Below are 141,475 nucleotides of genomic sequence, written 5' to 3' on the forward strand. Positions count from 1 at the left end.
GGGAAAAAAAGCTGAGCTAGTAGTTCTCAGGATAAAAACTTGGGCTGTGATTCATCTGATGTGACTGCACTGACATTACACCAGAGGACAGGTTTGCCTTAGGAGAATGCATACTGCCGCCAAAGCTAGCCCTTTGCCCTTGCATAGCTCCTGCCAGCCCAGTCACAAAGCTCTGGCAGCTCCAGCTGCTCCAAACCTGGATGGTTTGGTTTTCAGGATACAGTTCAATAGAATGCACTTTAAGCATTGTTTGGCTAATAAACCACAAACATCATGTCTTTGTGTAGGATAGCTGAGGGAAAAGCCTTATAGATTTGTCTGACATTTCCTCTGCCCATTGCTTCTGGGCAGATGAACCTGGTCCCTCTAACAGTCAGACCTGCGAACGCAGCCCAGCACCTGAAAGTCACGCTGGGTCCCTTCCCTCAACAGAAATAAAAATGCTGCAGGCAACAAAGCAGCCGTGCTGCTGCTGCACGACTGTCACAGACCCCTGCTCGCTCCCCATGGCGCGACTGCCTTCTGCAGGGCATGCCGGCAAGAAACAGTAACTGAGTACACCCAGGAAGCAAGACAGCGAGGCAAGGTACTGCCTTCGCTGTCAAAATGGTGCAACGCTTTCAGCCTTGCAAAGCCGTCCTGACAGAAGTAACTGCTTCCCTGCTCACTTTAAAGAAACCAAAACACAAGCAAGCTGGGGGTTTGTGCAAGCACTTGTGGGAAACTGGCAGCGATGCCACACTGTGGAGCAAGCAGCCCAATTTCCAGGTCTGTACCTGCTCACCAAGCCCTCCTCTCAGTCAGCACTGGAAAAACGCACAGAAAAAAAACACTTACTAGAATCACTATCCTAAAAAACAGCTTTATGTGCTTTTCTCTTCCTTGTTCTTTAAAACAAGTTTCAAATCCAGGCCAGGCCCCAGACTCCAGACTTGATGGGTCAAGTGCAGGGTCAAATGTGCAGCCACAGAAAGGAGGTGACCCCAGTGCCCGCAGCTCACTGCGGACACCCATCTTGCTCTCTCAAAGTCCCGCAGCATTTGTCCTCACAATCCTGCCTGTTCTCTTCAACACATTTCAAGAAAATTATAAACCAGCACTTTTTTCCTCTGACTGGAGCAAAGACTTGTGTAGTAGCTTCTCTGTAGCTGATCCTTTCCCAGCACAGGAGATCCACATAGTTACCGGCCCCGGACACTCAGGTGTGTAACTAGTCCAAGTCTCCCAGGACAGCCAACATCTCTGTCCCTGCCATATGCTTAATTAATGCCGGGTGAAAGAAGTGATGAGAGGCCTTGCTGCACCCCGCATGGGAGAAAATGTTCCACTTTAGCAATTCTCACTCGTGCAGTTAACGATTTCCTCGGCTTGCTCTGACAGCTGCTGGCCTTGCGCAGGGAGGGATGTGCCTGGGTTAGCGGCGCCAGGCAGCAGCCCTATGCACAGAGCAGCCCTCCCCACCACCTCCATTCCAGCAGCACCCTGGGGTGGTTCCCCACATATCTCTGGCCAAGAAGGTGCAGATTATTGCTGCCTGGAGTTGGACGTTTCTAGACTTTGTGGGTTAGATTGCAAACTCTAGAAAACAGGATGCGTTTAAACAGCACCTTGGACAATGAAGGAGTCTGGTCTAAGAGGAGGACTCAAGGGTGTTCTTGTGATCACATTCACTGTACTCCTGTTACCCACTTGCCTGGTTTTCACCTGCAGCAGCCTGCCCCAACACCTCACACAACACAGCCCTGCCCTGGCCGGCTGGATCACACAGGCAAAGTGAGAACCAAACACCCCAGCACTCTGAAGGGAAAGTTGGGAGAGGAGGAATTTACCAGAGCTACCCTCTACCTCGCTGGTGCTTTACTTGGAGAGGAGAGGATGTCGCTCCTCAGAGCCACGCACAAATCCTCCCTCGCACCATGAGCTCTTTGCAGACAGGTTTTAGTTCCTCAGGGCTGCAGCCATTTTAAAAGCCAGGTATGCAAGCAAATAGGCTTGTTACTGGCAAGAGCAAGTGTCACTTGCCCAGCCTGCTCTCCTCCTCCACTCAGGGCTCACAAGCAAGCACTAGCACTTGGACCATGGTTTGCAGCACACTCCTGACACACTGTGCAGCCTGGGCATCCCACAGCACATCTAACAGGCAAAACAAGTAAGAAAAGCATCAAACTGCATCTTTAATTTTGAGCGGTCTAACACTGCCAAATTCACCAATGCCTTTATCTCTAGAGGTGAGCACTGGCTTCATCATTCGTTTCTCCCCTCTATTTTGCAGCCAGTTCTGCTTTTCTACACACATACACACCCACCCTTCCTCTTTTACTTCCAGTGCTTTACGTACTGGGAAATGCTGTGCACTCCTAAGCCCAGCTCCCCTTCCTGCAAAACAGAGAAATCAGAATAAATGAGTGTAAATTAGTAGACTTTGCTAGCACCTAAGTGTTTATGAGGCTTGAAAACAGTGCTGCATACGTAGCTGTTCAGTAAACCAGCTCCACAAAGTTATTCATTACAAAAAGACAGAGAGCTTGCAAGTTATGCCTTGAAACCAAAGCCCCAACGCTCCCAGCAAGCATCCCAGCACAGCCTGCCCTAAAATCAGTGGCCAGGAGATTTGCATTTCTCCAAGACGAATGAACAAACGACTGGAGAGCAAGCTGAGAAATAAAAATCCATGCAAGGACTGAGGCATAGCTCATGACACAGCACGCCTGTCCACTTGCTACGGAAACTATGTTTGGCAAGTATCAGGTGTCTGAATTTCTGCTTATGTACATCTCCTGGGACAGCGGTATATTAATAACACAGGCAGCCTAAAAACAGAAACTATCACCAAGAAAAGCTACCCTTCTGCTCAGAGTTTCTTGCTGTAGCCTGGGTATTGTTGTACTTTACTCAAACAGCACAGAACTTTGTTTCCTTGCTTTTCAGATTTGCCATCTAAGCTGATCTCAATTGAAGGAAGGCCAATAAACAAAAGGAAGGGAAATGAAAATTACAGCAGGAAACAAACCTTATTGTAAGCACAGCTTTCTTGACCGTCTTCCCATCAAGGCTCACACTGCCATGTGAATATGGAGGGTGAGCAGCAACGAGGGAGCTAGCTTAAAGGCACAAAGCTTTTCAAGAGATCTGCAGATGCGCAAGTCCCTGGAAGCTCAGACAGCTAGAGGATAGCCCAGGCACGGCAAGCAGCACGAAAAGAAGCCACAGAGTCAAACATGGAAGAAAGCAGCAAGCTGACATGGGCTTCCAGGCAGGGGCAGAACACCAGGCACAGAGAGGAATACGGTAACAGAAGCTGAATAGGAAGAAAGCAGCACCAGGTTCAAAATGCAGGCCCAGGGGCTGGAATGGGAAGCACAGGAAGGGAGGTGCTCAGGCTTCAGTGAGCGTGGAACTGCACTGGATAGGTTACTCTGGATAAGCTAAGTTTTCTTAAGAGCAGCTTTAACTCCACAGCCTTGTAAGGAGTATTTGTGGCAGCACCAAAGAAACGGGCATATTTGATTAATATCCATACCAAGTTTCTCCTGTACTCTTAAATCATGTTCGAGATGCGTTAGTCACACCAATGCAGCCAGTCCCAACCGCCTGGACTAGACAGGTTTCATTATGAACCTGGGAGGTCATTGCCCAGGAAACCTTGTGCTGTATTTGTCAGAGAGCAGCCTCCGTCCACACAACTGAAGCGTGCTGCCCCCCGGTGTCAGACTGCACCCAAAAGATTCACCTCCAGACAGAAAACGCAGCCGCATTTCTAGTTCATCATGACCCAACAGCCATCTTTATTTGCACAACACAAAGTTATGAATATGAATTTTAAAAGAAAAGTGTCCATTCTGGGCAGATACACTTTGCTTCTCTTCTGCTGGTCTCTGTTGTATGAAGTCGAGGTAGAGAAGTTTTTTCAGAGCTGCATGCTATCATGCAGATAAGCAATTTCTGCCAACCACTCCGATCACGTTTACCTCAAACCTTAGCTAAGGGTGTATTTTCCACAGGTCTGAGGTGTAAACACTGCCTGTTTCACGTCAAACAACGCACAGAGAAGCAAGCCTGCAGATGTACACAGCAACACTGCTACTAAAAGACAAGGATTGTCAGTGACCATCAGACTGGTCAACAGATTTCCCTAGCATGCCTAAGATGACCAGCGTTTGATACAAAGATGCACTCACCCAAGTGGCTTCCCTAACAGTTCAGAGCTGCAAGGGAGAACGATCTAATTTGAGTCACCAAGAGAATGTCATTACGATCACATGATTATTCAAGTCATCAGGCCAGATAGGACAGAATTAGCCAGGGCAATGGTTCAGATTTCTTCTCCTCTGCCAGGAGTTTGAGTCTTAAAATAGCTAAGGAATTAGCGCCAGCCACCTACCTGAGCAGCCAGTTATTATCACCTGGGCTTTCCTCTGAAATCTTCTGCCAAGTCTGACCTACAGCCAACAGTGCGTAGTAGTGTTTCATCTCAGATGATAAAAGATCAAGGCTAAGTACGTGCCACAAAACCCAAACTGGAATTTCTGCAGGTCTCAGATTTGCAATAAAAATCCAAATTCTAATTGCACAAACTGCATTTCAAACAGGACTGGATAACTGCAGTCCAGCTATGACAGGTTACATTGGAACAAGAATAAATCTTGATGCACAACAAAAAGCTACACTCAATTCTCTGAACTCATGCTACTGGTGACAAACCCACCCAGGCATTTATTACAATATTGTGATGTGCTTATCACCCCCTGAAGCAGAAGATACCCTTGTTTCACACAGGCAGTGAAACAAAAATAGAGGGACAAGATGCTGCAGAGCCCAAAGGACAACAGAACTAATACAACCCAGACTGCTCCGATTACTGATGAATCTTCTCAGAGCCTTGCTCAGTCTGAGAACAGCCGTACACAAGCTAGCTGTCACCATTTGCTCCTCTCCACAGTTCAGCAAGAAGTCACTCGAAAGCCAACCACACTTTGCAGGTCCTTGAATGTCTTCTGAACCAGACAACAGCACATTTATGGCACACAAAACCCCAGAGAATTAATTAGCAAGTTACCTTTGCCTGGTCAGGCCAGAGGCAAAGCAGTACCTCAGTACATGCACACCCGGGACCTCTGCAGCATGAAACACCTTTTACACAAGTCTGTGAGGAATGAAAGTGCAGCTGTGACTCCGGTCAAGCCGACAGAACAGTCACCCTACATCCTCCCCAGCAGGATACACTCTCTAACACAAATCTTTTGCCTGCATGGGGAAAGGAACGGGAATCTTGAATGCGAGTGACTTCGGCCATCTCCGAAGTGACTTCGGTCTCTCCTCACCACCTTGCTGACCCCAGGCCTTTCCAACTCCTCTGCAACCACTCCACATCCTGGCAAAGCCGAATTCCCCAGGCACTGCTGCAAGTAGTGTTGAAAGGCACTGCCTTGCTCAGGCAGCGTGGTATTCAGCCTCTGCCCTGGCCAGTGCAGTAGATGTTGACTGATCACAAACAGGAGATGAAATTCAAGGTATGTCTTCCTTGGGGAAAAGATCCCTCACCCTCTACTTGTGTAAATATGTGAGAACTCGCACACACAGACATTCAGTTAAACGGAAGAACCACTACCAACAGCCAAGACAATTGAAAAAGGATTAATTTTTTTTTTATAACCCACCATTAATTATAAAATGTAAGACACAGCCCGCATCAGTAAGTTCTGAATGGATAGCCTCACATTTTCTTTTTAAACAGTGAGCACTAGAGACAAGTTACAGAATTAACCGAAGGTTTTGGCACGGCTGTAGGCATGTCACAGCACGGGCACTTGTGAGCACAAAGTCAAGAAAATCTTCAAAGGCAGAGAAGACTGTAGGCCCCCTGACAGCTGAACAGGAGGGGGAGGATTTGTGAATAAATTCCTTGTGTAGGAAAGACTGAAACAGTCTAGTCAAGATGAACCGAGCCAGGGCAGCAGAACCACTAGAAGCTCCACCTCAACAGTTTTTGAGTTGAGGAAAAACACGGCTACAGCCATCAAAACATTAAGTCTATTCCTGTTTCTTCAGGTTTGGTCTTTTTCTTTGCTGCTTCTTTGGTCTCTGCATAGCATTCTTAACACTGGCAGGGGGCAGTCTGAGAGTTATTTCATTGTCCTCTGTGTCACCATCCGCCTGAGCAGCTTTCCGGCGCTCGAGCACTGTTGGAGTGCAGACTGGAGTAGGGTCCTGAAGAGATCAGAAAAACACGATTCATTGCAAAGCATCTGCCAGAGAAAGTTGTCACTGCCTCTGTGGTACCACAAGGCACCTCAGTCCAGCCCTCCTTCAGAACTTCCACGTTAGGGAAAATTGTTTTCTTTTTACAACTAGCTATTTTTGTGGACAGTGTTTCTCAGAAAAAGTGTCACCTTCAAAAAAGTCTATGCAAAACGCAAATGTAAATTAATTCACATTTTCTAACATGTCATTATGCACCCTTGCTTTCTAAACTTTATATTTCCTGACTCAAAGCACTAAGAAAGCCAAGAGAAAAAGAATCAGAGGGAAAAAAAAAAAAGTATATTTGAGACTGGCATACAGAAATGTCACATTCAAGCCCACAGCACAGCTGAAACATCCCAGCTTCATTATCTAAGCAAGTTCTCAGAACTCAGTTCACTGAATGTATGAGTTATCCTGTCTTCCTTGCAGCGAGCCCTGTCCCAACTATCACAAATAAATCCAGTAACATTAAAAAAAAAAAACAAAAACCTCATAACAGCGATAAAATAAAACAAAACAGAAATGTTTTTAATACCTGACAGACTTTTCAGACTGTCAGTACCCCAAATCTCAGTCCTGATGACCTGAACTTTCCTTTCATCCTACTGGTAGTTTGAGCTGGCATTAGTTTTCCAAACACTGCAATACCGTGCCTGGACAGCACAAGGAGGAGGGACAGTATTGTGTGTAAATGGGGACAGACAACACTAGACTGTATTAACAGTTCAACTTCCTTTTTGTCAAAACAGGCTGGTGTTATAATGTAGCGCAGACTAACAGAAGGATGCCAGCAAGGAGATCATTTTGTACCGGTTTAAAGCAGAGATGTAGGTGGTATACAGGTGACTGCCCCCAGCACTCTGTGTTTTTCCTGCCTCAATTTAGTGCTGAATAGCAGAGGCTGACAGCAGACACAGAGCTGCCTGGACGCACCTCGGGACAAGCACTGGTCCTTACAACATGCTGAGCAGAAACCTTTGCTGCCAAATACTCCCACAAGAGAAAGAAGTGAGAGGATGCAACCACCCTGCCCCGTTCAAGAGTGTTAATCCACCTCAAAGGAGCTACTTTTGGCACAAAAAAAAAATCTCTCAACCAAATACTATCCAGGTTTCCAGGTGTTGAAATTAAATACAAAGAAACCGGTTGCAGACCTGAAACACCTGCCCCAGTGTGAATGGTGGGGCGTGGTGCTGGGCACCACTAGGACAGTTCGGTCTTACCTGGCTGCTCAAAGAAATGTTCAGTTTTGACTTCTTGGATGTTTTAACTTTTTTTCTCTTTATGGAAAGCTCCTGTGCAGCCTAGGAAGCAAGACAGATCAGGTGGATCACTACAAACCTCCTTATATGAAGATGCAGTCACTTAACAGTCTATAGGTTTCTTTGCTTCGTAACTACAAAATCTTTGCTACAGGAATTAGGTTTGAATTAATAAAATTACTTACAACACCACAGAGGCGGTCTGGTTTTAGCAAAACCACCCAAAGCAATGTAAAAAAAGCTGCTACTGTGCATTTAAAAAAAAAAAACCCATGTTAAAATACTGTGCTTAAAATTCAAGTACTTCACCCATGCACTCTGCAGACGAGCAATACACTTGGTTAGCTTAGGTAAGGTCTAGGGATGGAAGCTCTAGTCTAGGGATCTGCCTTCCAACACCAACCCTGCCAAAGCCCCCCACAGGGCTTGGGAAAAGCCCCGTCGCTCTTCTGTGATCTACAGACAAATGTGAAAACCACAAGATATCCAACTATTTATACTAACAGAAGAAAATAAACGTCTTCGCTTTGCTGTTATTTATTTACCCCTCTAAAGGTAAACCTGCACGTACATATAGTACAACCCAGCAACAGCACAACACTGATTTCCAGGAGCTTCTATACAGTTCCTAATGCAAGTAAGTCTCCCTGGTACTTTTTCGCCACTTCCACACGAAACATGATTTTCTTGTATTTAGCACAACCTTAGAAACATGTTTTGCATAAAACACTCATCAAAATGATGCCAAACTTACAAATCCTGGGAAGTCATAATCGAGTCCCTTTTCAGCCAGCCTCTTCCGCAGAAGCTTCTCCTTTCGCAGCAGTCGCTTTGTCATCTTTGCCTTCTGAACGAGTGAACGTATCTTATTGTACCGCCTGACCGCCGGCTGTGAAGGCTTCAGAAATATTTTGTTACTGTTTTTGAAGAGGTTTTCATGGACCCTTTCAGGAGATATGAACTGACCTGTATCATAAACACGTGACATCAAGTTATAGCAGAGCTACCCTTCTCACCAAATGTACTCACATAACGCTAGTCAGTTCTTGTTACAACATTATCCGCTGCTACGGCAGAGCGCCAGTACAGCATTTTACGAACACAGAAGATGGAATGTAACTGAATATTCGTAAGCAAGAGAACTGATAATGGATGTAGGGAAGAAAAGAACGCTTTTTCAGTTTCACCCAGAAAACAGTCAGAGAAACTTGCTTTTCAAAAGTTAATGCGTATATAGCTCATAATCCTTTACAAAGCAAGTGTTACTATCACCACATCCGAGAAACTTGCTAATTTAATTAACCTTTTAATCAAAAAAGCCCCTTGTGCCTAACTAGACAGATAGCAGCTGCAGCAGTTATAAATGACAAAGAATTTCCACATTAAAGGAACTGTCTCCACAGCAAACCCCACTGCTCTCCGAGATTTCATGTCACATGATTACACAACAAGCATTATCAGCCTAAAGGAAAAAAGCAGTAGTGAACAAAAGGGTGCTGGGGATGATCTTTACACGTGAAAAAAGAAAAAGTAAGAAAAGCCCAGCCCCACAGAAAATCCTTTTTGGACAGAACATCATTTAAAATAACCCAGATTCTCCAAACAGTCAAAAAAAAAAAAAAAACCAAAAATAACTATGAATTTCCTTTGCACATTAGAGGACTTAGACTTCAGCTGATACCTACACTTTAGCAGTCTTTCAGAAAAGAGGTAGTTGTTCATTGTGTCTGCCACAATCTTAGCCACATCATCGGACTCAAACTCTATAAATCCATAGCCTTTGCTAGCTCCAGTCTGCAAGCAACAACAGAAAGAAATCTGAAACGATGCTGTCATACCTGAAGAACTAAATTAAAATTATTTTATGCTTCTGCAGTCACAATCCATTCTCAGCTAAATGTTAAATAATTTCATAAAGTTCAGTGAAATCATGAAAAGCACTAGATTTAGTTCTAAAATGGTACAACGTTATTTGTAAATATCTATTTGCATATGAAACAAACTGCTCACCAACACTTGCTTGTTAAAAAAAAAGCTGCTCTACATTGCTGTTGCTGTGTTGCTACCAAGGGTATACAGCAACATTATAGTGCGGTGATAAATCCAGACATGAGAAGTTAAACTTACTGAGCGCAAAGCAACAAGAAAGCTAAAATGGAATCTTTTCCATGACAGTTCACGTTCTACCTTGCGTTAGTGTATTCTGGCAACGCTTCTCACATAAACGCATTTACTCATGGAAAAAAGGGGCTACGTTAACTGTCACTGAAACTGCTTATTTGCAGTTATAGAACCACAGAATGGTTCGGGTTGGAGGGGACCAACCCCAGAGACAACGCCTGGTGAGCTATCGGCCTGACACTCGTTTTGGCAGTACTATTTGTAGGACAAGCCGTTATTCACGGTGCCCCCCTCTGCCCTCTCATGAAACTGCAGCAAAGTTTTCCACGTGGTGCGCACCGACGGCAGAGCACCAGGCAGACGGGACCGGCACACGGAGCTGCTGAAAACACCTCGGAAAGGAGTTAATTCTGTCCGTAACCGGCAGCCGGGGCGGGGGGGGGGGGGGGAGAGGGGCGGAGACCAAGCGGCCGGGGCCGGGCCGGCGCGGAGCGGAGCGTTACCTTCTTACTCCTCGAGAGCCGGAGCCGCGTCACCGTCCCGAACTGTTCGAAGTACTGGTGGATCTGCGGCTCGCAGAGCCCCCGCGGGAGGTGCCCCACGTACACCACGCCCGGCGTCAGCTTCTCCTGCGGGGCACAGAGCAGCCGTGTCAGGGCAGGAAAGCAGAGGCCAGGCCAGGCCAGGCCAGGCCGCACCCGCCCCCACCCCACGACACCGCCCCGCTCACCTTGGCCGCCCGGTTGTTGCGGACCCGCTGCACCTTCTGCTGGACCTCGCGCTGCAGCCGCGGCTCCAAGGCCAGGAACGACGACGACGACGCCGCCGCCGCGGGCACGGGCGCAGCCACCTCAGCCGCCATCGCCGCCATGCTACCCTCCCCGCCACCGGCGGAAACGCGTCACTCCCCTTGCACGCGGTGTCGCGCGGCGGCAAGGGCGCGCAGGCGCAGAGCAGCGGGGCGCTGTCTCCTAGCAACGGGGCACGGCGCTGCCGACAGACCCGCCCCACGTCGCGTAGCAACGCGGCGCCGTCACCAGGCAGCGGGGCCTTCGCGCGGCCCGGCGTCGTCGTCCCCGGGGCCCGGCCCTGCCACACCGGGAGGGGGGCCCTGAAACACGGACGCCCACCCCGGGGCGAGCGGCTCCCCACGGGCACCCGGCCCGCGCCGCCACCGCCACCCGGCTCCTCCGGCCGCTCCAGGCAGTGCGCGGGGCAGCCCGGCGCGGCGCGGTCAGGCAGTGCGCTGGGCAGGCGCCGCGCCGGCGGCTCAGAAGGCCCCTGTGTGGGCGTGGGAGGCCCCCGAGGCAGGAGGAGGCGGTGGGCACCATGTCGGTGAGCGACATGTTCATCGCGCTGCAGGGCGTCCTCACCGCCGACCAGGACATCCGTGAGGTGGGCGCGGGGCCGGGCGGGCGGCAGGCAGGCGGCAGGCGCGGGGTCTGACGGCGCCCTGTGTCCGCAGGAGATCCGGAAGGTGGTGCAGGCGCTGGAGCAGACGGCCCGGGAGATCCTGACGCTGCTGCAGGGCGTGCACCAGGGAGCCGGCTTCCAGGACAGTGAGTCCCGCGCTCCGCCTTCCTCGGGAGAGCGGGGAAAGGCCGTTTTGGGGCGGGGGGGGGAAGTACCCACAGGGTACGCGGGTCCCTCTGCCACGGGCGCCCCTTTTCCAGCTTCCAGTCGCGCGTGGGGCTCTCAGAGGCGGCGGGGGGGGGGGGGGGGGGGGCGCAGCTGGGAGGTTTCAAGCCGGATGGGTAGAAGAGCTGCCATTCATCCCCGGGAAACACCGCTCTTCCCCCTTGTGCCCTCCCTGGCTCAGTGTTTCACCGTCTCAGCGCTGAAGAGCGTGTTCTTTTTACAGCTGCTCACTTTCTGGACTGTTGAATTGGCTCATAGGTGTCCCACTGAGTGACATGCATGTAGACTTTTTTATATTCTGCTAATTCTAATGGGACCTGTTGGGTCTCTGTATCTCCTTCCTCACCTCTTCACGCCACCCCCAAAGAGCTGTGATGCTGCGGGGCGTTCAGGATGGTGTGGGAAAGAAGGAAGGACTTCCAGTCTGGTTTGTATGAGACCAACTGTGTGTGTGTATATATATAAAATCTGCTTAATGTTGCAAAATATAAAGGGAATTTGCAAAGGCTGATAAAGCAGGAGCTGTCCTTGATGCACGTGTGAGTGGCAACTGGAATTGTCCTGCTGGTTTTGAGGTCTGGGTTGCAGGTAGCCTGGTTCTTTGCTTTCAATCCAAATTTAAGATGTTTGATATAATGTTTCTGGGCCAACCTGTTTCTTCTGAGGCATGAGAATAGTACTGCAGACTTAGATACCAAATGGGCTCTTTCTGCTCTCCCACCCCTATTTTTAGACTTACTGGTGAAACTATTGCAATAAACAGGTTTTTCCTCTTAAATATGTCACTTAAAAGCTATTTTTTCAAGTCTATGAATATCTCCTGAGAAGAAGCATCCATTCTGACTTTCCTGGGAACTCTTGAGAGGAATTTGGGGAGACACCTGGCAGGTGCCCTTTGAATGTGAATAGAAGAATGAACCTCACCAGGTGCTGTTTTATTTACCTGCAGAGCTGGCTAGTTGTTATCAGCCTGATGATGTTCACCAGCACACTGGTGATTTCTCTGGCCTCTCAGAGGGTACGTGTTTAGCAATGTGCAACACCTGAGGTTTGAACACTGCTGGCAAGCACAACTTCCACCTACTTAGGAAATCTGGCAGTGCTAAAAATTAGAACTGCTAATTGGCTAATTTATGCAAGCATACACTCATTTTTCTAAGCTAAGTAAACCTGTGGATGTTCTGACAGTTGTTTTGCATTGGTATCAACTTCAGAGGTTGCTTTCCAGCATTTAATAGTAGTGACCTGTGTTTGGCTCAGTATATTTTCACTTGATTTTTAATTCCAGGTGAGAGCTGGTCCTGGAACTTGCAGAGTCTGAGAAGAGATTTGAAATAGTTACAGTTTAAAAAAAAAAAAAAACTCAGCTTATAATTCTTGTAATATCAAAGATAATGCATGCTTAATAGGTTAGGAGTTAACTCATGATAATAGACCTGTCAGTTTGTCATCAATTTCAAGCATAATAAAGTCAATAAAGGCTTAGATTAATAAAGGTTTACAGCAGAATAATATAATGCCAATTAACAGAAGGATTGTTAGGGGGATAAATAGCACTTGTCAGGTGTCACATATTTAGACTACAGTTTTATTTGATAGTGGTTGTAGTTCTGCAGTGTAGTGCTCTTAAATGGCTGTTTGGCTTGCTACAGCATCTTGTTTGTTGAGTCAGTACCACGTTTTTACTAAGAAACTAGAATGATTCTTCCTTAGTACATTAAAAAGGGATAAACAATGACTTGTAACTATCAGAGAGAGGATTATTCATTGCAACAGAATTCTGACTAGACTTCGTAGCATCAAGATTTTTTAGCCTTACATTTATTTATTCCAAGATGTAAGAAAAACTATTAATAAAATATATGAACTGTAAAAAAAAAAACTGTATAAACGAATAACTAATTAATAAAAAAGCAAAAATACTATTAATTACTACAAGTTCACAGGTGATAGAGTAAATAATGATGCTTGGTTGGCTGCAGCTATATTGCCATGGATGGTTTAAGCAGGTGGTGCTGCCAACAGAAGCTGTTTTCTGCTTGTGCCTCCTCCCTTGTGCCAGTATAAGTGGGAGATGACTGACTTTCTCCTGTAGCCTACTGGTTGATCCTTTGTAATTATTCTTGCATCACCAACTGAGGCAGAGTGATGAAAGCTCAAGGAGACAACAGATAGCCAGTGAAAACAAGGAAAGGATTTGCAGCTGGCTGAGCAATCTGTCCTACCAAAGAGAAGGATAAGGGGTGGCATGAGCTCTGTTTATAGAACTACAGGATAGTTAGAAGTTCGATGGAGTGCAGTTTCTTCTACTAGTCGGTGGTATTTAAAACATTATCTTGCACAATGCCTTTCTTCTATTCCACGGGAACTTAAAATACCTCTTGGCTAAACCTGTTCTCACTGTTTTTCATCTAACTTCTTTTACTGTGGGGCAGCCACCTACCCACAGACAACAGCTGTTTCACAGTGCTGGCTTCTCTGTGGTCTCTCTCCGCACTGAGCGTGGGACTGCGTTTAGCTGTGGGATAAGCACTTTGAGTCGTAGCCTACGTTCAGCTGTGGGGAAGGGAAGGAAAGCCAGCAGAGCCTCAGGCCAGCAGCCTCCAGAACAGGGTTAGAGGATCTCTCTTTCAGCTGCTTCTGTTCCCTGTCTGAAATGGAGTTTGAGAACTGCTCAGAAAGCTGTTCAGGGCAGCATGTGCTGCAGCCTGTTGCTAGCTGATGTGAGTCTGACTGACAGGTAGGGTCTTCAGAGGCTGAAAGTCGGCTTGGTATGTCTTTGCTCATGAAACACGTTGTATCAAGTTTAGCAAAACATTAGTGGTGGTACCCAAGGATGCACAAGGCTAGTTTGAAGTTGGGAATTTGTGTGTGTTGTTGAGCACTGTTGTCTGAAACCTTACTGTAAAGATTGTTTATTTTTGTCACAGGTTCCTTTGGCAGAAGCCAAAATGCAAATTTATTCCTTGCTGTGTCCCCTGCTGCCAAGTGACAGCTTACACGACTGAGGCAGACACCAGAGTTTGAGGATGGTGTTCAAAGGGCGGCTGTCAGTGAGCTTCACGCATTTCTTTCATTCTGGCTACCACACAGAGCACTTTCACCTTCTGCTTCCTGAAGCTTTTAAGTGCTCTATTTTATTTTTTTTAAAACATAAATGATCTTTTATTAATTCAAAGAAGTTTTTTAAACATACTTAAGTGACTCCTAGTAGGGCTTTTTTGATAAAAGTCATTCATCAAAGCTTTCAGACTTAGCTTCTATGGATCTTGTTTAAATAATCCTAGATTCTATATATCAAGAAGCAGGAGAGCCTGTTAGGTTGATCTTCTGCCTTCCTTGGGTTGTGACCAGGATTTCTGAGAGGGCTGCAGTTCAGAAGTACTGGTTTGATTAGTTCTGTCCAGCCCTGGTACTGCAGGTGTAGCAAGGCTGTAACTTGTATCAATAAACAGGAGGTGGCAGCAGGTGGTATGTAAACAAGAGACCATTTCTCTGCAGATGTGTAACGTACATTGCACAGGCTAAAACCCAGTTCCTTCAAATACATTGTTTAAAGCAAGAAATGCAGTTTCCTGATGTTGCACTTCATCTAACCTAATTCTGATCAATAAGAAAAAAGTATCCTAACATTCTAAAATGGAGAAAGAAAAGTTGCTGTTCCTTTGACTGTACAAGTCATTTGGCGGTGCTGCTTGGTGTGTGTGCTTTCTTTGGGGCCAACTATGTGCAATGCTGTTCTGTTCTTTGTGACCTGGTTTGTTGCCGCTTTTTTCTAAACCACTGCTTTAGGGCACTCTCCAGAGCGTCTTTTTTCTCTCTTTACAACACCTGTACAACCCAACTTGCCCCCCCTTTCTCTTACTTCATCCACGCAGCTAAAACAAAAAGTATCCCATTACGAGCTCACACCCTGATCTCTGGTGTGCCCTCCCATAGCCCTGCCGCTCCAGAGCGCTGCTGCGTGGGTGGGCTCATAGCATGGGGCTTTCACCGTGTCACTGCTCGTGCTGGCTCCCTCCCTTGCCCCCCAGGTATCCATTGCCGTAGTCTCAGCTCTCCTGCATTTACAGACCCTAGAGTGAAATTGCCCCTCTGCTGCCTCGGATGAGGTCTTACGCTCAATGCCTTTTTCGGCCTTTCTCCATCTCCGCGTCACCTCTCCTTCGGCATTGCTTGTTTGTCACCCTGCTTAGTGCGTTGCCAGGCTTCTTTGGTTCATCCCGCAGACAAACACCACATCGGCTCTGGGTTTCTCCATTCCTGCCTCTGTCCGTCTTTATCCGCTGTTGCCTCTTGGTCTGTAGGTTGTGTGACCTTTGCAGTGTCTTCTTCTGCCAGTGCCCATTACAGAATGGGTTCTTCATCCATGACTCAGGTTTTATAGCAGCAGTAATTATTTGTGATTAGCAGTGATTCTTAAATAACACTGGGGCATCTCAGCTCAAGTTCAAAACTAAGGACTAGAGCAGGTTAGACAGACCAAAACTCGGGAGTATTTCTCCTCTGCCTGTGTGACTCGTGGTAGACAATGAATATTTCTTAGATTGATTTGAACGTCAGTAGACTGTCTTGGACAACAAAGGAGCATAAACAGAGCTGTCTGCACTAGAAAACTCTCAGTTCACAAAACCCTGTTCTCTGTCAAGTACTGAATGTTGTGCTGTTTCTTTTTCAGTACCAAAGAAATGTCAGAAAGCTCGTGAACACTTTGGTACAGTGAGAACACAGCTGGAGTCTCTGAAGACCAAGTTTCCTGCTGATCAGTATTACAGGTGTGCAGGATCACACACAGCCAGACATGGATATGGGAGTTGCCAGGGCATATTTGGTATCATTATGTTGGAAAAATGATTTCAAGGTTTATGGGTCAAATGCTTCTTTGTTTGAGAAGTAAATCGTTGCAGTGAAGTGTGAGGGTTTTTGTCAGCATAGATAAAAATGCTTTTGCTCAAACACTCTATAACTTCTCACTAAAAATACACAGTATTTAATTCTTTTTCTAGAAACTCTTTTTTAAAAGAAAAAGGAAAGTTTAAGAAATGGATGTTCTATTGGAGCTGCCCTTGTTTCTGGGAGCAGAGCATTTGCTGCCTCATTAATTTCAGTGAAGTTAGGTTTGGGGCATTTCTGAAAACAGAGCTCTAAATCTATCATGAAATGGCTGTTTGATACTGCAGATACTAAAAGAAGTTGTCACCTTTGTGTTTTGTTTGCTACCAGAAGGGGACGGTGTCTAGCAAGAACATTTCCAAGATCAACAATCTTGTCAGCTCAAATCTGCTGAGGGAAGATGGGAGGGAAAGCCCTGGTTATCTTGTGGGCGTGACAACCTGAAAAACTCTGAACTGAGTAGGTGTGTGAGAGGTGTGAGCAACGCTAGTGTCCAGTGTAGTGTCCTGGGGGGTGAAGTTCTGGAGTACCAAGGAGATGATTTTAAGCTGGTGTCGTTTTGATAAGCCGAAATATTGCAAAGTGCTATGAGTAAAGGTGGAAACCATCATGTATACATAAAACATATGCTTGTTGCCTAACGCTCCGGTAATAGATGTTACTTATTTATACCTTGACTTGGTGTTTTCTTCAACAGATTTCATGAGCACTGGAGGTTTGTGCTTCAGCGGTTGGTGTTTCTGGCAGCATTTGTAGTCTTCCTGGAGTCAGAAACATTAGTGACCCGAGAAGCTGTTGCAGAAATACTTGGGAGTAAGTTAATGTTGTAACAGAAGAGAAAAAGCTTGTGACGTTTTTAGATGTTGTAGCTTTCAGAGGTACAGGGAAACAGCAGAACTTAATGTCTTCTCAAGAAATAGATTCCAAAATTTACTGGTGTTGGATTTCATTATGTAAACAATAAATTCTTTTAGAAGGTGGAAATCAGCAAACATAATGTAAACAAAAGCATTTATTCATTAATAAGTTCTTCAGCAATGAAGATCACTCATTCAAATTGCGTAAGTCTACCAGAAGAATAATACAAAGATGAGAGCTTATTTTTCTTACTTTTTGCTTTTGGTGTTTAAAAAGTGTGGAAAAAAGATTAAATTCTTATGCTGTAAGAGAATTGTGTCCTCCCAGAGCAAAGGATTTGAAAAAAAATCAGGAAAATACTTTTCTAAAAAAACAACTACAGATCCCTCTTGTATATATTAATGTAAATGCAGTTGTTCTGTTGGATCAGTTATAACCTGTTGCGCGTCCAGTTGAGGATGTACGAGATGCTGTATCAAAACACTGAGAAGAGGCAGTAATTAGATCACACACAGGAAAAAGTTGACTTTTATTTTGTAATAATGTTTCATAAATTTGATATTTCAAACAAATGCAATTTCAGCTCACTGGTTTTGCTCGTGTTCAGTGCTACCTGATTACCACTCTGTTTTTCATCTTAGTTGAAGCTGACCGAGAGCAGGGCTTTCACCTGGACATTGAAGACTATCTTTCTGGTGTACTAACTCTCGCCAGTGAGCTGGTAAGGAAGATACTCAGGCATTTATTTGGATTGAAACTGACCTAAAAAAAAAAAGTAATGTGTTTTGTAACTTTCCCAAGATGTTCCTGGAAGTTATGGTACGCAACACCTCGATCTGAACTTCTAGTAAACTGCCTCTCTGTATGCCAGAGTTATTCCTCACTGATATTTTAAGATTTAAACTAGACATTTGATTGAAAATGCAGGATTGTTGTCAACAAAAGGCAGATCCAAGTATAAATAAGCTGCCTGGAACAAAACTGCTTCATTTGCTCAAGTAACTGATGGGAATAGTGATGTGATTTGGGTGGGTTCGGTTCCTCTGCTGATGTCTTCCTGTGCATCTTCCTCTCGTAGGCCAGACTGGCAGTGAACAGCGTCACAGCTGGTGACTATTCTCGCCCTCTCCGTATCTCAACTTTTATCAATGAGCTGGATTCTGGCTTCCGCCTCCTCAACCTGAAGAATGATTCCCTGAGGAAACGTTACGATGGCCTGAAATATGATGTCAAGAAAATTGAGGAAGTAGTTTATGACTTGTCGATCAGAGGACTCAATAAGGAGGCAACAGGTGGTGTGGGTGGAGAGAAATGAAGGATGCTCATTTTAACAGCATCATTGATTACCTCAGATGGTTGCCAATTTAGGAAGCATGCTAGCAAAGTCTTCCTATAGTAGTTTAGAAGAACTGCAGCTGAAAGCTGCTCTCTATTTTCTTACAGAAGGTGTCGTACGGGTGTTAGATCTCAAAATGTTTTGTAAAATCATGTCTAGATTAGGGCAGGAGGCTCTCTGTTTCCAGTGGAATTCCTCCGTCAAAACACATGGTGCCGTTCTGTGCACAGCAGCAATAGTAGTCCGTAATTCCCATGAGCTGAAACTCTCATTAGTTCTGTAGTGTTGCTTTGCTGCTCTGGCAGTGATGTGCTTCAGCTGTCTCTGCTCACACACCTCTAAAGATGTGTGCACAGCACACAGCTCAGTGCAGTTACATGTGATGTTTTAGAAAACACAGTGTGTAAATATATCTACATTTTTTTAAGACACTGATTTTTTTTCCTTTGCCTTTTTGTTTCTTAAATTTTCACCTATGTTAGTAAGTTGAACAGATGTGCATAACTTTATTAAGCAGATCTTTTTAAATGGCATCTGTAAATGTATCCCCCTTAACCAAGAAATTAGTGAAAATATTCCTGAGAATTTCTCCATTGGAACTGGTATATTGCACCCAGGCACATCTCTCTCTCTCTCTCTCTTTCTCCTTTTTTCCTTTCCTCCAAGATTTCTGTTGCCAACGAGAGCAAGGTTTTCTCAAACATCTGCTTTCACTGGCTGGTGTTTGTTTTACTGACATGAGTAAATGCTGAGTTTTAGTATCATTTGCCTTGAGAACTTGGTGTAACCAATTTTTATTTTTTTTTAACTACCAAGGTTTCCAAATAGAGACGTATTAACTGATAAACTGCAGGTAGCACCTGAGTTTTAACAACCTATATAGGCTACAACTGCACCTGTGTCCTGGGATTAAAAAAAAAAAACCCTCACACCAACACTGCAGTTCATGCAGTAAAATGTTTGTATCTTCAGAAAAGGAGAAGTAACTAGCTTCAGATACTTCGTGTGTATCTTGCAAACACCAACAGCCTCTTTTGTTTCTGTAAATGGACAGACTCGTACCTCCCAGGGTGCGTGTTCGCTTGTCCTAAATGACTTCGAGTTTTGTCATTCTTCTTCTTCTGCTGGTGCAGGAGGGGTAAGGAGAAAAACTAACTGCTTTAGGAGGAGGGATATTTCCAGAGCATAAACACGAACAGTCAAGTTTGTGGGGTTTGTTAGTGTTTCGTTTTGTTAGCAAAGATTTACCACTGTTTCAGTTAAGGTTTGGTTTTGTTTATTGGAAGAAAATGGTTTCTTGGTTATTTTGGCCAATAAAAGCTGTTCTTTGATTTTTGGCCATTTGGTAACTCTGCCTGTTGTCTGATTATCTGTTATATGCTTTCCCTTCCTGCGAGCCTACCCTGAAATATCTAAATTTAAGTTCAGCCTCCTGCTGCACTTGGACAATAACAGAATTCCTCACTTGGCTGTATGCTGTTCAGTGGCGCACTCATACCTGCTGGCGAGTGGAGCATAAGTCAAGATTTCATAGGCACTTTTTAAATTTTGACCTGTTTCACAAAGTAAAACAGGAGCAGTATGGAGGAGTTTATCTTACCAAATCCAAGATGTGACAAAGTTCATCTTCAGAGCATCTCCTAATCTTTCATGTTTGTACTCATCCTTTGTATCTTATGTCACATAATGTATGGAGATGGTAATATCCCTCTTTGACAGCTGAAGAAGATGAGGGGGTAACTTCCTGAGCCCTGTGGCAATGAGACCAGCTCTCAAAGTAGTTCTTTGCTCTTGCCTTGTGTCACTGCTTGCATCTTTCTTGCTTTAACCCTGTGGAGGTGGGAGGGAGGAAGGAGCTTAAGCCAGTTCTACTGCCAAAACCAGAGACTTGTGAAACAACACCCTGCAGCTCCGAGACACAGCCATGCAGACCAAGGTCACACAGGAAATGCGTGGGAGCAGGGGAATTGGAGAAAGGTTTCTTGAGCATCAGTCTGATGTCTCTTGGGTTGGAGGACTCCTGGCACATGGAACTGGGATGTGAGGCCACATGGCAGGGCAAGTTTCTGGTTGCAGGCCAGGTGTTTAAGGCTTTGCGCTGGCTTCTGTCCCAGGCACCGTGGTTGCATTTGGTCACGCAGCAGGTCTGCTTCCTGTCATGGAATCCCATGTGCCTAACAGCTTTCCAGTAGATCCTCAATCTGCCAGCTCTTGGATCTTACTTGGTTTCCAAGAGCTGGTGGAGATAGAACAGCACTGCACCACAGGTGCCAGGATGCATATACTGTGGGAGGGACAACTGAAGAGCAAATCTCTTACCTAGGGCTCACAAAGTCTGCAAGGTGTGGGATCCTTCTGTCTAAGGCTCTGTGAAGATCAAGTGCCTGAGAAAGAGACACTCCAGTGTTGTGTTCCTGGAGGGTGATTAGCAAACACCTCGTTCTTTCCTGTTCCTGGTTTTGGGAGAGCCTAGCATCTTCCTCTGGAAAAGCATCATTTGTAAGAGCCAGGCTGCATAGTGCATTCCCAAGCCAGATCTGGGGAAGGAAAAAGAAAACTCAAACTTTCTCCCTAGGCTGCAGCAGGGAAGATGGGGATATGCTTTTTGTAGCTTCGTATGTGCGGAGGTAGCCTGTAGGACCTTGTGCCCTTGATTGTGAATCTGCACATTACTCTGGTCTTAAATGTGTTTCTGTCCCAGGGCTGGGAGCAGAGGGAAGAAAGAAAGACCCAGAAGGACTTTAGTAGGGGCGTCTCACCTCCCTGACCCTTCCCTTTCCTAGGGGTAATGGGAGGGGGTGAGCCAGTGGGGAGTGGCAGCGAGAGGTGGAGCTCTGAGGACTGCAGAAGTTTGATGCCTCATGATGAATCATCAGCACTTGAACTGTGAACAAATAACCCCTGTTGGTACTCAATGGACTGCGCTGCGTGCGCTGGCAGCTGGGAGAGGAGTGAGTCAGCGCAGGAGCACTGGAGAGTCTGACTCAACAGCCAGCACAGCTATTCTCAGCCACTTCAGCCTGAAGTGTGTTCCAGGGAGTGCTCTCTTGGATCATCTTTGTATTCTCTCACTGGGTTGTTGGGTTTGGTTTTTTTCCCCCTCTATCTTGAGGTAATTTCTGTGGGTTTTCTTTACTTCAGTAAAAAGGGCACTTAAATAGTTGATTAACTGTTCTTTATTTATAGCACTGCCTGTTCAGCCCCTGCAGATCAATGGAAGTGCTGACCTGAAACTGCGAAACGGGTGAGCAGAGCTCCGTGGCACAGGATGCAGCATAGACCTTGGGGCTGGTTGTTGAACTGGGGTCCATCTGCTGGAATTGATTAACTGCAGCCCAAGACCAGCAACCTCGTTAAACTGGCACTTGTTAAAGGATGCGTTATCACTTCCAGACTGCCCTTTTCTAGTGCCAGCACACGTCTTCGTGCAGTGAACTGCATGAAGGAACTGATCTAGCTGGAAAAGTCTGTTATTTTTCAGCAATGTTTGCTCCCAATCTGGTTCACCGCGCAGTCCTGCGCATGCTATGCCACTGTGCAGAGGAAGGCTTCTTCCTCCCCCTGTGGTGCCAGCTTTGAGTGGTCACTGAGCTGTAACACTATGTGGTAAATCGTCTGATTTTTCTTGCAGAATGTAACTGCTTCCAGTTCTGTTAGCATTGACAAGGATTTTCTCTTTGGGTAAATGATTTGCCTTCATTTTACTGCCAATTGATGACTTTGTGCTATAGAGCCTCACTTGCAGTTTTCACCTGGTAAGGCCATTATACACCACGGCAATTAAGGAGAGCAGAAAGTGAACGTGGATGGCTCCTGGGGTCTGTGCGTGGCTACTGATCTGTTACTCAGCAGTCCATCTTCCCTCATTAAAGTACTGTCTGTTGCTGGATACTGCAGTGCAGCTGTACTAAAGTGTGTGTTGGGGCTGTGCAGAGAGCCTCCTGCCTGCTGAATTCATGGAGGGTCACTAAGGAAGGGTTTGATTTTGAAAGGAATAGTCCTTTATGGTATACATACCATATGCATGTTGTGGGTCAGGCATGAATTACTCGAAGATGGGTATCTCCTCGCAGGGTTGTCTGCCTCTGTGTATTGCCACTTCAAACTGGGGCACTTCTGGCTTGTGCTGGTTAGCCATCACTGGAGGATTGCCCTGCCCAAGGGGAAAATGGCTGTCCTAAAACCAGCCCTTTCTTGAAAGGGGGAATACACTCCTTGTCTGAATGCCTGTTCACCTGCATGTTCACACTCTGGGTGTACCAAGGTCTAACCTGCTTCTGTTGGGGAAAATCTAAGAGCCTGAGCCCTGCAAAGGCGTTGTCTGCTTCCCGGGAAGCCCACTGGCTCCCATCCAGTAGGGAGAGCTGTCTGGCTGCCTCTGGGTCTGTGCTGGGGCCCTGTGCAGCTCCCACAAATTTTCGTGAAGTCTGGCAACCACCACAGCCTGTTGGAGACTTCAACAGGGACTGCAGAGAGCCTAAAGGGAAGAAAAAGCCTGAGGCTTCAGCCCCTGTGAAACAGTCTGGGGCCTTGTGCTCTTTGTGTGTTTTGACTACCTCAGGCATCAGTCCATGGGATCTGCTCTGTGACTTTCTTGTGACCTCCAGGCTGCCCACTCTCCTCTGCCAGCCCTCCCCAAAGCACCCAGAGACATTTCACTCGAGTCTTCCCAAGGATGTGACTCTGACACTGCAAGGGAGGTTCCTGCACTGGAGGGAAGGGTTCAAAACCACCTGCCAGTGAAACAAAGGGTTCCTTTGCCTGCTCCTACGCAGGGCACCTTCCCTGGGAGGGCTCTTTGCAGCGTGGGTCTTCTCAGCTGCGGCTGAGATGGTTTCTCAGGGATGCAAAGCCTCTGCTGGTGGAGATCACACTGGGGCAGGATTTGAGCTGGAGAGTTGCAAATTATCATGATGTTCATCCCTGCTAGAGGACCTAGAGCCTAATGCCAGTTTTTCAGCTTTTTCCAGCTGTGCAACTGCTCCCAGTCAAGCCTGGGCAGAAACCAGTGCTGGAGGATGCTCTGCCTGTCTTCTAATTCCTTATTAGGGTTCCTCACCCTCTGTTGAAGAGGACCCTCTATGTTCTACCGCTCAACTTTTCCATCCATGTTGTAGAAAGGTTTCCCTTAGGGGACCACCTTCAGCTTCCTCAGGGAGATGTCTTTTTTTCTAATGAGTGCCCTTGGAGCTTGCCTGGAGTTCTTGGACTGTGCAGTGTTACTGTCAAAACATTGTGGGGGTTTTTTAATTGCTTGTACCTGTCTCTAATCATATTGAGATTCAGCAGCCTCTGTGAGAAATAAGGTAGTTCGTTTGTCTGCCTGATTGGTAAGACTGTATTCCAGTGTAGTGACAGAAAGTCACTCAACAGTGACAGTGAGATCTTTGAACTTTTATCTGATCTCTATCAGGAGGACAGTTTCCTCCACTGCTTTTGATTCCAATTTCAAGTCAGAGAATGTCAGCCTAATTCCAGCTTAATCTCACCTGGTTCCCCAGCATACATTTAAAAGGAGACATGGCTGACATTATGGCATCATGAAAAGAGAGTTACTACAGCTGCCTCATCCATGAGCCCTGAAGGGATAGCTTTGACATGGTGCTAGAAGACTTGCATTATCTTCCCTTTGAGGATGTCAGGGACGAGCAACAGAGTGCAAGATTCACCAGAATCTCCTGCTGGCTATCTGTCTTCCTGGGACTTTATCTCTGTAATAGATTCATGTGCATCGAATGATTGAAGTTCCCCAAGGTAGGAGATCTGAGATAATCTCTGAGCTTTCTTCCAGGATTTGGGATGTGTGAAGTCAGTCTCAGTCTCCAGTGACAGCTACAGTAGGTTCTTGCTGTCAGACCAAAGCTGACGCTCCCTTTCAGAGGTGTTCTTGATCACATAGCGGAGACCCATGCTGAACACACCTTCCTCATTCTCACTTCTGTTAAGGACAACCAGGAATGTATGAGAACACCATGGAGGGAAGATCTCCATTTACTAAAGCAGAAGTCTCTGCCCTCTAAAGTATTCACTCTTCATCTCCTTGTGTTTTTTTTTTTTTTTTCAAGCTTTCCCACTCAGCCTGCTCACTCTTAGAGTAGCTACTCCTTCTTTCTTTGGGACCTGCTCTCAGAGGGGGCTCTTAATCCAGTGTTGTGTCATCTTGTGAGCTTGAAACTATAGGGACTCTATGATAGTTTTTCTGGTAAATAGCCAGTAAGACTCATCCTAAATTCTTTTTAAAGGTCATTTATGAGTTCTGATAAATCAACAGAGTAATCTGACTTTCTCTTTTTTTGCCCCTAACATGGTCTGTTTGTACTAGCCGGGTCAGTTCAGGGGGCAGGAGTCTTTAAAAGTAATCTTACTATTGTCAGTCATGGCTTCTGAGAGGCATAAAAACATTATGGAGCCTTGGGACGGCCAGTTTGGAACAAATAATTGCTTTCTTGGCTTATAGACAACCCTGTTCCCAAGTACCCTGGGTTATAATAGCATTTTGTAAGGTTTGTTAATTAGAAATGGAAAAATACAGCACAACTAATCTCCAGGGCTGCCAAGTAAGATGCGCACATGTGATACTGAAAGACCTCGAACTTCCCAGAAGAGGGATCATCCAGTTCTGAAAGGTGCCTGGGGATTATAGAAACCTGCTGCCTTGGCAGTGTGCTGCCACTCCTTGCCCTTCCTATGCAGACTCACCCCACAGCACGAGCCCTTGTGGGGCCGGAGAGATGGTTCTGTGCTTGTGCTCCCTTTCAACACCTGTAATTTAAACGCAGGCGAGCAGCTAAGTACACACCAGACACGTAAAAGATAAATAACACTGGAAGCACAACCTGTCTAGTTTGACAGGTTCAACCATCAGGCTGTCACTTCCTGTAGCAGGCTGTCCCAGATCAAAGAGCCTGTACTGTTCCCTGGCTCACAGGTTTTTTTAGGACAGGGCTACAGCAGCAAGTACATGTCCTGCTCGCAGCTCAACACCCGGCAATTATTTACGGACCTTATTTTGGGGAGAGTTTGCCTGGTTCAGAGGAAACAGGCCATGATTACCAGGAGCCTGGCAGGCAGGTGTTTCCTGTGATACCTAGAAAAACCCTGAATCTGACAAATTGAACAATCACCCAAATGCAAGATTGATGCTAAATATCAGACCTTTTACATATACTTATTGTTCTCTAACCTTTTTGAACAGCCAGGGTGACTGAAGGTATCTGGATTTAAAGATACGACTGTACAAACAGTCCACAGCTGGTTTTGAGCATGAATTGGTGTGGAGAAAATCATTGTGCTAGAAAGCAATCAAAAATGTTCCAGAAAGCAGCAGCTTTCTGTGGCTGTGAAAGCCACTTGCTGTTTGGATAAATTAAGCTATTAGGCTTACTGTACTTATGCCTTCCCTTATCAAAACTGCCACTGGAGGTAACGAAGAGAAGGTAGCTGCGCTGTTTTGATCGTGGGAGAGAAAACAAAGGTGCTACGAGCTGTTGCTTTTTGCATGTTTGGAGAACGGGGCTTGAAGACCGTTAGGTGCAGATCTGTCATGACAACGTTGGGGAAATCTTCCTCCAGCAGCTGCTCTGCTTAGACATCCATCTATTTGAAAAACAAGCAACAAATTTATAAAAGCAATGCCTTGTGCTCATTACTGGCTGTTCAGTGTGTATTTTGGGGGAACAAACAATTTATTGTCTAACGACTAGAAATAGCTGGAGGGAATTCCAACTCGCTGCTGCTGCCCCAACAAGCATGTTGGCAGCTATTGCTCAGCTGTGTGCTGCCACCCTCATGTCTTGGGTACGTGTTTGTAAAGCCTCCAGATGATGCAACAATTCCCATTTCCTCAAGGAGAAAATGAAGCATTAGAGTGCTGGATGGTGCAGATAGAGATAGAATACAGCCAGTGTGCACACATCCCACTGCTGGTGTCCGCCTCGGTGCCCGGAGCAGTGTAACAAGCACCAGCAGCTGTGGCAGGAGGATGAAGCACTGGGCATGGTTTGGACATCTGCTCAGGCCTTGGGTCAGTGGTGACTTACAAGACTAGGGCTACCTACGTGAACGTAGCTTCTGTCTACTTTCGTTTGTGTGCTCACTGATACTGGGTGATCTCTGGAGAAATACACAAATATGCTTCCTTGTATGAAACCTCCTGTAAAATAAATGCCTATAACAGAAATATGTTGTGGGGAGTGAATAATACTGATTGGCTTTGTCTTTACCCTGGGATCTGAGAGAACATTTACAGGTTGTCCTCTCTGAGATCCACCGACCAAAATTCAGGCTCCTTTAATTCAGCCTCTAGGGCTGTAATCTGGCCTTTGCTGTGTAAGTCACAGCGTGACATTTTGCTGATCTTGTAATCGCAAGGCCACAGGCAGCAGTAACGTCAGGCTGAAAAGGTTAAACCCTGTTTGCCTTTTCACCATTGTTCAGCTTCGAGTCATTTCCCTGCTGTGGAGCCGAGAGAGGCTGGACCTTATGGGAGAGTGCTTTTGTGGCCCTGGCTTCGGCTCTTGCGTCTGGTGTGCTGGGGCCAGACCTGCCCAGGCAGGACTGCGGCCAGAGCGTAAGGTTTTATGCCAGTCTATTGTTGTCTAGTGAGACGTAAGGTACCAGGCTTGGACCATTCTCCCAGTCTCATTAGGAGTAGCCCTTGAATTCTGTTCAGGGGATCCAAAGAACAGACATAGGCACATTGTTCACCTGAATGTCACCCATGCTAAATGAAATATCTACTCCAGAAAACAAGTATTTAAAAGAATACCCACCTAAAGTCATTGAAACATAATTATTAAAACCTTTTATGTTACTCTACAGTACAATGTAAATTGTTCCTTTCAATTAAATTTTGAAATACACTAGATTACATCATTTAAATAATCTCAAACTTTTAAGTTCACTATTAGTGGTAGCGGAGCTATATTTACATACACTTCTGAGATATTTCAGATGCAGAGTTATGTTCCAGTCCCCAAGTCAGTTAACTAACAGACTTTCAGTGGGGATATACTGCTCTTCCACAGGTTCTACGCATCTTTGGGGTGCATGTGTCAGAGAGCGAGAACTCTTTTTATTCTTGTCTGCTTTTTTTTTTTCTTTGCTGTATGCATGCAGCTGAATCTGAGCAAATTGATATCTACTTGATTTGGATTAAAGATGAAAGACCTTCCTTTTTAAACAAGTATTTTGACTGAATATACAGAGGTGAATAATGAAATACAGTCCTTAGGAGTAGTTGTGAAAAACATCATTTTCTCTAATTTTCCTCCCCTGTTGCATAATACTGCACCTAATTTTGACCCTGACTTTACCTAATGCTGATGAAATACAGTCAATGGTGGAAACCTCTCTCATGTTGTCAAGACTGGCTTTCAACACAATCCATGCAATGGCAAGCATCATACGTCATTCTCCCACAGTGCAATATTGACAAGTTAAACTCAGTATTTTCCTCCAGAGATCTGCTCCTCAAGGGAAGCCCATCTCTGTATGTACATCAGCCACAAACAAGTTATGAGTCCTGAGGCCAGAGACCAGAACTAGGCTGTAATACTTGGTTCCAGTGCTGCCAAGAGTCTTCGTGGGCCAGGCTCCTCCCTGTGTGGTCCATGGAGCAGAGCAAGTTCAAGCCACTGGGGCTCTTGATGGTTCCTGCACACGGCACTGGCCAAGCCAAGTCTCCCTGCGTGCTGCCCGTGCAGGACTCAGGGCCTGGTGTGAGGGGTGCTGATCATGATGTTGGGTAGTGCATTCCGCCGCTTCTTCCAGGAGCCCAGCTCCCTCGAGTATCGCCTGATCTGCCTGAACCAGTGGTGAGTCCGTGCCCTGTCACTGTCCCGGAACACAAATGCCTCCCGCCTGATCTCAATGAGTTCAAAAGTGTCATCGCAGTCAGGATCAGTGGAGACGATGCAATTACTCAGCCTCAAGGGCTCCCTGAGCAAATGGAACTTGCCGTTATTTTTGTCCCTGATGAGTACCAGCACGGCGTCCTTCACAGGCCCTGGCTCAGCTGACTCCAGGCTGGACTCGGACACACGCTTCATGTTCACCAGGAGGAGGACTTGCATGTTCTGGAACTTCAGGGTCTTGCTGCCTTTCTTCACCCACTGGCCATCAGGGGGCTGGGCCAGCTGCAGAGACCCCTCCATCACAAATCGTGTTTCTTCCCGCAGCCAACCGACAGTTTTGAGGGCAGTTTCTCTCATCTCAATGTTGATGACCTCCCTCTTTTTCTTGCTGTCCTGGCGAAAGGAGCGGAGGGTCCACGTGTTCCCTTCCTGCTTGGTTTTCATGTTGATATGTTCCAGGTGGGACTCAATGCGGCTCTTAGCCTCCCGCAGGCTGCCATGATCTGGGTGGTACTCAGTGGTGGCCTTGATGATTCTGCTGAGCAGCAGTGGGTACTTGGTGACTCTTTGCAAAGGAGCCATCAGGAAAGACCTCAAGTTCATCCGCCGCAGCGCTGTGTTGTCATTCTGGGAGACATTGAGGAATATTCTGCAGGGATTTAAGAAGAAGGAATGAAATGGTGGCTGTTCTGCCAGCAGCTGCTGCAATCCTAAATGCAAATGAACAGTGTGGTGCTGAGAGCTGCTGGGCACTGCAACCCCCGCTTTGGTTTTAACAGCCTTGTGAATTCTGTCTTCTCAAAAACTAACAACAATTTCTGCAGCTGTGCTCAGGTGCAGAACAGCGATGAGGTGCCTGCAACACTAGCACAGAACATCCTGGCAGTCTTCTATTAAATCATTATAAAACAATGAGGGTGTGATCTTTCTCAGGTACACACTGACGTAGGCCTGAGGCAGATACATCAGTTGATATCAGATTATATTAATTTGTAGCTCCTTTCATCATTAGATTACAAAGCACTCTAAACAAGAATTCAGTACTGTCATCATTTAAGCTGTTGCAGTGGAAAGAGAGGTGACCTGCCTGACATTGCCCAACAGGCCAGGCCTAGGAAAGGGAAACAAATCCAAGTCATGCAGGCTTCACACAGTGGCCTTCCCCAGTGGAAATCCAAACCATGTTATGGTGCAGGGACTGCGAGCTGTTCTCACCTGGGTGTTGTTTGGTGACAGTTCAGCCCAGCAGTCAGTGGACAAACACTGGTGCCACAAAATACAGTATACAGCTGGGGACCAGCTGGCTGCCTCAGTGGAGACGGCAAGTGGTTAATGTATTTTGGAGAGTGAATTGCTCTTGTCACCCCAAGAGCGAGCAGCTCATCAGTGAAGAACACTAGCATCAAAACTTTCATCTAGTTGAGCTGACAAAGGCTTGGCCCTCAGTCTGGTGCCTTCCTGTCCCCACAGCCTGGAAGAATACGCTCAGAGCTTTTCTCACCTGAGCAACTCTTTCTCCTTCTCCAGCGCGTTGAGCATATTCACGGAGGAGGACTGCTGAAGACAGTAGGTCTGAAAGGCTGGCAGCATGTTGACGAACTCTAGAAATATTTCGCCGATGCACACGGTCATCAGGTCATCATCACCCTGCAAGCATGCAATACAGCCCCTGCTGGGTTAGCTCAGGAGAAGCACAAGCATGGAGCCTGCATTCAGTCCTATCAGCATGAACCTACGGCAGGATCTGGAGGACACCAAAGGTGGAACGGGGCTCATCCTTCCTGGTGGAAAGGCAGTCCCTGTAGGTCCTGGTCCTAGTGTGTGGGGAGGGGAAGGAAAGCTGGTCTAACTGCTTCCTCTTCTACACATAAAGAGATGTCTTCTCTGCTTCTGTGGGCTCAGTCAGCTCACTAGAGCAGGGGCTCAAAGACCAGAGTGAACCTGCCAGTCAGAGAGCATACTGGGGCTCTTCTTGCCGGCAGGTCTGCCAGAAGGCTCATACAGCAGTGCATAAATTAACAGAGCATTTAGGAGCAACTAGGCAGAGGAAGCCTGTAACTCAGGTAACAAGACATGGCACTTAACAACTTCTGCAGTTGTTCTCAGCAACTGGTCTGGCTGGGAAGCAATCTCCTTCAGTTCTGCTCTTACTGGCTACTTTGATGCCTAAGTGAAAAATAAATTTCATGGTAAATTGTCTCATTTCTGGATGTGTAATAAAATAAGGGAATAGTAAGAATCTGGTGCCACATAATGCTCTTAGCTGTGTCGAGGCGTATGCTGACACGCTCTGCAATCACTACTCATTTGAGCAGTGAGGGAGGGAGCAGCTCCTTGGCTGCTGGTGGCTTTTTGGTGCAGTACTGAGCTCTGACTGCAAAGGGCAACATGGAGATGGATGTAAGGAAACCCACGGCTGTTTGGAGAAGCCATTGTCTCAATAAATTATTCACAGGAGACATCACACTCGCAGTGCACATCAGTCTTCACTGTGCCAGGTGCATGAAAGAGATTGTCAAAATTGCCAGTTTTTGAGACATGTGTCACTCAGTCTGACACGCGGGGATTCGAAGAGGGATGTATGTGTTTCCTAGAGAACAAAACATCCTGGTGAAACTGATATGGCAACAAGTGGGTTTTGGTTTCTTGAAGCTGTTTATTTGTCCTTTGCAGTGACTGCTCCTCTAGAGTCTTATTTCTATTTCTCTGCCCTCTGACCACCATGCTGGTGTGGTAGGAAAGTCCCTTGTGCAAGGCAGGGTGCATCAGTAGAAGCAACTGGCATACAGAGCCCTAAGTCCCAGCTGTCCCCAGAGCAGGGAGAGCCTGTGCTGCCTGGCCCCGCAGCCAGCCTAGAGGCCAGCTGCAATAAACAGCAACCCAAGGCAAATACACCCAAGCCAGCCTGAAGCAAGCCAGCTCAGGGTCACAAGCATGTGGCCTGTGAGCCAGACCAAGCTGCGCTCTGTGCCCCTCTGGTCACAATCTTATCAGTGCCCAAGTGAACTGGCTTAAAGTTAACTTTGGTAAAGGGGCAGTTAGGTCCTGTTAATTGCATAAATGAGCTAGACTGCTGATGGCATCCTAATGTCAGTGACACTACCACAGCAGCGTGACGCCAGCAGCTTGGCACAGGCCTACTGAAATCACTGGTTTACAATAGCTGAGGGAACAAGGGACTAGGTAGATGACCAGAACCCAGGAGTCCTACCTCCTGATCCTCTGCTCCACCTATGCTGCTTCACTAATACAAAACCTATTCCTGGTTGCCCGGTCTGGCCCCTTTAGAGCACTCAGCATCATACCTGATCAAAGGCCTGATCAATCTCTTCCTGGAGTATCTCCAGGAAGTTCTCGTTGAGGTCGATGAGTTCCTGGATGTTGCTGAAGATGCCCAGGAGCTGTTCCTGGCTCAGCAGCCCAGCCGCCTGCATGGGGAGGTAGAACTCCTCTTTGATGATGCGCAGGTCCTCTCCATAGCTGGCCTCCGTGTTGACAAACTCCAGCACAGACTCCTTGCGCTCCGTCCTGCGTTTGCGGCACTTCTCGCAGAGGTCAGCCCGCCTCTGATTGCAGTTCTGCACATCTGTCTCTGCCGGGAGGTCCCTTTCTCCACAGTCAGTGCAGGGACGGTGGGCTTCCCAGGCCTGCAGGGAGCTCAGCGTTTCAGAAGCCCTGGTCCTCCACTTTCTGGCTGGCATCTGGCCAATGCCACTATCTGCCCTCTCCACATCAGCTGACTTGGTCCGGGTGGCCTCACTGGGATCCGGGTCATCCCGGACATCGTTCACGCCAACAATCCCACTGTCCGTGCTCAGGCTGCTGACATTGCTCCAATGATATCTGGAGCGGAGGGAGCCACGTGGAGCACGGCGGGTCTCATCAAAGCTGCCACCATGGCCAAGGTTGGCTTTTGCTACCACTGGACCTGAGAACAGACACAGATCATTACAAGCACTGCCAGAGGCACAGAGCTCTTGCTCTCTGAGGAGCCCAACCCGGCACAGCCATGAGTGGTAGGAACCCTGGTGGGGGAGATCTGGTGAAAGCCAGGCTGTTAGCTGTCCCCCCTCCTGTTTTGCTGCTGGGAAGGGCAGGGGTCACAAGTAAATGGCTCCCAGGTGAAACCTGTCATCCCTGCTCTGCCCATACCAGTGAAGTCATTTGGTCCTCCCTCTCCCCCTGCTGCCATCCGCCAGCCAGGGACAGAGACACAGCAGAGTAGATCCTGATTTCTTGCACAAGAATGGGTTAAACCCAGAATGCTTCCCTCCCCCAGGTGAGCAGAGTCACTCCATATTACACCAGGGTTCAGCCCATGGCCCATCAACCCCCTCTGAATGTGCACAATGTGGATACCGTAGTCTCGCTCCTGCCGGCGCTTCTGTGCATGCTGCCGTGCTGCAGCTGCAATCTTCAGCTCTAGCTGCTTCCTTTTCACCGAGTCTGTCGGCATAGGGTCACTGAAGTGCGGCCGCAGCCGGCACTCCCGCTGGGCCTTGGCACCATCCGTGGTCTCATGGACGATGTCGGAGCTGGATCGGCGGCAGCTGGGACTGGGGGTCTGCAAGAAAAGCAAGTGGGTTTGGAGCAAGGCTGTGGTCAAAGCAGTGCCTGGTTTGCAGCCACTGGACCTTAGTTGCCAAAGGAGAGAAAAGGCAACTCATCTGTGTTAGGATTGTAAATGCAGCTCTGCTACGTGATTGTTAGAAAATCTGTCCCCCCCAGGTCCCTCTGTCTTGTTTAGTCCTAACAGCAAGGACCCCTCACCCTCTGCTGTGGTGTAGCTCTGAGTTCAGTGGCTCCATGGTGGCTGGATCATGGCATAACTATGAAGAAGTCAAGAGCATAGTCCTGGCTAAGGACCTAAAGGGGGGGCTGAGCCTGTCCTCCAGGGTCTGAGCTAGCTCGCTTCTGTTCTGTGAATGATTCAGCGCTGCTGGGTCAGGAACTCCAGCCTCTATGCCTTACCTACATTAGCGATTTGACCAAGTGGGGACTAGGAGGGAGTCTGTCTGGTCTCCCAGGCAGTGCAGCAGCGAGGGGCTGGTGGCACACTGAAAGCCATGAAGGGGTTATTGCTGAATTCCCTGCAAGAAATGCAGCGGCAGGTAGGCAAGGGCACAAAACTGACTCCTGTTTCATTAACTGTAATAAAAAAAGGGCACTAGAAGTCCTTAGAGTTTAATCACTCATGGGAGTTGGTTTGATTTCAGATCCCAGGCTCCCAGTCTGCCCAGTTCCTACAACAAAGGGATCGTTCAGAGCTTCAGACGAGAAAAATAATCCTGAACACATGCCCAAGATGAGAGGGGAATTCCTCTCCCTTACATTCCCTGCAGGCGGAGTGTCACTGGATGTCTCATTGCTTGGCTTGTCCTCCCAGGTCGCTGTTGCCATGGACATCGCTGTGGGCTGCTGGCTGTCCTCCGGAGGTGGGAGATCAGCTTTCCTCAGATCACACCGCCCCTTGGAGGGGGATTTGGCAGCAGTCTCGGCATTGCAGCTGCAGGGGAAGAAGCAGACTCTGATAAACATCATGTATGCAGTTCACCTGCCGTTCCTGACACAGATGAGACTGAACAGAAAGCCCTGTTTTGAACAACCAGCCACAACAGTTCAGGGAAAGTGCAGGCAGGAGTCTAGACTGGTCGGCATGGATGGCTGTGCGTGTGTTTCAGGGGCTCTAGACACAGCTCAATTATAGCAGTGCAAATTGGGTAATTGCACTCATGCCAGCATCAGTCTGGGATATCAAGTCTCGGGTGTTCACAGAGCATTTTTGTGTCCATAAAACATGAGGTTCTCCCATAGGGACCAGAAAAACCTCTTTCTAAGTAGGCTATATCCATATTTGCTGCTATTTTAAGATATGTTGTCAACACAGAAACCATATTGCTCATCTGGAAGAAAATCACCTGCTAAAAACCATAATACTTTGAAAAGATTAGAGGATTAAAGGAGCTTTCCCTCTGTTTTTCTTCTCATATGATCCCAAGCCTGCTGAAATCACTGGAAAGATTCCCTCTGCTTTCAGTGAACTCAGGATCAGGCCTTTTGGTCCACTTAAGAGTCTCAAAAAGACTGGCAGGGTTCTCACTTGGCAATGCTGGGATGCTCTTATTCACAGCTGTCTGATGCTAACAGAGGCCAGGTCTGGCTGATACAGGCAGCCTGTTCCAACCCCATGTTCCCCTCTCTGTAGACAACATCACCTCTCCAGACGGACACAGTATGGCACAAAACCACTAGGAGTAGTTGATGTAGTATCACAGTAGTAGTTTGTGATACTACTTGTGATACACTTTTTTTTTTTTTAACAGACTCTCTAAGACACCTTATTTCCATGAATAATGAAGCCAGCTTGGAAAAATATTAATTTTTCTTTTTGCATTTACTTCATTTTTATGGGCTTGGATTCCTTCAAAAAGAAAGTTTTTGAGGACTGGATATGGATGCTTGGACATACAGGAAGCCAGTGTCTGGAACATATTTCAGGTTATGCATGTATTTCATGCTTAACAAAAGTCTCCTATGACAAAAATCTGCTTTTTCTTAAAGGTTTCACTTGTGAACTTATGCTGGTAGGTCATAGTGCTAAGGTGCAATTCCAACACTGTCAGCTACAAGCAAACACATGAGACAGATGGGCATTTTTCCTTACAATGAATGACAGTTGGCTCCAATAACAAACCATCAGCCAATACTGAAATCGCTGAAGAGGGAACAAATCTCCCAGAATACACACTAGCTCTGTTGTCAGGCCAGAAAAGTTGGTTTGCAACTTTTCAGCTGATGCTTTTTCATCTTCCTCCATTTATGCTTCCAGGTCCCAACTGACACTACCAGAGGATTTACCAGCTTAAAAAGAGTTTATTCCCAGCTGCACAGCAACAGCACAGTGCTAACGGCAGGCTCCTGGCTTTTACTTTTTTCTGTGCTAACTCCCTGCCATGTGGATTTGGAAGTGTCACTTCATTTCTCCAGGCCTGTTCTACCCAGCCTGTAAAAGGGGATCCCAACGTCAGCGCTGTCACGGAGCAGTCTGCAGTATGGATTGCATTATCCCCCTTGCAGAGTTGCAGTAAGAGCGGCGCAGGCACACAGCAAGGCTGTGGTCCTACCATGGTACTGTCCTGGCTCAGTCCAGCTTAAGAGGTTCCTGTCTCCTTCCTCCCTCCTGTCCCCAGCCACATTTGGGGTACAACTCCTTCTGCCAGTCCAGTGTAACTGTCTGTGTGGCCATCTAAAATCAGTCTTGAAATGATCTGGGTTTAAAAAAATATCCTCCCTCATGTATTCCCAGCCAGATCATTTCCTCAATGTTTCATTGAGTTGGGTAAAGTATGAACAGTTCAGCTCGGCACACTTGGAGGGAAGGCAGAGGTTATGGAGCAAGAAAGCTCTTGAACACGATCTGCCACTGCCGGAAAGCCACTGTTTCCAAAAGCTGCTCCTGCTCAAACAGCTTCTGGTTGAAACATGCAGAGAGAAGGGACCATGTTGAGGCACAGAGGGGCAACAGGATGTGCCCAGGCTCAGGGGCAGAGCTCAGAACTGGAATATTTATTATCTTCTCCTCTTGATCACACTGCCTTCCACCATACAGACTTCACTTCCCTAGTCCTGCTGGCCACACTATTTCTGATACAAGCCAGGACGCTATTGGCCACCTGAGTACACCGCTGGCTCATGTCCACCATCCCGGTGTCATCCCAAATACGCCCCATCACTCCTTTCAGGAAACCTGCTTTCTTAGCCATGTCCTTTGCTTCCTTGTGCAGGTGTTTGTTGTCACCTTGTCCTCCTGTCCCCCATTTCACAGACAGGTTCTTGCATCTCCTTATCCTGAACAATTCGCTGCTTAAACAAGTTCAGAAAGTAGACTATATATTGAAATGTGTACAGGATTTCCACCTAGATCTCAACATCCCTTCACTGCCAGAACTACAACCTAAGTTAAAGGTATCCAGTGACCTATGAGGCTAAGCTGGAAATCAAATCTTCACTGATGAAATATTAAGCCATTTGAATGAGTCTTAAGTAATTTAACTATGAATTACTAAGGAGGTAATTAACCTTCCAGACAAAACTGCTTTGTAAAACTGTAACACTTACACAGAAACACTAGAAAGAGAAGTCAATTTCAGCTGTCTTATTCTGTGATGCTCCATCACAACATCTGTATCAAAGGATTGCTGAGCTCAGTATCTGTGGAAATGGGACAACATCCCCAGCTTTCAGCTCATTTCATTTGACACTCAGAAAAAATGTTGTCTGGATGTCAGCAATCATAATTTAGGACCCAAAACATCCACAACCTCTGCAATGAGAATCAGCTTGAGCTATAAATGAATATTCAGGCACTTTACAGTCTCAGGTGAAAATGATGGAAAATTGAGAAATTTCCAGATAAAGGAAACTAGAGTTTCCCACTAACCAGTACTTAGGCACACATTTGTCTTCCTCCTGCTATTCTGAAGAAATGACAACCTTTACCATTAGTTGTTATCACTATGGAAAATAAACAAGCCAGGGTGGGTCCTTAACATGAGCTTCTGTGAGAAGCTGCCAGAAGCTTCCCGTGTCCAAAAGAGCCAATGCCAGCTGGCTCCAAGATGGACCCACCACTGGCCAAGGCCGAGCCCATCAGTGACAGCGGTAGTGCCTCTGGGGTAACGTATTTAAGAAGGGGAAAAAACCACCCACACAACACCAATTGCAGCGTGCAAGAGTTGTGAGAGGAACAACTCTGCGGACACCCAGGTCAGAAAAGAAGGACAGGGAGGAGGTGCTCCAGGCACCAGAGCACAGATTCCCCTGCAGCCCCTGAGAAGACCATGATGAGGCAGGCTGTCCCCCTGCAGCCCATGGAGGTTGATGGTAGAGCAGAGATTCCACCTGCAGCCTGTGGAGGACCCCATGCTGGAGCAGGCAGATGCCCGAAGGAGACTGTGACCCCGTGGGAAGCCCATGCTGGAGCAGGCTCCTGGCTCCATGGAGAGAGGAACCCATGCCAGAACAGGTTTGCTGGCAGGACTTGTGACCCCATGGGGGACCCACGCTGGAGCAATCTGTTCCTGAAGGACTGCACCTCGTGGAAGGGTCCCACACTGGAGCAGTTCATGAAGAACTGCAGCCTGTAGGAAGGACTCACGTTGGGAGAAGTTTGTGGAGGACTGTCTCCCAGGGGAGGGACTCCATGCTGGAGGAGGGGAAGAGTGTGAGGAGTCCTCCCCTGAGGAGGAAGGAGCGGCAGAGACAACGTGTGATGAACTGACCACAACCCCCATTCCCCGTCCCCCTGCACCACTCGGGGGGAGGAGGGAGAGAAATCAGGAGTGAAGTTAATCCCAGGAAGAAAGGAGAGGTAGGGAGAGGTGGTTTTAAGATTGGTTTTATTTCTCATTATCTTACTCTGATTTGATTGGTAATAAATTAAACTAATTTCCCCAAGTCAAGCCTGTTTTGCCCATGACAGTAATTGCTGAGTGATCTCCCTGTCCTTATCTCAACCCATGAGCCTTTCATTATATTTTCTCTCCCCTGCCCAGCTGAGGAGGGCAGTGACAGAGCAGCTCTGGGGGGCACCTGGCCTCCAGCCCGGGTCAACTCACCACAGTGTTAATAAAATCAGCTCCTATATTTTAACATATCCAACTAGGGAGACTGAACACATATTGACAAAAACAAAAAACACTGTGGATATTAAAAGCACAGAAACCACACTGCAACCATAAATGCCCTGGGCAGAAAGTGTTTGGAGGCTGGGAGAGTAGTAGGAAGAAAGATCCTACGCACTACCCAGTTCCCATATATTTTGCTATGCATGCACCTCGGGCTCCAGATACTAGTCAAACCTTTGCTCTGCTCAGACACAGCTGTTCTTATGCTCTTACTCACGGCTTGTGCCATTCTGTGTATTTCATTTCACATCAGTGATAAAAATAGCCTACCATAACTTTCTGATCTGTTTCTTCACTGGGTTTTCATACTCTAGAACAAAAGCACAAAGGCTGGGCTGGACAGCTGAAGGAAGCATTTAGGCCTCTGACACCACCTACTTCCCTGTGGATTATAAAGTTGCAGAAGTATTTCTGCTTGTCGCTCCGGCTCTGTTTACATGAGGAGCTTCAGCTCCATAGTTGTTATTTCAGATGACTCTCATTCCTGTGCAGAAGTCGCTACCATCTCCTCTAAAACCTGAGTCCCCAGTCTCAGAGCTCTAGCATTCCAGAAATGCAAGTCAGCGTATAAGGTTGATGCCCTGGCATTTCACACACTGCATCTGTGGATGTCAGAAGCAGCCAGAAACTGAGTCAAATGCAATTCTTGGCAAAGCCAGTCCTGAATGCCAAGCACATGGAAACAAACCACTCCACCAACACTTACTCCTCCTTTCCCCATCAGCTTTATCTAGTGATAAGACAGTGATAACTACCCCAAATTCCTAGCTTCCAGAACTTTTTTTATTCCTGTTGGCAACCTGCCTGCAGAGAAAGGGATCCCCATTTCTTTGGCAGGAGGGAGGTACCAGGACTGCAGTGTCCAAAACCAGGACAGAGAAAGCAGTCCTTGTGAACACCTTACCCAGAGAAGGGAAAAACCCTGGCTGGAGAAGAGGAAGGAAGGCTTTACACAAGTATTTTCTGTCTCTGCTTACGCTGTCCGAGTTGGCAGAAGGACAGTATTTGCAGGTACTTTTCATTCGCTGCCTGTGCTGGTCTCCAGAGGGTGGCTGAAGACTCGTAGCAGCCATCTTGCTCTCATTTGTTTGCCAGTTCACTACATGCAGGCAGCAAATGAAAGCACTTGTTGCTGCATGTCACACTACCTAAATTCATGTCCTGCAGTGGTGGGACAGACTCTACATCTTTTTTCAAAGGAATCATATTAGTACTTTGCATCCTGCTGCTGTCCTCTACTTTTAACAGATTTTTTTTTTTTTTTTTTTAAAAAAGACCTTTCAACAATTTAGTACAGAAATAAAATGGGTGGGAAATTGGGTGTTAGGAGTACTAATGGCTGCTGTCTGGACAGGATTAAGGTGTACAAAAAGGCAAAGTCTAGATGAAAATGCTTTTCGATATTTAATCCCACGCGAAGATGGAGTTTAAGCTCAAGAGCTTAAAGACACGTTCATGTGGCTATCAGAGACCCTAAGATGAAAGGCTCTGCCAACAGCATATTTATGCTACAGGACTTAAATGTACATATCAGGAGAGAGACCAGATTGTTAACAAGGGAACTGCTTTCAGATGATGCCAGAGAGCATGTTACCTTTTCTTAATAAGTTCCAGGGCTGAACCTATGAATTCATCCTTCATCTTTTGTAGCTTAGCTCCATAGCTGGATAAATCTGTGGCTTCTAACAGCAGCGATGAACAGCAAGAGGACTGTGCTTCAGAAGCCAGCGACTGCCCTGCAAGGTGGAGGACATCATTTAATTGTCTTGTCTCTCCTTTCTGCTGCTCATCACTGAAGATCTCCTGCTCAGCTCTGTGTGTTGCTACTGCCTGCAAAGGTGATCGTGGAATAGGGCTAGAGCAAATGGGGACCAGGGATCTATTGAGGCTGGAGATCTGGTCGGTTCTGTCCTTCACCTCAGGGCTGCTCATTCTGAAACCATCCCATGTGTCTGGATGTTGGGAAAAGCCAGTCGAGGTGTGGTATTCATGGAACACATCGTCGTCATCCTCCGCTGTGACAGCACCTTCATTCACAGCTTTGGTCCCCAGAGCTTCTGAACAGACTTTCTTATTGTTCTCCTCCAGGGTCTGGTTCACAGGCAGACCCTTATTCAAGCACTCTGCTGGCCCACTGCTGCTGGCAGATGAATTTGCATCCTTACTTCTCATTTGCTTGAATTCCTCAAAGGTGGGTATGTAGAGCCTCCCTTTGCAGCGGCCTTTCTTGCTCTGTCCCAATGTCGCTTTGACATCTCTTTCCCCACTATACTGTTCCAGGGTTTCTGCTGTTCTGGATTTGGCCATCTCACGGCTTTCCCCAGCATGCTGAAGGGGCAAATTGGGGGAGCTATTCTGCCTTCGGAGCTGAAGCCTCCTCTGAGCCTCCTGCTTGATGTCTTCTGGGCTGATGATGCTGTGTGCCAAACACAGTCTCTGCCTCCCTGTGAGGCTGTGCCTGAGAGCAGTGTGTTCCACCAACACTGTGCAGCAGCTGACAGCACAACCGTTCTTGTACTGCCGGCACATCTGGCATTCAAAAAACTCCTGGGCCATCAGGTCAGGCAGGGCTGCCTGTGGACGCACTGGCTTGCAGGGCTCTGCCACCTTACTGCTGTGCAGCCTCAGTTTCTCCTTCAGCTCCTTCTTGGCATCCTTGTGTAGAGCTTTCTCCTCTGCAGAAGGGAAAAGCCACTGAGGCACTTTGGCAAAGGGAGGGAGAAGCACATTCTGTGCTGATCGAGATGTCTGTTTAGTATGGAGAGAAAGGTTTCTCAGGGAGTCCGATGTGCTCTGTACTGGGGGCATATCCACACAGCCTTCTGTCCACTGACTGGTGCCTCCATAGCGAAAGATGATCTCATTATCCAGGCTCCGGCAGTGAGAATACAGCCCCGAGTCAGCAACTGTTGCCCAGTGAAGGTTCTCCACGCTCCGATACATCCGGTTTTCCACAGGACTGGCCAAAGGTGCCTTGCCCGTGTGGCAGGAGTCTAGAGTATGGCAGGAGTCTAGAGTGTGGAAGTCCCCAGAAAAAATCTGAGTATCTATGTTCTTTAGTGGATGCATGCTGCTAACCGAAAAATCCTTTAAGCCATGTTGTGCATAGAGCTGATTATTTTGGCAGCTCAAGATCACCCGGCAGTGTTCCTGTCTCTCATCAACACTGATGTATGTCATAGCAAATGCACATGGAGGCTCTAAGACAGTGGCGTCTAGGGGGAGAGGAGGGAGCTGGGATGTCGCTTAGATGCCAGTCAATGTCCACAGACCACAGACAGCAAAGTGTGCTGCTGGGTACTCACATAAGAGAGCTCTCACATGGGTTGAGTTGCCATGCGTAGAAGACCTGTGAATGGAAGGAAAGATGAGTTACTGAAGCAGCCTGGTGACGACTCGCAGGATGCAACAGCAGGTCTGCTTCCAGGGAACGCAGAAGCCAAACACCAACAGCTTGGGTAGAAACAGAGCAGCATCACTAGGAGATGAGCTGTGGGGCTTGGGGCAAGGAATCTTTTCCATCTCTAGCCAAGCCAAGAGTGGCCTTATACTACCCATCTGAATGTGGAGAAGTTTATCCTACTTACCCTCAGCAACTCCCTCACAATAACGCTGCTCAGCTCTAGTGACGAATGCTCAGAAGTGCTTGCTGCAGGCTCAGCTTACTCACACAGCAGCACTAAGGAGATGGAGGTTTACAAGAGATAGTCAGGTTCTTTCCCTCAAATGGGGTGCAGACAAGAGTGTGTGGGCTAAGGAGGAAGCTGGGGGTGGGAAAGGATGACATGACAGTGTGGTCTCCTGGAAGGCTCAAGTACCGAGGAGGAAGAAGGCGGCTGACTGCTGGCAGTTTTGTCCCTAAGAGTCACACTGCAGCCCTTAACGCTCTAATTTACCTTTCACAGGGAAGATGCATATAGTGACTGGGAGCCAAGCATTTCCAAGGCCTTTCCAGTGCAGAGACAAAGGTACCTCACAGACACACCCTCCTGACCCCTTAGCAACAGGACCAAATGATCAACCCCCCATGACAGCTTAGCGGAGGCCCAGAAAGAGATGGTGTGGTTTCCAAGGCTGTTCCTATGATCTGTGTTCAGCATGGTAAGGCTCGGGGAATCTAAGTCACTAAATCACATGTTCAGAGTGATGCAGAGAATTAAACCCCAACATTTCAGTTTGGGCCAGCAGGACGTAGAAGTGGAAGGAGCATCTTTATACTGAGTGGAGAGACTCCAAATTTCTCTTAAGGATTTAGGCCTCATGGACTTGCCAGCAGTCACACAAGACATCAGTGTCTGCTACAGCTCTGTCCACTTCCTCCCTTGGCAACCAGAGGCAAAGGGAACGAGTGAGTGCCATACGTAAAGGAGAATAAGATTGGGCAGGGGATATGGGGTTAGCTTGAGATTCATAAGGGAAACATAGAGCTGGGATGGTGGGACAATGGTCTCTAATAACAAGCCAGGCAAGAACCAATATCAGGTTGAACACCCAGGAAGAGGTCGTGGTACAGCAAGACAGGACCATGTAAGTTACAGCCCAGACTGTTTGCTCTGTAGTGCAGCTGGGTTCTCCACACATGGCCAACCATTCAGGCAGCACAGCCACCTTGACCAGGAGGGGAATGAAGAGGCTTGTTACTCTCTGAAGGCTAAGACACCTCAGGCATCTAACCATGTGAGGTAACAACAGACATCTTCCATCTGAGGAGAAGTCTGAGGCAGCATATTGCCTGGAAGCCAATCTTGGTAACTCGCTGGTAGCTTGATTCAGCCCTTGCTTAGAGTGGTCCAAATTAGCATACTTTACCCACATTAATGAAACTATCTCTAATCTAATCCCAGAGAGGTATGGCAGAGCTGCTCCTCTGGATCACCGCTGAATGGTGAACATTATTTACGTCCTTCAAAACTGCTAAAAATAAAAATTAAAACTAGCTCTCAAAGTGTGGCTGCTCCCCAAGATGTCACAGGCACTTCTCACCCAGTCTTCTCATGGTGGGGCTGGAGTTTCCCCTTCTTCACGGCTCTGGAGGAGCCCACAGGTGACAGCAGAGAAACGTGAGGATCAGGACTTTCTGTGATCATAGGTTATAACATGATCTGTCAAGAAAGAGAGAATGAGATGATGTGAGAGCCAGTCACTGAGTAGGGAACAGGGCTCCTGGTAGTGCCGAAGGGCTCCTGTGAGAAAGTGCTGTTAATGAGAGATGCCATGGCCTGTCAGGTTGGTCTGTGATCAGGTCACAGCCAGGGGACTAAAAGCCACGTGTAGATTCTGCACTCTGCTTTCAGACCAAGCAGAAAGAGAAAACAACCCTTGCTGTAGTGAGAGCTGAGAATAAAGTGGTCCTTGCCCAAGGCAAGGAGCTACACACAGTAACGCCTTGAAGAGAAACCAAGGCCTAGGCTACATGCTTGCTTGGTAAGCTCTGCGTGTGTGTGTGTGAGAGCAAGGGAGTCGGACAAGAAAGCACACAGGCAAGGGGAGAAGGAGTCACGAGAAGAGCAAGTAAGCAGAGGCATAGAAATGACGGGGCGGGACCTGTCTGTGGCTGCTCCCTTCACCAAGAGACAGGACACCACTGAAAATACAATTGACTTGTGTCCTCACAGTCTCTCTTCTGGTGGAAGTTCACTGCTGGGGCCCATAATGCTGACCCCTCCTTGGGCTGCAGGCTGCTGCAGTGACACCAGGTGTGGGTGGCCACGGGTCCCTGCCTGCTTAGGTACGTGGCAGGGAGGGGTTTGCGTCCCTCTGTTACAGGGGGGAATACCTCAAACCCACTGGCCCGAGAGGGAACCCACTTGCCCTGCAGGAGAGCAGAGGCCCATTTCCCCAGTGGGTGTGGAAGGTGCCAGCGCCCATGAGCACCACCAGGCAGCGGGGACCTGCTGCTGCCTTGCCAGGGCAGGATTTTCCGGTGGAGGTGTGTGTGGGGTGGCAAAAGTTGCTTTCAGGGAAGGAGCAGCTGGAAGAAACCTCCTGTGGGCAGAGCGGGGCAGGCAGAGAGCGAGGGAGAGAGAGGGGCAGCAGAGGCAGGTTTGTAGAGTGGAGGACCCAGAGAAGACAGAGAACAGTCACAGCTAGCTGTGAGAGTTGGTAGGAGACAGAGACTTTCCAGAGGAGGCTGTGCAGAGTTTGCTGACACATAGGCAGGCACCAAAAATTACTGGATTACATGGAGGAAGGGAGAAATTTTGTTTCCAAATAATTTATTTTAATCTTTGTCACCCATCAGAGCTGAGCTTTCTCTGAAAAGTGACTTTTTGCTCTAAGAAAACACTTCAGACATGGGAAGTCCCTTTGGTACTTTCAGGAGAGCTCAGAGCAAAGGTGTATGTGGATGTAGCTCACAGGTGGACGTGCAAGGGAGTTCAGTGCCCTGGCTGCAGTGAGGGGGAGCCTCAGAAATTGGTGAGCTCTGTTTCACCTCATGCCTGCAAGGCAGCTGTAGAGATCTCATAACAACCAGCTTAGAGAGGAGCATCTTTCTTCCCTGTCACTCCATCCTTGAAAGGACCATCTCTTTCCTACTGAACTCTACTAATCTTGCCCATGCCACTACCCTGAGGGCTGTGCACAGCATGTCAGGTAGGTAAGCTTAATTTCACTGTCACCCAGGCCAACTGCTGTCTGACCTGTGAAGGGGGACCACCTGTGCTGAGGCACAGCCTGCTTCCCCCACTGCCCAGGGATGTTTGGAGCAGAGAGAAAACAGAGGTCTCTCTAAAGCACCAGATAATTCTGACCTGGCCTGTAACCTAGAAACACTGAGTCCTTCTCCCTCCTTCCTCTGTTCTAGTGCTCCATTCCTTGTGGCACACAGCAACAGCATCACAGTTTCAGCTCAGATGCCTGCATTTGTCAGGTCGGTGACACTGCTGTAATATAAAGCACGTGCGTACACACTCAGCTCTAAAGTAACATGACCACAAGCATGGTTTAGGCACTCTGCTGGAGGAGAGCATGAGATGGAAAAAACTCATTTGAGTTAATATGCTTATGGTTGATACACTAAAGATGATTTTCCAGCACATCCTTGCAGGCTCACTGTACATACAGAATATTTAGCTGTAGTCTTACATGGTCACCACTGAAGAAACACTGGGAACAATATCTACATGAGTTTGTCCTCCCACCACCTCAGAGCTGTAACTACAGTCTATAGCTACAGCAGGTGATGCCAGTATGGAAACTAGCAAATGCCACAGAAGTGTGAGGCAATGGAGAGAAGTAAATGCTGATCTCTCACATGGTGACCCAACTCGGGGTCCTAACTCTCTCTCCTAAGGGTACACAGCACTCCTAATGCACTCTGTGTTCTCTTCCAGTTAAACCAAGCAGTGACTTGCCAGTTCTTTGTTGCTCCCTGACATACGTGAGCACTGTGGGTTGATGCTGCACTCCTTCATTTACCCAGCTGGGTACTTCCAGGCAGTCCTGTCCACACTTCCCCAAAGCTAGGGCTTTATTCTACTCCAGCAATCTTCCAGGCCAATGCTGACTTATTCCAGGCCAAATAGCAAAAAGGAGCTTAGCGTTGGCTGCCGCTGAAGGAATGACACAGAATTGCTCTTCAATCACGTCGTCTGTGCAATGTTTGCCTGCTTCCTGGCTCAGGGACTGAAAAGGTCCTGGTGGTTATGAGCCTCGTACCTAACGTGAGCGTAAGACTAAAGGCATCGTGTGCTCAGCTTATTTTCTACCATGTGATTCTGTTTAATCAACTTCTCCTCTATTACTCTGATAAGTGCCTGCTTGGAGACTTGCCACTAACCTTCATTTTCCTGCAAAATCCCCCCAAAGAACTTATTTCTCAAGGATTAAAGCTTGAAGGATAAATTATTCCTTCCCATACGCTTAACAACTGTTCTGCCTGGCTGGCCTTCCCAGCAAAGCACCAGTCAAAGTGTCAGGAGGATGAAGCAGGCAGGCATAGGATAAGTCGTTCAGTGCTGGTGAAAAGCACTGTGGAGAGGACCGGTCATGCCCAAGGACTCCAGGGACATCAGGACAAAGGACCACAGAGCCTCACAAGGACTCAGGAAAAGAGGCAGGGCTGAGTAGATTTGCAGTGCTGCTTTGCAGAGTTCACTGCAGCAAGATTTGCTCGATAGACTGGTCAAACAGGGAAGTTTGTTTCATGAGATGGTGGAGAGCAGCTTGCCATTGTTTGGTCTCTCCTGCCTTGATCAGACAGATGAAGTAAGTCTGGTACATTTTCCACTCTCCACATTTACAACATCTCAGTCACAAGCAAATTAACTTCTGAGTCGTGGCCATCACACCAAACTCCTGTTTCCAGGGGAGGGGAGTAACCAGAGTCACCTTACTCCATCATGAAATAAGAGATTCAACCAACCTTCAGGTCTTATTCTAATTTCTCTGCACTGGGTTTTGCAAATTGCACCACTGAACAGAGGTTGGTTTATTCTGGAGTACAGTCTCCTTTTTATTTCAGAGATCTAACCTGCTAGAGGGATGTGAAAGGCACATTTCAGAGAGCTGTACAAAGGATTTTAGCAAGCTATGATACTGCTGTGAGGTTTTTGCTATCTGATACAGAAAACCTCATGGACACAGCATGATCTGTCTACTGCCGTGTCATGCACATCACTCCATCTGCTTAGCAGAACACCAGCAATCTCAAGGGAAAGAATGCTAGATACATCTATTTTTTCAAGTTAAATGTTAACAAGGAAAATAAAGGTGCCTTGGCTGTATTTGCTTTCTTAGCTGTTCACTTAACCAGAGCTGGTGCTGCAGGAACTAGTTGACACAGTAGGATGATTAAGTGACTGCAGTTATATTTCTTGGGTTTTTTGTCTGTTCTAGCAGCTGAAACAGGAACAGGGCTTATATAGCATCTGTTAATTGCAGTAGGAGAGGTACAGCCACAGTAGTTATCTAAATAAGTACAATTTTCTGAGTTTCTTTTCCTCTCTAGGATAAACAGCTAGGCATTACTGTCCTTGAGTTTACAGTATTAACACTGCTTTCATTGTCTGCTCCATGGCACAAATCAGGAACGCTAACAAGAGGAACAACTGCTATCTTGGCTTCAAAACTAGGTAATATAGAGAAAACCATAACCTCTACAGTCTGCTCTCTGTATTTACAGTCCTTGTGTTCTCAGCTTAATCATAAGCATGGACCATGTCATCTCAGAGACAGCTTGGCATGGGGAACAAAGTCTCTCCTGAGCCTCTGAAGATCCAGTGCAGCCCAGGGTCTCGGATGTTGCTGAGAGTACAGGCAAGGGCATTAAATTTCTGCTGTGCAATGAGCTGCTTGCCTTGTCACATGATATTGTCTAACCATTTTCCTCCTTTTACATCTCTTCTCATTCCTTTCAGTTTTTTTTTTTCTCACTTCCCCAACTCTTCCTCCATCCCACTGCATTCAGCCTAAGTTTACACAGCCCATCTATGGCTGCTGCTTATCAGGTACCACCTCTGAAGCATCACAACCAATACCATTGGCTCCAGAAAAAGAACTGGTCTTGGCCACAGTCAGGGCTCGCTGATCAGAGCAGCCCAAAGGTATACGTGTGCCAGCCAGATGTGCCAGAGAAGAATCTGTCCACATTATCTGTTGATCATCATAGGAACATCCTGCTATGGTACACGCAGTTCCACCAGGGAGAGTGCAGGAATCACCATAACTTCACATGAATTTCTATCTTGGTCAGATTGGCTCTAAATAGCCTCAAGGCAGTGGAAAAGCTAATCTCAAAATTTTATGGAATCACTTGAAGGTCTTAAGCATTCTTGGATCCCCTTCTGTCGGGTTTTTAAGCTGTTTGGGAACTTTGCTTTATTGACATGAAAGGTTTCACCTGAGAAGCCCTACTGCTCCACACATCTGTGCACTTGACAGCAATGGCTTTGATGAATTTTTCTGGCTGCTCTCTAAGTCTGAGCAGCTTCTCTTTGTGTCACAGCATGGTTTTTTCCTTGTGTTCCTCCTTCAGAAAGGCTGTGATGACACGATACTTCCAGCCTACCTCTAAGGGCAGGCATTTCAGTGCAGCATACTTTCAAGGTGACCTGCGTCTCTTCTTGATTCCTTGCTTTGGGAAAGGATACCCCCTTCTGCTTCACCAATGCACCACTCCATCTCTCGGACAATATTTCTCCAACAGTCCTGCTGACAATGCAGCAGAGGGAATGAAGCTTGAGAGGACCAGCATTGACCTTGCAGCGAAGGCTGAGCACATGAGTTACTGTTACAAATGCTCCTGGAGACATCAGTGCGACACCCCCATGGTGTGCCCCAGCTGGAGCTGCTTGGCAGCATCAGCTGTGAAGTGCTCCGGAAGATGGCATGACCCATCACCTGCCAAGCTTTCAGTGAGTCAACACCCTAGCTGGCCACAAAGCTCCTTTGGATGACTCCTCAGGAGGAAGAAAGTCCTATTTGCAATAAAGTCCTCTCCTGGGACAGATCACACACAGAACCAATGAACCTGCAGGGTGCATCTGATTGATAAGTCCCGCACTTCTCTGTAACACCATGAAACACTCTGCTCCCCTCTTACAGCAGGAGAAAGAGCCCAAGGAGTTATAACCAAGCAGAGCCAATGCTTAGCTTGAGTTAGCTGATGTTCGGGATGAGGTGTTTTCCCCTGCCTCACCATGAACCAAGCATTTCCATGCCTTTGGGTCATGCAGAGCAGATCTTGCCCACCACCCACCTTGGTACTCACATACGCACACAGCAAGCATTATTAGCCTTGTGAGGAACAGGCATGAGCTGAGCTCAGCCTCCAGCCCAGCTCCATACCTGGCTCCAAGCTCCCTGACTCAGACACACACAGTTCTCAGAGGCAAACCTCAGCCAGGAAAACCTATCCAGCTCCCCCACGAGATCTAGGAAGTACAAAGCCATATGTGAGCCCACTTTACAGCCCAACACCTTCACTCCTTCTACTCTGCATAGATAGAACAAAACATCAGCACTAACTGCACAAAATGGTCACGATATGGCTAAAAGTGAATTTACTATTCCTTGGGGCAGGGGGCAGAAAAGATCAAGGCTGTCACTTGAAGCTCTGCCCCAGGAAAGGGTCCAACATCAATTATAACTTCCCAGTGCCAGCTCCATACCGTTCTCTGGCTTCCAGCTGACAGACGTGCACCCCCAGCACAACCCTGCCAACACTCAGTTGATTGCTAGACATGTCTTTGTGAGCCAGCCTACAGGCCTGTCTCCAGCAGTGATCAGCAGCAGATCATTTTGGAATGAGCAGACATAGGTAGAGCATGGCTGCAGCAGGTAGCTGATGAGGTCAGGAACTACATCTCAGATCATCTAAACCCATCTTGATCCTCTGTGTGTGTTTTATGAAGGCAGAAGAGACAGTACAAAAAATGCAGGGGGCATGTTGGGTTAGGTGAACATGAGAACTGAGAGAGAGAAGCCAATTAAATCAAGCCAGTAACAGGACAGAGCTGGCTGCTCCCTTCCCCTTGCAGCATGTGATGAGGATCAACAGAGCCTTCACCTAAGCACTCAGCTGAATATTTTCTTCTTGTGTGCACTGACGTCTGGCTTTTCAACTCAATTTTCACTCACTCTCTGGCAAGCCAAGTCACACCAAATAGGAAAAAAAATCAGGCTTTTTTTAACATCATCACTTAAACCATGATTTAATCTCATGATGTGCAGGGCCTGAGTCATGACACTGGATTTTTTCAAGGAAATACTCCTGGCTGGACTAGCAATACATGACCAACAGGGAACACAGAAATACAGCTTTTCCCATGTCCTGTTACATTGCCTCCACCAGTCCTAGGAAGCCAACAGAAAACCAGTCCTATACAGTTGGATCCATCAGGCTTGCTGAAGGGATTCCTAATTCCTTGTTCTCTGACTGCCCCAAGAGTCTCAGCCCAATCCTTAAAATGCATAGGGCAGAGGAAAGAAATCACACATTAATTCTAAGAATAAGGTGTACGTCAAAAGTTTCTGCTCCCTTACTTGCACCAGGGAGACATATTTTGCAGCACAGCCATAAACCTCGAACTTTGAGCACACCAGTGGCTTACTGCATTGGTCTTTCCAACAAGGCAATATGAACCCTGACTCTCATCTTGTACGCTTGCAGCCCACAAAGCCAACCATATCCTGGGCTGCATCAAAAGAAGCATGACCAGCAGATTGTGACCAGCAGGTGAAGGGAGGTGATTCTGCCCCTCTACCTCGCTCTCATGAGACCCCACCTGGAGCACTGTGCCCAGCTCTGGGATCCCCAGTACAAGAAGGACATGGAGCCATTGGAGTGAGTCCAGAGGAGGGCCACAAAGATGATCAGACTGGAGCAGCTCTCCTGTGAATACAGGATGAGAGAGTTGGGGCTGATCATCCTGAAGAAGAGAAGGCTCCAGGTAGACCTTGTAGCAGCCTTCCAGTACCTTAAGTGGGCCTATAGGAAAGCTGGAGAGGGACTGTTTACAAGGAAATGGAGTGATATGACAAGGGGTAATGGCCTTAGGCTGAAGGAGGGGAGATTTCAAATCAGGTATTAGGAAGAAATTCTTCATTATGAGGGTGGTGAGGCACTGGCACAGGTTGCCCAGAGAAGCTGTGGATGCCCCACCCCTGGAAGTGTTCAAGGCCAGGTTGGATGGGACTTTGGGCAACCTGGTCTAGTGGACGGTGTCCCTGCCCATGGTGGGGGGGTTGGAACTAGATGATCTTTAAGGTCCCTTCCAACCCAAACCGTTCTATGATTCTATGATCTCACTAGTGGGGAAAAAAAAATCTCCAAACCTAACTCTACTGATCTCAGTTCATTAACTTTGCACGGGAACCTAGTTCAGCACCCTCCAAAGCCGATGGAAGGTGGATGAGCAGAGTCCTTCCAAGTCAGCAACACGCACCTTATTGGTGGGCTCAGAGAGAGGCCTGAGGGAGGAAGGTGTTCAGAAGGGTGAAGGAAATGGATGATCTCATCCTACACCTTGTTTGGTCACATCCCAAAGCTGTCAGGCATTTTGGCAAACAGCTGGCAGAGGCAGGTTCGGCATGAGGAAACATGGATGGCAATAGTGCCAGCAGTCCTGGCTGGGGCATGGATGGCCACGGGCAGTCACACTTCCCATTCTTCTGAGCGTGGACATACTTAGCAATGCTTCTACAGAAAACCTGGGAGGACTGTACCCGTCAGCTGTCTCAGTTGAGGGACTGGTCCTCAGAAGGTCCAGCGCTACATGTTGCCTGCTACCACACAGTGAGAGTCCTGACAGGGAACTGGTACAGCTAGCCAGGCTCTGCATCAGCCCTGCAGAACATCACAAGTTTTTCCCTACCTACTAGAAAAAATTATTTTCTTCTTTTTTGCAGATTTTCAACTCCTCAATCCCCAACTCCTCCCACTGGCCTCTCTAAACAACCCTCTCCCTTTCAGATGCTGATGCTTTTCAGCTGATTAGACTATGGGCCAGCCCATGAGCTGGGTGTAACTCAGTATAGCTTGTCAATGCTAATTTACACCTGCTGAGAATTTCCCTCCCTTCACCATTTAGCAGAATTATATGACATGTCTTTTATCTCTCCTCACAGTTTAGCCTGCTGTTGCCCTTTCCTGGCCCCCAAGCCTCCTGCTTTGCTCTGAACTCCCTGTAGGTTTGCAGGATAAGTTGCTTATTTGCAATGTAAAGCATCTCTCAGTGCCACAGCCCCATGCAAACAAACCCAAGAGACACATTTATCCTTACTTGTGCAGCAAATCCAGCCCCATCTTTTCCTGGCAGCAGTTCCCTACAACACATACTGCATATGACTTGCTAAGGGAACAAATATGTCCTTTATTTCCACTATGCAATGCAGGACCTCTCTGGGGAGGTTTAGGGAGGGAGAACGAGAGGACTGATCCCACAGAGACCCTGAGCTCTCGCCTTTCTCCTTAAAGCTGATGGCGATGGCTTGCCACCCAGCTCAGCTCTGTGGAGACTCTGACTGTCAATAGGCAGGATACTATTAATGACTTCTTGTTGCTATGGTGATATTGATGGATAGTCCCTGGGGTTGGTGGGAATTCAGGGAAAGCTAGCAAAAAAAAAAAAAAGAAAAAAGAAAAAAAGTGGGTCACAAAAATCCCCCAGGAAAATGTGAGTTTGCCTAGAAATGGGCAGTTGTGTGACAGCCTAGACAAATTCAGTGGCATTTCACACTTCCTAACTCATCCTTCCCCTTACAAGAACAACATGGTGTTCTTCAGAGCCAGTGCAAACACTCCTGCTCACAGCAGGGCTCTGGCGCATAGGCGCACTGCTGCAAGCGGATTTCATTACCAGGCGTTATTTTTGCAGCTTCACCCTGGCACTTCATTTCACATACAGAGTAAAAATCTTGGCTCCAGTGAAATCACTTGGAGCTGTGCCAGTGGGCACAGAGCCAGGATTTCCCCCAGCTCTCAGAATGCCTTATCACAAGTGACAATTTCATTCAGCTGCCACGATAGCCACTGGGAACCCCCTGCCTCTCCAGAGCTGTTTCAAGCATGGAAAAGCTGCTGTTGCAGAGGGGTTTTTGCTCTATTTTCCTGAGGCTCAACGTTATGCACTCTCTGAAGACGGTGTCATGGGCTCTCTCACAGCTTCCTACTCTGCAATATGCAGTTTAGCGTAATCTTTTACCCTTCATCCTTGCAAGGACAGGCTGCACTCCAGTCACAGCTGGGCCCTCTCACCTTGCACAACTGTTCTAGGGATTTGGGGCACAGGAACCACCTTTATAAAATACCAGTTCTCACTTTGGCCTTTTTTTTCTCTGGGAAAAGCATTCCTAATTCAGGCTGGTAACATATTAATGAAGAAATGATAAAGTCCCAGTAGAACTCCCTCTTCCTCTGCACAGGCTATTTATCTAAGCCCACCAAGAGGCGTACAAACTACAAGATTCCTTGTTTGGGGGGGGGGGGGGGGGGGGGGGGGTTTAGTACGATTAGTCAATTTCAGAGTATGCTTTATGTCCTAGCAAAAACTCTTATCTTTTCTGCTGTGTTTTATGTCTAGGAGTTGCCCTACGCACATACAAACTTGCTAGAGAACTTTTTACTCCAAATAGTGGTACCGCTCCAGGCATGTACCACTCCATCACCTGATGGGCACTCTTACTCCAGAAAGTTGTTATTGGTTTGGATCTGTTGTTAGAGAATAAGCATATCCACAGGGGAGCAGTATTTATAGCAGTATTATTATGCAGACAGTTTTGCCAGTAAATGCCCTGGTGTAGATCAGGTCCAATTGATTTGTCAGCTTTTCCACCTACTTGTGTGCAGATCCTTTGCCTCTATGTGAATTCAGGAACTGGAGACAAAATTACCCTGCCCCTCTCTTTTGCATTTTTTGATAAATGTAGTTTTAATGGACTATGGAGTCTAAAAGCACTTTACATCAGGAACAGATCCCAAGAGCAAAATTCAGTTAGTTTCTCCTACATTACATGTAGCTGTTCATCAAATTTATTGGGCAAGGTTCCTAAGCACATGGAGGCCAGACCAGCACTGACAGAGGCTCTCTCTTGTATAGCAATCCTTTGATCAGACTGTCAGCATCATTTATTTGCTTGTGTTTCATATTCTGGAATGCTTCAGTAAGTTATTTCTCCCAGTTGACTATTGGTGGCAAAGGCTGCTCTTTGAAGTCGGATTTGTACCTCTTCCCTTCCCCTCCATTTCAATTAGCTAAGGAAATGATTTGGGTTTTTCTTCTTTCTCCTAGCTCCTTTTGCCCGCCTGTTTGTATTAGAAGCTTTAGGAAAACTGATGGCTGGAGAAGACTCCAGTTGGTGTCTTCCCTATAGGAAATGCTGTGGCTTGCAATTAGCACAGCAAATTGCTCTGCTTGACCTGCTGCTGGCCAGGGTGGAGAGCACAGAACCGGCTGCAGCATCCTGCCTTTCCCCCAGCTAGGAGCTAGGGGATGTGGGGGCTGTGAGTGCGACGGTGGAAGAAAGGAAGTATCACCACAAACAGGTGGGGCCAGACAGGGGCAGAAACTGGTTTATTGCAGTGGGAGACAGAGAAGGCTCTAGAAACATAATAGCCTATTGAAATAGGATCTCTGCCCGTGGGGAACTGTTGTGCTACTGTGTATGCAGCTATTATTTTTCTGCTAAGGACTCCATGTCTGCAGAGACATTGCAGATGGTGAACTGCCCAGAGCAGCTCAGGGCTGAGCAGAAGTGGCCAGTTTGGACTGGGCTGGAGCTCTGGGTTCCTCCACTTGGAGATACCAGGGTAAATCCCAACACCTGAGAAGAGCACATACTCCAGAGGGCAACTTTCCAAGTGTGGTCTGCCCTAAACAGCTGGTCACCAAAGGTTTCTCAGAGTAGATCCCTTGTATCAAGATATTTGACTTAAAACAATATCAGATGTATTCAAGGTAGAGGAATCTCTTTGGGCTGTCTTTGACTCCAGCTGGGCATTAACTCTCAGGTGACCCCAGAGGAATGGGATTTGGAGACATCGGACTGGATGCAATACAGATGCATGGGATTTCTCACCACAAGCAAACCTGGCCTCACCTGCCCCTACCTCATGTCACGCATAGTTTGCTGGCTATGTTTTTAAAGTCGCTATTAATAAACAAATTCTAAGACTCATTAATACCGATGCATATGCTCTTGGAATGCTCCTAACCACATTTATGTATTTTAACTCATCAATATTGCCAAGAGACTCTTTCTTTTTGATGTTCCACCAGTTCCTAGTCTAAAGTGAAAGGTGATGGAGGAGGAGGCAGGATATGCCCCTTTGTTTAGAGCCAGCTGTAAGAAAATGGTTTTGCTTGCTCAAATGCACTGGATACTTTGTGCAAGTAAGCTGCCTCTACTTGCAATGCAGGTTAGCCATTGCACATGTGAGATTGTGAAGAAAAGTAAAAACAAATGAAGCGGTTCTGCAGCTCTTTTTAAGCGAGTGAGGGAGAAGAGGACAGTAAACCAGATCCCTTCTCCCTGTGCTGTGGATCTCAGATATATTTCCCTTGCAATCAGAGTTAAGTATCATTACTTTCATGTCATTTTGCAAAACATTCCAAGTGTTTCATGAAGGTTGCTATGTTCTTGTTAACCTTTATTTTTTTTGTAACTGGGAGAAAATAAGACACAGGTCATAGTAGCTGATGAGAGCCCTCACATGCAAGTTTATGTTATCAAGACAGTGCTAAGAACTGAACCAAGAGCATCACAGCTGAGCTGCAGACAACCAACCAGGTTGGTTCTAATAACTTGGCTCATGCCCAGCACTGAGTCTGCAGCCTTTGTGGTTGTCTCAAAGTACCCACACCTACCCAAAGCTGAACACTCTACAGCAAGGAGAGACAAAACCACTCTATAGATACAATTTGGTAATATCAGTCAAAAGAGGAAATATTGTCTATGCAAACACCCAATCACTCATGGGAAACAGATATGAATCCTTCAAAAACACCTTTTTTAAGGAGTACTCTAAGAAGATACGGTGGGTATGCTGCAGCCAATGTGATGGCAAGAGTCTCATGCAACACAGCATCTCAGAAAAGGATTCAACTTCAACTTCATAAATACTGTCCATCAACAATTCCTGCATGTAGCTAGAACACCTCAGAAAGTTTAATTACCACTTAAGAAATGGAAGACAAAATGAGCTACATGACCTTTCCCACCCCAGATCCTGTAGGTCAGCACTATTTAAGACAACTGGGAGCCTGAAAAGCTAAACATTAGTGTTGGCAGATGAACAGACGGATGGATCGCTGCCAGCATAATCCATCTTCCCACTTGCCTCCGCAGGACTGGGTGACATTCAAAACTAACTACTTCCCTATGCAAAGAGAAATGCACGCAATGCAATGAGCAGGCTTTAAAATGGACTCATCAGCTGGCAGGACCAGTGGCAAAATGCTTTATGGCTGCTATTTAATGTTGCAGGCGAGGCTGTAAACATCAGGCTGTGACAGAAGTGGGGAATGTGGTGACCACAGTGGCTTTGCTGTAAGCCAACCCCCGAGCAAGTTGTAAAAATCTGTCAGGATGCTGTCATTTTTCCTTTATGTATAAATGCTCTAAATCTAATTAACCTTTTAATCAGAGCAGATAAAATTATGGTATTATCATCAAAGGGGATGCTCTATCTACAGTTTCATGAAAAATTTCCATCTCTGCTTAACTTGGATTTTTTTTTTTTCCTGCTTGGGGCTCTATGAGTAAATTCCCCAAACACTGAAAAATAGAAAAGAGTAAAGTCCATTTCGTAGGAGATTTCTTAACACAGCCAGTTACTGTGTAGACATTAGCTCTCCTGATGCCAGATGGGACTCCATCCAGAGCTTTGAGATCCAGCTCAATTACCTGTTGTCTGAGCACAGAGAATGCTCCTGCTCCCTTACCAGGGCAGGCACAACAGGAGCTGTGACGCACTGCACCAGAATGAATCACGTTACCCTCCCCGACAGAGAGGGCACAGAAGCCCACAAACTCCCATGTATCCCAAAACTTTCTGGTGCCCAGCAAGGACTCAAAAGTAAAATAATTTCCTTCATCTAGCAGCTATAGCAGACTGTTCTGTCAGCTAGTAGACTACAATATGACTTTTCTAAATTGACACAAATAACTCTAACATGTACCTTTGTGCCTATAGTACCCCAAAGATATCTCTGTCTCTGGTTTATATCATCACCTAGACCAGACTGTATGTTGTAGAGGTTTTTTTACAACGGCCGCAGTCTTCAGGATTTTCTACACCTGCTGGCAAACATCAGTACTGTTAACAAAATCAGCCAGCACAGCCAAGTGCAGAAATAACCCCAATCAAGATCTGAACATGGGACTCCAGGTAAATGAAGCTTCCTGACTAACCCACTGCAGCATTTGGCTTCACTGAACTTCCCTGTGTAATCTGAACCAAAAAAGCACTCATTTCCACTTACTATTACCCATATGTCACCTCTAAATATACTTACATATTAGCATTTATGCAACGTTCAGTACAAAATCCATATGGCTCCTTTCAGCAAGCAAGCAACGGCAAGAAGAGAGTTGCAAAGAGAGTCTGGAGATGGAGCTTGTAAAGATTTCTTTCTAAGCACCATAAAACACTCATTGCAGAGGGACAGTGATGGAAGAGTTGTTATGACCTGCTCCAGATGGGCTATGTTTTCTTTTTTGTATGAAGCTAAAATTGATTTCTTTTGTATGAAGTGTCTACTAGTGATCCCTCCGGAACAGAAGTTGAGTAGCAGAGCAGATGAGGCCAAGGAGTGTCAGAGCCCCTAGTAAAACACCCTGTAATTACCTTGACCAGCCTCATCTGGGATCTCCACCCTTGCTCCTGCCACCCATTGGCCTGGGAGCTGCATTTACGTCCTTGTCCTGGTCCTTTTCTGAGTTAGGCTGTGTGCTGGCCTAGCCAACTTGACTTCTTGGGTGACATCAGATCTGCATTGGGACTATGGCTTTCTCTGGGGCTTGTTGGACTGTTGGCTGAACCAAGATATAGTCATGGAGCACACTCTGCTCTTCCCATTTGGGTACAATAGGACTTGTCCAAGGTTTCTGTCTCAACCTGCCCTGCTGCATGGCTTCCACCTTACCTTCCTTTCTGGAGACATCCACCCTTACTTGCTCCTTGACAAAGAGTTTTCTGAGCCCTTGAGTTTGGTATTACTTCCCCAAGTTAATCAGAAGAAAGAAATGTTCACATGGAACAAGAAAGTAGAAAATCAAGAGTTTTCAAATGTCCCATGCAGCAACCACTGCCAGGAGACCTTCCAGGATGGAGAAAAGCAACTCAAGCCTAACAGAAATGGCCTTCTACTTCTGAATGGCAAACCTCCCAAATGAGAGCCTTTGAATGCTAACAATTTGCTTTAACAGATAAAGCATAAAAATGTGTTTGCTGTCACTGCCTAAATCACAGAAAAAACTGTGCAGCCAATTAACTACTTTTGGATAATGTTTACCTTAATGATCAAGACTACAAGACCATTAAGCTTTCACATCCACTGAAAGAGAAAAAAGTCTACATGCCTGTAAGAGACTGCAGTCAGAATGGTAAATCAGGGGTCTCATGCTGCTATTACTCCCAATCTTATAGATGATGGGTTCTTAACTCCAAAAATTGTTGTATCCCTTGTGGGTGCATGCTGTGTTAGACTTGACAGATAGAAAGGAATTGATCACAGAATTAAAAACATAACTGGTTGCTTAGTTACCAGTGATCACTACACAGTTATATTTGCTGTGTGCAAACAGAGCTCAGTGCAAACCAATTATCCATCATTACGACTCAAAAATGTCAATTTCAGAGAGCTGAAAACAACCGTGAGCCAGGTAATAAAGGAAATTTGACTAGAAAAATACAAATGATAAATGGGACCCCTTTTTTGGGGGGGGGGGGGGGCGGAGGGGGCTAAATGTTCAAATAGCCACAATTCTGTGGCTGAGGAAAATAAATATATTGTTTGGGAAAAAATAGGATTCTTGTTTATTGGGAGAGTGAAAGCAAGTGTGTTATGTGTATAAACACTGGGAAAATAGAAAGTAGTAAATAAAAATGACAAGCTAAGAATTGCACAAAACTGATAAGGGAAAAAAGACACAGGGAGAGTTAAAGAACTTCAGGATTAATGGTGGCATGAAGGAGCTCAAATACACTGGGTCCTAAAAAGAGCATAGTGTCATTCCAAAAATGAAGTGGACTTACAGTGAGTGGCAATGCCATGAATGTAGAGTAAGTAGAAAGCCACCTCTGTCAGCTGCTCAGCAAGAACTGTCTTGGGACCTCTGCATTAATCTGAGATGATTCATATAATTTGTTTGTTTGTTTGTTTGAACACCAAAACATGAGATAAGAGTGGCCTTAGATCTAGGTCAGTTTGGAAAAATACATAAGAGCAGCCCATTCCCATTGGTTGGGAACAGAAACTAAACTAAAGCAGACTACAGAAGGGTGCATGATTTCATAATGAAGATATTTAAGCGCTAGAACAATTTTCTGGGGGCTGTGATGATTAGCGGGAATGGTTTGGGCACAGGAAACAGCCCTATGTTTGTGTGAGGCAGACTAGAAGAGCCAGCAGGTGCGATGGTTGCAGGGATCTACAAATGTCCCTCCCACTTCTTGAAACACAGATATATGGATACTGCTGTTTAATATACTGTGAGAAGCCACACTCTTATTTCTCACAATTAGGTGCTATTCTTTCAGGTTCCATCCCCAAAGATCAAATCATTAAATCTCCCATAACTGTGACCTTCCTTTAGCAACGTCTGTCTTTCATCTATCAATCAAACTGAGCCTTGGTGCCAGATCTGTGGATAAGCTGCTGTACCAGCAGCACATTCATGACTATGCACCACATAGATGCTGGCAGGTTAGATACTCATGGGCTAAGCTGCACACTGAATTTATCACCATGGCTGTAAACAATTCACGCGCAGCATTGCTGGTGTCCAGCCTCTCTTCTCCTCAGCAATGCATCTTCCCTCTCCTAAACTACATAACAAAAGCAGCTGCAGAGATTTCTGCCTTCCTTGCATGTGCTGTAAAGTGCAGCTATGCTATATCTGATCACGTCCTCATGACAATTTAAGCTCTCTGAAAATAGGAATAGTCAGGGCTGAATGCAGCCACAGTAGAAATGGGTTTGGGCTGAATGCTCTGCTTCTCTCCAGTAAAAACTGCATGTCCTGTGTACAGGAAGGATAAGGGCCATAAGTGCTAAACCCTCGGTAAGACCCGGGCTGGGGGAATCCCCTGCCCTGCGTAACCTGCAGTTTACAGAGGAGGAGAGAAAGGAGGAAATAGGTCAATCCAACTTCTTGATGCAACGCAGCACAATATGGTAAAAATAAATTCTATAGGGGACATACAACATCTTTTTGCCTTTGACTCCATTATGAGATTGGTTCTTTTTTGGCCAGGAGAGCAGAAGCAAAGAACAGACTGAGCAATTTTGAGGCTGATAGTGAACATACAGAGACTAGCATGTTCCTTCCTACTCCAGAGATGTACAGAAAGTGCTAATAGTGCTTCGGTGTCAGAAAGTATTTTCTGTTGTTGAGTATGAGCAGCAGCTGAGGGAAAGATAGGTTACAACAGTCACTAGATCAACTTTGCGTTTGCTGTGGCAGCTCTTGCGCTGTGAAGAGGTTTATCAGCAGCCTCCACAGGATGTATGCAGTGTACCAAGAGATGCTGCTTGCATATGTATTAACAGTTCTGCATGGCAACACGTGCGTGTGTTACATATAAGACTGATCCACGTAGATGCTTACTAAATGGGATTGGTTCATAAACACCACAATCTGCCTGCTCTGGAGAAATATTAGAGACCTTGGAACAATTTCATGAGAGTGAGTCTGTGTGAAAGATGGGAAGTGCCTCTCTCAGCTGCTGTGGCATCCAGGCCATCTGTCTGAAGGGTTACACTCTGCCATGGAGGTCAACATGTAGCAGCTGAGTCCGTTTCTGTACATGCAAAGCCATCTTCCTTCTGTAAAGACAGAGCTTTGTGACCTCCTGAGAGGTCTTCTGCAGATCTACCCCAAATTAGCACTGTCTGCTACTAATCCCTTGTTAACTATCAAGGCCCTCAGGTATGTGAACCTGGACCAAATGAAAAAGGCCCCAGGAAATAACGGGCTTACCTCATCACATCCCAGCTGGCAGCACTGCCAAGAACATGGTGGAAAACTTGATTTATTAAAATTAATGAAGGAACTGGCTAGTGTTGAATAATTCATTACATATCAGCTGCTGCTGAGGTAATAGAAGCTCAGCAAGATCCTCTTTAGCACCGCACAGTGCCTAAAATCTTTAAATAAAATGAAGTCAAAGATTGGCTAGTTAAAGATTGAAGGGCTTTCTCCATGTGAAGTGGGAGGCCCTGATTCCTGTCGCTGAGGTCATCCAGCTGCCATCTGTGAAAATTGCCAAGGTCTCTCAAATGGAAGCCAGCTGCCTAACTTCACTGATTTTTGCCAGGGCACGAAGCATTCTGCCTCAGCCATCAACTTCTGCAGGATATAATGGCTCCATTTTTCATGATTCTTACTGAAATCAAGTTTAGATTTTGATATTTACCATAAGCTAGGGACGTCTGAGGGTGTTGGCTTGCTTATCCATCATTATGAAAATAAATCAGCCTGACATGCAAAGAAGTAGGCACCATCTGAGTATGCAGATCTTAAAGTGCAATCTCTGATGCTGCTCAGGGCTTTTGTCAGCACCAGCAGAATCAAATTACCCACAGCCTGGGCAGTGTCAGGGCAGGATTTTGGAAGCACGTCAGAAGCCCTGGAACAGAATCCCGCTAACTTAATCTGGTGCCACTTGATGAAACAAGGGCTTTTTTTCAACTCTGCTGAAGTCAATGGTAAAACCTATGATAAATGTGTAAAAGCAGCAGCAAAATCAGGCACCGTAATTAGATGGCTGATATTCCTCTTCCTGCATGCTCTCCTTCTGCAGATGTCAGAGGAATTGTAGTTAATAAAGAAGAAAACCAGATAAATGCCACAAACACCCTCCTGCCTCCCAGCTCTGGTAGAGGGTCTCCTGATGCAATCACGAAACTCTCCACTAGCCACAGCTAAAGACCCTACCTGAAGTCCATCACTTTCTCTCTTTCTAACTGGTGATGATAGAAACTGGCCCCACAAGCCAGCAACATGTCCTGTGATGGTACCTGTTCTCAGCTCCAGCTCTGGTTTGGCACCTAGGAATTTGTGATGCACTGATGGTGCAGCAGCTCTGGATCGTATTAAGACAGTTGGACAAGACAGCCTTTGACTCAAGATCCTGATGAATAGGGAAAGATCCTGATGCCTTGTTGATTGCTTCAAGCCAGATTTTATTTCCAGATGCCATTCCTGTTTCAGCCAGAGCAGATGATTTTGGCCAGGCCTCAGTGTCTGAAGTATTTTGGTAGAAGTACTCTGATGTAGCCAGTTGGCATTGTGAGACATTTGACCTAGCCCCAGGAGACTGACGGTTTCCTCTCCTCTCCAAAAACACTGCTTCATCAATCACTTGTGAGAGCATTTTAAAAATTAAAGCCAACTCCCTTTCTCCTCTTGCTGTCTGTTAATAGCCTCTCTGCGGGAGATCACAGGACACTGATTTACACTCCTGAGCTTTTTGTGGACATAGGTTAAGATCATTTGGAGAAGCCATAAACTGACATTGTGACTTCCCACCTTGAAATGCATGAATGAAGCAAATATTGTAACTCTCACAGTTGCAGAGTGCAAGATGCTGTGAACAGGTTGTAACCTGGTAACGTGTGAGACTGACGTCTGGTCCCTGGTCTTCTGGGGTCCTCCCAGACAAGACACTCCAATCCCTGTGTTTCAGCTCTGATATCTATAAAAGGAGATAATAAAACTTCCAGCACCTGTGAAAACTAGACCCTTCCACACCTTGCAGGATTTGAGCACCAAGAGAACTCGGGTAAGGTTTCCTAAAACTGAAGTCTAACTATTTGAAACTAACTGAACTCTGGGACCTGCATCCAAGTGTCACAGCTCCAAGCCACTGTCTGAGCACAAGCTGGCATGGCTCTAGCTACCTCAAGGGACACGGGTGCCTTCCCCTCTAAAGCTGTAAGGAAACACAGGTATGTGGGCAAAGACAGGACAGCAGTATCAAAGGACCAGTCCATGAAGCATACATTCCTCTCTTTACACACCACCAGGGGAACTGTGTGTATGTGGTTGTGACTTTGCAGCTGCTTTTGGCCTTTCACCATTGTTTTCTTCTCCTTTACCCTTCTTTTTCTCTCTTTCTCCCTCTTTTTTTTTTTTTTTAAACAGTCATGTGTTATCTTCTGGAAAGGGCACCTGACTAGCGATGATGTACAATGGCTCTGGGGGCTGGTTTAGGAAGCACAGTGCCCCTCGGACTTGCCAGACAACAGCAGTTGCTGTGTGGCTTCCTTTGCTTTGTTCCTTCAGGAGACCAGTTGGTATTTACATTTTCTCTAAGCAAGGCATCATCCCTGAGATATGCTCATGTGAGAGTGCTTCAGGGAATTCCAGCTGGGAGGTGAGAGTAAAGGATTTCATTATTAAAAAAAAAAAACAAACCAAAAACACCACAAACAAAAACACCACACCACAAAAAAACCCCACAAAACCCCAAAGAGATCCTGTAGGAGATGCTGTTTCCTTCCAAGTGATTCTATGAGGTAGGGGCTGTAAGAGAAGTAGGGAAGCAAGAGTTTTACCAGTTCCAGTACAATCCCATTCTTTTCAGGAAGATATTAAAAGTCCATTTCAATGCAAAGTGTTTTGGGGAAGAGTGGAGGCTGGAGCCTGTTCAAACATTCACCTGGTTTCTACTTTCCCAGCCTAAACAGTGAAAAAAAGTTAAAGAAGGGCACAAAGCAGCCTAGTTCTTATTCCAGGCAGAAAGGAGGGCAAACTTGGTATAAATCAAGCAAGCAGCTATGGACAAGTCACACACAGCAAGGTTTGGAAACAAAACTTCTGCGTGGAGGTAAAGGGGGCAGGGGCAAACCCACTCAGATAAATCTAAAGTTTCCTTGCAGCTACGGCAGCCATGTTAACATGCACTAGATGAAGAACAGGCTCAACTGTTTTGATGATAATTGCCTGGCTGCTTTAATTGGATATAGGCTTCTAAGTCCTAAAATCAGCTGTGTGACAAGACAAACTGATATTTACCTTTTATCTCCTTTATCTTGGCTTACCCAGCGCGGCATGGTCAGTACACATGTTCCCAAGTATTAGAATGTTCCACAGAGCTGATGGATTTTTTTGCAAGAGGAACAAGTAACATTTTACATCTGAAGTTACTGATCGTACTGTTCGTTGAGGCAAAGCTACTCTGGCCTGAGTTCAGTTTCTGCTCCAGAGAATGCCTCCAAGGCACCCATAACCATCAGCAGCAACCAGATAATAATCACTGAGCTGCAGGGCTACTCATCAGCAGTGCAATGACTACACTTGGATACCCAATGGCCTCTGACAATGTGACACTTGCATTGCTCATGCAGTGCAGTCAGTGTCCCTTTGGACTGGCTGAGGGATGCACTGGTCTTGTGTTGTAATAACACACAGAGCTAGAGGACTGGTTACCACAAAGCGGTGTTTTGAGCTGGGAGGTTATGAGCATGGCTGAGGACGAGGTAGCTTTCTAAGATGGGTCCTGGCACACCAGGCTTTCCGGTGCGGTCCGTTACCAAGGGGCTGGCATGGGGAGGGACGCAAGGCTGCTGACTCTGACTCCTGCCTTTCTCCTTTGGCTCTCAGCTGTCCAAGAGGATGTAGGACAGGAACACCACAGGGGACAGAAAACACCCCCACTGCTTCTGAGCACTGCACTGCCCCATGAGCTAATTTGATTAGGTGGAGTACCAGGTTTGCAAGCAGGTCCAGCAAGCCACTAGCAACCAGGAGCAGCAGAGCCAGCACGTGTTTCCAGGCTAGGGCTGGCCATGCACTTGCACTGATACACTGACACACCCAGCCTGGCTCCACTGCGGTGTCTCTGAGCCTGTGGAGCAAATTCCTGCTGGTGTGGCTGCAGGTTATCTTGCAGTCACCCCTGTTACAACCAGCAAGACATTGTCTCTGTCTCCTTATCTCCACCTCTGGTTGGGCTTTGTATTGAGAGAACTCAGGCTCTGTCCCTACCGCCATTACAGCTTCAATGATATAAAAGCAGAGGAAGACAGACATGAATTACTAAGGCAAAGAATCTCCCTGCTGCTCCATGACCCCATGGTGCACCACATGCCCATCAGCCAAGCCTGGCACATGAGGACAGGGGCAAGAGGCTGGCCGTTGCCTTGCAAAGGGACTTCCTAGACAGGCGTGTGCTTGGAGGAGTGCTGCTGGAGGACACCTCTGACTACAGCTCTTCTCCCTCCTTGCAAGATGATTCCCCTCAGTGAGGACCAACCCTGTGTGCTGGGCCTAGAAGCAGGTTCATGTCCATCAAATGGCCACAAACCTGTCCTCACACTCAGTACACCAAACAGAATGGAAGCTGGGAGACCTGGACTATTGCATATAAAGACGCACTACCGTAGGCCCGAGTTTATCCTCAGTTACATGGATGTAAATAACCTGATCAGATGCAAGCAAAGGTACCTGATTTTGGCTACTGCTGGAGTGAGGAGGACACTGCATGCGGTACACAGCTACCAAGGGAAGCTACGGTGAAATCAGCCACCTCTTCAAGCCATTTACCACATCATGAGGCAAGATGAATCAATAATATGTATCGAGCTGGGAAAGTTAATCTGCATCCAGAGCATCATAACAAATTAAAAGGAAATAAAATCACTACAATTCCACTGGCTCTCATTACTATCACAGTGGAGAGTAATTAAAATCCATGGGCCAAATTCAACGCTGGAAGAGCTCTCCTGAAGCTGGAGGCACTGACAAGGGCACTGCTTTTTCCAGACGCTGTGTGTTTCAAACAGCAGCAGGAATGGCAAAATGGGCAGAGAGGATAGGGCATGGTACAAAGGGAACCTCTTTAGGAGCCAGGCATTCTGCTTCTTGCTCTTCCTCACCTGGAGTCATGCTGCCCACCTGCTGCTTTGGTGTTTGATGAGGCTAAATCTCAAAAGCTCCAGGCATTTGTATGTAGGACTCCTACCCCTATTACAAGGCCTTCCCAAGCCAATACACAACTGCCATTTATCAGTCCTGGCTAACATCTCTGTCCTGACTCTTCCCTGCTCCACTGCCTTACCCTGCTTTCTCTGAGCTCCTCTCTCCTCCCCACTCCTCAGCACAGCCACCCCTGCTACACCCTCTCTTCTGTGCCACAGAAACTCCTTTCCCTATCACAGAGCACGCTCTGCTATCCTGCTACTTGACGAGGCTCTCAACCCATCTTTCTGTGCTTTCCTATAAACTCCTTATCCTTCGGCCCTCCCACATCCCTGAAGAAGAAGAAACAGAAGGAGGACTATCACCTGTCCCAAAGCCATAGCCACGTGCACTCCCATTGCAGCTTTGGTCCAGCCCCACATGAATTACGAGCTGGAGCTGTGCTATGAAGCAGGGATTCAACTTGAAGCAGCATCCACTGCCCACACCTTGGTACCCTGCCCCTCTGTGAGGCCCCACTGCCCCACATGGCTTTGTCTCAGCTCCGTCCAGCAGCTGATTCCCATTGTGTGGAAGAAAAATGTGTGATGCACAGAAAGCACATCCCTCATCACCGCACACAGCACTCTGTCCAACTAATCAGCACCGCAGCATGAGGTGAGAGCACAGCCACTGCACAGGCACCCAGGGAGGCAGCTGATGGTGACACCGGCTGCTGACAGCCAGCAAGACTGGGGATGTGAATGCCAAAGTTTAGTTCACAGGGCTCAGGGGCTGGAAACAGCCATTAAAGGAGAGAGGCACAGGAAGGAAGAAATCAGTTTGGGTAAGTCCTATAGCCCATGACTAGCAAAAGATTACATCTCGGCATTCTTGTCCAGCCTTCAAGTTTATGAACCTCTCATCTCCTGTTACCACACCCTCTGCATGGCTTCCACCTATGGAACCTATGCTGACATCAGCAGGATTATGCAGCTGCTAAGTACCGTGTCTGGCCAACTCCAGTCTGCACACATATGTTATTGCTGAGGACTTTTCCACATGGACACATTTACTATGCAATAATTATGATAATCTACAGAGATAATCCAAAGTGGATTGTTAATGCTATTTTACAAATTGATGTAGTGTGGTCCTGCAGGTGGAACCATGGACCGAGAGTTGTATTTCCAGACATACCATGATCTTGTTCTCTGTCTGGAAAGGTGGACATCTCACTTGACCTATCTTTGCCTCAGTATGCGTTTCAGAAGTTCAGTCACTTTGCTAACACATATCCACCTCTCTAACCACATTCAGATCCACCAATGAACAGCACAAAAGTCTCATTCTTAAAAGTGTTCAGCACCTATCTTCATAGCTATATTATCCCAGAACGTGCTACATCATTTCACCAAAAATGAGTGCTTGCATCTTTCAAAACAATTCAGCAGGAACTGCTGAGACCCTCTGGAAATCTGCCCCTTAAATAAGTACCTATCTAGGGGTCAACCTCCCTCATTTCTCTCATTTCCATCTGAAAATAGAAGACCATCTCTCCTGCTCCAGAAAGGGGAAATGTTTCTTCCACAGATCCTAAGAATTGAAAGTACACCTTTATGGTGGGCTAGGAACATTATTTTTAATGATGTACTACTCAGCCTTTCCTATTACAACAACTTTGAGTTGATTTGTATAATATTTAGACATTCTCAAAGGGATTACTCTTTATGGTAGTGTTAGATTGAGGCATAACTGGGGTTTAACTGAATATGACTTTACTCAAAAAGGACTGTGTTTTGACACAGTCTTTATATGAGGTGAGATACAGGTAAAAGCGTGACTCCTAATGCAATGAGGAAATAAAGTTGCTGACTCTTATCACTCTGGACAGGCCAGAGGGAGTAGGGAGCTTCTTCCCATAGAGGTCAAAAGCCATCCTGTACAAAAAAATCCAAGCTATGCACTAATGCATAGTGCACTGTCATAAGCATGGAGGGGATGGCTGACATGACTGGGGGCTATGCTGGTGCCTGCAGTTGCTTCTGGACTGGGCTAGCTCTGTTTTATGGATTTACTTCACGCTACTGCTATAATGAAGAAAAGCCTGAGGAGTGTGCCGAGAGCCAGAATAAAATTGTAGCAGAGTTATTGCTCTACTGTTTGCATGTGACCAGAAATAACGCAGTGCTGTGTACACGAGCAATGACTGAGTCCCTTGGGGATGTGGCTATATGGCAACCAGGTAGAACCTGGAATAAAGGGCAGAAGATTCTCTCTGAAAGACACGACTGGCTGTGTATTAGCAGACCTGGTTCTCAGAGCCGGGAATGGGATGTCAGCTCTTCCCATACCTGCTGGAAGGTGTCCTGAGACTCAGGTGGCAGATCAAACAAGCAAGCTATGCACCTTAATCTTAAAAAGTTGATCAGCTCATGGGGCTGCTTATCAGTAAGGAAAGCTTCCATGGCCTACTCTTTCTTCTTTCAAAAACAGATTTTTTTTTCTTTCTTTTTCTCTCCTGTGACTTCGGCTGATGTTTGTTCTCAATGACACTGAGCTTTCAGAGAAGCTGAACTAATGACTTGTGAGGTCTCCCCACTACAAGTATGGCTTCTGCAAGCATAAAGCACCAGTTTCCAAAACCACATCTAGCCCTTAAACTAGGAAGAGGACTACTGCATTGGGGCTCACAGACAGGTTATCTTGCGTTGTGGAAACCTGAACCCTGATTGTCCACAGAGAACAGAGCTGTTGCAACAACTGTGGTAAAAAATTGGGCACATCAGTGCAAAACAGTTAAATACCGCAAACCAGGACTCCTGAGGGAGTGCTCTCAGATCTTATTGTAATTGAGAGGTCTCAGTTCAGTTCAGGCCTGAGGTTTTTCCAGGTTAAACCACCACAGCATGGATTAGCCGTGAAACTGTATTGATCCTTTATGAGAAGCTGTTACCTCCCTGGCTTTTGAAAGGCACTTTCTTGAAACGGGTCTTTCAAGAGGGACCTCCTCTTGAAAGGGGTTGCTTCTGCCTACTCCTAGAAGCAGGCTGGAAGGATCAGCCACACCACCATGAATGACAGGAGTACTTCAGCACAGAGCTGACTGATATCCTCAGGCATCAATGTCCTGTTAGTCCAGAGGGCTCAGCTTCAATCCAATACCAGCCGTGGCTCGTGCTAATTCTGCTCCAGTCAAACTCTGAACCACTGCTTTGCCTCTAGACATCTCTGCAGGGTGGTTTTATTGAGCAAGGTGTTTGAGATGCAGAGATCCTTAAGATGAGCAAGGACTTGATTAGAGGGAATGGTAGATGAGTTGTCCTTGAGACTACCTATGAAACCTGCAGATAAATGTCTCACAGCAGCTCTGACTGGCTGTGACACTAGGAACTAATGTGTATCACTTCTGTGCTACATCGGAATGGAGCTGTCTCTCCTCAGTATCTGAGGGTCTTTAATTCCCTTCTTCCAGGGGAAAGAACCTTGCATGAAAAGTTCAGCTGTGTGTACTCTGAGTCTTGTGAATCACTTGCTTGTGGTCAAAGCCACTGTCATCTTTCAGCCACCAACTGGCTTCCTAAACATGCCTGCAGAAACAGTCAGATTGCTCTGTTGCAAACAAATGAGCGTTGACAGGACATTGCCAGCATTGCTCCCAGACGCCGAGGAAGCCACAAGATGGGCCGCACAGAGTCTGACTGGAGCAGCTCCAGCACTGCAACCACAGCTAGTGCAGCGTCTGGCTGCTTCTGCAAGCATGGACAAAGAACCGAGCCTGTAAACTCCCACTAGCATCTGCTGAAGCTTCATATCCCAAAGGAAAAATGGATTTTTGCTTACACGTATCTAAGCATATCAGCAGCAGAGAAGGCAAGGGCGTAGACACTCTCTCTAGCTAAAAAACACAAAGCCATGTTTTTTCTTTATAAGAAAAAAAATTACTGCTGCTCCTTGACTTCCTGTCTAGGATGGGAGATGGAGGAGGATTTCAAAAGCTTTAGGTCCTTTAGCTCCTTCCTGGAAAGAAGTCTTCAGGACAGGTACTGTTTAATTCCCAATCAGGTTGTTTCTGGAAGGTGATGGGACTGTCTCAAATCCAGGTTCCAAAAGGTCTGTAGAGGGCCTGGAGTTGTTCAGGCCCTGAGCTGTTACATCGCAAAATGAGTATCAGCAGACAGTTGAGATTTTTTTTTCCCCTTGTGCTTCACCTTGAAGCAGCTGTTAGCAAAGCCAGAAAACTCCTCTGCCCCGCAGTGTATTTAATACAGCCTTGGCAAAGGGACTGCAGGCTGTCATCTCATGAATATGGGAATTGCCTAATTCTCCAGCTATTCTTATTACCTCAGCCTGAGGGTCCCAGCTTTCCATAACTAATTGCTGAAATCACAGACTTTCCACTGTCCTTGCAGTCCTTGAGCAGCAAATCGCTGCTCCTCACATAACCGATGCAGGTGTCTGCTGTGGTGACACAGGTATTCCCAGGCCCTCCCTGAGCAGGGATGGCACTGTGGACAAGGCTACTGACCCCAGCACTCATGTGCAGTTCCCAGAGCTGCTCACCCTTTGTTGCTGTAACTTACAGCAGGGTGTTTTGAACATAACAAATGCTGCATGGCACTCTGCAGTGGCTCAGGGCTGGCTGAACAGCCCTGAAGCCTGGGCAGCAAGCTGGCAGCAGTAATGCAATCCATCCCTGGCCGCAGAGGAGATCCCTCACCGTGCTCTTACAAGCTGCGTAACTCCTTGCCTCCTCCCCATCCTACCTTGTCTGCAATCCCACAAAGTCTTGGGATTTGCAGTGCCTCCCACCTGTCGCTTCATTTTTCCCCTCCTCATCACGTACGTTCTCAGTCTACCTTCCCTCCCTGTGCCCATGCACCTGTTTTCTGCTCCTTCATTATTTTTCCTAATATCACTGATTCTGCCAGCCCTGTCCATCCTCCCAAGACTCAGAGCTAAAGCTGTTCCTGTGCTGGAAGGTGATAATGGCTGCCAGGAACCAGCTGTTAGGGCTGCTGTGAACTGCAAAAGCAGCTGGAAGCTGAGGCTGAGCTAATTATGAAGCAGGGACTGTGAAACTTGTGGAGATTCTGGCCAGAGGTGCCTAGTTTATTCCCAGAGACAAACGGGCATATCCTTTGAATGTCAGCAAGTGACACGTGAGCAGGAAAGTCACCAAGTTGTGGACAGCTTTACAATCCTGGCTATGGAGAACTGCATGTGATGCCTCCTCATCTTGGAAACACCCACGACTGCTGCCGCCAAGCTGCTCCGGACAAGGAGAACATGCTCACGTGCTGCAGTGGCAGCTGATGAAATCTTAATGCTGGTTTCAAAGGCTAGATTCTTGCAGAGCATGGGCAGGTAAGAGCTATTCTCAGAGGCCAAGAAGTAGCTAAAGTAGCACAGGCTACCAAGTCAGGATCAGGGCAAGGTGGGAAAAACCCCTAAGTTCTTCCTGTTTCTTTTGTGATGCAGGATTTTTTTTCCTTAGAGTTTACCAAAAGGGTAACTGCATCAATGTTAAATAAAAACTGGATTATGTCTTCTAGTAGTTCATTCCTTCTTCATGGTTCAAAACTGGACTATACAGAAGCTGCAGAAGAAATCACCTTGGAAGTCCACGGTTTTGTAATCAGAACCTCCCTTTCAATTAGTCATATTATAGGGCTGTAAATACAATAATTCTGTCAATACTATGGAACAGTCACGCTGCATTTGTATTAACATAAACTAGTGCTAATGTGCCATAGAGCTAATCTGATGTGACAGTAATTGGCTGATGCCCAGCCGTGGAGGCCCTGGAGCTACACTTGCTCTCTCTTCCCTACAAGAACTGTCCTCTGAAACACTGGAAAGGAAACAAACTGTGATACCATATCTTGCCTGCCAGCAATGAACAATGCTTGTTGCAACTGCAGCATCGAGAGGTTTGGGGTTGGGGGGGTGGGTGTGTGTTTATTTTTGGGGGGAGTGTATTTAAAGTGGAACTTGATCTCTTACAAGCTTAAATATTAAGAAATCAGGATTTCTAGAACACCTTGCAAGACTAGATCAGACTCGGCAAGCACCCAATGGATATTAAACCCAGAAAAGCCATGAAAGCATTCAGTCTGCACCTGTCCCTTCCCTCTGTGACTACTGGGAGCTGTACATCATCACCTAGTCTGCAGTAGGCTTTTCTTACACAGATGAAGCTTAAGAAGCTTAAAACTTTGTAAATGCTTTGGGGCTACCGTTGTTGTCTTGTGCAGACAGTGCAGCAAGATTTAAGTCTGAGACTGCAGCTGGGGTTCTTTGGTTAAAGGCCTTAAAGGAGATCAACATAAGCAATGTCCAAGGATGGGAACCAGATCTCAAACACAGCCCATCTCCTGTCTGGGCCATGAAAGCAAGTGGACAGACTTAAAAACAGGCTAGGATCAGGAGTCTTCTGGCTTACAGTCACAATAGGAACCACTTATTTTGCTTTTGGAAGTATGTCCTTCAAAGAGAGTCTTAGTAAGGAGAGACCCTCTCCCTTTTGTGAGGGAGGCTGTCAAAGAAGTCATAGCAGATATCTAGCCTTTCTGTATTTGGCTCATCAGCTCTACGCATGCTTTGCTGTCTGGCTGTACAATGCCTTGTCTAAAGCACCCTCACCCATGATGGAGCTCTTGGGTTCTACCCCAGTACAAACCAATCAATCATCAGAGACTCATTTTAATCAGAAACCATCCTTCTCAACAGTATGCCGCTAATGGCACATAATTTCTGGCACCATGCAAGACCATACATGGCCTGTCAGTGCCCACAACTGCTTCTGGAGCAGCCAGTGAAATTAAGAGAGAATTTTGTTAGAGGAGGTGGGGAAGAGCAGCCTAAACAGAGAATTTAGGATCTGTGAGATGATGGCATAGGTTCTGGATTTGACTTAAATCTTTCTAGGTCTGATCTGCTCCTCCATCTGTAAAATGGGATCAATAAAACCTCTCTGACTTGCAGCATGGCTCCCAGTCTTAATTGATGTCTGTGAAGCATTTTGAGAGCCATGAATGAAAGAAACCATTACCAAGCCCTCAGGCCTTACTATAATACCAACAAACAATGTGGAGTTGTTTATAATGCTTTTCAGTGCCACAATGACTAGGAAATGAGGGAAAGCAAAAGTGTAGATGCACCCAGCTGCTTTGCTGCAGTGTAACTAAAAATGGTAGGACAAGGTTTTATAGATTTCCCTCCGGGGAATTCTCTTGTAGCTACTATTTGCAATAATGCAGTAAAACTTCTACCTCTGTGGGTTCAAACAGATGCCCTTGCTAATGGCTCGGGTATCAAAACCTATTATAAATCTGGGAAAACGTATCCTGGAGTTGAAAACGTTATGAATCACATGGAAACGAATTAAGAAATGACTCACACCCCACAGATGTAAAGGGCTAGATGCTGCTCAGCCACCCCTTACAACAATTAAACTCAGGCTAATACCATACAAGTGCACAATATTCCACCTTGCGTAGGACAAAAGCCCCCAGGCATCTAAAAGGCTGTAACCTGCCAATCTGCAAAGTTGCCTCCACGACTGCTGTTTCAGGCCCCAGAGAGAAAAAGCCGGGGGGTTCATCCGAAGCGCTGCGCAGCGAGGGCAGCAGCCTGCAGCCCGGGCGAACGATTTGCCCAAAGCAGAGCGGCTCAGCCCGCTCTTCTGCGCCAACGGGAGCCATGGCTAAGCCCTGCGAGTGAGAAGCTAGCAAATGCACGGCGTGGGGGGCATGCGGGTCCCCCAGCAACGAGCAGGTGTCAGCCGGGAAAGGTGCGGAAGGCTTTGGGATGCGGACTTCCCCCCACCCGCTCCCGCAGCGGTCCCCGGGCTCGGCGCGGAGCTAGCGGTTGCGGCCGAAGGGCTCTGCCGGGGCAGACAGAAGGACCGAACGAACAAATAAAAGGCTGCGCCCGGTTCCGCTCCGTGTGCCGCCCCCAAGCCAGGCAGAGGCAGGGAGGCCACGGCCGGCCCCGCAGCCCTCCCCGGCGCGCAGCCATTTGCCTTTGTTGCAGCCCCGCGCCCGCAAGGTGCGGCGCCGGGCCGGGGCTGAGGCTGGAGCCCGCGCCCCGGGTCGCTCTCCCCTGAGGAGAACGGTCCCCGCAGCGCGACAGAGAGATGTCCTGTGAGAGCGACTCCCGAGAGGGACCTGCCCCCGCCCGCTCCCCCGCACCTACCTACCTGCGGAGCCCGCCGGGACGCGTCGCCTCCCGCCTTTGTTGTGCATACCCCGGCAGCGCCGAGCCACCGGCCCGCCGCCGCCCGTCCGCCCCCTCTGCCGCCCGCCGAGCCGGAGCCAGGCCCCGGCTTAGCCCGTCGCCACGGCAACGGCGGGCGCGCGGCAGCGCGTGCGGCACGGGTGGGGTAACGGCCGCCGCGCAACGGCCACGGAGCCCCGCCCGCCGCGCGCCGGGGGGCGATGAGGGGGGCGATGGGCGGGGGGCGGTGGAGGGACAGAGCCGGGTGCCCCCGAGCTATGGGCGCTGGACTCGGGGGGGGGGGACGGGACTTGGTCAGCGCCGGCGCTGCTGGAGGGGGAGCGGGGGGGCGGCCCTGCCAGCCCCTCGCCCGGCGGGTCCTGCGGGCAAGGCCAGCGGCTCCCCGGCCCGCCGCGGGCAGGACGGAGGCAGGAGGGGTCGGGCGGCGGCTCGCCTCGGCTTGGCAGCCACACGCCCCTCTCCCCAGCCCGGCTCCCCTCCCTGCCTAGCGTGCCTGGCGGTTTCCGAGCTGGGCTTGGGTTAGCTCTCGGCTTCCTCTTACGGTGCTTGGGATCCCTCATTTTCCATATCGAGCAGCTTTTCTTTAGATTGACCACCTCGGAAGTCCCTAATACCTGGTCCCGGCTTGCACATTCTTTTGTCCTGATGCAAGCATGGCTCTGGTGACTTTCGTGACTATTTCCTCCAGGCTTCTAGGCTGACAGTCTCGCTCAAACCAGCGGAGCTGCTCAGAGAATAAAGCCAAGGTGATGGTAATGCCTCTGTTTTGCCCTGTTCCTGAACATAGAAATGAGTTGTATCCTGCATTTGTAACTATTTTAATTTGCCATTTTAGGGATAGCAGTGCCAGCTTGAATGCCCCTTCCCTTTCAGACAGTAAGGATTTGCCAAACTTAATGGCTGCTTTGATTGTTTCTGGGATTAAGTGTCACAGTTCACTGGCTTTATCATGCAATGCTAGATTGAGCTGGGTCTTATTATCCATCTTGTACGTGTGTATGTTCATCTTGTTCCAAACAGGCAGGTTCTGGATTGGTGAGATGTGTTAAATGAAGTTTCCCTGATCAGGACTGCTTGATTTCACGGGTTTTATTAAGTGACCAAGCATAGGTAAAGATATTGTTTCTGTTCAAGGACATAATTAAATAGAGAAGAACTAAATTCTGCAGAGAAAAGCTGAATTTGGAGAGAAAGAAGTAGCAGGGCAACCCTGAGCTCTTTCTGTGTGTTCAACATCTGATTATACAAATGATTTTTCTTTCTGGGGCCTGTCAAACTCCCATTTCACCTTAGTAGAAAGGGATTTCAGTGGCACTGGGCTCACACAGCATCCTTCACTGAAGGCTCTTAGAACAAATCACAAATGCAACATATGAAACCTCCTTGGTGAGCCTCATCTGAGAGAGGAAAAGACAAAGGCAGAGGCAGAATGCGCTCAATGTCACAGAGGAGTTTTCCAGCAGAGCTGGGAAAAATTACCAGAGCCGCAGTGTCCTGACCTTGGTCCTCATCTGCCAGACTTTGCTCTTCTGTCCTAAGATGGCAGCCAGGGCAAACCCAGCCCTGCCTTCAGGAAGGGCAGGGGAGAGGGGACAGGAGGCACCCGTCCTTTAGTTCCCTTTAGTAAATCTGGGCCCATATATTGCTTGTTTAGTAAACAATCTCTGTAATAAAGAGGTTTACACTGTATTCACAAGGATGCCTGGAGGATGACCCAGTGTTACTGTGCTATAAAGACAGTTGATAAGAACTTGGGAGACCAACTGCGATGATCTTTACAGCTCCCCCTGCAAAGAGCTGCCTCCTTTTCTGTTGCATGCTAATTTATAAATAGCCCTGATTCTGCTACTTGGAGAAAGCTTTCGTTTCTCCTTGTACTGGATCTATGTGATACTCTGCAGTGGAGAACAGATGTTTGTACCAGATTCTGCTCCCATGAAATCAGCAGTAGAAGACTCAGAGGCGAGGGGTGAAATAGCATCGGGATTATCTCCTGTCTTCGGTTCAGAGCTCCTGTTGCAGCCAGTCTGAAAGGCCAGGGCGTCTCAAGTGCATGCCTGGGTCTCTGCTGGAGATGAGCATCCTGTTGTTTGCAAAGTCCAGTTAGAGCTAAAGCTGAAAAGAAAAAAAGTGTCTGTCTGCATAAACAGGAATTTTCCTCAATTGCAGGAGCCAGCAGAGGACACTGCTTTGTCTCTGGCTCTGAAAGGGCTGGGTGATTTTATTTTTGGTTCCTTTTGCTGCCTTCTTCCTGCTCCATGACTCTGGTGGCACCTTCAGTAGAAGAACAGTTGCTGTCCCTTCTTTTTTACCCATATCCATCAGAGGATTTTGTTTTCCAAATTTTCTGCTGCTGCTGACAATAACGCTCCTGTATAGCTTTACTTAAGGGAGGAAAGAAACAAAACCACATGACAAATTGGTCCAATTTATCACGGCAACAGAAACCTGCAATTCAGCTAAATCGCCCCCACAGGCCAGCTTAGACGGCGTCAATATTTAATGACCCAAGTGCTGCTGCCTTCGCAGCTCCGGCTTCCCCTCTACCCCTCCCCACATCACAGCATGCCCCTCTCCAGTTTGTCACTCCACCAGTGGGGAAGGACACCTCCGCCCTTCCTCTACTGCAAGCAGGGCCTGTCTTCATGCTGCCAGGCTGGCCTGCTTCGTATCCAGAGTGGCACAGCCCAGACCTGCAGGGCATGACCCAATTCTGCCCCTTTTCCTACCTGGCTGGACCACCTGTGCAGCACATTTATGCTGGAGGAACAGCTCCCAGCTTTCTGGGCATGCCTGTGATACGTGGCAAGGAGACAAGTGGAAGCAGGACTGGACCCATCTCGGCTCATGGCCTCTCCTACAGTCTTTTTTTCGAGTGATTGTATAACTCAGGACTGTTCACCTGGCAGCAGGCTGGAGGTGGCTTCTGTTCAGCTGTCTACATCTGTTCCCATTACTCAGGCAGGAGTATATTATCCCAGAAGGAGCTGCAGTGAAATAAATTGCTGGCAACACATCCCACACGTGGTGCAGGAGGACCTGAAAAGAGGATGAGCCAAGCCATGCAAATCCCACCAGTGAGCAAAGTGGGTGATCTCTTTTGCCGGGCGCAGGCTCCACACTGGCCACAGAGACTGGCATGGGAGACCACCTCCCAGCTCCAGCCCAGCATGCCGCAGGGGCTCCTTTCTGGCTTGCTCTGCCTGGAACAGCAACAGGAACAAGTGAGAGGTTACACGGCTCTTGGCTCAGCTTCCCTGTAAAATGGAGATGACTGAGATCTGGTGACAAGCACAAAGAAGAGGCATTTTTATTTATCAGGCCAGTGACGGGGCAGGGAAATTTGCACTCCTGGGCTGGGAATAAATGACCCAGCAACATGAATTCCTCCAGCAAGACTGCACCTTCCACCAAGCTCTCTTGGTTCCCTTCAAAAACCCCATTATCCAGAAAGTTGCATATTCCAAAGGGGGAGTTCATCATCCACTCCAATGGTAGCGAGTGGCAGAGACCATCACCATTACAACACATAGCTTTTGGTAAGATGGCTCTGTAATTCACTTGGTATTTAACACTGGCCGGGGGGCTCATCTCTTTACACAAAGTACATTAAGCAAAGCACCTTTGTGAACATCCCCCTGTGCTAAAGAGCTGTTATAATAAGGGTGATTAGGAATAAACATAACAGCAGAGGCTGCTGTCTCAAAATAGTTTGGGTCAGCGGCTGCATGGCAGAGGGGAGTCTGATGCACACAGAGGACTCGTGTGTTTGCAAGAGAACAGCTGGCTTGCTGCAGTTCATCCAGACGCTGGGCCTTTTCCAGCGCCAGAGCTTGGCAGCTGCTGGGGGGGTCTCTTCCATCCCCTGGAGCGCTTGGTGACTGCCCCCCAGCCCCTCCACTCCAGTGGTTGTAGGGCACCTGTCTTGTTATGGGCGTGGTCTAAAACTAATAGCAGGGCTGTGCAGAACTACTAAATAACTCAACAGACACATGCAAGTGCCCTGACAAATAGTTAATGGCTTGTTTCACCAGTTAACTCTCCAAGAAAGGAGCTGAGAGCCAACTCAGTGCCTTCCAAATCACAGCTCTGTTAAAAAAATTAACCCAGAGCACAGCTCTTCCTCTCGGCAGCTGTCCAATTATTAATTTCAATGTATCAGCTGCATCTGAATGGGCTTGGGCTTCTGCCCACTATTTCTATTTATTTGTTTTTCATTCATCTCCACTAAAATTAAAACTCAAAACCTTCTAGAGAGAACAGAAAACAAACACACTGAACCAGTATTGCTGCCCACATACAACTGGCAGAAATCACTGCGCTTTTTCTTCCTCTGCAGTGAGGTAAGATCCAATTCTTAGACTCTCTGGGCCTCTCACCTAAAAAAAAAATATAGCGCAGGCACCTACAGCACTAGCTGCAGCCTTGAGTTCTTGCTTTCCAGGCACGTCAGAAAGCAGCATCCTTCAGCCCTTGACTGTAGGTTTTTTACTGTGTACCAGGTCACAGTGACTGCAGAGGCCCTGTGCTGGAGAGCTTTCAGGATTAAACAACATCTGCATAGTTTAAGAAGATGGAACTCATGGTCCAGATGGTCACACTGAGGCTACAATCCCATAGAACAGTTTGGACTGCACCCATGTTTGCACTGCATTGGCTGTGGAAAGAACTGCATACTTGTAAAGGAAAATACATATAATCCAAGGATGCTGGTGGTTTTTTTCCCTTGTTGCTATCAAGAGGCTGGTGGAAGTTCCTCAGGCCAAGCTTGCTTGTGCTGACTGGGGTTGGCTGTTCTACCCAGCCTGCCTAGTGCTTGCTTGACTTCTTATTGGTGTCTTGGATTGTTCTGAATGCATCTTTATCTCAAAGCACACCACCTGATAAAATGTTTTGCTATAAAAGCCCAGGCTTTTACAATGGCTTGATTCTTTACGCATACAAGTGTGAATAAGAACTGAAAAGCCAAAGGTTATGAACTGACTTTTAAAGTGATACAAATTACAAAATATCCTCATTTACAACTACAGTATTTAAATCCTATTTGCAACAGCACAAACAATAGAATTCTAACTGTTAAGGTACAGGAGGATATTCTTAATAAGCTAAGTAAAACGCACTAAAGGCATTGGTCTTTTTCAGTGTTTTCCTTCCTTAAAAACACACGTACGTGAATGCATAGTGCAAGGTATGAGTCTGGTTGAGTAAGAAATTCTTCTGCCTGTTACCTAAAGGGATTTCCTTCCACCAATAAATAGAGTTTCCAGTTCTGCTTCTGCATTTAGGGCATCATCAGGAATGACATCATCCTCCACAAATTCATCTCCAAGCTTCTTCCACCACGGCCAGCGAGTGTATTTCAGCATAGTGTTGTGGGATTGTCTTGCCTTGGCAGCTACAGGGATTGATCGGCTCATAAACACATCAAGATCTTTTTCTGTGGTCTCTGCCAACCCTGGGGCATCTGTAACAACAAGAACACTTTTCTGTATTTTGGTTTTTATGCCACAGTTTTATGAGCATTTCAGACAAAAAAAGAAGGAGCACTACCCTCCCACTTTCCACTGTCCTAGGTCACTCCTTTCCCCATGCTGGCATTACAATTTTATGGCTGCGTGATAAACCTGTTTGGAGAAGCAATCCAAATTAAGGCTAATCTGAAAAAATAAATACATAATGGGGTAAGGGAGACAGAGGAGGGAAAGCAGGACTACTACATTCAGGTGCAGCAGTGGCATCCACCAAAATGACTGCTTGTGAAACTATGGCCCAAGAGAAAGAGGATCTCCCAGTCGTTACTGCTAGATCCGTGCTCCAGGTGCAGGGTGACATCAGTGAGGTGTTTCCACCGCTCTGGCGCAGCAGCGCTGCGTATTCCCTGCCTGGGGGACCCAGCACAGTGTAAGAGGGTGTTGCTGATTTGCCTGGTCAGGGAGCGATGAGCTGCAGTGACACAGCACGTGACAGACTAAGTAATAGGATTCAGTAACTTGCTGAATTTTGTCCTGCTTGGGTGCTCTCTGGTGGCTGCAGTTTGCTATTCTCACTCTTTTACACTCCAGCTACTTGTCTGGAATTAGGATAATACAATAGTGAATTCCATTTCAAATAAAGCCAGGCCAGAGAAAATGAAAACATGACTCAGAATTCATAGCTGAAAGAGCTCTTCTTTATCTGGAAGAAGTGAGAGCACTTTAACCAGCAGCTTGCTTACAATACAAGAAAACAGAACAAAGCAAAACAAATGTAGAGGAAGAGTTTGTGTGAGATCCCCTTAGAAATTTTAATGCCTTTTGCAGGGCCACTGCTTTCATACACTGTGAATGTATCAGAGAGAGACTTCTAGCAGAAGAATAAGCTGCTCTTTGAAAAGCAGGCATATAAACCTAACCTATAGCAACACCTGGTTAATGACTAACAGAGCCTGAATCTCAAGATAAAGGCATATGGCAAAGGAAGAAAGATATTTCAGTTTTGAAATGAGGCTTTACCACTGTTCCCTCTAATTTTCTCTCTATATTAGTTTAATCCAAACTGCAATCAAAACTATGACCACAGCAGTCACATACTCATTAGCAGCTCCACATCGGTGTTGACCTGAGCCAGTAATGTCTCTCTTCGCTGTGCTGCTCTCTGATCCAGTCTGCTCCTCAACAGGAACTGTGCCAGCTTTTCCTGGGCCTGCATATGTAATTCTTTACTCATTTCTTCTGACATTTGGGAAGCCTGGAGGAAAGTAACAGTTTGTTACCGTGAGGAGCTGGCTGGTTTAAATCTTTTGGGGGAAGGAATGCAAATGCTGTTCTTAATTGTTAACTTAATAATTTTGCTTCCTCTTCAGTTATCTCCAAAGCTATCCATCATCAAGTATATAAATTTTCCAATTACAGTTTGCTTTGACCCTTTTTATTAGATTAACGGTTAAAATCCCAAATATCCTAGTACCCTGCTCTCAAATAAGCAGGGTTAATATATGCATACCTCACATGGATTATCTTTATCAGAATTTATGAAGCTGAATATATTACATCCCTACAGTATTTTATGTTGCATCATTAATGCGAATTATGAAATGACTAAGAAACAGACCGGATGCAATTTGATGTATTCATCCACCTTCTGCTGCAAAGCTAGTCTCTGCTCATCAGTCAGTCCCTTGGGACCTTTCCAAGGAGAGAGGGCTCTCCTCCTTCTTCGTTTTTCCAAGAATTTACAAGCCTTTGTAAAGAACATATGAGAATAGGACAATCACAGTCAGGAAGTTTTGTCTTCTCATTTTGTTTGTAATCAATCAGTGAAAGAAAAATATTTCAGTAGTGCATATGTTAAAGCATACCTTCAGCTATGATGCTGAAAAGACAACATACAACAGTCAGCATGAAAGCTAAATAGTAAGTAAGGACACTCATAATAAATTATCAACTCATCTGCAGTGTGGTGAAATGCCAACCTTAGGTTTTGTCGTGGTTTAACCCATCAGGCAGCTAAAACAACCACACAGCCCTTCGCTCACTCACCCCCCCGCAGTGGGATAGGGGAGAGAATTGGGAAAAAAAAGTAAAACTCTTGGGCTGAGATAAAGACAGTTTAATATGACAAAAAAGAAAGATGATGATGATAATAATAGAATATACGAAACAAGCGATGCACAGCGCAGACCACCCGCAGACCACCGATGCCCAGCTAGTTCCCAAGCCGCAATCTAAGTCCCCAGCCAGCTTCCCCCAAGTGGCGGCTCTTATATTTTAGTTACAAGACTCTATCAGACTTTGTAACCTATGCAAGGTTTAACCTAAGCAACTTGTGGCTCTAGACTATCATCCTCTGAATATTTTTTAACAAGTTATGGCTACAGCGACAGTAAGAGAATAAACAGAGCTTTTTAAGGCATTGCAATAATCCACTCAGTCCTATCCAATGTTAGAACAAAGTATATATACTTACTGCTCTCTGGATGATGACAGCTGCTTTATACTCCTTCAGAGACTGTCTTTGTTGATGAAAATTTCTTCTTGCTCTATACCCTCGCCAGAATCTCTGGATAGTTAATGCTGATTTCCCCTCCATTTCCTCCATGTACTTGTTTACCTGACCTACAAATGTAACAAAAATCCAGTTATAAGATGGTGGGTTGGGATCTCTTAACAATTTACATTTTTAATCCTCAAACTAGAGAGTACCAAAAAAGTTTTGTGTGCTGTCAGTTAAAAACCTCTCTCCATCCAAGGCCCAGTAGCTGCAGGCCACGTCTCAGAGACTTGTAGCTGCAGTGGAGCTTTGTAACACAAGAAAACTAAGTCTCCCTTCCTCCTGCACCATTTTGAAGGCAGCAGCAGATCTTGATCAGTAGTTACTGAGCCCTTGCAGAATTAGCATGCTCTCTGTCAGATAATTGGGTCGGGAGAAGAGACAGTAAGACTACAGGGCAAACAGGCAAGATTAGGAAATATATTTGGAGAAACTGTTCTTAAGGACACCCAGACAGTTTAATCTTCTGATATAGTTTAATATAAATCATACTGGCATGGATTATTTCCAGCGAGGCCAGCTGTCGTTCATGGAAGACTCTCATGGCCTTCTGCCTCTGAAGTCGCATTTGCAGTTTGAGAGCCTCATCTTCCTTCTGTTTTTTTAAATGCTGCAGCTCCTGTTCCCGTTTCGCTCTGCAATACACAAATACATTAACAATTAGCCTAAGCTGTACATTTCTTAAAAGCATCTCTTTCTTTGTGTGTTAAATTGTCCAGCATCGAGGGAGGAAATCCACAAAATAATCTGCCATCCCAGCTGTTGGCTGCATGACCACACCAAAGAACGAGAAATCACCCGCAAGCTAACAAATTGCAATACTATGTATACCCACAAAAAATACTGAGCCTGTCACTCTATCTGGTATCAATTCAAAGGATATATTTTTATTTAGGATAAAGTTCTAAGGACCTTGAAGGGAACAATACTCCATGTGGGACATTGACAGCTAGCAGGAACTAGAACAACAATTTTGATTCCATCATCTAGAGAAAAGGTAAAGCAACATTAGCCATCTGCACCTTTGTAACACCTTTGTATGCACCTTTTCCAGTGCATCCATCAGCATGCCAGGCACCTGCTTTCCATAATACATACTATCATTTTTGTACTGACTGCAAGAGTAGATCAGAATGTTGGCTCTTAAGGCTCACTTCTTAATATGGAGGGATTGTTTTTCTCCAGGAAGTACAGACTGACACATTTTCTCCATCAACTTTGTTAACAGAACACTAGGAAAGAATTTTCTTGCAATTTCTTCCTGATCCATACTAATTGTTGTAATTTGATGTTAGGATGTTGCCCGCTGTGCTTGGCATTGGAAAAGCCCCAGCAGATGTTTCACAGATGAGACAAATGAAAACTCTGTAACTGGCCCTGGAGCGTTTAAGCTAATAACAGCCTGTGTATCAATTATATATACACTAACATATTAACATAGAGACTAATATATTGATACTAAATATACTGATATATCAACACTTATAATTACTGAGACCACTTGGCCATGGTCTCAGTGAAGCATGAGGAGCTGTGAGCTAGGGCTCACCATTCTTTCACTACTCCTTCTCGTCCCAGTGGACTTGACCTCATTAGCAGCTTAACGCTTGAGACTTTATGAGTTCACCCCACAATGAGGTAATGATGTGACTCCTTCTCTACCCTTATTGCAGCAAAATCACTTGCCTGCTCAGGACCCAAGTACCTCACTGGGCCCCCAGCTGCGAGTTCTGCCCTCCTCTAGCATTTTTCCAGGGACAATGAAAGGAGCACCTTAAGTGCTAGGAAAGAGAACAAATGGACAGAGCAGAGACATAAGGGGTGCCAGAATGGGAAAAAAAAAAAAGACCATAGACTAGAACTAACATCCAGCAATTTTGGTATTGCTGCATGTCACATACTTTTAGACTCACAGTACTACTGACTTATTGGTGTGTTTCCCATCGCTAGTATAAATTGAGTTGTAATTTTTCTACCAACCATACTTTCTCCTCAGTCCCCATAACTGGGTGGGGAAAGATGGGATGGAAGGTATTTTGTAAAAGAGATGCTCCTGATTTAAAAATCTGGCCCTAACTGATAAAACAGCCTCCACCACGATCTGAGAGACCATAATCCTTTTATAACAGTAATCCAGACCTGAAGCATGCCCACACATCTACCTACAGAGACAGATCATGATATATGTGATTACATCAGAATGGCCTCAAGCATACTAGAGGTTTGCAGCCCACACATATCTGCAAATTAGAGCTGTAAATCTTTGTATTTTTAATCCAGGCAGGCACACATTATACGTCTAAGCGGAATGATGACACAGGATCAAACAGCACTTTTGATGACATTTTCTTGATAAAACTATTAGTAATTTCCCCTAGAATTTTTTTATCAGCTCCTCTAGGTGGAAAACTACAGGAATGTTTCATGGACTTCTCAGATGTGCATTTGTGAAACTACCAATAGTGTCCATCAGGTATTTAAATGTTTCTTTGATACTGATTCTTTCCCGTGTAGTCTGCAAAACACATGCTCTTAATTTTCTGTTCCTCCTAATGATAAGACACATTTGTTTGCACAAGACCACACTGTGACAGGGAAACGCCTCTGAACAGAAGCAAAGCATACACAGAATAAGATCCAAACTTCCTTCAGCAGCTCATGGCACAGATCAGACTCCCTCTGATCATCTCTTTACATATATATAAAATGGTTTGATTTTTAATGCTTGATTAATACAAAATATTTTCATTTTAACAGTTCTACTACTAGCTATGTAACGGTGAACTAACTTCCAGGAGAGATGACTTTAACACTCACTGAGGAGGCATTTCTGAAACCACAGAGTTTCAGAAGTTTATAACTTGCAGAGTTTAAGATCTTTCGCTGGAGCTGCAGGTGAGCCAAGTTTGGAGTTTCAACCTCAACAGTATTTAACCACACTTGTTCTAAAATAAATCAGTGAATATAACCAAATCCTGACTGTTAAAAATTCAAAAAAGTCCTCTTGAAAGTTTTTCCAAAGTCACACTTACAGTATTCCAAACACTATTTCTCAGCATAACACTAACTGCTGCTTTGACCTACACGGAAAAAAAACACATTGGAGCTGTACAGTTACTATATTGTACTCAGTACATTGGGACTGAGCCACAAACATACAACTGTAAGAATATTAATACATTTCCATTCCTCTCAAACAAACATATTCAAAAGTCCATTTAAATGACTCAAGAACTACCCAAGAGGCACGCAGTAACACTCACAATACTGAAAATATGATACAAGAAAGTCAAGTAGCTTGTTGATTGCCAACAGCCTCGTCACTCTTTCCCTTCTGCTTTACCATGTTACAGCTTAGCCCATCATCCAAGTTTTCTGGGCTGTGATTCAGGCTTGCAAGGTGCCTGATGAGAGAAGGAATATTGGCTCAAAGTGTATGGTGGAGTACAAAAGAAATGACAAGGATGTCATTCTAGGTGCTTCAGCAAAAGCTGGAGTGGCTAGTGGTCCTCCATGGACACACTGCTTCCCCCTGCAAATCTTCCAGAATTTACAGATTACACCCTAGATAGTACAATACGGTCTTAATGCTAGTCTAGACAACAAATTGTAACTATCTGCTTTCTAACACCTTGATCATAATGCAATTGATTTGTAAGATCTAGTTTTAACACAGTACTGCTCAACATATACGAAAAAAGGTTGAAAAAACCTGTTGTGGATTCTGAACTTGAGATAGATCCCTTAACCTATGTTAAATTCACACCAAATTTCTCAAGAGTTAGCCTAACGTGCTAAAATTACTGCTGAAATCCTGCTTCAATTAAGACAAGCATTATTTATGTAGCTTCATTCTTCTGTGGTGCTCCAAGTCAGATGATACTATTTCTAGGTCATTGAAGTGACTCCACTTCTGAGAGTCAAAGGTTTCAAACATTAATGAAGAACAAGAGCCTGCAAGCACTATACTAAGCAAGCACTACGGGCCTTGGTTTCTGCAGCGCTCTGGCATGGCAGATTGGAAACTCCAGGACAGCTCCATGTTCAATTTACAGTGGAATTTTATGTCAAGTTAACTGTGAACCAGTTAACTGTTATACCACCAGTCCATCACCTTCTAGTGCTTTTTAGTGCAATCCCATGCTACAGCATGCCACACTTTTGGTTTTCCATATGCCATAGATTTTTACACAGAAAATACATAAAAGCATCATAGAAGGGCGTTTTTTCATGGAGAGGTTTGGAAGCTGGGAAAGGGACAGTTGGAGCTTTTGGCACCAGAAGCAGCAGTTTGGTGCTGCCAGAAAAGCACATTGTTTGGATGTTTCTGCTAAAAGAATCTGTAGTGAAACAGCTCATATTGGCATTACATTACCTTTATGTTTCAGAAATAACAGCTGGCTGGAAAAAGGCATCTTCAAGATGAAGGAACTCTTGGTCAGCCCAAACTTATGCCCTGGGAAATCCTCAGGGAAGCCATTTCCAGGAAGGACAGGAAGTGAATGGCAATAGCAAGCATAGATTTATCACAGGCTAATCATATCTGACAAGCCTGATTGCCTTCTGTGATGAGATGGCTGGCTCTGAGGATGAGGAGAGAGTGGTGGATGTCATTTTCCTTGACTTTATCAAGGCTGCCATAACAGTCTCGCATGCAGGGCAGAGCTGACACTCAGAGGAGCCTCCACAAACACAGAAAATAGGTCAACAGAAACCACATAAAATTCAAACAGGAAGTTCTGCACTTGGGACAAAATAACCTCATGAACCAGGACAGGTTGGGCACTGACTACCTGGACATCAGCTAAAGGAAGGGAAGACAAAGCCAGACTCTTAAAGACGCATGCAGAAAGGACAAGAGGCAGTGGTAAAGAGCTGCAACGAGGAAATTCCTGCTGGCTGTAATAGCAAAATTCTTCCCAAGGCGAGTTATGCAGCACCAGGACAGGGACCAAGGGAGATGGTGAGATCTCCATCCTTGGAGCCGCAAGATCCCATTTTGAGGCTGGCCCTAGTTCAAGTAGGAGATAGGATTAGATGACTAAATTTTTCCTGTGACACTGTCACCCGAGAAAAACCAAACCTTCTTTCTAGATTCTTCTCTTTAGTGCTTTTTACAAAGCCATACTGTTTACCTGAAGCTTCTCTGTAAAGTGGTCACTGCTTGGGGTAGTTTTTTCAGCCTTCTCCTTGTCTGAAATCCCCTCCACATAGCCTGGATTTTACAAGCTGCTTGATGCTGCCTCTGAAATTAATAAAGGAGTTGGTAGTATATTTTCTCTGCATATAAAACCACTTTATTACTGCTTGCATATTTGGAACAATCTCAACATTTGGCCAAAACCCACCAGTTTTCAAATGCATCAAAATTCAGTATTTGTAACAGCTTGGGGAATTTAAGGTCCTACAAGAGGGTTATTAGCATGGTACTTGCTCCAAAGGCAGCTAATCTGATCATCTGGATCAATGCTCTCTGTGGTAAACAAATGTGGTACAGCACATATAAAATATATATTAGCTGCATTAATCAATGTTAGAAATTTGTATTTAAAACACCTGAAGCACTTGGTATTTCAAATGGTGATTCAATCAAACTGCCTACACTAGAGAGGAGAGAAATACAAGTTTGGAGAACTAGCAGCAGGAAAAATGTTACGTTTGCAGTATGATCTGAAGTCACTGAAATGCAACAAATCTGAAAAAAAAATCAATTCTATTCTTAAATGGATTTAAAAAAAAAAAAAAAAACAACCACAACACAAACACCCTGCTCTGTTGAAGATGAAAGAAAGACTCTATAACCATAACTGATTTCCTTTAAAGTATTCTTTCTAAGAAACCTGCATGTAAAATTTTGGTATGAAGTTCATAAAACACATTGTCTCTTTTATTGGGAACACAGCCCAGAAGGTGTTCTTACTGAACATTTTCTCTACACGACTTAATTCTATGTGAATGCTGCCTAGAATTCAGAGATCTAAATTTGTAGCACTGATGTGAGAAAAGCAGGTAGCTGTTTTTGTTTTATAATTAGCAAAACTAAATTAATTTTTTCCCCTATGGTTGTATAGAAATCTATGGTGAATCTGCAACAGAAAGTCAATCCGTCAAGTCAGTCTCATACCTTAATCACTGGACAATTTCTTGATGACTTAAAAAATGATGGAGGGGAAAAAATAAATCGGAAATTTAAAAATCCATTAATACAGTGAAAATGTAACACAGGCTTTGAGAAGTATCCCTAAAGTGATCAAGTAAATCCATTCTAAACATATGTAAATCACATGTAACTAGGTGTTCACATGCAAAAGTCTCATTAAACTTCAGCACCTGCATTTCTCCTTTTCCATTGGATTGTTCCAGGTACAGCAGGTCCAAGAGTTGACTGAGATCCCTGTCAAATCCTTTGCCAGTCCATTGTTTACTTAAAAGCCCCTTTAATCCTAAGAGGGAGAGAAGAAACATGCGATACCACTAAGGTGAATTTTTCAAACTAACAATTTGAAAACTAACAATTTTCAAGTAAAAAAGCCAAGTCTGATTCTATGTGCAACGGAACAAGATTGGAGCTGAACACCATCAGTCATCTTTGAGCTTCAGTGTAGAATATTATCAATGAATATCTGGTGCTCCAACCATCACAGAGAAGTATTACACAGTGGTTGTAATTTTGTATGTCCAAGTCACTACCTATTGTGTCTACATAACTGGTAGTTAAATTATCAATGTACTTTCAGTGTCTTATCAGTAAGTCACTGTAAGGTACTATAAGGATGTAAAGCACTAAAAAAAGGATGTAAAGGTTTTATTAGCACTGCTTTCATAATTTTAATAACAAATTTTATTAATTCTTTGATGTCTTATTTGTATAGCACAGTCTAACTGTGAGTACACATACATCCAATCCCTGAAACAAAATAGTTTTTTAGGTTCGCAGTAGCTAAAAAGCACACTTGTGCTCCCCCCACAACACACACACTCCCTGTGCCACACACAAGACACAAGCTGACAGTAACACATGCTTTTTAGCTTTGTATCAGACAAATCCCAGAGCTTGAATGTTCTGCAGGGAGTTGGAGGGAAAAGGAAGGAGGGCAGGAAGCAGACATGTGTTTGGATAGCCTCCTCAAGAATTGCAGATTCAAGTAACTTTTCCATCTTCAAATCATCGTCCATAAGCATATTCACACACTGGGCAACTTTAGCACCCATATATTAGAGGGTCTGGATATGGAGCACAAAGTCCTTCATTGCAAACAGAAAATGGCACCTCTTTCTATCACTCACGCACCATTCTGGAAAGATGATGACAGTTAAACACTTGAGGAGAGAGGCAGGTGAGACTCCAAATGGAGTCAGTGGGTGCCCTAAAGCTGCCTGAACTCTGCAAAAGCACACAGCCTGGCTACACAAGGCAGTTCCCTCACAGAAGTCCTGTGGGCTTGATGCAACCATTTGCCAGTTTCTGTACAGACTACACAGCCGTATGCACCTTTCAGTTACTGGCAGGAAGTACCTCAGATGTGTCAACGCATGCGGACAAAAAGATCAGGCCCTCCTGGAAACCTGATGTAAAGACTGTGCTAGTCTTGGAGATGTGAGTGAGATTCCAGTGATGTCCTCATCTCCAGCAGGCTGCCTTTACTGACAGAAAGCTTACACTGAAGTACCTCATACTGGTAACAGCTCTGAGCCACTGGGAAGCCAAGTCACTTCAATGAGATGGCCAGATGGTAGAAATGCTGTAATGCTTTCTTTGTTGCTGCTGTTCTTCAAACTAACTAAAGGATTCCAAAGCCTGAGTGAAAACTAACATAAGGACTATAACTTAAAAAAAAAATGGGGAAAAAAGTGATATTTTTTTTCTTAGTGGAAACAGGAAACGTGCAGAAGAGAGACGAAGAGTATATGACTGTGGCATATTGTGATTCTAGAGCAAAATAAAGCATAATCCTTTGATGGAGACTTGCACCTCTTCAGACAAGCCAGCATTCTACAGCTGGGATGATCAGACCATCACAGCAACTTCACAAGAATCTGCAATGTGATACCAGCCTTAGGCATGTTACACTTAATTTCATACCAAAAGGAAGCTCTCCTCTCTCAGTTCTGTAGGCAAAAGGGTGGCAAAGCTGCCCGTCTGGTCCAGAAATTTATCTGGCTGGTACTGCCTAGTAAGTAGTCATCACAAGTGTTAAAAAAAAAAAAGGAATTGGACCTTTTTGTCTATCATACCCGCTTCTTACTGCCCTTGTCCCCAATGGACTGAGGCTGCTTACAAGTAGTTTTGACCATCAATACCATCCAGAATACAAAAGACCTGGCAAACATCAAAGCCTTTTTCCTAGTCTCCATGGGCATGACAGAGGACAAAGGGGTTTCCTGAAGCTCCCTGCTAGGTTAGAGACAGAAACATTAAATGGACACCTCATTAAATAATGAATAACAGAGCAAATTATATGCATACTCAGCCACCTCATCTAAAAGGACAAAGACAAAACGACAAACTCATTTAATGAATTTTTGGAAAGAGTTCATTCCAATCACTTGGATATCAAAAAACAGTCAGCTCCTCAGTAACAGAACAGCACCTATCAGAGAAGATGACCTGTAACAGACAGGGTCAGAAGTTGGCTTTAAGTAAAACTTTCACGCTTCTGGACTAGTGAGCCTTAGCACACTGGCAGATGTCTGACACACGGCTATTACAGTGGCAGCACAGGCACCCTGCTACTAGGATCTCTCAATATCCAACCTGCACAGCAAAAAAAAGATGCAGAACATCATACAGAAAGAAGTAAAGCCCATCAGGCTGGAAGTGACAAACAACAGCTTTAAGAGACAAGTTGCCACATGCAGAGTCCTCAATACACAGAAGAAAATAAATCTAGGAAGCAGAAAGAGGCACAGCACCTTAATGAAAATGAAGAGAAAGGAAAAAGGCAACAACAGAGCGCTGTGGTTTCCATCTGTATTGAACAGTTATTGAATGGAAATGGGAAATCTTCATCTTTGTATTTTTACAGTGAATATAAGAGGAGGCCCAGTAATTGGTCCCACGCATGTTTACAAACCTTTGTAGCGAGCTGTGAGTAACTTCACGAGCTGCTTGCAAAATTTTGCCACCAACAATAGCAGTTTTGTAGCAGCATTTCCTATGACAGGATTGGTGGTAGATGAAAGCTTATAAACAAGTTCATCCAAAACAGAGTGAAGGGTCTCTTCATCAACCTGAAGCAAGACAGAACTTTACAAAGAAGAAAAATAAAAATTAAGTGTTAATTACAAACTATGAACTTTTTAACAGTGACTTATTTTTAGATATGTCAGGCATTCAGCAAGCCAACAAACCCAGCTAGCTGGACCAGCAATCTGATCCAGGCAATACTACTGTTTCAATCAACTGCTTCCCATTCCTTCAATTTAACAACAAGATAAAGAAAATAGCTATTTTTCTATTTCTACAACAAAGACTAGAAAAAAACCCACCCACAACAATTCTTGTATATTAAAAAGTTCTATTTTACCAAGCAGTAATGAACTGAGTTTTAAATTTAAAATTCAGAAAAATCGATATAAAAAACAACTAACCTATTGACCCTCAAAATATTGTGTAAAACAGACATCATTATAATTGCTGTTTCAACATCATCTGTTATTAACAGCTGCAGGAAGTGATCATTTTGCAGTACTGCAAAAAAAAAAAAAAAAAAAAAAAGAAAACCAAAACCAAACACAAAACAAGCAAACAAGAAGTCACACAATCAGAACCAGACTTGAAAATACTATAAACCAAATAAATATCATTATGGAACATAAGCCATAGGAAGTAAAACGAGATACTGTTTCTGGAACAAACTCCCTCTTCTACAATTTTTACACCGAACTTACTGGAAGAAGTAAACTACTTCAACATCCAAAAAACATGTTGAGCTCTTTTTTTCTGCCTTTTGATATCCCTCAGGCACTGGTGTTACAAGGGAATAAAAGCTTTAAAACCTTTTATGTTACACTAGTACCAGTTTCTTATTACAACAGTGGAATTGTCACTGGGGCAACAATATCCGGAAAAGATAAGGACTTCAACCTTGACAGCTTGTAACACTAGGTTTATTTAATGCAAGTCCACTGATGTCATTAAAGCACCATCATTTTTATTCCAGTTCCAGTGTAGCACTGTTTACGTTGGGCTGTGTTTTTAGTTACAGATCTTATGATCCTTAGGTTTTTGTTCTATGTTAGAAACAAAACCAAATTCTACTTTTTAAAATCAGTGTGATTAACACTGGTTTCATTGAAAGCTTATTTTGGTCAGAAGTGCATAGTGAGGTTTATTAGATATTTGTAAAATTTCCTACAATGGCAAAAACTTCAGAAATATGTGTTTAAGACTTTCCAGTTTTCAGAGCCAGCAATGTACTCTGGTCAAATTTCTGCGTATATTAATCACACACAGGTAAAAAGAACAACTGTATCTTACCAGAAAAAAAATATTTTTTTTTTTGTAAGGTATAGAATTACAAAGGGAAATTACAGGAAAACACTTTTAGTGTTTGCCTCAAAGGCTAGAAGGGGACCTCTTTAGTATTTCCCTTTAGTGGATCTTTTCCATTTTAGATATTCCTGTTTCTGTTGAGTGGACTACTACTTTAAGAGATTGATTTAACATTACTCCAATTTAGAAAACTAGGTGGAGATTAGTTTAAGAGTGATTCTTGATACCTGTAGTTGCCATAAATAAATTTTCAGGTGTTATGAGTTTACTTTTCCCTTACCACAGGCTGCTAGTTGAATATGCCCACCGAACAGCCAGCAGATGGCATCAGTTACTGTTTGGAACCAGCGCAAAAAATCTTGTTTTTCTTCATCCTAAGCAAAAAGAGAAGAAGGTAAAAGCATGTGTACATATCTTCACTGAGTACTTCAGTTTGATGTAGTGGGAAGGTTTGTATGCTTCAGGGATTTGGAGACCAAAACTCCATCAAATTCCCAGATGAGGTTGGTGAAACTGCAGGAACTGGTCAAAAAAAAAAAAAACCAACAAAACAATTGCAAGTCCTTCAAGCCCAGAGATCAAGAAAATTTAAACATACTGAAAAAAAAAAAAAAGCATCCATTCCTGAAAAAATCATAACAAGGAGAGAGAAGTCTTGTTTATTCCTTAAAAAATATTTGATAGCATAGGAAGGATAAGAAGACAAATAATAGTTCAGTACAAATAAATGCATCATAGATTTAATCCACAAAGTGGGAAATACATTATTTAAGATTAAAGCACAGGAAAAAAAGGGTACAAAGTGGCCAAGGGCATAGTTAAAATAGAAAACGTTCCTAAAAACTGGCACAGTAAGGCTTCAGAAGCACCTCCTAGTTGGAGATCCGCAATCAAACACCACTATTAAGCAGAAGTTTGATCAGCTTGCCAAACTGACTATGTTACGTGCTTGCCTGTGATAACACCAAACTGGAAAAAATGACGAGGAAGAATCCAGGTTTTAACATGTAGACACACACAGACATGCACAGTCTAGAGTCTGTATTCCAGGTGCGAGCCACAGGCCACTGGAAATCTAAAATCTTGGGGTGTGGGACAGCAAAGGGTCTTTTGATAGTACTACAGTGGTGACAAATGTTGTTATAAAGCACTTGGCCTGATATTTCCTACATTAATTGCACCTCCACAAATCAAACTCTGAAAAGCCTATTCCTAGATCTGTGCTGTAAGTCCTAGCCATCAGTCATGGGTTAACTTTTTATGTGATTCTTACTGACAATGAGAGATACAAAATCAGAGTAATAAGTTAAGCTGTAATATTGTCTATTCTGTGTTTTGGCAATACGTCAGTTTCTGAAAGCTATTTCAGTACTTCCCTTGACTTCAAAGACTTGTACAAAAAGCAAATGAGGGCAGAATAAACTACAAATCTCCACTGGTAGAGTGGGATTTCCAAAGTTCAACTGAGCAAGCACCAAGTCTGGGTGCCCAGTCACCTCTGAGACCACAAGGTTTAAAAGCCAAAGTACTAATTACCATGTAGACTGCATTTGCATTCAAAAGAAATCTTTGCCCACAAGCATGACTCAAGTAGCACATAGGCTGAGACATAATAAGAAAGTGTGGGGGAAATTACATATTGTGGATAAGACTCGAGTCTCCTGGGATGTCATTCAGGAAGCTTCCTTCTTAAGCACTAAATGCACTTCTGAAGTAGTGAACTAACAGAAAATACGTTACTCTGCTGATACTTTCTGAGAATTGATTGTGTTTATGGCGTCCAGCACAATACTCCGTAGGAAAACTCTGACTAAGCGCAAGAAGCCAGTGAGCCAAGAAATGAGATACTATGGGGAAATGCAGTTATTAAAAGAAACTATCAGAATCCATCAAGTTGGTTATTTAAATTATTCGTGGGTTTCGTTTGTTGGGGTTTTTTTTTCTTCTGATTCTGGAACTCAGAATGCTTCAAAAGCATGAAGGAACCGAGCAGAGCAAAACCTTTCTTCTCTGCAAAGAGGGAGATAAAGCATTCAAATCTACAAATTCACAAAGTCTGCCTTTGGGGTTCCCAACGTGCAGGTTCAGATGCAGTGAGCATTTTTGGAATTATTTGCCAATTTCACAGCAGAAACTGTATGGCAAAACAAACTTCAACAAATCTGATTTAAAGTCTTCAGACTTCCTAAACCTTCTCTGTAAAGCTGAATAAAGCAGTGGGAACAGAGCCGTTACAAAGACTGAACTAATTATATGCAAAGTTAAAAAGACACTACCGTGACTGGGATGCTGCCTTTTGTAAGGCATTTTTTTTCTATCATATTGCCGTAATTCTTCTATCCTACTTACATTTGTGTTCCTCCCCACTGCCTTTAAAAAAGTAGCAGCCAAACTCTCTAAACAAACTGATGGTAACAAACCAGCTTTGCACGCGTAATGGACCAAGTGCTCCCCAGTAACAGATTTCAGTTTCAAAGCTCCAAGGCATAAGAAAAAACCACTGTAATTTCTCAAAAATAGATTTTCATAACACAGCGTCCCTAGAATAATATCTTACTTACACAATACATAAGCTTGGAAAGGTTACAGAGGTTGTCTGCTCTTTTAACTATGAAATTTACATACCTTGATTACTCTGATAAACCGTGCTTGCAAGCGTCTTCCCAAAACCAGCAGGTTGTCTATAGCCGAAGGAAGAAATTTCTTGTAAAATTCCTCAGGAACTTCTTTCACCTCTAGTCCTACACAACAATGACTGAAATGGAAAAAAAAAAAATAACAACCTGAATAGTCGAGGGCCTGTTTGAACAGCTTTGAATGAATGTCACGTCATCAGAGAAGAAATGCTTCACTGGCATGGGACAATTCAACACCGAACAACAGTTAACTGCTGTGACTGGCTCCAGGGTAGCTGCCTCAAAAGGAAGAGGAATCACTGGCAGGCTGGGGACAGCGAGTATATTACTACTTATTATAGCATGTCTCAGTTTAAAACATATCCGTGGCACTTCTGTTCAGGCGTGTTCCACGTGCTAGGGAAGGGCTCTGATGGTCATAAAGAAAAAAAAAGGCAAAATAGAAAGGTAGGCAAAAACCTGAGAAAGGAAACCTGATGAAGGGGGGTGCAGATCAGGCAACAAAAACACACACAAAAAAACATTACTTACCAAAATATCTTCAGCAAGTCTGTCTACAACTTTCCTCTAACTGAGGAATACATGTGGGCTAGAAATCAGTTCTTCAGATCTCAGTTTTCTTATTTTACTCATCACAAACATGTCGATCATTTCTGAAAGACTTTTTACAAGAAACTGCACATTTTACAACTGTGAAGTTTTTCAATTCTCTACTCCACACTGATACTACTGCAACAAAAGAGCCTTCCTAGCGTTTTATGAATTTTGCTTTCTGACATCTTATCTAGCCTTTGTTAGCTTTTTGCTAATGCACACATGTAAAGCCTTGCTTACCAAAGGCCTTGGAAAGTAAATTCTACGCATGAAGCTGAGATTCATCTAGTTACAAAAGGACACTTTTATAGCTAAAATAAATTTCAGTTTTCTCTGCAAAATGAAATAGCTTATAGGGCATGATTTAAGTATCACACAACTCTGGTGATAAATCTTGCATCTCTTAGTGAAATTCCTGGCATTAAAAATTCATACTGCAGATATGGCATAAATAAGAGATGGTTGTCTAATTGCTTCATGCCTCAGAATTTTGCTCCCTAGTTAAGCCAAAAATCAAGTACAACTTGGGGAAAATTTAAAACTTATTATTTTTCCTGACACTGAAAATTGAGATTGGATCACTGGGGATTTGAGTTTAAAGTTGTCTTATTTACTAGCTATGAATTAAACTTAATTATGCCATTCTCACAATATCACTACATCAAGCTATCTAGTCTGTACAAACTGTGTCCTCTATTATGTTTAACATGTAAATAGATATTTAAAATAGGTATATTAAATAGATATTTAAATAGAGTCAAGCCAAGCTGTGAGTCAGCCAGGCTGAAGATTTTTGCAAGATGAAATCTAAGTAAACAAACTTTTAAAAATAACTGCAATTCAAAATTAGCAATTACTGGGTAAGAACTGTGACACTGATGAGTACTGTTCACAAAAAAAGGTAAAGTCAACACAAAAACTGTTCCCACCAAACAGTTTACCCAGTTCAATGAAACACAATGCAAATGAATTAAACAGGACCAATTAGGCTATGCCTGACCCCTCTGCTCTTGACTGCTCCCTGCACTTTAACCCTGGCCTTTCCTGAACAACAAGCCTTGTTCTGGATGGGAGCCAATGTATTACAGCTTGAAAAGAAAAAGAGCAAGATGAAAGGCCACAAAGAAAACAAGAAGAAAACTTCTTAGCAATTTTTTTTTACCTTAGTATCTCTGCTAGCTGGGCAGCAGTAGCCCAGCCTCCACGCAGTCGAGAGTGGTCTTGTCTAAGGATCAGCATGCAGTACTGAGTAAGATCATAATCATATATATCTTGCTTAATTTTTTTTGATTCTTCATATCCCAAGGAAGCACTATGTAAAATTCCTGTGGGAAGAAAGCAGGAGAGAGACAATGAGGAGCACAAGATTGTCATGTGCAAGATGTTTTTTCTTCTTCCAAAACATAAGCGGAATATGCGTACACGGAGCCAGGATTAAGGTAATTCTAAAAGTGCTAACAACAGCATAAAATATTTTGTCAGCATTTTTCATTCCTACAGCTACAGTCCATTTGTTAGATTTTATGACAATTGGGAAGGATAGCTAAACTTATGTTTCCACTTTCTCATTACACATTTAGTAGTAAAACATACATTACCTGGGATATAGCCCATTTGTATGAATTTCCTAGGCCAGATAAAACCACAAACACTGTGAAACATATAGCTTCCTTATAATTACATCCCAATTTAGAACAGGACCTAACTTGTTTCTACTGTTTCTATGAGCAGTGGCTTTGTGGCAAAGGGAAAGACAGGGGGAGTCACAGAGGAGCTCGCAATTGCGTTTCCATGTTAAGACTTAAAAATTGAATACTGATGACCACTCTGGCTCTCTACCCAAAAGCACTGGGAAAAAATTATTTGAACAAATGTAAGATCCTTGCCCACATCAGCACGGTGACAGCTGAGAGGGAGAAAAGACTTCCTCTCCATTTGCTCCCCAGCTCCTCCTCCTTATTCTTGTGAAGCCAAACGCCACTCAATACTGCTCTCAAGAAAAGCTGCATTACCAACTTTACAGAGTTTCCAGCCCTGCCAGAAATACTCAGAAAAAAACTTCTGTATTTAAGGAGGCAGAAGGAAGGACTGTCCATACTTCACTACCTCATCCTTTTATTTTAGAAATTGTATTAATTACCCTTTAACTTCAGAAGTAGCAGGGGGATGTCCTGTTCCCTGCTCTCAGTGACCTGAGCAGCTAAGGCCAGTACCCGGGGGTCCGCAGCTGCCAGCCTGGCGCTGAGCGCTTTGGCCATAGGAAACAGAGAGAGGCCCGCAGAACCATCGATTCGAGCCTTTTTCCCTTTTTAAGTGTTTCGGTGCAGGCGTGGGGTCCTTCAGCCACTACTTGCATCAGACCTCCAGCTCCTGCACCATCAGCTGGAAGCTCACGCTCCGCTCCGCGCCCCAGGCTGCAGGTCTCCCCCTGAGGAAGGAAACAAACATGGAGGAAGCCTCATCCACGCTCCCTCACGTCGCCTCTCGAGGCCGCGGGCAACGGGACCGGCTCTGCCGGCAGCGCGGGGCTCCAGCAGGGCAGCCCGAGAGAGGCCCCACGGGGCGGGCAGCGGGAGAGGCCTCCCTGAGGGCCGCCGGCAGCACCTCCGCCACGGGTGGGGGTTGGGAAAGGGCCGCGGAAGAGCGCTGCTGCCCGCCAGCAGGGCGGCGGGGGACAGGTGCCCTCTTCCACCAGAGTCACCTCAGTGCCCCCACGGCCTCCGCCAGCGGCGGTCCCGAAGCCACGGAGCCCCCGGGACGAAGGCCCCCGGGAGCGGGGCCGTCAGGGGCGCTCTGAGGGAAGCCCCTTCTCCTCCCAACCCCCGACCCCTCTCACCGCACGCGGGGGCTCCCCCACTTCGGGGCGGGGGGAGTGTAGGGGGGGGAAGTTGGAGAGCGAACCCGCCGGCTCTAACCCGATCGCTCCCCCACACCCCCCTCCCCTCCCAGCTGTGTGGTCGCGGCCGCTCTCCACCAACCAGAGCTCTCCCCTGAAGGAGGAGGGTGTCATTTGCATATCCGCGTGCGAGCTGGCGCCGCCGACAATTCCACTCGTGGAAATCTACAGAGAGCCACCTCGCCGCCCAATCCAAGCCCACGCTGTCGGTGACGCACCGCCTGAAGGGGAGGGGCTCCGAGGGCAGCAACCTGTGGGAGCCCGGGTGGGCGGGGCCTACCCCGGCGGCCGGGGGGGAGGCGCGTCCACCGTCCGTGGGGGCGCGTGGGCGTGCCCGGGCGGTGCGAGGGATGTTCGCCGACGACGGCGGCAGCGGCGGGGGCCGCTCGGGCTCGCCATGGTCTGAAGCGCGGTCCGAGGCGCCGCGATGAACGGAGCGGTCCCGTCGGTTTTCGACCCCAAGGAGCGAGTGTTGAACCTCGGCGAGAGCTTCGAGAAGCAGCCGCGCTGCGCCTTCCACACCGTCCGCTGTGAGCGTGGGGTCTGGGGCAACCCCTCAGGGGACCGTCGCCTCCCCCCCTCCCCGAGCGCCAGCGGTCCGCTGAGGGGCGGGGAGCCTGGCCGGGCAGGTGCCGCGGCTCGGCTTGGCCTTGCTCGCAGGCGGAGGGTGGGTCGGAGCAGGCCCGGGCGGGCATCGGTGTGAGGGAGGACACGGCGTGGCAGGCGGCCGGGCGCTGGGGGAGGAGAAGGGCGGCGTGGCAAAAGCTACCGCGGGGTTGGTTTGCGCTGCGGCCGGGCTCAGGGGGCCCCCCCCCCGCGCTTGGGCAGGCACCGAAGCGGTGTCCGTGGAGGAGCTTATCTGTTCGGTAGGCAGGTCGCCCCGGTAGCCCGGTGGGAGCTGGACTGTCGGTCAGCCGCTCGGGCAGGGCCTGGGAAGCCGAAGTAAGTTGCCCGCCTTGGTCCGCGGATTCTGTGGGCACAGCTGGGAGCCGAGTCCCTGCGGCTGGGGCGCCGGTGCGGGATCTCGGGAGCGGTGCGGTGCGGTGCAGGGCGGGCGCCGTGCGCTCCTCAGAGCGTGTTCCCGGTGAGGTGTACAGCCATCGTATCCCAGTTCTGCCCCTCGCTACTTTCTGGGCGCTAACTTCGCTTTTTACACTTTTTGCATCCAACGTAGTGTCTCTATGCAGTTCTGCTGAAAACCGAATCGGGCTGAAGCTCTGGCTTTGCCCTCTTTCCTTGTGCTTAGTTTTTAGGAGTTAAGTACAATTCGGCAATCAAAGGTTAAAGGCAGTATTAATCACAAAGCTAGTATACCCTCCCTGAGTACATAATTACTATCTAGAGAGGTGTGTGCTCAAAGATTCTGAGGGTAGCTAGGAAACAAATGCTCTTAGGATTATAGTTCTGGTAATTTAGGACTGCTGCTTCTGGTTTTGATGTCTCATTTGTAGACTGATCCCCAAGATTCAGTCTCACATATGTTCTCTGGAGAATGTCCCGTATGCTTTCACGCAGTGCAGCGAAAAGGGTAATGTGCTTTCTGTGAGCAAATGGAACGGCACTTGGTAGGATTGTCTGCAACTGTGGGAGGGGAGGGAGCAGGCAAAAGCTATAAATGGATTTTAACAAATGCTGTAGCTTGAAATTTACCCTAATTTTAAAGAGGACTAAAAACCACGTCTGGTACCTCCTACCCTTAACGATTTCTTGCTGACTCCTGTAATTTGATGATTTATTCTGAAATCTGTTTTGAAATCTCTCTTCCTTTCCAACAAATGAGACAGAATCTGGCACGTTCATCAGTTCTGTCAAATGCACGTACAAAAATATCCTTCTCTGACACCTGGAGTTTTTGTTAACAAATGAGTAAAGGGGAAGATATCTGCTGGTTAAAAGTTAAGATCCAAAGTGTGTTTGTGGACACTGCAATCAGTGTCTTAATTTTCTAAAGTATTAACCACTTAGCAGCCATATATTAAAGCAAACATTCTCTAATGCGATGAGAAACTGGAACTATTTTACGCTTATCCCTGTCAGACGGCACGTGGGGTTTTGCCGTAAACAAGGTTAGCAGGGGCTGTTACCTGTGACTTAGCTCAAAGCCTGCTGCTGCGTGCGTAGTCCTGCCCACCAGCTCCTGCAGCTTGGTTTTTCTTGCCCGGTTGGTGTGCAAGCTGGAGCCAGGGTTCCTAGCTGTGGTCTGTGCCGCCCGGCCCGTGGGTTGCAGGTGGCGTTATTGAATTGGGAAGCTCCCCAGCCGTAGCAGAGTGCTGCCGCCTGTGACCAGCGGCGGGTGACGTGACAGGTTGCGAGGCACGGAGCGCGTGCCGTGCTGTGGGTGCTGTGGTCTAATGGGTCCCCTTTATGTGCCTGGTCCCTCCGTACCTCTCTTCAGCTGCAACAGGGTGCCGCTCCCCAGCGTGTGAGGCAGGGCGCTGGACGTCCCGGGGTGCGAGCCTGGCCCTGCGTTTGCTGGAACCACGGGTTCAAGCCCACATATGTTACCACGTGCCTTGCGGAGCCTCTTGATGCCATCCTATGTCCCTAGATCTGTGCATGCAGGCCTTTTAGCTGTAGTCCTTTCTGATTCATTTGTGGTGGAAATAATATTTTATAGATAACGGTATGTTACATAGCTGCAGTGCTGATGTCTGAACACGTGCTCGTTCTCAATGTCTCAGATTTTTGAAAAGGACCAGAAATTGATATCTTCTTTTGTTTAAAACTTATTTTAATCAATACTTTAGATGTTGAAAAAGGCAAAAAGGAAATTAATATTTAATTGGGAAGTAATTTCACTTTTGACAAAAATAAATATACTGAAACTCAAGTTTTAGTCAGCTTCTGACATGCAAAATCAGAAATGAATACTGAGGATTGATGTTGTTCTTTGCATTGTCAGTCACTTGTCTACATTTCCCATGTTTGGGATCAACATTTTCAAGAACTATTTATTGATTTTTCTGAAAGTAATTATGTGATGATTTATCTTTTGAAATATAACACAGCTTGTTCAGCCTCTTTAACCATTAGAACCTAAAAGCATTTTTCTAATTTTGCCTGAAAGATGTTAACACTTACACTGTATCTTGAGAAAACCATCTTGACTTTGAATTCTACTGACTTATGAATGATCTGCTCAAGGGGAACAGTAGATGATACACTAGCAAAAAAGACTTTAACTTAATAGCCTCCAACTGCAATTAAAAGGTGTCTACATTTATAAGATTCCTGAAAAGCCTGTAAATAATCTAGTTTGTTTTTTATATTTAGATGATTTTAAGCCCGCGTCTATCGATATGTCCTGTGAAGGAGACCTTGAAGTTGGCAAAGGTGAACAGGTGACAATAACACTGCCAAATATTGAGGTGAGTGGGGTGGCTGAAGAGTGGCGGGCCTAAGGGAATGGTTTATTTTGTTGTCATGAGTGTATACTGAATATAGAAGGATATGAAGTTTCAGTGCTGTTTCAGAGCTGCTTGTGTGATTTTTAGGGTAGAAAAACAATTGCTGTAGGAATGTCAAATGACAAAAGACCTAAAGGTTAAACAGCTGCGCTGTAACTTTAAGTGTATTCACCGCATTGGAAATATGCTGTAGGATGACCCAGAAGTGTTGCGTACACAGAAAAGCTTCATGTGGATGTTGGCAGTGTGAGTTTCCCCTTGGTATTTATTGCTCTAGTGCAGTTCTAAAGCAGGAAAGACTGGAAAGGGAAAATTTACTACCTGCCATGCTTTACTGCTCTGCTGATACAGTAACTGAAGCCCCTCTTGGTAAAAGGAGTCCTACAGTGACCATGCTTTCATTGGGAAATAAGCATTTAATAGTTTCAAACTAAACTAAGCTGGGTGAAATCCCATTCTAGTCAAACACCAGCTGCTTTTTGGTCATAGCTGCTGTGAATCTAATTTGAATTAACCAATAACATTTTTAAAGGCTAGAAATGATCACTTGTAGTGAACTTGTCATCACTGTGGTGGATTGCTGTTTTTAAGGGGAAAAAAAAAAAACAAAACTACAGGAGTAACACTGGACTTCTGATTTAATAGGGCTCAACTCCACCAGTGACTGTGTTCAAGGGCTCAAAGAAGCCTTACCTAAAAGAATGCATCTTAATTATCAACCATGACACTGGAGAATGTCGTCTAGAGAAACTTAGTAGCAACATCACTGTGAAAAAAACCAGGTGGGTGATTTACAGGAGAAGCAACTGTGCCTTACTCATTGTGAAAATCGATTTCTTAATGAGTCTAAATTGAGATACATAACTACTCGTTACTATTTTTAGCAAAACAACACTTTTAGAAAGTACCTGGCCTTGTTCAGTAGAGTGAAAAGCACACTGACTTCACAGCTTTCGAGTCTTGACTGGTGAAGAAATGGCAATGGTTTTTTGTTTGTTTTTGTTTTAACTAATAACTGTCACATTATTGAAAGAGATGGTAACTATTTTCTGATGAGTTTAGAGGAGGGAAAAATCTTTTTGGCAAAGTAGCTTGCCTACTGTCTTCTGACTTCTAAATGAGGAAATAAAAAAAAAAAAGATAAATTCTGTGACATATTTCAGTAATATTAATGGCTTGGTTTTCTCATACCAAGTTTTTGATTTATTTTTTCTGCTGCTGAGTCTATATAAGTAATTTCCAGCAGAATTATTATGAAGTGATTCTGGGTAGCCAGGTATAAAAACAAATCAACTGACAAAGGGTTAAAAAATTAGTAGCACTGTATTAAAAAACAATTTTTAATACATCTGTGTATAATTATATACCAGTATAATGATGCACCTGGAAATGTAATGATGCTCTTTAGAAAGGCATGACAAATAGTTCCATAACCTAAGGTACTATATCCCCTGGTTTCTTGCCTTTTTTCCTTGCATTGTGTCTTCTAATAATTAAAAATCTTTTGCTTTTATGCACAGAGCTGAAGGAAGCAGTAAAGTCCAGTCTCGCATAGAGCAGCAACAGCAGCAAATGCGAAATGCAACTAAGGTTCCAAACAGCATTAAAAATTCTCCGCCAAAAGAAAAGATGTTTCCATCTTCTCCTATGGATGATATTGAACGAGGTAAGCTCCACTGGCACATAAGTTTCAGAAACTTTGCTCTTAACTAGCAATTAGTTTTTAAGAGCCAAGGTTTTTTGTTTGTGTGGTTTTTGTGGGTTTGTTGTTTTGTGTTTTTTTTTAATTTGAGATTCACACTAGAAGCTGATCATGTAAGCACTTTACTCTGATGTGGAAGTGACCACATTAGCTCACGTGGTAACGAAGCAGTATTTGTAACTTGCTAAGGTAAAAAAATCAGATGAACCATTAGGCTTAATAATGCCAGGGGTCCCACTGCTCTCTCTCCTTGATTCTGTCTTCCGCTGCTACTTTAATCAGGTATATAGTTGGTTGTATTGTGGCACTGGAACCAACTGAGTCGCTTCCATTTTGGCATAGCTCTTCATTCTTTCTCTGCGCGTAGCAAACCTACAGGTTACAGTGCTTTACAACTCAAAATACATTTTAAACTACTGAATAAGACCTTGTGAAAGATGAGGTTCCAATGAAAAAGATGGCTAAAAACCTGCATAAATTAACCCTTGAACAGTGCTATGTATTCTTGAGAGACTCTGGTTTGGTGTGACACTTGTATTTCACTTAATAGGAGGCCTTATTTCCTGTTGGAGCACAAGGAAGATGGCAGGTGGTAATTACTTGCTACAGAAATGCTGACAGGTGGCAGTTTCATTGACTGGAATTGACATCTGCCTCCCAAGATGTTCTGAAATCTTTTAAACAGATTTTTTTTTTTTTTAGATGCGTCATTACGAAGGGGTTGGGTTTTTTTCCATTTTGGTCTTAAACTGTGACCAGAAATCTATACTACAGAACAGTACAAGAATACATTTAAGGTTGCAAAGAAGAAGGAGTTCTTGAGTTCGTGGAATAAAATGATGCTTTTTCTTGGCGCTCCGTTGTTTTGGGGTGCTGGTTGTGTCAAACATATTGCAGGTCACTGAAGTGGCTGCCAACATGTATCAGACTCTTGTCTAATGCCCGTCCAATTTTGAGTGCTACTAAAGAATGCAGAATAATTGACAAATAGGGATAGTAGGGACCTTTTAAAGTTATCTAGCCCACCTTCTGTCCTAAAATCAGATTTGTGATCTAAATTTTTTTAACCTGTTCTTAAAGCCTTCCAGTGACAGATCCTATGTTCTCCCTAGCAATTCATTCCAGGGCTCTGGTCTCCTTACTGTTCAGGTTCTTCCTAATAATCTGACAATAAGCCCACTACTGCTTTCATATTTATCATGCAAGTATAGACCAGATTACTCTGCTGCTTTTGAGCAGTCCGTGTACTCAGAAGCTGCTATGTCTTTCCCATTCTTTATGCAAAACGATGCCAGCTGGTTCAGTCTTTCCTTAGAAGTTAAGTTTTCTAGATCCCTGATTTCATTGTTGCTCTCCTCTGTGTATCTTTCAACTAGTCAATAAACTTCCTGTAGTGCCTAAATACATCTACTGTTTCAGCTAAGGTTTTAGCAGAGCTGAGATGAGCAAGACGACTGTCTTACAGACCCTATTCATCTCTACATACAAAGACCAAATGGTATCACATCCCAGTGTAATGCTTGTCATTTCTGCAACAGCATGGTGCGGTAGAACTGTGCGTAATGATCCACTGTAACTCACAGACTCTTCAGAAGTGTTACCTACTTAATCGTTCTTCATCCTGTGGTTGTGTAACTGACTATTCCTGCTTAAGTATACTACCTCAAACCTGTTACTAACTTTGTTTTCTCGGGTGGGGGAAGATCACTCTACATTTGTTCTCCAAGTATACGTACAGTCCTTCCTTTGCTGTTTGAAAATACTTAATTTAAATTCTGTCAGATTAAATTACTTCAAAATTCAAGGCAGAGATCTTATTCCTCTGATTTCAGTATTAAGCGTTAGCCTTTCACTTAAAATTTTTCTCTTATTAGACATTGGTGACAGCAGGGAGGAAGTGTAGTTAAGTGCATAGGACTTGAGTGGTATCTTTCGGTTATCTTACAGCTCCAGATGTGTGGTAGATCTGTTGTTTCGTTGGCATTTCTTCTCTAGAATTAATTTTGAAATGACTTCTTGATATTTCTGCTATCTGCATCCTAATTTTTGCCTTAACTTTTCTGGCTGCTTTTCTGTCCTTAAGCTGTTCTCTTATACATGGCCTTAGTAACAGGAGGATGTTTCCTTCCCCCCTCCCCCTCCTTCCCTCTTTCCTTATGTTGGTGTTAGCCAGTATGGTCTCTTATTGTAGTTTCTGTTCTTCTGTGGCACTGGCTTAATTGGTCCTTGTAGCCATAGCCACGCTATTTCACGTGCCATTTTTCCTGAACACCATTTTCCTTTAGACTGGCCTTTGATAAGGCTGACTGGCCTGAGCACCTTTCGTTTAGAGTGGCCTTTGATAACTCAGAATTTGAAGGCTTCACAGAAGTTTATGTTCAAGCTTATTCTTTTGTTCTCCCTTCTTCTCTTGATTAAGCTCTGAGCCATCTTTGTGACTTTCATCTTCAACCTGTTCTTCTGTATTGGGTAAACTTGAAGTGAGATGAGCTACTCTTCTACTTGCTTTTTACATCTGCTGTATCAAAGCTGTTCCTGAAGTTTTCCAAGTGCTTGTACGACCATCTTAACAAATGTCTGGGTAGTTACAATCTCGTATAATGATGAACTTGTGCACTCTGGATAAGTCCTCAAGTCGCTGTATAAAATCTCCATCCACCATGATTCAGTGGTCTGTTTCAGACTCCTCACTTCAGCAGCACCCCTATTTTGCACAACTATTATGTGGAAAGACTTAATTAACTTCCTCTGTATGTTGGACTTCAGCTAGTATATATTAAAAAAAAAAAAAATGCATTCTGTGCAGGAGGATCTATCCAGTCATACTGTCCTAAATATTATTGTAGTCAGGTGAGTTATTTCATCAAGAATGCAAGTTGGTTGAGTCAGTTTGATCTGTTAATTTCCAGTATTTCTGGTCTACCTCTTGTTGTTCTAGATTTTTTTTTTTTCCCCACACACACACATCTCTAAAGAGAACAAGGATTTGGTGAAATCTTCCTGATAGTAGACGGTTCCTTTGGATATTCTCATGCTTAACTTTGGTTTTGAGCAAAATGTCACACAGTCCAAATAAATGTATTAATTGTAATGCTGGGAGGCATTTTGGGTGTAGCTGCAGACACCTTACAGTGAACTTATCTGTGTGATTGTAACTGCAATTTTTAGTCAGCGAAAGGCGTCTTTGGGGGTGCTAACGAAAATACAGAAGACTTGCTAGTTGCAGAAATTAAAGGCTATGTGGGATGTGCTACCCTGTGGAATGTGGGGTTAGCATTTGAGTTCACAGTCACCCTTGTTCTAACGCTTGGCTTGAAAGGGAGAAAGTGCCCAAGCGACGAGAGAAGAAAACCACGTGACAGGCTGGATGCTTGCTTGTGCCCTTTTCTCTGTTCTGGAGAGTTCTGGTGGGTTTGGTTTGGTTTTAGTCACTATAATGTGTGTACCTGCTTTCTGTTGTTGATTTTTCTTTTTTATCATTTTTTTTCCCCTCCTTATATTTCAATTATGATGAATGCTAACTGAGAAACAAATCATATTCTTTGCAGAGCTAAAAGCAGAAGCCAGTGTCATGGACCAGCTGAGTAGCTCTGACAGTTCATCTGACTCTAAAAGTTCTTCGTCCTCTTCATCAAGTAGTGAAAATAGTTCTAGCGATTCTGAAGACGAGGAAACGAAGCCCTCTCTTCCTATGTCAATGCCGTATTTGCAGCCGCAGCCTACTGTGTCTGCCATACCACAACAGGCTGTCCCCGACAAAGATGCCAGTCATAACAGATCCCAAGAGAGCAGTGGTCATATGATGAATACACTACGTAAGTACAAAGGCTGTTCTTTTCTTAGTGCACAATTCCAGACATCAAGATTCTGAAAGGAAACCATATTGTTTTTAAGTATGTCTCTGTTATAATTAAAACTGTGGGAAGTGATGCTAGGGTTTGATTGTTCAGCAGCAGGCTGAATTAGACACTGGGCTGGAAGGTTCTTGGTCTCCAGAAATATTAAATTAAAGCTGATGCAGCTGAAAATATTTCCTAAGCTCTTCTGGCTTCCTCCCAGTTATATACATTGGAACTGGAGAACAGTAATTTTGTATTGAAAATACTTGAACTAACAGGGCACTCCCAAAACATATGATTATAATTTCTTGGGTAGAACTATGGGAAAGATACTGTACTTGCAATACGCTGAATAACAGAAATGATAGTGTGTTCTTAGCTACTTCAGTTACTGTTACTCGTGGCACTGTTCCACTGGGCAGCGTGGCAAAACTGTCCTTTGCATATAAGGAAGGAGGCGATTTGCTTTCAGGTGATACTATCTTATTCTACCCGTTCAGGCAACTACTCTTCAAATTACATTTCTAGTTGTGATGTTCTGCAAGAAGTGGTTGCTGCGCAGCCTGGAATTGAATGCTCAGTGTATTCAAAAAAGGAGAGTTTGGACAGAAAAAAAAATCCCACTAGGGAGAGAATCTTAAGTTCACTACCTAAATAGCAGGAGTATTGAGACATAAAGTGAGTATTCAGCTATAGTGACTCTTTGAAAATGATTACATTTTTGATTAGGTGCTTAGCTGCAGGCTCCCGGTTTGAAGAGATTCCCATCAACCTTAAAGATCTTAGGCTGCAAACCAGAGTTTATCATTTACATGTAAACTTGTTACAGTGAAATTTTAGACTCTGGCAGATCTACTTTTATTTCAGTACTTGATGGATCACATGAACAGGGGTTTTTTGTAGCTAGTATTTAAATACTTAATTAAATATCTGTGCTGGTTCTTTATGTACTGCATTAACAGATAAGATCAGACTGAAAAGTCCTGTGACTTCATGTGCAAAGGACTAAATGCTGCTTTCATTTCACTGTCACTGTAGAGAACAACGTCTTCATGTTTATAATTTGCGTAACTTTAGAGTGTGCCATTCATTTCAACCTGTATTCACAAATGGCATTTCCCATTCCTCATGCTTTAAATAAAACTGTTATGAAAACGAGATTAAGCTCTATCCCCAATGACAGAATCCCAGCTGGCAAAGCTTCCACTGAGAAATACACTTACAAGTGCAGGTGGCCACGTCCACCAGTGCCAACAGTCATAATGAGAAAACGCTGCTTAAAACATGATGACATCAAAACTGTTACGGGGAAGCTGGTGGCTTGATGGTGCTCGAGAACCATGTTGACATGTAGAACCTCTGTCTGTAGCATCAAGCCTTGGGCTTGATTGAGCTTGCCTAGATCTTTAGCTTAATCCCATTTACTTCTGTTACAGTTACAGATCTATCTACTACTACTAAAAACGATTTTGTCCCTAACTTCTAGTATGGTTAACACTTAAAATACACTTCAACTAGACAAAGATCAAAACAGTTGCTTTCAAGGAGAATGTGTTTCTCTAGCTCCCTTGCTGAGGGAATTTGGCAGGAGATTGAAACCTGAAGAAACTAAATAGAGAGTGTGTGGTTCTAGCTTGAATGGCCAGAGTTCTCAGTTAGGGTCCTGTATTGTCATTTCTTCCATCTCAAATAATGTTTTACAAAAATAAAATAATTGAATGAACAAATGTCAGCACAAGCTGTTTACTTGTCTAATCCTGTGCTTGACTAGTTCTGTGCACCTCAGTAGAGTCGGGGCCATACTGGGCAATTGGTGAAGTTTTCCTTTGGCTTGCTGTGTGCGGGCCGAAGGCTGGGGGAAGGCTTAGAGGGCAGAGTTTCATCTTGCATGTAGAAATTGTACAGCTGAGGTTTTGTGGAACTTGGAAAACACAGGAGGTGGTATCTAGAGCATGGTAACCAAATACTTCTGTCAGATATACATGATCTACCTCTTCAGGAATCCAGGGCTCGAGACTGCCCCTCACCCCCAAAATACTACTTCTTCCCCTTTCTACCTTCAGAAGCTTATATCGGCTCACAACTTGCCTTATAACAAAGTCTGTAAATGGCGGCACTAATAAATATGTTCTTCATAAATATTTGATCAAATATTTGCTTTATGTCTACTTTTTGTTTAAATGAGAGTTATTTTTAAATAGAGTTTTCCAAAGAAAAACCAGCATACATTGGCAATTCTGGGGCCTTATGCTATGTACACAGTATTCAGCACAACTTCACCTCTTTTGATACTTGGTGCTGATACAAGCAGGTAGTCATGCAATAATTTTCCCTTGTATTAGTTTGGTGTTGGTGTGACCACTAAGATCTGTGAAACATGGGCCACTCCTGTGACTTTCCCCATCCCCTATAATTTGCAAGAATTCAGTTGAATGTATTATGGTCATTGACCTAAAGGTTTAGGAAAGGTCATAATTTGCAATGCAATCTATTTCCCCAATTAATATTGCTAATAAGCAATTGGCACTGTGAAAACTGAATTCAACAGTTTTCCTCACTTTATTGCTGCCTCCTAATGTTTCTTCAGAGTCCTAGTTAAGTGAACTTTCCATTCTTGCACCAAACCCATCTGAAAACTACCAACTCGAGTCTGTTATTTTGGCATCTCTCTGAAGGTGCGTTTTGGAAGTAGGGTTATAAAAATGGAGCAGACAGTTTTGCCTGAAGTAAATCCTAATGCATTATTTCTGACTCTGGAGCTTGGAGTTCTTGGTTTTCCCATCTGCTGGTTTTCACAAGCATTGGTATTTTTTGGCTGGTGTTATAGGGTTTGTGTAATTTCTATTACCTATGTTGAAATAACTGTGGAAGGCTGCAGAATCACTCTTTGGAAGGTTATCTTGTTCATGCTCCTAGTCCTCTCCTAAAGTAGGTAGTACATAGCAGGGCTGAGATTTCTAAGAATTCACTGTAAGTTTTTCTTTTGAGTGAAAACTGCATGAGTTTAATTTACTACTGCCGTTGTCTGCCTTGAAATAGTATTTCTCAGGATAACATATTGTCCTGAATAATTATTGACAAATTACTTGATTTTGTTCTTTCAAAATTGCTTTTTAAATTTATATGAAAATAACATGGCTGTAAATGTGTCTCTGTATAGAGGATTGGAAAAAAAATTGTCTACAGTAGTACTTTAAAGATTGCCGGAAACAGCCATCTTCACTATTCTTGTCTTATATAGTGTTTTCTGTTTTGTTGCAGAGAATCATGTACCACTTTAGTGATGACATAGTGGAAAACAAAGGAAGGTTACATACAGCCATGTTAAAGACTTCAGTGTTCTGGCAGAAATGATATGCCTGATGACACTCAGATTGGATCTTTTGTTTTGTTGGGTTTACCCTCTTGAGGTTACTTTTCTTACCCTTCTGCAGAAGTGATCTGTGAAGGGTGCTGCAGCTGACGAAAGGGCATGTGAAAATAGTGTGCCTACTCAGTATCAGTGATTTTTTTATTATTATTTATTTTTTTATTTTTAACCTTTGCTTTTTAGGCCATTTCTGCACATTCCTTTTTTTTTGTTTGTTTAATGGCTGTTTGGCAAGGGAGGTGTGAATAAAAGCATACTAGTTGGAACAAATTCTTCAAAAAGCGTAGGAAGTTGCTAGATATGATGTAGATTCTGTATAGCATGCTGCTGTATTTTTTAAGTTCTCTGTCATGCTGGAAAGATTCCTTCCCTCCCACCCCCTAAGCTTATGGACATCCATTGCAAGCACAATGTAGTCTTTCTTCTTACTTCTCCATTTTGAAATACATATAGCCACCAAATTAAAGTGCTGTGTAAACTTTCTTTTGATGTTTTGTTTGTTCACTTGTTCCAAAACCTGTTTGAAATAGTAGGTCATTGATACATCTTTAAATGGTACATCAAAGAGCTGCTGCTCTTGATTGAGACACCACTTTGTTTTCAAGCACGGCTGAGTAGCATTCAGATGTGTTTCAAAAAAAACACCTCATTTTTTCACAAATCTGCGTTCACCAGCAGTTTTCCCACTTACGAGGCTTGAAAATGTGGGTGGCAAAGATAGCTAGGTGTTGTCTTTTGTGATCTGGTGTTATTAAATACGTGCACTTGTGACTAATAAGCTAATGGCTTCCTTGCCAAGATTTTAAAATTGTAGGAGAGTGATCTCTCTAAGGTTCTGTCACTGGGGAGTTTGGTTCTACACCTATTTATTCTTTTATCATTGAAGAGTTTGGGCTAGAAGGGACCTTTTAAAGATCATCTAGTCCAACCCCCCTGACCTGTTTAGTATTAGTTTTTGTAAGCCTTTAATTGGGAAAGGGAATATCTTGAAAGAAGAAAAGTATTTCCTTGAAAATGACTAATACGATGACTCTCTCTCTTCTAGGAAATGACTTGCAGCTGAGTGAATCTGGAAGCGATAGTGATGACTGAACAAATTTTTGGCCTTAAATGTATCACCTCTTGCTAAATATGTCTTAGCATCTGTTTTGCACTAAGATTAGATTACCAGAGACTGGAATGAATGTCCTCAATTTTGATAACAGACATCCTAATTTTCTACTGACACATCATGTCTATAATACAGCAGCATTGATATCCTGTCAGTGCTATGGTTATGTGTTTATCTTTCAAATTACTGTATTTACAGTAAAATTGTGTATGATCTGATTTTGATTATTTTTGCCTCAGCCACCTGTTTTACTTGAAACTGATTTGTAACAGCTAGTTACTTTATATAAATACTTATGGAATGGAGAAATTTCTGATATTTATGGAGGCAAGTTTCCTTCCTATCATTTAAATGCTGAATGCTGATCTCACAACTTTTACTTGGAGGGAGTGAAAGGGAGAACAACTAAATGAGGTCTGCTGTGTCAGCTACACTTTTTGTTCAGTTCACAGTTCATACCTTTAAGGAAACTGCTGAATAATGTGGTCCACTAGTGCAGTTACAGTTTACAATTGTTCAACACATTGCTGAATTCTTAATTTCATTGTATTATAGGACTTTATATTTCTGAGCCTCAAGATTCCTAAGGGAACTTGTCTATTCTCTGCCTTTTTTATGTAACTTGAATAGGCTGGTCTTTTTACAACCTTTTTGTATCTAAATTTAGATAACCGCAGAGAGAGCAATGAATTTCCTTCATTTAATTCTATAACGGAAATCAGAAAATTTCTTTGTAGGAGTATAAAAGTAATTTAATAAAGCAATATTTATCATTTTCATGCATCTGATTCTCTTTTTACTGGTTAAGAATTCCACTTTGTACCTATAGTAGTCATGAAAGGGTCGTGCAAAGAAACGGCAGTGAAATGGTACTTAATACAGACTCCCCAACCTGTCTGCAAGACTTGGTGCTTATTGCTTTTACCTACATTGAGACAAGCCCTAGTAAGAGCTTGCTAAATGTTCATGGCAGTGCTAGTGTACTGATGAGTGTTTATTACAGATTATAGCCAAATGCCATTGGTAAGTGATACTGCGTTAGACAAGAAAAGGTGTTTGCCTGGTCTTATTTTTTTCCTCATTTGAAATGATATTTCAAGACATGAAGAACTGCAGGTAGGAGTCCAAATTTCATCCTGTACTTTACTACTGAAGAGTTTTGTAACTAACAGTAGCAAATGTCTGTAGGATGAATTCTGATGAGATAAATCTGCTCAGTCTTGCACAGAAGTCTCCTTTGCTAGATTGCAGCGACTGAATCACAGCTCTGTCTAAACTGTGAGCATTGAATCCCATATGTCAGCCTGAATGTGCAGACATGAAAAACTGCACACTCAGTAAATGTATACAATAGATAGTACTAGACTAGCTTGTTCACTCAATGGTGCTGCGAGTATCGGCCTGTGTTTACCTCTAGACATGAAGAGGCCAAAGCCAAGTCTGCCCCTCACAAAGGAACTTTTCTTGGTACCACCAGGCAGAAATGAAATACTGGAAATGCTGCTTTCTGATGCTTCCCCACCTTGTGCTCTGTACCCCAAGCCACGGCACTGGCTCTGCACCACGTCACAGCTTGCTACTCTTCCAGGTTCCTAAAGTGGGTATCATAAGAAGCAAAACATTTTTGTGTTTATACTCGAAGGTAAAACTTCAAGTTAATAACCATGGGCGAACAGATCTTTGAGAAGAAAAGGGCTAATGAGCAACCTTGAGGAAGGATACTGTGTGATAACCCTTGGAAGATACTTGAAACTTTCTCAAGGGAAAGGGTATTCAGTTTTCCGATGGTCATAGTTGTTGGTATGGGAACTCTGGCAGAGTACTTGGTTCTTGGCACTTGCTGCTAATAACGTCTGCTAGGGCGATGTGAGGAGCTGAGATGTTGCAGGTAACCTTAGGACTAAGGCGCAGCCCTGTGTGCTAAATAGAAAGGAATGCGTGGTAATGCAGTGTCCTGAGCTGAAATGTTCTCTTTTTGCCTTCCCCTTGTCCCCAGTGGTTTATTTGCATCAAAGCCTGCCTTTAGGCCAACACTAAATTCTAACTCTAGGCAGAACACTGCTGTTTTTTCTGAATAACAGTGCATTCGGGGTGGATAGGAGTGAGCAGATGCCTGGAAGCACTGATCAGACCTGGGTCTAAATCATGGAGAGCGTGTGTACTCACGGATTATAATCACTTCTTCAGTGAGAAAACTGAGTACAATCTACCTGTATCTGTGTATCACTGCACTCACACAGAGCTTAAATGTAGCTCTGGGAGTAAAGCAGATTTCCACATTCCTGGTAACTAAGCCTGTGCTATCTTTAGGATTTGATCTTTGAGTTGAAAGCTTTCTAGGATGGGAGCTCTCAGTTAAGTTGTTGTATAGCACGTAGTACAGAGTGATTAGTGGCCAGTCAGGCACTACCCAGTATAAACAAGTGTGTGATCTAGATGGATATATTCTGTCAAATGCATAGTTGTGATAATTCAGGAAAGGCTCCCTTTAAATATCAAGACAGGAGATAAGATTCTGGAATAGACTTGTTAAAGAGATAAGGGGGAAAAGATAATGGACCTTAAATGTGTGAAGGAAAAAAGCTCTGTATGCTGTATCCAGCCCAAATGTATGTGATCTGACTCCCCTCTCCACCTAAGTGTCAAACACAGGCAAATGTGCTACAGAGCTTGCTTGGGCCTGTCCTGGTACAGAGGGGACTGGTTCGGATCTCAGCTGTGACTTCCCTGCGGTATTCCTGCCCTAAGGCTTGGCTTGTGTGCCCGGAGCAGTGCTGAGCCCCACAGCTCCTGCTGCAGGCTGTTCTCACCTGGCAGGAGTGAGAAGGTGCTTGCATTGACATCTAGAAGCATGAATAAGGGAGGTATTCTAGCAATAGAAAACCAAATCAGGTTGCCTTTTTTGATCTTGGAATTTCTTTTTCAGACCCTGATTTGAAAATTCTTTTCTTCTCCTTTAAAAAGTTTTATTCCCGTGATGTCAACTTAATTAGAAATGAATAAAATCAGCAACTGCTGTATGTTCCTAAGACCACTGTTCTTACAACCTGAGTGCCTCTTTCAAAATAATCTTCTGAAATATATCTGGTTCTATCTTCTTGCTTTCACCTATTTTGCCTTTACATCCAGAGATTTAAAACATATGTGTGGGTATGTATCTCTAAGCAGTAGATACATTTGAAGAATATTTTATTGTGACATGATATATTTTATTGTGATGTTATAATTAAGCTATTGTGTGTGTTTTGGATTTGAGGAACATCTGCATATCACATTGATAAATCAAAAATATCTTCCAAATGCAGCTGGAAACATCAAAATTTTTTAGTCTTCTCACTACTGCAGTGCTGAGGACCTGTGTGGCCACAGCTCACCTGAGCCCTTCTCTCTGGGTGGCAACTAGTGCGTGCACAATTTGTCTAGTAACCCCTTTTCAGGGTTGTAGTACTCAACCCCTGTTAAGTCCTGAAATGGTGATTATGTGTGCTTACCAATTGTAGCTACCTTGCCTGGCAGCTTCCAATTTTTGTAAGATGTCTGTCCTAGTCTTGTGTTTCATGAACCCTGCCTCGGAGCATGGAGAGGCTGAGGTGATCTCTTCAGGGCAGCCCTGGCACCACTGTATTCCACGGCTAACACAGGGGTTGGCATCTACTTGGGGTTTTCTGTCTATCTGTAACTCCCTCTTCAGATCCTTGCCCCTAGTGCTGTAACAGTCCTTTAGGAAGTTCTCATTTGTAAGCATCCAACTGATACAATGTCTATGCATTTTGTAGTTGTTTGGTAAGTGATAATCTTTTTTCCTGTGTAATCTCTGAAAATTATTTTGATGCCTAGGCATGGATTACTGAAAACAGCTGCTCATCAAAACCATGGTATCACCATCAGCTCATTGCAGAGTTTATTGTCAAGGCATCTGATATGATCAGTGTTATTGCATGAGCTTTGGTTTTTATTTTGGAGGAAGGTGGGAGATAACCATTTTTCAGATTAAAGGACTTTAGTAAGTCACTTCTGTGCTAAGAGACAATGAATCATCTTGAGAACAGAGCAACAGTATTTCTAAAAAGAATTAGTTGTTTCTGGGGAACCAAACATGAACAGATCATCATCTCAGACAACAGTTTGGATCTCAAGATTTTGGCCCACAAAAATGATCATTTCAGGCCAACGCTTTTTATTTTCTTTAGAATTTCTACAGGAAGGTTTCTGAGAACAGCCAAGCAGACTGCTGAATCCTTAAACAGAAGAGATGAGGATGCCTAGACTGGACAGAAATGAGGAAGCCTAGAGGAGGAAAGAGAAGATGATTTGGCTCATCATGGTTCCTAGGCTGAATGCTTGCAGTACATGCGAATTCCTCCTCTCATCGCTTTTTGAGGTCATTCAGCTAACCATGTGAGGTGTTGAGGACAGTCTAAGTAGATACGGAGTTCAGACCGGCTTTTTGAGGAGATGTAAAAAGAAGAATGAGGAAAAAAGTTTTGAATAAAGGTGTTTGCATTTTGTTAAAATACCTATTCCTGCTGCTTTTAGGGAGGTAGGGGAAATGTGAAAAGAAGGTAAAGATGTACTGAAATGAGAAGAAAAAAGTGTGAAATGATAATTTCTCTCACAGTTTAAACCTAAAACTTGAGTAGTCATCCATATCCAAGGGGAGGATTGAAAGACCTGTGTGTCTCAGCTATTACTCTGCCCAGTTCAATGAAACAGTTCCGTGGTGACACCTTCTCCTGGTTGTTAAGTGGTTAGCAGTTCTGTCCCAAGTGATCTCGGTCCCTCTGCATAAAAATAATTCATGATGGCTTGGGTATTTGCAGGCAGCAGCTCCTTGCTTACAAGCTATACGCACAGGAATGGGCTGAATTAGTGGAAAGCTGTAAAGAATCTGTTAGCGTGGCTTTTATTTCACCGCTTGCAGATTCTGGTGTCTGCTCCTGAAGGGCAAACTTGGAGCACAGGGTTTGTGTCAGCAGGAAGAACTATTCAGCACCTAAGCAGAGATACCAACTTCATACGGGGTTCTCATAAACCCCATGCTACGTCTGCTGTAGTGAAAGGTCTGGCCTGCTGGGAACAGCGAGGGCTTGGGCTCTAGTTGTTTCTGTGGTTTTCTGAATCCATAGAAGAAATGAGTGTGTTCTCAGATTTTCCTTCTCTGAAAAGCAAATCCCTCTGCTGTGGTGAGGAAGGAATGGAGGTTAGAGGCAAAGATGAAGGAGCCTTTCATTCAACAGAGGAGGCTTTGTTGATGTACAACACATACCTGGTGAGTTAGCTGCTGAGACCTCTCTTGACTTGCTTTGAACAGCGGCCCTTGTTACAGAACCTGTTCTCCATCTCTCATCTCACATACGCTGTCTGTTCTGTGCAGCTTGGTTTGTCTCCTGAAAATTCATACCTGGCTTGTTCTCATAAGTGTGCTTACGCATGACAGAGGATTATTTGCTCCCTCTAAGAGACGAGGCCTTCTTCATGCTGTTGTTTAAAGTTTAAAGAAAAGTGGAGTGTCTTAAAAAGGTAATTAAAGAAGACCCAACAACAACCCAAACTGTTCTTTAATCTCTTCAGTTTCACTTCCACGTGCTGTGTATCTTGTTCTACCAGTTTCAATGCTCTTGCAAAAGAGTTGCACAATGACTTCCTCTTAGCAACCAGCAGAATTATACTTGAGCTCACCTAATCGGCTGTACCTTTTCTAAGATCCTCAATATATTGAGTTTCCAATAAATTTAGCAAACCCCCTCCACTTTTTTCCCCTCACTTTTTCATTGCCACAACTTTTGGAATAAATACTTGTAGACATCCTCATATACAGCTCTGAGAGACATGGGAGCTGACTGCAGCCTGAAGTGCCAACTCATCCCTTAACCAATTTCCTTTTTACACCTGACTCTGCACATTGACAATTTATTAAAAGATCAAGGCTTTTACCAGAGTTTTGATCCAAGTGTTTATGGCAGTATTAAAAAATCTCCCACTACAAAGCATTCCTAAAAGCTAAGGCTGTTTTAAAGGCCAATGTCCAACTAAGATTCCCCCTTTAAATAAAACCAGGTTTTGTGCCAGTTTCTGATTTTGCTGCGATAATGAGGGCACAACAGAGGCAGCACAAGGTAATGGGACACTCAGAGCATCAGAGTCAGGCAAACTATTTTGGAATTAGCTGTCTTTCAGCAACTCTTCTGGAAAGGTTTGTGTGCTTTACGATCCTCTCCCACCACAGCATGGAACAATGTCCACTCCCATGCTGCACGATAACCCATTTTGGGTTTGTTTGGTTTTTGTTTTTTTTTTTCCCTGTGCAAAAGTAACCAACAGAAACATTAGCTATTTAGCTAACATTTCATAAATGCTTTTTTTATAAATACTGGTCACCAAAAATGTTTGTCAAATGTGACCTGAATGTAGGTGGGGAAAACTCCATGCAGATTAGCAGCTGCACTTGTGCTGCTCCCTTATTTGAGCTCCCTTCCCCCTTACGACCCAGACTTCACCTGGTAACCTTCACCAGGACATGCTATTTGTTAAGGATACTGATGATCAGTGGCTGTGGCTATGTTTAACTGAGAATGCAAGACCGTTAAGCTATTTAAGAAGTTCTTGCCACAATGAGTACATTTTAGAAAGTACCACCTGGAAGGAGCATACTTAGCTTAGTGGGGACTTTTTATCCCCGTTAATTTGTAAAACAAAATGACTGCTAAAAGCTTAGAACCCATCCCTGCTTTTGTACTTTCCATTTGACTCCCTCCTGGTGATGAAACAACTGCTACTCACAGGTGAATAATTGAGGTCCCCAAGAGAGAAACTTGTTAAAATTTTAATAATGTCTCAGCTATATTTATAATTCTGTAGAGAGACTCTAAGTGGAGTGAGCCAAAGAAGCTGCCATGTTACATCAGAGCCTTTGATCCAAATGACCTCTGTTCTGGAAACGAGAAGTGCTTACGCTGCACAAATCTCTCTAAACCTAACAAAAATATGTGTGAGCTTGTCTGTACTGTATTGGAGAACAATCGCTGTCAGGTAATTTCAGCTGCTGTTAAAAGGGAGCAGCTCTGTGATGGGAGGTTGGCAAACAGCCAGTGTCTGTGGGATGTGTTTGACGGTGCTGGTGGATTGATCTGATGCTTTCTGGGACCTTGAGAGCAACCCCCAGGCAGGTGCGCGGGTTGCTGGAAGTGCAGAGACTGCAAGCTGCTCCCTGCTGTGTGGTGGTTGTGAACCTTCTGGGTCTTATCAGCAGCTCACACCACGCAGAGACCTCCTGCCTGATACAGATGCTCAGCCGTGAGAGGCTGCCTCACAGCTGTGTTTTCTTCACCTCGTACTTCTTTGACAAGGAGGAGGGGCTGTACAAGTGGTAAATTTGTTTTCCAAGCTAAATTAAAACTAGTTTCAAGCTTGTTTGCCTTGCCATCTCTCATACCTTTCCAGTTTACAGGGATAGTGGCAGGGTGCTTGGCAGAGGGAAATATTTTGGTTATCCCACAATAAGGTGAGTTGACTGTTCACGGTAATGCAGTGGCTCAGCAGCAGGACTCCTCACTGTCAGAGCATCACACAGGTGACAAAGCTATACAATTTAACACCCAGCTAGCTTGCTGTGCTACTACAGCCCTCCCAGACTGTCACGCATCACAGTTTCAGTGAAATCAGGCAACTTGGTCTCACAGGCTTCTTTCCCCCCCATGCCAGCATGAGATTCCCTCCTCTCTTCTCATGGGAGAGGCTATTTAGGATTGTGTTAACTGCACCTTTGTATGGGGAAGTGATAACACACCACTGCTCTTTCCTGGCTTTGCTGAAGCCTCCTTAGCCAGGTCTCATGGGGTAAACCACCGAGGTTCCATCAGGGGAGGAAATGAAAAGCACATTTGCAGTGCATAGAGCTGCTCCATTCCCTCCGACTGGGGAGGTGGAGACAACTCTTCTGTTCCTCAGCCTTAGTAGCATGGACCACATCAGGTACCTTCTCTGAAGGTTGAAGCATGACTATGCTGAAGTCAGGCTGGAGCCACATGGGAACGTTTGGGTTACCTTGCATGGTGGTGTGTGGTTGGGCAGCCCATGAGGTGAAAAGAGAAATAGGGCATCTGTGTGCCCTCTCCTGGTCTCCCCTATCTTCCTGACTTGGCCTGCAGCAGCTCTGTAGCAGTGCCGCATTGCTTCCTTGCAGACATGCAGCTGCGATGGGTGGCAGGTCCTGTGTCCACAACGAGTGGGCATGTCTCTCTCACCCTGCTCTTCATGCAGCTGCTCTAGATTGGTCCAGTTGACGCAATAGTATTTTATGTCATTGCTGTGTCCCTTCTGACAAAAGGGAATGAGACCCAGTCTTCCTAAAGGAGCCACTTTCAAAGCACAAAGAGCACCTCAGGAGGGACCCAAGCCATGAGAACCACACCAGGTAGTCCTTTCCCCTCTGGGCCTCAGTTAATCACACATCCAAGCTCACAATCCTGTCAGGGCATAACCCACCCAGCTGCATGGTCTCCCAGCCTCTGGCGCTACCATCCATGAGGAAAGAAAAAGCATAAAATGCAAATGTTTGAGTCACAAACAAAGGGTGGGTGAGTAGGATTAGGTGAGGTTGTGCTGACTAACCCACTCCAGCAACAGGCAAGTATTGCTCCCAGTTTGTCCTGAAGGAGACGCATCTGGCTCTGCTGAAGCTCAAGGTGGTGTTGGAAGGTGCTGCTGGTGCAGAAATGTCTGAACTATGATCCTGGGCCACCCTGCCAAAATGAGATCCCAGGCCTGGGTCCAGCTGGATTTACATGGAGACATCAGAAAATGGATGATAAAAAGCAAACCAGGGATGTATCGTTTCTACTGTTGCATCTGACAATGGAGCCTCAAATCCCTTGAGGCAGAAACAATTTATCTGTGGCCCAAAGTGACTCATTAGGAGCCGTTTCAAACAATCGCTGTCTTTGTATTGAAAAGGCATGTCCTGATGAATTTGGCAAGGACACAATTTCAGATTATTTTATAGTCTGCTTTGTAAAGCTGTATGCAGGGTTAATGACAGTTTAGTACTAATTGTGTATCTCTAGCAATTTGCAGAGAGACATTTTTCTGACTAGAATCTTGTTCCTGCTTTTATCATTTCTAGTTCTTGAACAACAGAACAACTGGAAATTAGAGCATGGCTTTCTCAAATGGCTTTATCTGAGGCTTTCAGGGTATGGTACAATTAAGCATTTAATTGTGAGGCCCTGTATGGACAGCATAAAATTTACTCATCCTGAGCCACAGCACATCCTCTCCCAGACTGGAGTGTCATGGCTGTCTGTTAGCAACCTGCAGAAAGGCAGGATTACAGCTGGTCCATACTGGGCTGGGAGGAAACAGCACGGTCAGGACGTGTTTAGCTGTAAACCAGCTTACCTGCTCAGTCACACTGACAAACAGATGCACAAATACAAAAGTGTGGCTTCTTATCACAAGCAGCAAGTGTGAGGGGGTCTGAGACCTGCTTTGAATTTCCAGGAATTAGCTGGTAATGTATTAGCTGTGTTAAGATAAAACTGTGTGTCTGCAAGGCCTGCTGTTAACTCTCTCGTGTGTGTGTGTGTGTGCGCGTGTGCTGATATAGACAGCTCTGAAGGAAGAGCATTTGGTGCTGTAGATTTTGGTCTCGACTTCAAGAGGATGAAGACAACTGTTATGCAGCAATTGTTCAGTGAAGGGTACTTGTTCAGCGCAAGGGAGAAATGGTTGATAAATTTCATTTTTCATTTACAATGGCTTCAAATGCCTCAGGGTAGTAACATGGATTTTAAATTCTGACCATTATTTAAATTAATTGCAAAATTCTAACTGACTTACATGTGACCAAAATGACATCTTGAATTTACAAATATCCAAGTGGCATTCTTCAGGGCATGGAAAAGTAATCTCCACGGGGAACAGATACATGCATAACGACATCCACAGACCCCTTTCTCAGCTTATTTTGAATGGCTGGTGTGGTTCGGTTGCTCTTTCCACACTTCACTCTTCCAACGATTGCCAGCAGAACTATTCATCCCTATGAGCTAGCATAGCTGGGTGGTCAGTGGGAAGAGTGTAAAGGCCCTGAGAGCATCCACCCTCCTGGAAGTTTTGGTGCCTGGATGTGGGCTCAGCTAGAGCCAGAGCTGTTCCCCAGCAAAGAGGAAGTTTAAATCCAAGCAGGATTTTTTTTTTTTTTTTAAACTGCAATTAACAGACACCTCAACTGGTGAAAGTACTTGCATTTCATGTGCTTGCAGGTTTCCAAAAGCCTAAACTTGGCATCCCAAACAGTTCAACCTATTTGACCAGATTGACCCCCCCCAAGTACAGTTTGTACCCTCTCTGGGCAAATCTTTACTTAAGTTTCAGTTCCTGCAGACACACACCTTTTCCCAGGAGCTTGTTTTACCCCAAAGACTTATATTTGCATGCTTGTGATGCACACAAATGACATTATTGAAAACTGGTGTGTCAGAACATGGCAATGGGAGATTTGTGTGTGAGACAGGAGATGGTGCTGTGTTCAGGAATACTTTGATTCTTTGGACTCTTGCTTTGCAAGGAAATCTGAAGAAATTTGCTTTGGGGCCTCTTCTCACAATATTCTAGTCTTAAATATGTTATTTTTGCATGCCACATGCTTTTCTTCTTGTGCAACCAGTTTGCCGAGGAAGGTAGACCGTTTTTCCACGACCCCAGACTAAGAGTGGAGAGATCCTCTGAGGCTTGGGATGGGAACCGGCTCCATGAGACCTGGTGTCGGTATTGACTGGGACTCACAGAGCTCAGAGGGCTTCCCAAAGTTATTCCATGGAGCAGTCCAGAGCAGGACCTTTCACTAACGGCTTTCTTAATGACTGTCTGGGTTCCACCAGATCCTCTAACCAAGACACTGGGAATTGGACACCCAGAAGCTGATCACTAGCAGGGATAGAAAAAAGAAAAGAGAAGACAGACAAATACAGTGGAACTTTTTGAAACATCTCCCACAGAAGGTGTTTCCCCTGAGGGAATTGACAACAGCTGTACAAACACCCACACAACAGCTGCGTGTGCCGTCTCCAGTGGGCTTGGGGCTTGGCTCCCTGTCCGGTCCCACACAGCCATGCCCATGAGCTTTGCTACCCTGCTTCTCCCCAGCTCCTACTCAAGAACCTTCCCCTGCCTTGCTCCTCCAGCGAGGATAACGTGCCTTGATACTCAGGCCAGGTACCAGACCAGGAGTTTTGTTGTCTTTGAAGAACATCAGTGTTTGGGATCTCTGACTCCCTTTTTAAAAGCACTTTTGATGTTTCAGTTCACCTTGTGATGCTGCTTGCCCCTGCTGAAAAATCAAGCTTTGCTGTTGATTTGTATGTGTACGTGTACGTATGGGTGAGATGAGAATAACTCCTGAAGGGAATTACTTCCTTCCTCACTTCCACCAGACTGCCACGCGTCCCAACGACCGCCTTCCCAATAGCAGCTGTGAAAGAAAAACATTTCCAAATGTTTTCCAAATGATTTCCAAAGAATCAACCATGCAAAAAAACCCCCCAACTTTATGCTGCATTTTTGTTGCTCGTAAGCAGATATTTTCTCCTGCGTTTCCTGAGGTCTGTCGCAAGCACCTAGTCCCAGCTGTCATGCAAAACCTCCCAACAAAATTCCTGCTGCAGCTTGAAAGCACCAGGCTGGCACACATGCCATTTGGCAATCGTTCAGCGGCGATTTAAAGATTTAAAGGTAGTGACGACTGAGGAGAGCACCAGGGAGACCGTGTTACTCTGCAGCCAGATCCCAAGGAAAGATAAATACCCTCCTGGCCACAGGTCCAGGCTTAGCCTTCACGGGCCGCCTCACTCGCTGGTTCCCTGGACTACTCCGTCTGGTGCTGGAAAACTTCTTCTGTGGGCAGGAAAAGTCCTGGTCTCTGCAGGTCATGGTTTAATTCTGCCTACTGAAGGCTGCCATCACTAACACCTGGCTTTTTCCCTCCCAGGCCTGACCCTGCGTGCTCCTGTTTCACCTTATCCTGTGTCGCCGGGGCCGGGGAGCACTGCCCAGGCTGGGCCGGGGCTGCGGGCGGCCACCCCGAGGAGGGGACAGCGGTAGCCCGAAGCGCTCCCCGAGGCTCCCCAGCTCTCGCCGGGGCTGTGGAGGCGGGCGAGGAGAGGCGGGCAGGGGCCGCAGCAGCGCCCCGAGTGCCAGCCAGCATCGGCGGGTTCGTGGGCCGCAGGCGGCTTGTCGCCCGCGGGCGCCTTTCACACCGCGACCTGCACTAAAAGCCGAGTGGGCGATGGCTCCTGTTCCCCTGCGGGCACGGCAAGGGGCTGTTTTATTTAATCGCTGCCCCGGGGGACAGGGACGTTTCTTCTGTTGGATTTTATCTCAGCGCCTCACAGGTGCCGCCCCCTCCAGCCCCGCGGGCTTCCCCGGCGCGGAGGGCGGCGATGGCTGGGGGGCCGGCGCCATCTCCTGGGCTTCTTCGCACGGCGGAGGGGGCAGAAGGCCGGGCCGGGGAGCGACGGGGAAATACTGCTGAGGGAGCAGCGGAGATGGGGAGGAAAGGGGAGCTCAGACGGGCCTGGAGGGAAGCGGGCCTCAGGACTGGGGGGCGCAGTGAGGGCCGGAGAGGAGCTGCGGGAGCTGTCGGAGCTCTCACGCATCTTCCCGCGCTGCGGCAGCTGCCTCCGTGAGGAGAGAGCCCTGTGCCCGGCCTCAGCATTGGGATGAAACACTGCTGGGAGCGAAAATTCAAAGTACAGCTGGTGGTGTGGGTAGAGCCCAGGTAAAAGTGGGGCTCAGGAGCAGCCTGAGCAACTACATCTCTGCTGAGGAACCCCTTCTTGCTGCCAGCAGGCAGCTGCTGTCAAGAGTAGGGTGGCCAGCCAAAAAAGCACTCAGTATGTTGTGGTTTGGATTAATTCTCTCTTCCCTTTCCTCACTTGGTAACGTGGGCTTTTATCCTGTATAAACTTGTGTTTCTCAAACATCTCAGTTCAGGAACAGAGAAACCAGTGTGGTACCTCGTGCTTACCAACTACTGAAATGTGCTGCTTGCTGATTGCTGAGCATGGCAAAGCTTTGCACTGTGCAATGCCACACAGTCCTTGGGACATCTTGAACTTGCTCTACCCAGCAGAATGCTAATTATAAGAAAGCAGGAAAGGAAAGCTACGAATCTTATTTGTGGCAAAAAGCCACATGAAGGGCACTTTCCCCTGGGTGAAGGTGATAGGACACATGCTGTGCTCGTGTATTGTACCACCCCTGTCAGACACCTATTCGGGGGGGCTGGGTAGCTACTTCGATTCTGCCTTGAGTATGAGCAAGAGTGGGCAGTGCTGCGTTAACTGTGCCACATATTTCCCGGTGGGATTTGGTTTGCACCAGGCAGGTGGGAGGTTGGGAGTGGTGGACCTGTGCCTGTCCATGCAGGCATGCCCACTGAGTCTGGGGTTATTAAATACAGGTCTTCCTATTTGCACTTAACAGCCTCCTGAATTCAGGGCCCCCCCCGAGGAGGAGAGCATAACACTCAGTCATTGCTAAGCATTGACTGAAGCTGGGCTTTTGGGGAGCACAATTTAGCAATCATGCTGAGATTTCACGGAGCTGTAGGAGATAGAAATAGACAAGGTGCGCTGCATCCTTGTTCCCTCAGTTGATGCAGGGTCAGCCTCAAGAGCTTTCCATGGTTTTTATCCGACAGATCAAAAAGGAATCTTGTCCGCACATCCTTGCCCTGGTCACTGCTGTTCTGCATGGGAGGAGGCAGTCAGCACGGAGTGAGACAACCAAGAAAGTCTCAGCAGTTGCCAGTGAGAAATGGGACATTTGCATAAATGAATTGTGGTTTCTTGGCTAATATACACTATGGAAGAAAGTCTGGCCTAGATAAGCTGCTGGTCTGCTCCTGTGGGAAGGCAGAATGACTGCCATGGAGTCACTGTCACTCTGCATTTGAAAGGGACTAACACTTCTCACCCCATCCTTCAGCTCCCCACCCCCCCACCCCCGGCTCCAAGGCCTGTCTCTCACTTGGTGTGGGGATGATATCTCACACAATGCAATTGTTATCGTATCTGGTGCTTTTAGACACGACTTTGATATTTCTGCTAATGATTATTCCTCACAATAACTCCTGTGGTGATGCTTCTGTTGCAAATCAGGAAACTGTAGGAATAAATCTCTTCCTCTCCAGGGTATTTTGCGGTTGCCTTGCCATTGACTCAGTGTGACAATAGGCAAGTCATTTCCTCTCTCTGGAGGAACTTCATGTCTCTGAAAGCCTGAGGAGTCTGTATCTAACATGAAAAAGTGGTTGGGAGTGGAATCGCTTGTGTAGTGGTAAAGTAAAGGAGCGTTTTGTTCTCGCTTAGTTGTCTTTTATTACTTACAGCATCAAAGAAGAAAATGGTAGAGGTTATCAGCAGAGGGGGAAATTCCTTTTGAGGAATACTTAATTCACTGAAAAATACAGTTTTGTGGAATGAAATTATTTGGGAATCTGGGCTGAGTTCAGGGAGTTGTTTGGGCCAAAATGAAGAGGGAGAATTTTTCCAGGGAAGGTTTTGTTCTGACAGCCTCAGAATAAAATGTGACACATTTTGTAGAAAGTGATGTTTATTTAAATCACTGCAATTTCTAGGGAGGAAAATGAGACATTTAGTGTGACCTGGAGGGGAGAAGGGCTCAGAGTTGACTGAAAAAGCCTGAAAAAAGCCTCAAACTGTCTGAGGTCAACTTGTTTTATGGGTTATGATCATTTTTTACTCAGCCATCATCCAAAGCTCCAGGGTCCTCAGGATGACAAACCTGGGCTGATGACAGGACTCCCTGACACTTTTCTTATCTCAGAGTTACAGTTTGCTGCTGCTCTCCCCTGCAGGAAGAATTTGGCTTGCACCTCAGTGAGGAACACAGAGGAGCGATAGCAATTTACAGCCAAAGAACTGTTTGAAACTGGTGCCTGTATCCTACAGCTCCTCAGCCGGATGGGCTGTAAGATACCGAGCCATCCTCCAGAAGGGCTGCCTGCCTTGCTTTCCCCCTCCAGTACAAGTTCTCAGCATCACCCTCTACATACCTACCATGACACAGAGCTTCGTGTAACTCTGGGAGGGAGACCGGCTTTCTAAGACAAAGGTGCCAGATTGGAGCTGTTTTCAGTTAAGATAAATTGTGTTGTGTTCATGCTGTGTTCTAAACTGTTGGAACTGCAGATAGATTGCCTTACGAAAAAGCTTCCAACAGGCAAACCCTGTCTATCTGTTAGTTTGGTAATGAACCCCTAAAGCCCTGGAGGAAGACGGAGAAACTGCTGCAGCTCTTTCCCAAGATCTGGTGGTGACTGTGATGTCTTTATATAAGGAAATGCTGCTTTTTTTTTTTTTTTTCTTGAAACTGAGGGAGAGTGCTTGGTGACTATAGTTAAATTTGTATTTGAGCGTACTGGTGGGGAAACCAAGGTATCCTTCTGTAAGGACTTGGTTAATAAGGGTAAAGAATGATAAAATGGCTGGAAAATATGTATAACAATCATCTTTGAAGCCTGGCTTATCCATCAAATTGTGGCTGTCCATGAAGAAGGAGTCTCTCCTGTATGTCCCTGACCCATGATGCGCTCTGCGAGGCGGCCAGCATGCCGGCAGGAACACCGCTGCTGCAGCGGGCAGGTGCGAGGTTAGCAGAGGACATGCCAGTCCACACGCCGGCCAGGCAGCGGCACTGAAAGCAAAGCTAAATCCCAGATGTCAGCTTTGGGAAGGGGTGTGCTGGTGGGAAGGGAGGTGCTGGGCAGGCTCGCCTGTGCTGGGAGGATGGAGGGGGGCTGTGGGAGGAACAAGTCAGCTGCAGTTTGCAGAGCGCAGGGGGAGATGCTCAGTCCTGTGCCAGCTGGGATGTTGCTGTTAACCCAGTTGCTCGCAATGTGCTTCTGCGCTTCCAGCTGGCTTTCTGGGGCTTGATTACCAAAAGGAAAGTGAGGGTCTTTGTTGTTGCTCGGTTTGCCCTGCAGAATGACAGACTTCAGCTTTCCCTTCTGCAAAAGAGGTGTGTTTGCAACCCTCTTTTTGTTCTCCCTCGTCTGTCCCATGAATGAGATGCTGACTTTGCTCATGAGTGTATCTGCAAAGTGCATGGAAGCGAAGAGAAGCTGGAGGAAGAAGTGTTGTTAAAAGCACACAGAAAGAAGGGAGTCTGTCTGCAGCGGCAAAGGTTCTTGCTGTAACTAGCAACAAAGGCGAAGATTGCCTATTGATCTGACAAATTGCAGAGTATGCACAATGCAACAAATGGGTTTGAGCTGTTGTACTTGAAGTAGCTGAAAATATTTTGATGAAATATTTTTTCCTCAGAAAGTACTTCTCAAAATGGAGGTGTTTTTTGATTAAACCCTGCTTGGATCAAGGACGTACAGAGAAACAATTGCATGCTCTATTACAGTACACAGCATGGAGGTTGCTGCGCTCACCTGGGCGGCAGGAGCTGTGAGAGACTGCTGAATGTGAGCTTGGATGAATGTATCCCTACTTCACGCACCAGGTTCATGGGTATTTTGGGGCAGGTTTTTATCAACTTGCCCTGTTGAAACTGTTCCACTTTGTAGAAAAGAAATATTGATTAGCCCTGAGAAAGCTGGGTTCAAGTCACTGTTTGGTTGAAGCTGTGATATTTATGAAGTGCAAAGAAGCTCCAGCAACAGGGATGGTGGCATGGCCACTAACCTGCTTGCAGGAGACCTGCTGAGATGTCAACCTGGAGTTGGAGAGTCTCACCCTGTCCCAGTTGATAGCCCCTAGCCACTGAGGTACACATGCATTTCTTTTCAGAAAGGATCTGAGAGGCCTTGGCTTTATTCTAAAATGGGATTTTTCAAAGTTGCAAAAATCTCTGTGGGTTGGGAACCCATTTCCTACCCAGTACTTGTTTCAGCAGAGCAGCCACGGGAGAGAAATGTTCACATGCATGCAGTAGCTAATGGAATACGACAATTAAATTCCCAACTCAATAGTTTTTTCTAGTTTCCAGATAAGTTCTAAATTAGGAGTGTTGCACAGAAGACTTGCTGGAAATCTTTGAAAATACATGAGTGTAAGTTTCCTTTCAAACTGTATTAGGTAGTGTCTGTTAAATAACTAGGCGAGCACAGAGCAAACTGAACCCCTGACCTGCTCAAATTGAACAATTCTCTCTGGGCAAATCTGAATTAAAATAATCCTGCTGGATGGGAAGGCTCCCTTTCTGCTTTGGCTCTGCAGATCAAACACTGTGAAAATAAACAATCTCTCCAACCTTGTGCCCCATTTCAGACATCACCTGCCTTGTTCTTGTACAATATCTCCTGTGCTGGTATTACAGCTATTCCCCTCCCCTGTGTAGGGACAGAAAGGGTGGTGGACCAGCACAGATATTCTGCGGATTGCCAGTTGGCTCCATTGGCAGACAACCTACTGCCCCAGCCTGTCCGAGTTCATATGCAATATTGTTCAGGGTGTTCTTACTGCAACACAGGATTATGATCTGCTCATCTGTCTTTAGTTGCCTCAGAGTACTGTTCTTTCCTCAAGGTGTCTTTAAAGAATACAGCTATTTCAACTCGATTTCCTCTGTTTTTCCAACCTCTGGACAAGAAAATAGATGATTTTGCCTGGTGTGTTTGGCCTCTAAATTGGTGGAGGAATCACAGGGCTTTCAGCTGGCAATGATCTGCCACACAGACGTATGCCCTTTCTGTGCCACATGAAGAGCGCTCTGTGCCTCCCACCTCTGCAGCAGTGAGGGTGCAAATAGACCAGGAAGAAGCCTCTTCTTTGGCCTGTGAGGTCCTTTGGTTTTACGTAAGCAGCAGATCGAGAGTCCCTGAGACAGGAAGGGATGGAACCAAAGGGGCTTAGTCTGTTCTAAAATACAAGCCAAACATGCTTATGATGCAGAAAGCAATTTTTCTTTCATATTTACTGCTAGCTATCACCCGCCTTGCCAGGCAGGAAGGTACAGGCACAAACCTCAGCTCTTCCTAGTCACAGCCCCTGCTGCCTGTGCAGCATCAGCATTCCCCTCACCTAGCAGGTATATTGCTTTCCTCCTCTGCTGTCTGGCTCTGATTGATGCTGTCATTTGTGTATTGAGACAACCAGAGCCTATAAATCCTTCCAAATACCCTATTATTAAAAAGGGATCTCACCTTCAACTTTGGGGTGGTGAGAAGGGCTCATTATGCTTCTGTTTGTTAGCTGTGCTTATGCAGGCAGTGTCTCTTGGGGCCAGAGATAACGCTTGGATGTGTGGTGTAATGCGGTCAGTGAGTAGGTTGTATGCGTCAAAAGGTATCTCGAGGACAGGCAGAGCTTTCAAAGGCAGCAGCCTACAGAAATTGGGATTTTTACAGCTGCACTGTGAGGGCTGGTGATGTAGGGACAGGCATTTGTGACTTCCAGGTGACAGCTCTCTCCAGAGCGGTTCAGAGTGGTGGCACCAGCCCAAAGACCCTTTGCTGGTTCCTTACCTATGGCTGAGGGTGAAGGTGGGTTTAAAACCAGAGGGCCTGCTTAGCCAGTGCTAAGCCTGACTTGGGGTTGCAGTGCTGTTTTGGGGGTACAGAAACAGCCAGTATGAGCAAGGCAGGGTCTGTCTTGAACTGATGAGAGGCTTCCTGCTCCCTCCTGTGTCTCAGGGGCCCTGCTTCTGTAGGTGAGGGCAGGCATGGATCAGCCAGGCACCAAGCCTAACCTACAGCCCAGACTACAAAGACCTCTATGAGAAGAGTCATCCATGTACGGATTTGTATACTCCATGTCACCTCCGAAAAAACTAATGCTGAGGTAAATGTGCCCAATTGGATTGAGCTTCCCTGGGTTCTGGAGATTCCTTCCCCATTTTTTATGATTTTGCCTTAGGCTGAACGGTCTGTTTTAGGGCCAGCATAATAACTATCATAACTTTGTCAGGCTGACACATCAGTATGGTGCCAATCACAGTTATAGAGACCCTGGGACCACTTCATCACAGCAGCTTCACTTCAAGGCTCCTTTTAATCTTTCCTAATAAAATTTAAATGACAGTAGCTGTTCCAGTCATGAACCAAGAAAAACCTCTCATATTATTTCCTCCTTTTTTTTTCAGTGTTGGGTTCTCCATTTTATAGTGACTAATTTATATGAGAGCTGACATCTTCCAGAGCTGGCTATGTGTGTCTGAAATAAGTGGCACTTCTGTTTAGTGACTCTTCTCAGCAGATAGGGTGTTTCCAGAGTGATGTGCAAAATTGTATAGTTGGGCCATTGCCACCTTCATCAGAATCCAGGCTGAATTTCCTGATGCTTATGGGTGTTTTTGACCAGAAGCTGTTATTAAGCTTGGACAGAGATTTGCTGCAGGTTCTTCTAACCAGCCATTAAAGATCTGACCCACTGATGGTGATGAGGTGTCTGTCTGCTGTTCAGTTCCACGTTAAATGAGGAGAGCCAGTGGCTCCTCACAGGCTTCCACTTTTCTCCTCTCCTCAGCGGAAGATAGTAGGAGAACTTTAAAAAAAATACTGTGCAACCTTTTCAGTTTAAGGAGTGGCATTGAATGGCTTGCCTTGCTGGGAAACGGGCCTTGTACCTGGAAGGGGAGGGAGGGCACTTTGTACCAGCTTTTAGATCCTGCAGGCTGCACAGTCCACAGACTTGGACCAGCCCCTGAGAAAAAACTCTTTGGCAGTAAGATTCAAGCCACAAAAGCCAGTCTCAGCCTTTCTGAAGTGTGAGGGGTCAGGGAGCTGTTTGGAAATCCTGTGGCTTGGACCTCGGTCTGAGCTATTTCTAGTACTGAACACACTGGGACTGGAGCAATAATTTGGATTATGCCCCTGTCTTTTTCTTATTTTTCATTTAACCTGCTGATGACTGTTGTATTGTTTTTCAGATCTACTGAGAGCAACTGCTCGTGACTGCATTAGTGGGAATGGATGTTTATGACTGGTCCCTTGGTGGTTGCAAAATCCATCACGCTCCATCAGAACATCACACTCAGCTTGGTTCAAACAGGTATTTTTTTCTGGGCTGTTTCTCAGTCTGGTTCTAGCAGAAAGGTGGAGAATGACCAGAATCATAGAGGCTCTCAGAGTTCTTGTGGGAAAGAGGAAGGATGCTGATGTGGGGAGGGTGTTAGTCTAGTGAAATAGGTGCTGCCCCAGTCTGAACACCCCGCAGGCGATAAGTTTGTGTATTGGAGTTGTGTGCTATGAGTGAGTGAGTGCAGGATTGCTGACACAGACTCCGGGCATTGCTAGGTTCCCTTGATGTCATTCATGGGTTGTGAAGCTGGAGGGAAGGCAGGAGACTGCACTAGTAACATGTGAAATCCAAATGCTGTGGCAAGGAGGTGGGAGATGGGGACTGATGTCCTGTGTCATGTCAGTTAACCTCTTCCCCCAGTGAATTTGCACTGGTCTGGTATGGGGAAGACCTGCACCAGCTACTGCACCAGCACAGACCTCTCCTTTGACCTCAGACTTTTTCTTCCTTTGTTTTAGCAGTTGGCCAAGTCACACATGTAAGGGAAAGGGCAGTGAATTATAAACAAGGCATCTCCCATCTCCTTTCAGAATGCATGTCAGGGAAGGCGCTAGATATTATTAATACCGCAGTGGTGAAATGTCACCAACTTTGTGGCACAAGCAGGCCTTGATTTACATTAGTATAGTAGAGATCTTCAGCCTTCAGTGTCAAAAGCCTGCAGGGATGTACTACATTTTCTTCCCTGATGATGAAAATGAAGTCCTAGGGGAAATGAGTGGTTTGGTCTCATCTGGATTCTTTCTAGAGTAGTGTTGCCTTCAGAAACTCTAACTGGCAGTCAGTGCCTCTCTTCTTGGCAGTCTCAGCTGGAAAAACAAGGAAAGAGTGGTCTGGGAACGACATTTTTGGCATCTCTCAGCCATCCATGTTATCTCATTTAGCTACAAGAGAGATTTTTACCAGGAACATCTGTTTGTCGTGTCTAGGTGGAGAATGAGATATCATTTAGAAGAGACACTATGCATCCGAATCTCTGTTGCTTTCTAGAGCTGATCCCAAACAGACCATCTCTGAAGGAGATAACATCTTTGGTTATATATCTTGTCTTTACTCAATACCCAGTGTCCTTCCATCAGCCTACATCTTTCTGCATGACTGTTTGGCCCATACCCACTAGCCCTCTTTTGCTGATACCCTTCCAGCATGCCTTGGTGGAGATCTGGCCCTTTAGCAAAACTGCATGTTTTGGGGAGACTTGACCTTGGAAGACTTCTGGCCAAAATGCACCAATCTCAAGAGCTTGGATGCTACAGGGCATCATCGGCTATTTCTATCCTGTTACTTGAGGTTAGCTCATTCAGAAAACAACGCCTAGATTGGCATTTGCTTTGCTGACTCTTTTCAGTACTTAGTACTTCTCAAGTTTTAGAAGGTGTGGAGGAAAGTGAACCAAGTTCAGATCTGTAAGTATCTAACATGAAGTTAGGTATCCTGATCCTTTGTCCTGGGAAGGCTGTTTTTGTGTTTGTGGTAAGATGAGAGTTCTGGCTGCTGCTACTGCAGGAGATGAGTGGGAAGACTTTGTATGTGGGTGCCTGGTGGCTGGACAGGCCTGGGCTGCTCGTTTCCCTCTGATTCAGTAGTTCTCACCTGTTTCTTATTACAGTGATCTTCTTGGGTCCTGTTTATCCCCACTTCCCTTCCATAAGACTTTGTTATCAATTACAGCAGAAACTAAGAGGTTATGGGAAAGTTGGGGCTGTTTCTATATTTCCTCCTTCCAAGTATATGTCCTCCCAGGGTATACATCCTTGCCCCATTCAAAATTCCAAATACCCCCCAAACATTGTCTTCCCAAGGACAACCTTGCCACCACTGAGGCAGAAACAAAGCCACACATGCCGTGTTGATTTCTGGTAGCAGACAGTCTGAGTAGTTCAGGGGCTATTTTCAGGGTGGATGAGGACCTTGCTTCTCATTTTCAAGGGACCAAATTCTTTTCAGCTGACTCTATCCCATGTAAAGATTTTACAAGATGCCTCGAACTTGCTACAGACTAATGCCGCCCAGAGACACTTTCTTCAGTCTGTTGTTTTTTGGTGATGATCTCTGAAGATCATAAACTGCCAGTTTTGAAGCCTAACAGACCCCTAGGGGGTAACTAAGGCTCAAAGAGTTACTCCAGTGACATCTTTTTAAACTCCTCTCTCATCTGTTACAACATTTTCAATCATGTGCCCCTGTGGCATTTTTTAGCATGTACCAATATGAGCAGTTTCTAGCAGAGAGCACCCAAAGTTCTGTTTATGGGGACTTGTGTATGAATTATTACCTGCAAAGCTAGCAGTCAGGTAGTGGGTTATAGTACTAATTAAGGAAAATGTCATAGCAAGAGCACGCTGACGTTGTTGGAATTAATGGCCCAGAGCATTACTACTTAGTGCACCTTTTGAAGTTAATGGAATTGTATTAATTGGGATCTTGGAGGGACTGAGGGACACAGAGTACATCGCTCCTGAGCAGCACCTCTGTTATTACATTAAGGCTGGAATAACATCCAAGTTCCTCCTGCCTTTTGTGCCCCTTTTGCACAGCCATTTCACAAATGGTTGGCTCTGATGAGGCCCGGGGGAAGGTTGTTTGGTCCTAGGGTAAAAGGTGAAGAAGTCTGTTCCAGCTGTGGTTGCAGAGAATTACTCTGCGTCCAGAAAACAGTGCTGAGAACTGCCAAACTGCCTCTGGCAAAATCCTGAAGAAACAAGGAGGAGGGTTCAAAAATATTCTGTAACCTTGTCCCTGGATCTGATTCTGCAAATTCACCTCCCCTCCACGGAGCTTGTTCTGATGAGCACAACCCAGGGTATTGGTGCAAGGCACAGTGTCAGAGCATTAAAAAAAAAGTGTCAGTCAGCAATTCTGAGTCCTTATGGATATTTGCCAGCTGCGGTAACAGGGAGACTGGTGCAGTGCGTGGTTAGACCTAATGCCAAGAAAATTTTAGTTTTGACATAGCAAAAAGTAACTTAGGGAGGGCTTCTGCTTTCTTTGGAAAAAACTGAAAGAGCTTATACTTTTCTATAGAAAACCAAACCTCAAAACTTTTAATACAGCGCTTTGTGCAGTTGAGGAAAAAGAAAAAAAAAAAAAACAACCCACCAGTTTTGTACTGAGAATTTTGATTCCAAACCAGAATGTTCTGATTTTCATCCAAGTTTTCCACATGGGGGAAATAATTTTGAAGCATCTCTCATATCAACTATTTAACTGTAGATGAGGAATGGATGCTTTCAGAAGAATAGGAACACATACTATCTCTAGATAATGATACTAAATCCATTGTGCACCAGGAATGGAAGTTTTTATGATACTGTAGATTTGCTGTGCCTTTTTATCCTTGTTGAGTTCAGACTTAAAAAAATACTTAGCTATGATTTAGCATTTTCTCTGTATTAAGACTACGATTATTAATTGTCCTTTGCAACATTACTGGGATGTAGGTTCATGATTACCACTGACTAAATTTGTAGACTCTCACATTGTATCATCTCCTGCATTAACATAGGGGAAACATTCATATTTGCTTGAAACAATGATGATTTGATGTCAACTAAGTCGCCCACTGCGTGGAAGTTGAAACAACAGCATGGTTGCTGCTGCCTGCATGGGAAGTTCCCTGTCAGCTCCATGCTGGCCTCTTCTCCCGCCTCGGACACCTCAGGGGCCTGACTGCAATATCCAGAGCTCATCACTTGCCAGGAGCTGGAGCATGTGAGCCCTAATCCTGCTACAGGCTTACTGCATGACGTTGGACACATCTCAGCCTGACTGCCCAGCCTGCTGTGCAGCCACCTGTAATGGGCTGCAAGGGACAGGCAGGGTTTGCCTGCAGAGTGTCCTGTTCAGGGCAGTTCCTCTTGGGGCTTGTACCCTGACCTTCGCCTGCAGAACCGCTTTGCTCCCAAGCAAGCGCAAAGTGCTCCTGGCTGTTTAAATCTATCGCAGTTCTGTTTGAATTGAAAGATTCCTCTGTTCCTCAGCGGAGTGTGTTGTAAAACAATCAGTGACATTTGTTAAATGGAGAACACGTAGGGCAAGGACTCCATCAGCTCCGAGGAGACAGTGAGTAATGGTCTCTTAATGTCTGAGAGCTTTAAAGCTACCATCATATTCTTCAAAGTCAAGATAGTGTGGTGGGGCTCTGTGTTGCTATCCTGTGTTCAGGGGCAGGCCATTGCTGAGCACGTAGCCAGCCACCATACTTCAGCAGCATCTATGCAGAGGGGAAGGAATTAGTTGCTGTGCAACATGCATCACAGACGAGACAGATTTATTATTTACTTGCGAGCGTTCCTGTAGCACCCATCACTCAGCTGGTTACCAGCGCCTGCTAGATGCTGCTTTGCACTTCTAGCAGCATCTGCTTTGCCCTCTTCCCGACACAAATCAATACGCTAATCCTCAGCACATTTGGGAAGGAGGTGGTCACAGCTGTCACCACAAAAGGGGGAGCGGAGGCGAAGTGCATGTCTGTGATCGGATGGAAACCTACAGCTGGACGTGGGTGTCCTTGCTTTGGATCCCTCAGACCTCACCCCTCAGGCAAGCCCTTCTATGGAGGGCTCAGAAGAAAAGGCAGGACAGTAACTTCATTCTGAGTCCCATACTGAGTTTAGTCTAAACTGAATGTCTCTTCCCCTCACGTGCAGATCTCTTGAGCTGAGGAGAGCAGCTTAGCAGCGGAGGCTGTCCTGAGCATGTGCAGGACCTGCAAAGGCTCTCTACCAGCCAGCATTACCACCTCTGCCATGCACAGCACAGGGCTGAACTGATCGACCTCATCTGTCACCGACACATGAAGATGCATATTAACACTATGTGAAACTTGGCTGAGTAACAACTATATGGTAATGAACTGCATTTTTAGCTTCAGAGTCTCTGGGACAGACGGATGGAAGCAGAGGGACGATTTATATCCTCAAACCTGTTATTTACAAGCAGTCATGTTCCTCATCTTACTGTAGACAAATTGAAAGAGTTGTAAATTTGCCATATACCATCCCTTGAGCTAATGCTTATGGGAGATGTAATTGAAAACATTCATTTGTCCTGCAGAACTGAGCCTGAACAGCATTGCCATAGAAATAGGCACAAAGCTTGAAAATAGGTGGACATACTCCACACAGTCCTTACTATACAGAATTTACTGTCCATATAGGCGCAACAGAAGAAGCAGGAGGGAAATTAGGTCTCCTCAGTGGCAATTCACATTATTAATCACTGCCACTAGTGACTAGTTAAAGACTAATTAAGGGCTAACTGTGGCTCATGAGAAGTGAACCAGCTACCGAATAGGCATGACAGCATTGGGCATTTATTCCCTAACTAATCATATAGACCTGAAAGTGCACCCCCTGCTTTTAGTAAGATGGGACTACTGACATTTTAGAATTGATATGGAAAACAATTCTGCCTTGTTTCTAAGGAAAAATCTTGTGTGTGTGTCTGTGGGAATACAGCCATTATGTGAGATAATGTACAAAGTGTGGGGAGGATCAGGCCTTAGAATATTTGTACTTCGTCCTTTTTGGACATTTTTATGAGGACAGTGTTGATTGTAAGAGCAAGGGTGGCAAGGGACTCTTACTTTCCTTTGCAAATAGTCCAGTGTTTTCATGTCATCATCCCCCAGTAAGCCTGTGGCTTACTACCCAGCATCCTCAGTTTAAGGAGGAGGTAAAATATAGCTATTTTCTGTACTTTTTCTGTTTTCCCTGCAAATCTGCTTTCAGTCTGGAATATGGATTTTTGAGGGCTAATGTGGAAGTCAATAGATCTAGTTAAATGGTTAAATGGATCGGATTTCCTTTTAATTCTAGTAATTGCACTGGCTTGTCTGGAGTTGTTACTGATCTACAAGAAGGAATTACCACTTGTGCCATGGACTTCTTATGTGAAGGAAGAGGCAAAGCCTCTGTAATACTTTGTGCCCCAGTTTCTCCTCTCTCACCTTCTTGCCATGAGTGGAAAGCACCAATTACAGTGAATCCCCAGTGTCTGGTCTGGTTCATGGGCAGAGCTGATGGCAGATCCTCAGAGTCCTGACCAGAAGCTACAGCATGAGCCTTTTTGCTCTCCTGCTGTAAGGTCGCCACGCAGATCTAAACCACATCATTTTTTTCTACTTTGATATTATCATGAAGTAGGGGGAGAAGACTTTACCTATTTGTCCAGGGCTACCTCAAGGTAACGTTACAAGCAGATTGCCAAATTCTTCCATGCTCTGGATCTGTCTGTCTTCCTATGTGAGCATGGATCAACTGTACCTTGGAGCTCTGCAGAGCCTGATGAAACGGGGCATCACGGGGTAACTGCACCAGTCTCATCGTCAGCGCTGTGCTAATACAGTAGCAATATTCCAATGCTGATCAAAATACGTCTTCCTTTGTGTTCCTTTCCTAGCACTGCCAGATGTTTTAAAATAGCTTCCTTAGACCTGATGCTCTCTGGCTGTTATCTTCATTTCCCGCACAGCTCCTAGGTGTGTTTTCTCTTTTAACTGTGTGTTTCATGTATCTGGCAATGGAGAATGCCCTATGTTTTCCAGAACCACTTTTGTTGCTATTTGCACATTATCTATTCCTCTCCCTCCCAAAGATATAGTCCCTGTCACGGCATTGGGTCCTCCCTTCCCTGCAAAGAGGCAGGAAGAAAAAAAAATTGCTTTACAAATTGCCCCATTTCATCACCTGCTGACTCCAGTTCACCCCTATCATTTTGACTGGAGTAATCGTATTGTTTACTTTCTGTCTGGTATAGACATGTCCACAGTGCATTATGCTTCCTGGGAACCTCTCTGTAAGTCTGATACTCAATATCTCTTTCTGATTCCTTAATAATCCTCCTAACTCACTGTGCCTTGTTTTTATAGGTCTTCTAGTCCCCTTGCTAGGTAGTTCATATCTTTACTACAATTCTCTTTATTGCCTATACTCCTCTTTACCTTCTGGCCTAAACACATTGGCCTCTAATGCCTTGGGTTTTGCTCCTGGTGTGGCCTCCTGTAATTAGCACTGAGTTCACAGCAGGTGAAACAGTAATTTTCCTGTGGGTGTGAGAGAGCATCCAGGGGCAGAGCCCGGGTTTGTCTGCTCCCCAAACTGTCTCTGCCACTGATGCTCCAAAGGCCCCTCTTACACAGTGCTGTTCCTTTCCTTTTCTGTGGCCTGTTGTTATTTCAGGTACTAACTTTGTCTCTTATTAGGCCTGTTTGGCATTTACCACAGTGGAGCTGGGCATGCAGGTGTCTCCTGCCTGCAGATAAGAGAGATGTCCCCCTGGTAGTACTAGTAGGGCTGTTCTCTCTCATTTGTGGCCTTACATCTGCAGAGTCCAATGCCAGCTCAGTGGAAGCAGAGGGGTGGATTTGACTGTATGCTCTAAAGCATGTGGAAATTAACACCAGGCTCTCTGCATGAGCACTTTTCAAACCTTAAATGTGTAATGAAGTGCTCTCCATGTCCCTGACCTGTCACCCAAGTTCCTTTTTTTTTCTGCGGTAATAATGATGATAAGTGATCCAGCAGGATGACTTTCCATTGACAATGCAAGAAAGGCCAGATAGCTGAAATATTGTGAGGTTATTCAGAGAAGCAAAGATCTTGAGGAACCATTATGTCTTTTTTTTTTTAATGGCAAAAAAAGCTGTGGCAGTATTGACTCCATCTTTCTAGTGCGCAGAAGCTACACATTTGCTTTTAAGGCCCTACAAGTGTTGGCATGTGCATAGGACGCCTTGTGCCTAGTATTGCTATGCTTTGTTACTGGAATTTTGAAACTCCAAAACTTGCATTAAAGTGGAGGGGAGCAAGACCAAGTAAGACATAAAGGCATGGTAGTGGAGTAATTATGGTTCTGGCATAACAATAAGAGGCAGTGAGGAATTTTGCTTTGGAGAGGAGAATGGTGCTGAGAACTCCTGGATTCTTTTGTTTGCAGAACCAAAGTGTGCAAAGCAAACCTGCTTGCCTTTTTTCCTGGATACCATTACTAAAAATTAATAGATGTAGGTAAGAACATGGTGTGTGGAATAAAGTATTAGAGACACTGTTTCATGAGATGTTACAAGAAAAATTAATTTCAGTTGGCTGGGAGGTAAATGCTACGCCAAGGCTTCAGGGACACATATTGTATGGCTAGAATATGAAATGCATACTCCTGTCTCAGAGGGGAGTGTGTATGTGTGATTTCCTATGCTTGATTATTAATGTGTATATTTACTTTGTCTTGCTGGAAGAGGCAAAAACAGAGGTGAGGAGTGTTCTGAGTAGTTCCCCAAGCCTGTGTTTCAGCAGAACTTTGGCACACAGCCTCCTGAATCTTTTGGAGCAGGGGTCCTCTTCCCTGCCTGCAGGCCATCTAAATATAGGCTGAGAAGACTTCATCTCCTCCTAAGGAAAGGGTTGTAGATGGGCAGCTGAATTGCTTGCCAGAAGAGTTGGTCTCTCTCCAGTGACTAGAGGGACCATCTCAATGAGTAGGTTAGATTAAAGGTGTCACTTCTGGATGGCTGAAGGCAGCTGAGATGTGTCCCACACCTGTGGTCACACTTGCAGAGATACTTAGTGGGAGTTTCTTGATTGCCTCTGTACTTTAAAGACTCTGTGAATTCTTGTATTCTGTAGACAACACCTTGAGGGCAGCTGAGGATGGATGTGAATGCCACCCATAGCTGGAAGTACATGCTCCTGAGTACTGGAGAAAAAATACTTTCCAATTTGAGCATTTGGGGAATAAAATGGTAAGATAAAATCCCATCATTCTGATTTCCCAGTTGGTTTCCATCTTCTGATATCAAGTATGTTCTGACATCAGTCGTGAGAAATGCTGGCTGTGGAGTTAATACTGCACAATGCCTTGGAGCAGAGCACACCAGCATTCCTGTGCCACCTCTGTTTTGAGAATTCGTAGGAATATTAGCTGGACCTGAGGTGCAGTCTGGGAGGGAAAGCAGGACAGGCATCACAAGGAGATGATCGTTTTTGAAAGGATTATTTTCTTTATTTCATTCTCTTTTTCAAAATCATTCATATTGTCTTCCATTCCCAATTCCTCAGTAGTTTCAGAACACTAAATTAAAAGGTCACATTCATCTATGCCTGGTACCCTAGATAGCTTCTGCTTCTACTTTCGAGAGAAGCTAAAATTCCCTAGTGAGGATAAATGGGGAAGTATTAGACCAAATTGGGTAGATACGGTTTCTGTGGAACACAGGGAGAAGGAAAGCATACATAGAAATCACATCTCCTGACAAGACTGCTCAGGTAAGACATTCGTCACAGGCTGGGAGTCAAATGGCTTCCTGAATAACACCAGGAAACAGCAGCTATCATCAAATGACACATCGCAATATGAGACTTTGGGGCAAATTGCTTAATGCACATGCATTTCAGCTTAACTCGCTGTGAAATAAGGACAACACAGTGTTCACTCATCCCAAAAAGTAAATACATAGAGAACATAGCAAGTTTGCTAGATATTCATGTCATGGAATGATACATCAGAGTGTACTGTGCACTGAAGCTTACGCACTGCTGCCTGTTCTTGACAAACATGCAATTTTATATGGGGATATCGGGAGGCATCTACTTAATCATCCTAGATTGGAGAGGTTTCACCAGTGTCCTGAGTGTGAGGTACCGTCCCGT

At 45.3% G+C, this 141,475-nt stretch overlaps 5 protein-coding genes across 14 annotated transcripts; 2 read left to right on the plus strand and 3 right to left on the minus strand.

The window, feature by feature from the left end:
* Positions 1-5,626: 5,626 nt before the first annotated feature.
* NIFK (nucleolar protein interacting with the FHA domain of MKI67) lies at positions 5,627-10,519 on the minus strand. Its single transcript, XM_075757045.1, has 6 exons — positions 10,357-10,519; positions 10,130-10,255; positions 9,191-9,299; positions 8,260-8,471; positions 7,467-7,547; positions 5,627-6,207 (listed from the first exon to the last, which is right to left on the minus strand). Exons 1-6 carry the CDS (start codon positions 10,495-10,497, stop codon positions 6,031-6,033), a joined length of 846 nt encoding a protein of 281 aa, XP_075613160.1. The 5' UTR covers positions 10,498-10,519; the 3' UTR covers positions 5,627-6,030.
* Positions 10,520-10,657: 138 nt separating this feature from the next.
* Positions 10,658-19,700, plus strand: TSN (translin). The gene is made up of 6 exons (XM_075757046.1): positions 10,658-11,021; positions 11,092-11,185; positions 15,943-16,039; positions 16,855-16,970; positions 17,657-17,736; positions 18,094-19,700. The coding sequence occupies exons 1-6, from the start codon at positions 10,956-10,958 to the stop codon at positions 18,328-18,330; spliced, it is 690 nt and encodes a 229-aa protein (XP_075613161.1). The 5' UTR covers positions 10,658-10,955; the 3' UTR covers positions 18,331-19,700.
* A 7,438-nt stretch (positions 19,701-27,138) lies between these two features.
* On the minus strand, positions 27,139-73,848 carry LOC104636007 (uncharacterized). 5 transcript variants are annotated; one of them, XM_075757042.1, is made up of 9 exons: positions 73,662-73,837; positions 42,875-42,993; positions 41,197-41,240; positions 39,486-39,627; positions 33,537-33,711; positions 32,565-32,769; positions 31,511-32,133; positions 29,707-29,852; positions 27,139-28,854 (listed from the first exon to the last, which is right to left on the minus strand). In XM_075757042.1, exons 2-9 carry the CDS (start codon positions 42,976-42,978, stop codon positions 28,059-28,061), a joined length of 2,235 nt encoding a protein of 744 aa, XP_075613157.1. In that variant the 5' UTR covers positions 42,979-42,993; positions 73,662-73,837; the 3' UTR covers positions 27,139-28,058. The 5 variants fall into 5 exon arrangements, with proteins under 5 accessions (XP_075613157.1, XP_075613156.1, XP_075613158.1 ...); XM_075757041.1 differs by lacking the exon at positions 42,875-42,993 and having other exon boundaries at positions 39,486-41,240; positions 73,662-73,842; XM_075757043.1 differs by lacking the exons at positions 39,486-39,627; positions 41,197-41,240 and having other exon boundaries at positions 73,662-73,836.
* A 925-nt stretch (positions 73,849-74,773) lies between these two features.
* IQCB1 (IQ motif containing B1) lies at positions 74,774-98,434 on the minus strand. 6 transcript variants are annotated; one of them, XM_075757050.1, is made up of 15 exons: positions 98,280-98,432; positions 97,593-97,866; positions 96,615-96,777; positions 94,848-94,977; positions 92,503-92,596; positions 91,319-91,418; positions 90,802-90,974; positions 88,058-88,170; positions 86,863-86,972; positions 82,220-82,362; positions 81,644-81,792; positions 80,789-80,917; positions 80,269-80,425; positions 78,928-79,163; positions 74,774-76,738 (listed from the first exon to the last, which is right to left on the minus strand). In XM_075757050.1, the coding sequence occupies exons 2-14, from the start codon at positions 97,708-97,710 to the stop codon at positions 78,928-78,930; spliced, it is 1,815 nt and encodes a 604-aa protein (XP_075613165.1). In that variant the 5' UTR covers positions 97,711-97,866; positions 98,280-98,432; the 3' UTR covers positions 74,774-76,738. The 6 variants fall into 6 exon arrangements, with proteins under 6 accessions (XP_075613165.1, XP_075613166.1, XP_075613162.1 ...); XM_075757051.1 differs by lacking the exon at positions 74,774-76,738 and adding an exon at positions 76,749-76,902; XM_075757047.1 differs by lacking the exon at positions 74,774-76,738 and having other exon boundaries at positions 78,672-79,163; positions 97,593-97,880; positions 98,289-98,432.
* A 217-nt stretch (positions 98,435-98,651) lies between these two features.
* On the plus strand, positions 98,652-112,560 carry EAF2 (ELL associated factor 2). Its single transcript, XM_075757053.1, has 6 exons — positions 98,652-98,878; positions 101,622-101,716; positions 102,401-102,537; positions 103,276-103,421; positions 107,006-107,272; positions 111,712-112,560. Exons 1-6 carry the CDS (start codon positions 98,776-98,778, stop codon positions 111,756-111,758), a joined length of 795 nt encoding a protein of 264 aa, XP_075613168.1. The 5' UTR covers positions 98,652-98,775; the 3' UTR covers positions 111,759-112,560.
* Positions 112,561-141,475: the final 28,915 nt, after the last annotated feature.

Source organism: Balearica regulorum, chromosome 6, assembly GCF_011004875.1.
Source record: "Balearica regulorum gibbericeps isolate bBalReg1 chromosome 6, bBalReg1.pri, whole genome shotgun sequence".
Classification (NCBI taxonomy): Eukaryota; Metazoa; Chordata; class Aves; order Gruiformes; family Gruidae; genus Balearica; species Balearica regulorum.

Bases quoted from the DNA above. Each gene is read 5' to 3' on its own strand.
- NIFK (XM_075757045.1), bottom strand. From the start codon at position 10,497: ATGGCGGCGATGGCGGCTGAGGTGGCTGCGCCCGTGCCCGCGGCGGCG. The intron at 10,256-10,356 runs GTGAGCGGGGCG...TGTGCCCCGCAG, and splicing joins GCAACAACCGGGCGGCCAAG to GAGAAGCTGACGCCGGGCGT. The intron at 8,472-9,190 runs GTAGGTATCAGC...TTTATGATACAG, and splicing joins TTCTGAAAGACTGCTAAAGT to GTCAGTTCATATCTCCTGAA.
- IQCB1 (XM_075757050.1), bottom strand. From the start codon at position 97,710: ATGGCCAAAGCGCTCAGCGCCAGGCTGGCAGCTGCGGACCCCCGGGTA. The intron at 91,419-92,502 runs GTAAGGGAAAAG...TTTTTTTTGCAG, and splicing joins TATTCAACTAGCAGCCTGTG to TACTGCAAAATGATCACTTC. The intron at 80,918-81,643 runs GTAAGTATATAT...TTCTTTACAAAG, and splicing joins CTGTCATCATCCAGAGAGCA to GCTTGTAAATTCTTGGAAAA.
- EAF2 (XM_075757053.1), top strand. From the start codon at position 98,776: ATGAACGGAGCGGTCCCGTCGGTTTTCGACCCCAAGGAGCGAGTGTTG. The intron at 102,538-103,275 runs GTGGGTGATTTA...TTTTATGCACAG, and splicing joins ATCACTGTGAAAAAAACCAG to AGCTGAAGGAAGCAGTAAAG. The intron at 107,273-111,711 runs GTAAGTACAAAG...TCTCTCTTCTAG, and splicing joins TCATATGATGAATACACTAC to GAAATGACTTGCAGCTGAGT.
- LOC104636007 (XM_075757041.1), bottom strand. From the start codon at position 41,071: ATGACATACATCAGTGTTGATGAGAGACAGGAACACTGCCGGGTGATC. The intron at 33,712-39,485 runs GTAACATGCTCT...CTTCCCCTGCAG, and splicing joins CTGGAACTTATTAAGAAAAG to CTGCAATGCCGAGACTGCTG. The intron at 32,134-32,564 runs GTATCCACATTG...GTCTGTTCTCAG, and splicing joins CCGGCAGGAGCGAGACTACG to GTCCAGTGGTAGCAAAAGCC.
- TSN (XM_075757046.1), top strand. From the start codon at position 10,956: ATGTCGGTGAGCGACATGTTCATCGCGCTGCAGGGCGTCCTCACCGCC. The intron at 11,022-11,091 runs GTGGGCGCGGGG...CTGTGTCCGCAG, and splicing joins CCGACCAGGACATCCGTGAG to GAGATCCGGAAGGTGGTGCA. The intron at 17,737-18,093 runs GTAAGGAAGATA...TTCCTCTCGTAG, and splicing joins TAACTCTCGCCAGTGAGCTG to GCCAGACTGGCAGTGAACAG.